We start from the raw sequence: 144,179 nt of genomic DNA on the forward strand, positions 1-144,179 counted from the left end.
ATTGGTACCAATATTGGCTGTTGTCGAGCTTTTACCCGCCATTGATATCTTGGTTTGCTTTGGTGAGAATGGTGTGGTTGAGTCTTTTGAGACTTAACTCTCCATTGCTTCATCGGTTTTGCATCATTCTTTTTCTTCCAAATCCATTTTGTTTTAGGTTCCCTGCTTGAAGATGCTTGTTTTGAACCTTGGAACCATCTTTGGTACAATAGATGATGTTTTGGGCACCCATATTTGAATCAGCTTGTCCTTAAGTTGTGCTTTTGGTACCCAAATTTTCCCGACTCCTTGTATGCTACTTGTAGCATTTGCTTGTTGATAGGATGAAAAAGATTGATTGCTTCATGGTTTTCCTGCTGGTAACCTCCTTTCCATTCCTCTTTGCTTAGTGCAATTCAAACAATGAGTTGTCCGCCTTTAGGTGATAGCTTGAGCTGATTGGTATCCCAATCTGGTACTTCTTTGTACGTCCGCATCCACGAGATTCCAAGAATCATTGTTTCATTCATGTGTTCGTCTAGTAAGCATACAAATTGATGTGGGCATGAACATCCATGTACTATCACATTTAAGTTGACCACTCCCAATGTCGGCGTTGGGTTCTTGTTGCATCCTTTAATAGTCGCTATTTCTGCTGTCAAAGACTGACTTGTTGCTTTCTTATACGTGGAATAACTAACTGCATTTACTCGAGCTCCTTTATCAATCGATACATTTATGCTATGATTGTTCAGCTCTGTACTTTGATGCGAAGGTCCATTCCATCTAACTATTCAGCATCTGTTGACACTGTATCTTTCTGTAATTCCCATTGTCGATCATCTAGTTCTAGAGTGTTGATGGAAATAGGTAATTCTTAATTTTTGAGAGTAGCTTTTCTTTTGAGTACTCAAATCCGAGCTTCCTCTTGGGCTTCATCAATAACCTACTATCGTTTTTATCTTTCTTTGTTTAGCTGCATGCACCTTTTCTAGCAATTCATTGGTTAGTGGTAAATTGTACTTCTTTAAAGGGCATCCACTTACCCAATTAGCCATTGGTTCACCATCTAGGGTGGACAACTTAACTGCTCCAATTGGAGATACATCTTCAATGATAAACGGTTCACTTCCCTTTTTCTTAAACTTGGGAATGTGTTGCTTAAGGGAATAGACTAAAACTAAGTCCCCTTTTTTGAAGATTTTTGTAACTAGATGAAAATCAAAAAATTGTTTTTGTTTTTGCTTTTGTGCATAGATGTGAGCTACATTAGTTAGCTTTTGCTCATCAAGCTTTTCTAAATCTTCAAGTCTCTCTGACAGTTCATGTCCAGTCCACTCAAGATCCTTAGCTACCCTTAGTGTCGATAATAGACATTCTATTGGCAGAATGGCATCAAGACCATAAACAAGGTTAAAGGGTAGCATTTAAAGCTATTTTGAATGAAAGCCCATAGAGAGGCATGGAGATTCATTTCCCAATCTGTCCGTCCTTAACTAACCACTTTAGTCAATACCGAGCTAAGAATTTTATTCATATGCTCATCTTGTCTATTTGCTTGTGGGTGATAGGGAGCCGATTTGTTATGGATGACCATAAATTCATTAAGCAACTACTCAATTACCTCATTGAGAAAATGAGTTCGCTTATCACTGACAAGTTCTATTGGTAGTCCATATCTTGTGAACATGTACTCATACAAGAATTCCATTGTGGTTCTGGCATCATTCTTTTAAGTTGCTTTAGCCTCGGCCCACTTGGTCAAATAGTTCGTAGCTACAATGATATATTGAGCTTGGGTTCTATAAGCAGGTGGCTTTATTGGCCCAAAAAAGTCTATACCCCATTTTGCAAAAGCTCTAGCCCCCATCGTTGGTCTTAAGGACATGTTATCTACACGGGTTGGCATTTTTTCTTGTTGACATGCATCACACCTTCAAATATATTCCTTGGCATCTGCAAAAAGTGTTGGCCACCATATGCCTGTCATTAAGATTGCACTTGTGGTGGTTTCACTAGGGAAGTGACCTCTAGCTAATCCAGCATGTGCTTGTTCTATAATGGGAATATATTCGTCTTCATTTGCACAAAGACGCAGATGTTGATCTTTTCCTCTTCGATACAATTGGTTTTCAATAAGACAATAGTCTCTTGCTTCGGTTTCACTTGCTCTTTGATGGCATTTACTCATATCCTCAGCAAATGTTCAGCTTGATAAGTAAGTAATTAGATAGTTACTCCACTTAGGAACAAGTGATATTCGAAACAATGTCACATGAGGTATGGTTGCTTGTTTTTGACATCGAGGACAAATTTTCAAAAGAATGAACATCCCCCCTCATAGTCGGCCAAAATACTCCAAGTCTCAAGATCCATCGCATAGTTTGGTCTTCCGCAAAGGAAGTCCTACTATGGTAATATGTGCTTGACTCGAGTATTGGGTTTTCTCCTCAGGATTAGTGCATAAAAAAAATTATCCATCTTCATTTCTTTTGTACAACTTTCCAGCTAGTAATTGATACACAGCCGATTGCTCAATTAATCCGATTGTAATAGGAAGTGGTATTTGCAAATCCACTTGAGCTATGGTCATCAAGGATGCCATGTTTTTCGACCATCGAGGTATCATTTCAATGGAGAATAGACATGCATCTGGTAGATCATCGTCTACTCCCTTAGGTGGTTCTCTTGAAACAATCCTTGACAAATGATATGCTCTTTGTTGAGTGGTGCCCTTTTTCACAACTACAGTGAAATCAAATTCCAAAAGACTGATGAACCATCTCACTATTCTTCGTGTGTTGCATGGCTTGTTGACCGAGTACAAGAAGGCTTGGTGGTCCACAAAGAACACAAATTTGTTAGCTAATAGGTAATGTCTATACTTTTTCATGGTAGAGATCATTCCCAGTCCTTCCCTTTCGATGGTGGTGTAGTTTTTCTCTGCCATATTCAACTGTCGGCTAGCATAAGAAATAGAAAAATCAATTCTCCCGTCTCCTGGTAGAGCTAGTATACACTCGATGGAAAAATTGGAAGCATCTACATGTATGTGGAATATCTTATTCCAATCTGGTGCTTTCAATATTGCAGCTAAAGTGAGAGCTTGCTTAAGCTTCATGAAGGATTCTTCACACTCATAGGTACATTCAAAGTGTTTCATCAAGCTGTACATGGGTTTCGCAATTATAGCGTATATGTAAATGAACCGTCTGTAATATCCACAATGTCTCATGAAGGCTTGAGCCCCTTTGATTGTTGTCGATCTAGGAAAATCAGCAATAACATGAATTTTATCCATATCAGTAGCTATGTGATTTTTTGAGCCTATATGTCCAAGAAGTTTTCCTTCTCTGCCCATGAATGTGCACTTTTCAAGATTTAAGCAAATCCTATAAAATCTACATTTTTCGAATACCTTTTTGAGGTGTTCAAAATGATCAGCCTGGATTGATGAATGTACACATAGATCATCCATACATACTTCCAAGAAATTTCGAAGATATTCTTTAAAAGCATGGCTCATTAATCTTTGAAAGGTGGCATGAGCATTAGCTAACCCAAAATGCATAACCCGATAGGCAAAAATATCCCAATCCGTTGCAAAGGCAGTTTTATGTTGATCTTAGGGATCAACCAAAAGTTGATTGTATCCGAAAAAGCCATCCAAAAAGCTGTAAGATTCTTTTCGTACAACTTGTTCTAAAACATGCTCAGTGATTGGAAGAGGAAAGTTATCTCTAATGGTGTTGAGCCAGCAGAGGATCACACCCAGATTTTTGCTCACACTCATCATTTTGTAACCATTGATTGTAATAAATGTCTTTCCGACATTAATTTTGATTTGAGCCATTCATTAAGTAACGGGACTCAATTGAGTTTCTAGCTTGTAATCCCGAAGTAATTTCACTTGCTGATGTAATTAGTTAGAGATGTTCTCACCTCCAAGGCTGAGGTATATAAGCCAAAGTTTTTGTAACCTAAGGGGCAGATTATTAATCAAAGTGAGTTTTTGAGCGCCGTGACTGTGTCTGAGAGAGAGAGAGAGAGAGAGAGAGAGAGAGAGAGAGAGAGAGAGAGAGAGAGAGAGAGAGAGAGAGTCTTATCTATTTGCTACGCGAGCTACGGAGCCGCCATTGGAGAAGCGACACCGCCACTGTGTTAGCAACGGCGAGAGCTATGCAGAGATACCAAGAGTGCACGCTATCGGCTTCTATGTGTGGTAAGTTCCTACGAGCTTCGGTGTGAGTTTTCTTCCAACTCGTGTGTCGGAATTGAGCGTGCAGCATATCTATAGAACCACAACAAGTAGAGCTACACATTAGTACCATCGGGGTCAAGTTTCGGTCACCTGTATATTTCGGCCTGTCTTCATACGCGTTTACCGCGCACGGAGTGGTTATAGGTTGAGTTTGCAGTTCAAGTCTTTAGGGTGTTGTTCTTACCTAGTGTATAGACTTCCCCTTGAGTTTGAGATCGATTCAATGATTCTAGATCTTGTTTCGTATAGCATTCGTTCGTAGTACGGATTTCAGTCACTTGCGTATTTTAGAACTTAGATTTGATTTCCTTAGTAGTGATTGTCATTAGAAGGTCGAGTAGGTGATTTGACACCCACCTAGTTGTTTCCATGCGCCTGCGGGTCAAGCTCCGTCCTCGTCTGACAAATTCTGTTGTTGGTTGAGTTCTCGCTATTTAGCTTCCGCTAGCGGCGTAACCGCCTTAACATTTGGCGCCGCTGCCGGGGACGAGAGCCCTAAGTAGGTGACCTTAGACTAATCCTACGAGGTGAGTCGTATAAACTACTTTGTATACTTTAGTTAGAAAAGATCTAGGAGTGGTGGACTCCGAAGATCTCGAGAGATACTAGGAAGTGGGGTATTCCTGGGTCTTCCGTGTTGACAGTATTTTTAGTTTAGCTTAGATTTGTTTGTTGTTTTGTTGGTGTTGAGTAGTTGTTGATAGAAGAAGAATTTGCTAGTCCGTGAGTGGCAGTGGATCTCTTTAAAATCACAATTACCAAACCCATTTTATGATTAGGAATAGCTTAGGTAGGACTTCATTTGATCCTGATCTAGAGCTAGTAATCATTGAAGTATTTGCTTAATATGGTTGATTGCATGTCAGATCACTAAACCGTCGAGTTAGTAGTGAAACTTGCAATAAACAAAAGTCAGAGAAATTTTCTGTGTATCTGGGAGTTGCTGAGCACTTGAGAAAGCTTTAGGAAGGATTCTGTGCCAAAAAACTAGAAATCTGCAACTTTAGACATCATACGTGTATGATGTCTAAATGACCAAACAGAGACCAAAACAAAAATTTTGACTTTACCAGAGTGTTCAAAAGGGGGGTTATACCCTAATTTCAACTTAAAACAAGAGCATTAACACTCAAAGAAACCCAAAAAGACAAGTCGGAGTCCAAGAAACGCAAAGAATAGGAAATTTTGGATTCAGATCTTGTTTTTACATTCAAACCTGACAAAAACACTTGAAACTCAATTATAAACATTGGAGAAGGCTTAAAACCAAGAATAGTCAAAATCTGGGACAAAAGACATCATACGCGTATAATGTCTTTTAGCACATCCACTGCTTATTTTTGATATCTGACCTGACAAGATTGTTACAAACACTGTAGAAAGCATAAATATCAAGTCTTGACCCAAATTGATGAAAAAGACATTATACGCGTATGATGTCTTTGACCTAGTTTTGGACATATTTTGATACTTTGCCAACACAGATCCATTGTAATAGCTGTCTAGAGGTTATATTTCAAGTTTCCCTCACGAAGAATCTCATCAGAAAAAGTCCGAGATTAGAGCACTTCCCTCACGAAGAATCTCATCAGAAAAAGTCATGGACTCGCAAGGATTGATAGAGATCTTGTCAACACCAGTGACATGCACTATCACTCTAGATGAGCTTTTGAGGCTAAGACCACATATGTGGACCACTGTAGGAAAATGCTTGGAGAAATTTGGGATAAAAGACCCAACATCGAGACTGCAAGAGGGTATACAAGAGCTGAGCAAACCACAAAAGAACGCTAAGCCTGTACCCTTAAACAAGGTCGGAGAGTATTGCGAAGGTGAAGAGGGGAATACAACCTTACCAGTTGAATTCCAAGGAGTGAACACGATGGCAATACTAGACAGCGGAGCTGGGGTAGCCATTGCTACAAAAGAAATCTGGAAAAAATGGGGAAAACCAGCAATAAGGAAGACTAGGTTGAAACTCCAATTAGCAGATGGACACATGGAGAAACCTATGGAGTTATTAGAGAAAGTCGTAGTAACTTCTTGCGGCATTGAATACGAACATACTTTTGCTATTGTCGATTTTGGCAAGGAGAATAACTATGATATCATACTAGGAAGACCATTCATGAGATAGTTGAAAATGGTCCAGGATTGGGGCTACGATCACGGGCTACGATCACATATACCTGAGAAATATGGAAACCACTACACGTGTGAACCTGAGAGACCATAGCTACGAAGATGTGAACCGAACACCGGTAGAGGAGTTTGATTCAGCTACTTTGGCGGGAACCAAATTTCCAGCTTGGTTAGGTAAGCCCAAGGAGTTATGGATGTGTGGAGCCTCGAAATGTGGAAGTCTGAGGCGAGAAGAATATGTTTTAGAAAGGGCTATCGAAGACAAAACTTATATAGGAGAACCCTTTCCAGAGGACACGCTTGAACCATTAGAATGGACACACATTCTAGCAACCCTAGATGTTTGTGCAATTCCGGATGGTCCCACAATGAAATTTTGCGACAAGGATGGGTACGACGTGGTTCCATACTTCATGCTGAGAACTACACTCGAAAAAGAAACTGAAAAGAACGATACACTGGAAAAGGAAGATGAAGAAGAGGTGTCTCACGACATTCCCGATCATCCAGAGTGGGGAAATGAAGCAGACAACGAGTCAACGGACAATTCAAACGGAAACGAAGAAACTATAACGGATGTCCGATTTTATGATTTTCCGAACCAAACTAAACAACGCCAGAAACGCTATAGAGCAAAGAGAAAAACAAAGGGGGTTAGAACCAATCCGATGCCTAGAATAAGAGGAAAAAATCAATTCCTAATGGTAGTAAAGGCGGAAGATTGTGTTAAGGACAAGATTTCTGGAAGAATGAGAGGCAATGAGCAAAAGAGCTTACGAAAAGACAAAAGAAGCTCAAGAAATCAAGTTCAAAGGAATGAAACGAAAACTGAAACAGAAAAATCAGAAAAGAACAAGCGCAACAGAGAACACACGGAGTCCAATAACACACGGAGTCCAAGTTAGAACGTAGAAACAAGTACAGAGAGCTTAAGAAAACTCTGAAAGAAGTTTGGACGATAGAAATTGAGAGTGGAGAGGACGAAAACGCCAAAATCAAGGAAAACATGGATGTTCCCTCTCACTACAGGAAATTCACAATAGAGGATAGGAAGGTGGTATTAACCCAACCTATTCGAGAGAGAAGGGAGAACGAATCTTATGACGGACCGGAGGATGAAAAAAAAGTTGATTTAGAAGCTCCAGGTGAGACACCTAGACCGGTGTACATAGCCACAGATTTGTCTCCAGGCAAGGAAGAGAGACTTTTGAGTCTTCTCAGAGAGTACAGGGATGTGTTTGCATGGTCTTATAAGAACTTAAAGGGAGTTGACCCATCAATATGCCAACACACAATCCCACTAAAACAAGATGCAAAGCCTAGCAAATAGAGACCATACACATATAATGATACGTTTGCTAAGCGAATCAAAGAAGAGATAGATAAGCTAATGGAAGCTGAATTCATATACGAGATTGAACACACCGATTGGGTATCTCCGATTGTGGTGGTACCCAAGAAGAACGGAAAACTCCGAGTGTGTGTCAACTTAAAGAAAGTGAATGCTGCAACAATCAGGGACAATTATCCCCTGCCGATAACTGATCATGTTCTAGAGCATGTATGAGGAAAAACAACATACTCCTTTCTTGATGGTTTTTCAGGATATAACCAGCTAGCCATAGCACCGGAAGATGAACATAAAACAGCTTTTGCAACGGAGTGGGGAATTATGCTTATCGGGTTATGCCTTTTGGTCTAACCAATGCTCCCGCAACCTTCCAGAGGCTGATGACGAATGCTTTCAAAGAATACTTAAGGTTGTTTCTAGAAATATACATGGATGACTTATGTGTACATTCTTTTCTGAGAGATGAGCATCTAGAACACCTAAGAAAAGTATTTGAGAAATATAGGACATATCGCATTTGTCTCAATCCTGAGAAATGTGTGTTTATGGTTTGACATGGCAGAATTCTGGGACATATTGTCTCACAAAACGGAATATCCACGGATTTAGAGAAGATAAAAGTTATAGTGGATATGCCTACACCAACCAATGCGAAACAAGTACAGCGCTTTATGGGACATTGCGGATATTATAGACGATTCATTTACATGTACGCTATAATAGGCCAACCACTTTACAGGCTAATAGTGAACTTTGAATGGACAGAGGAGTGTGAGGAATCATTCAAGAAATTTAAAGAGGCACTCATTACTGCTCCAGTCTTGAAATCACCAGATTGGGAGAAGATATTCCATGTGCATATATGCTTCGGCATATGCAATAGGATGCATTCTGGCTCAGCCAAAAAAAGGAAACATGGATTTTCCTATCTGTTACGCCAGTCGACAGCTCAACAATGCAGAGAAGAATTACACCACAACAGAGCGAGAGGGATTAGGAATGATATATGCTGTGAACAAATATCGGCATTATCTTCTAGCCAACAAGTTTGTGTTTTTTACGGATCACCAAGCCTTGCTCTACCTAGTGAATAAACCATGCAATACCGGGAGAATAGTGAGATGGTTCATTATCTTACTGGAATTCGACTTCACGGTAGTAGTAAAGAAAGGAAAAACACATCTTAGAGCTGATCATCTTTCGCGATTGACGAATGGAGAAGACCCTATAGGAGTAGATGACGACATGCCAGACGCGTACTTGTTCAACATAGAAATGATACCGAAGTGGTCTCAAAATGTCGTTAGCCTATTAACCTATGGAGGAGAGTTTGATAGAAGAGAATACAACCAGAAACATATTGCTATTCAGCAATCCAAGAATCTTCAATTGGTTGCAGGAAGGTTGTATCAATTGGGAAATGATCATGTTTTACGACTATGCATCAATCCTGAGGAATATAATATATATCTGCGCAAAGCACATGTTCAGGAATGTGCATTTCATTGTTCAAGAAGGAACACATATAGGAATTTGTTACAATTGGGAGTCTATTCGCTAGGAATGAAAGAAAGCGTACATGAATATGTCACTGTATGTATTGTATGTTCATCAAAACCGCCAGCAGAGTATTCGACATTATATCAGATAATGATCGCTCTAGAATGGAGTCAGTATATTGTTGAATATCTCACAAATAGAACTTTCCCAGAAGGAACGTCAAAAGCTCGTCAGAAATCTGTAGAGACAGAAGCTAGAGATTACGCTTTAATAAAAGATCAACTCTATAAGAGAGGTAAAGACAACCAGCTTAGGATTTGCGCATCAGAGTCTGAGTATGTGATAATCCTGGAGCAAGCTCATGGAGGAGTAGGTGGAGGCCATTTCTCAGGTGATAAGACAACAAAACTTGTCTCAGCCGCAGGAATATGGTGGCCAACATTACATATGGACGCTGAGGAATACATTAAACGGTGTGATGACTGTCAGCGGACCAAAGTACCACTTAAAAGAGATGATATGCCGCTTAGACCAATGATGGGGGCAAGAGCTTTTGCAAAATGGGGGATTGATTATGTCGGACCCATTTCACCTCCTGCATATAAGACTCATGCACAATACATCGTTGTGGCTACAGACTATCTAACAAAGTGGGTCGAAGCAAAGGCAACTCAAAAAGCAGATGCCAGGACCACGGCACAATTTCTATATGAATACATCTTTGTACGATATGGATTGCCAATAGAAATTGTGAGTGATCGAGGCACACATTTTATAAATGAAGGGATAGAGATCCTTCTAGATGAATTCATGGTAATCCATAGGAAATCAGCCCCGTATCATCCACAAGCAAACGGACAAGCTGAAGCAACAAACAAAACCATATGCACGGTCCTTACGAAGATTGTATCTGATTCGAGAACTGACTGGGACCAAAAGTTGCATTCAACATTATGGGCATATAGGGTAGCATATAAAACATCAATAGGAACGACCCCATATAACATGGTTTTTGGGCTAAATGCTATCCTACCAATAGAATTCTTGATTTCAACCTTAAGGGTGGCTAAGGATCTAGAGTGGACAGGGCACGAGCTTTCTGATAGAATAGATGACCTGGAAAAGCTAGACGAGCTTCGCCTAAAAGCAGTAGCTTCTATCTACGCTCAAAAAAGGCGACAAAAGGAATTTTTTGATAAGCATGTGCGGACTAAAGAGTTTAAGGTTGGGGACTATGTCCTAGTTTACACTCTGAAACAGCGTGCTAAGAAGCTTAAAAAGCGAGGGATGGGACCTCTGGTGATTAAAGATCTATCACCAAGTGGAGACGTCAAGCTTGCTACATTAGACGGAGAAGAAATGCCCAATTGGATTAGTGGATGCAGAGTGAAAAAGTATCTTTTGCCGCTAACCCAAGACATGCTTCTCAAAATACATCAAGAAAAGCTGCGTGTCCAGAAAAAGAAAAAGATTGTGGAGGAAGCGCAAGCCGAGGCGAAGGAAATAATGGAGAAAAGAAGACTACTGCGTCAGAAACAGCGCAATGAAGGAGCAATACGAATAAACGCAATTAGTATAACTGAAATGGATAATGACAAAGAAGAACCCATCATTGAATGCAAAGTAGGAACCAACCAAATCAAAGCCAGAGCACTATTGGATTCAGGAGATCAAACTAACCTACTTTCACTCAGTTTGTATAGACAATTGACAAATGACACTAAATTACAAACTGCCAAGCAAGAGTTAAAGAGTTACTCTGAGAATTCAATCAAAACTGTCGGATGCACAGTTTTACATATACAGATTAACCAGTATGTGTATCCTCATATGTTTTACGTGGTTGAAGACCAAGCTACACAACATCCATTATTGCTAGGACAACCATGGTAGAAGCAATACAATGCAATGATTGACTGGAGTTCTAAATCAGTGCTTATCAAATACGAAGGTGAAAGTCAATCAGTTAAGTTCACCAAAGGAGCAGTGCCAACTCCAAAGGAAGAATCCAAGAACAAAGGTAAACAACAACCAGAGAAAAAGAAGAAGCAATGGCAACCAAAAGTTTCTATACAAATGGATTGCTCTTCGACGAGGAACTCTCAACATTGGATAAGGAAGACAAGCAATAATATAACAGCTCAACCTTGGGAAAAAACGGAGTCAAAGTTGGTATGGAGACCAAAAAAGGTTGTGCCAGAGAACACAAAGGTGGAAAACAGAGTCTTCAATACCAGACAACAGAGTGATTCCAGACAATCAAGGACAGTGAAACAGATCTGGATTCCAAAGAAGTTCATGACCGCACGAAGCTATAGCAAGCAAATTTGGATCCCAAGGATTTGTAAACAGGAACTCCCTTCAATACAATCCACGGAAACTCCTAGGTATTTCAAGGCGAGGAAATCAACGCAAAGAACAAAGCAGGTTTGGGTCGCAAAGAGTTTGTGGCAAGCACAAGCGAAGCGGAAGCAGATTTGGATTGTGAAAAAGAACAACAAGGTAAAGAAGAATCCATCTAGTGATTCTACTACCGAAGTGCCAAAACCAACCCAAAACCCGACCACCAATCCTTCAATCAAACAAAGAGCAGCTTTATTGGAAAGACTGTTGTATCATCGCTCTACAATTGCATTGGGAACTTATGACCCAAACAACTACAATGCTTCGCCCACAGACACTTCATAGTCGTCCGGGAGGACTCAGACTAGGAGGGGGGGAGGTATACAGGTATACAGGAGCTACAAAGCAGCTACAAGCGAAAAAAAACAAAGAAAAACAAAAATTATATTACAAGGGCAGTGTCTTACATGATTTTGCAATTTTTATGTTTGATTGCGGATATTGATAATATTTATGCCCTTATATACCTTGTTTTGCAACAAAAAGAGATCAAATGATGAATTTGGGTCTCTAGACGTGTAAATATCACTAAATAAGAGTGTTTTTGGAGCTAAAAAGTGGAAAAAAATGGTAATCCAAGTCCAAAAATCACAAATAAGTGTATATTCATATACACAGGATTACCAGCTATTTATTATGTATGTTTGGAATTTTTTGTGATTTTCTTAATAAAAGTAAAAGAAAAATAAGAAAAAAGCACGTGAAATGAGATCGGAAAAAAGAAAAGATTAGACGGTGATGGTCTTAATGACAAGGGCAACCCATGGTAAAAATTGGGTACAATTCTGAAAAAGTTACGGAAAGTCTGAAACGGCAGAATTTTGGCAAGTGGACGGAATTCTAAGAAAACAGGTCAAACGGAGTCCGATTTGGGAAATTTCAGATCCTAAAGCGCATCTCACAACGAGATAGGAGCACATGACAAATTTGGTGACAAGTGAACGGGGAAGTCCGAAGTCAAGTATTTTTCACATCACTTTCAAGCTCATTCACACTATTACCTTCTTGGAGAAAAGCAGAGAGCCACACGAGCACAAATCTTCTACGACCTTCTACGACTTCCACGAGAGCTCAGAGGACACCAGACATGAGAGGTAGACTCGTTGCCATAAGCTTTTGATGCTTATCATTAACTTTTGTCGCGAAAACTGACCAAAACCAAAAAACAAGAGCAGACGGGGAATGGGGTAGAATGCTAGGTAGTGGCACAACTGCCTAACCAAACGTTGCAAGAACTTATAGGTGGGTTACCCTAGTATAGAAGATGGGTTTCTAACACTCAAAGCTCGAGAAAGAACGACTGGAAAAACCCTAGGTCAACAGAGCCTGCAAGGCAAACAGGAAAAAGTTGTCGAAACAACACGAAACTTCACAGGAAGTTCAACCACATCAAGGACAATGCAACCATAGAATATCTCCAAGTTTGAATCACAAAAAGTAGGTCGGAACAACCGATTTGGCTGTGGAAACACAAAGCGTCATTTTGGCATAACAACTGAACTTGACGACCGAATGAAATGAAACTTCACAAGCAACTTCAAGTAACTATCGATGACTTATGTTTGCAAGCAAAACCCAAAAGAAAGCTGATTCACTTACCGATGGTAAAAAAGACGCTTTCGGGCAACCAAAGGGAGAAAGATGGAGAACGGGGAGCCAAAGTCAAGTTCAACCAAATAGATGGCTTCACAACATATCCAATGAGCTGGAAATGCAACTCTCGAGAAGAAAAGTTGAAGAAATTCAACTCCAAGGCAAAAAGACGACTTCGGAGACTGAAATGCCTATAAGGGGGCTTTTTAGCTAAACTGATGACTTTTTAAGTTGAAAACTAGTTAGCATGGCTTAGGGCACTAGCACAAAGCATTCTTTGCACAAAAAGACCAACATTTCAAGAAAAGACATCATACGCGTATGATGTCTCATAGCATGAATTTCACATCCATTTCAACATTTGAGTGCATAGCCTCATTCCACATGTTAATCACATCCTATGAACCAAGTATCATGAGAATTGGAGTTAGAAAACCCAAGGAAAACCAAAAAGACGCAAAGTAGGCCATAAAATTGATTTTTGGTCCTAATTTTGTCAAAATAACTCCAAACTCATTGAAACTTTGTAGGATTGTTGTTAAACACATCTACAAGCTATCTGGAACCAAAAAGCACCATTTTGACACAAAAGACATCATACGCGTATGATGTCTATTTGCACTTACAGAGCCAAAACTGCTCATTTGTCATCATACATCCATTATATATATCTAATACATGCTACATATGAAATTTGGAACCATTTGGTCAAGAGGATCACCCCATTAGCCCAATTGAGGGAAAATCCTTCACCTAAAGCCTATTTTTGGCCCAAATCCAACATACTCAAGTTCAAACCAAGATTTGAGTAGGAACAGTCCTTGACTAGTACATGGGGAGTCCACAGAACCAATCCCATGTAAAATTGATGAAAAAGACATCATACGCGTATGATGTCTCCAGAGCCATTTTTAGCCCAAAATCTATCCAAACTTCATAAATCCACTGAATAAGCCTATCTAAAGCCAAATCCAAGCTTATAGAGAAATTTGGTCCAAAAATACACTAAAAGACATCATACGCGTATGACGTCTCACTATGTGATTTTGGCACCTCAGGGCTTCAACCACCAAACAGAAGTGATCTACATGCCATTTGAAAGTGAACCACCAAGTTTTATCCAATTTGGATCATAAAATCCAATTCCCTTTCAAAATTTTGCCAAGAGCCGGAACTGGACTAAATTGGCCAAAACTTGACCAAATGGGATTTAAACTCAAATCCAAGCATATGATAATCATGTATACACTATCAGCTACAAGCACAACCAATATGAAGTCATTTTGACACAAAAGACATCATACGCGTATGATGTCTCCAGCATGATTTTGAGCCCATTTTGCATATTTTTTCACCTACCTTGCATCCTTAGGCTCTGAATAGCTCATGTTTCAATTTTCAAGTCATTTGGATAGTTAAAAGCTTCATTTTGGCTTTCAGTACTAAAAAGACGCTAACTTCTGAAATTGGAGTTACAGGATCCATGGATTCCACCAAGTCATCGGCAACGAAGAGAAAAAGACCGACAATCAAAGATGCTATTGCAGAAGCAGAACCATTTGACATTCCAGCAGAAACCCTCAAGCCAACCAAAACTTGGGTAGAGGAAGCAGTATTGGAGAAAGAGGGAATAAAGATCTACCAGGGGACTTTCAGAGATCCTCAAGGGCAAGCGGTGGATGTACCGATGATCCCACAGGAATTGGTAGATTATAGCAGGTCAGAAGACATCAGCAGGTACCTGGAAAGGGCAGACTTGCACAGTTTCTTCACCTCGAGACCATCAGGTGTGGATACAAGAAGAGTGTACGAGTTGGCACTACAAGAGGTTGTGTGCTCTTGTGACGCTGTTAGCGACGGAAATACACTGGGTTTTTATAACCCCCGGCGTCGATAAAAGCGTCGCTATAGGCGTCGCTATATAGAGACGCTTATAGCGACGGTCATAGCGACGGTTATAGCGACGTTTACACAGAAGTCTATAGCGACGCTCCAGAGCCATAAATAGCGATGGTTATAGCGACGTCCGAGAGAATTTTTTTTGGGTGACAGGGCATTGAATGCCTTGCCACCCATCAACCATATTGTACTTGATTCACTTTTTAAAAAAAGTGCAAGGGTAGATAATAGACCCAAAATAGTCACCCACAAGACGCATTGTTTGCAAAATTGAGAAGCGTAAAATTGACAATTTTACACATCATAGGCAAAATGAATTGATTGGCAAATGTAATAATGACAATTGTACAACATCATAGGCATAAAGAATTGATTGGCAAAATGAACTGCGGTGACAAATGTAATAATATACATGGTTCAAAAAGACGTATAAAATCCGTCTCATGATACATAAGCTATGAGAAACCCTAAACTAATGCTATCTAGCTACGGCTAAACTGACGTCGTCTAGTCAGACGTCTCATCGCGTCCAAGCGGTGTATCTGTCGGATTCTGCAAAAAAAGACAATAAGACAGCTTTCAGTAAGTATAAACATATAACGACATTTATAAAACAATACAAAAAATAGAAAAGAGTAAACCCTAATACTAACCATGCCGCCGCGAGAACTGAGAATGTCCATCAGGGCGTTTAAGCCCTTCCTGCCTGCGTACTCGCGCTCGTACGGTGTGGGATCACGTCCTGTCATCGACCACTGTCAAAACATACAAAGATTTCATTATGTTAGAATTAAAAAACTCATAAACCCTAAACTATCGAACATAAAGAGCAATGCGAAAACACTTACAAAATTGGCCTCAAATGATGCCCATCCACCGCTCCCCAAGTGGTGCGAGCTCCCTGCCTCTACTCGCGCTCTGGCTGCATCCTTTTGTTGCTTCCACTTGTCGGGATTCTCGAACGCTGCTTTCTTCGCATTCTTCCAATCTTCTTTGGCCAGCCAATCTGGCCTGTTCCACCCATGCTTGATTGCTTTTTGCACTTCGAAACTCTTGTGTTTGCAGTATTCGCGCATTCGAATCTTCATCAGGTCTTCATTGAAGCGCTGATTCCGTGTTGGAACGGGAAACTCATCATGAAGTATGCTAATGACTCTGTTTTTTAAATCACTTGGTACTTCACTCCATTTGTTTAGTATGTAGTGTCTAAACAGCTACGAGCAAAGACCACGCATGCGCGAGATCACCTTCTTGCCGTCATCATCCATGATGATGCCGCCGCTGAAGTCGACGGAGTAAGGCAAGCCCTTTGGCCGGTGACGCGTGAACCTGGGTGTCCCGGCAGGGGTCTCTAGCGGCGTGTCGATGGGGGTACAGATGTCAGGTGTCTCCACAGGCGTCTGGGCCCCGAAGCGAGGAGTGTCGAGTGGGGTGGCTCCTGGCGGAGTAGGTAGAGGTGTGTAGCTACTAGGAACAGTCAGCCGCGCAAAACCTGGCGTAGATGGCGATGCTGTGGCTGGTGTGGGGGCGGGCAAAGAAGGGGAGGGTAAAGAGCCTTGTCGAACACGAGGCGGTGTGGAGGCATCGGCGGCGGAATCCCCACAACAACCGCCACCGCCACCACTAGAGCGCCAGTGTCCAGTCGAGTGTGAAGATCGTCTCGTCGACGCCGAAGCTTCGGAGCGCGCTGAATGCTCCGAAAGAGAGGGAGATGCGGATGGAGTAGGAACGCGCGATGATGCGCCAGAGCGATGACGCTCCACGTACCACTGTCTCTGTTGCGGTGACAAAGAAGAAAGAAACTCCTCATCATCCATACCTGCATTAAACACACGAATATTTAAACTTAATATTGAATGAATAGAGTAGACAATGACGCACAGACCATTAAATACAATGACGTAATGACGCATATAAATACAATGACGCAATGAATTGAGTGATAGAAGAGGCAAGTCGAAAACTCAGAATTTTCAATCAAAAGATGTGAGCGCGAGTAGAAAAGAGCGTTATATACCATGGAAAGTACTTAGAGAGCCAGAGCTTTTACAACACGGAGCAAAATTGTTCAAATACAATATTTGTGGCTTTAAGAGATCTCTCTCTCATCCTCGCATAACTCAGCATAACTTCCTATATCTATATAGAGCTCTCCGTTTAAACACATATCCTCTGTTTCATTTTGTAGCTCCTCTGCATGCACCCCAGAGTAGTAGCATCTTGATGCTCGTCTGGCACCACCGCAGCGGCTTCTGATTGAGCATCTTCTCTGATCTCCTCCATTGATGCCGTTGTGATTGGCACATGGTAGCCTTCATACGTCCTTGCACTACGAGGGGCTACCTCTATGACGTACCACCAGTTTGATGTAGACTTTGTAGGATGAAATATTACCTGCCACAGCCACATAACTTACATGAGAGCTTTCAAGCACATAACTTGTAAAAGGGGGATGTTAACTATTTACATACTTACTTGTTCACAATGCTCGGGTAGTACGAAAGTGTCTCTTAGGTCAGTCCATTTCTTAGTAGAATCCACCTCAAGAAAACCAGACTCTCCTCTATGCACAGTAGCGTTGCGACCCTCCATGATTATCTTGAACCATTGCACGTCGAACAAGTCGACAAAAAATCCTCTGTAATCGATCCTCAAAATCTCTTGTAGCATGCCGAAGTAAGTGAGTTCCGCCACCACAGGATCTGCATCAGAGGAACGTCGTCGACTAGACTGTTCAAATTTTGCCATGATTCCACAATCTTGAGTAAAACGCTTTTTGTCGATCCGTTCCACCCTAAAATATCGACCTTTACACCATGCTGTTGTGTATGACTTATACTACAGCGAACAAAGATTATGAGTGGCCATTCAAACGTTTAGAAATAAAGTCACTAGCTAGTCGTACATTGCAAACTTACCTTGGTCGCGCAACCCCGAGAGTACTCCCACTCTTCCTCAGTCACTTCGTCACCGCATTGTTGTGCGCTTTTCAATTGGTTGTGCAACCATCTTAAGCTCATGAATGTTGGTAGGCTCTCCAGACCCGTCGGATAGTGCATCGGTGGTCATCTTCCCCGTCTCCACTCGATTCGTGCCCTTTGTCTCTCTTGCTTTGCATCCTCATATTGTGAAATCCACTTTTGCATCACTGGATTGTGAAGCATGCAAAATCGGTTGATTTTAGCCTCTAGATCTTCCGTCATCTTCTTCTCAACACCGAGATTGCACATGACAATCCCAGATATGCGCTCATCATCTATGGTTCGCCATAGCGTGTCCCGGGCTTTATCAAATCCGTCTAGCCACTCTCCAATGTACACTAGGGACTCTGATACCAACCAACCTTCTGCCATGCTACCCTCCGGACGTGCCTTTTGACGCACATATCCCTTAAGCGTTTTCATGAAACGTTCTACGAAGAACATCCATCTGGAATGAACTGTGCCAGCTATTTCCACCTCATCAACTATGTGAACAAGAAGATGCACCTGAATGGTTAGCATGGTAGTAGGAAAATGTTTCTCAAACATGCACACAAGCTCCGTAGCATTTAGTTTGGCGAATGGTATGGAGTCTACGTTGATCTCCTTTTGTGAGATCCATTGCACCAGCTTTGCAAGTTTGTAGATTATGTTACGGATGTCGAGAGACAAACATCCCTCAATGGCAACCGGTAAAATAAACTGTAAAGTATGTACAGCAATGATATTAAAGTCCACATTTTATGCAATGATATTAAAGTCCACTATGAACGTACCTGACACATTTTCTGCCAATCGTGTGACTTCAAACCGGTAAGCTTTCCTTCTTTAGTAAAACACGTTCGGAGCGAGTGCATTACGCCAGTGGGGGTCCGCAAAGATCGAATGGTCTCTTTTACTTTGCGTTCTTAGGCTCCTGTGAAAATCCATGGTGCTTTAGGGAGTTTTATCGATCCATCAGACGCTGTTTGCGGCCAATATTGCTCCATACGATCCACATTTCTAAGGTCAACTCTGGCTCCCAAAGTATCTTTCTTGCCGGTCAGATGGTCCCATAGTAGATTACCCACATTCTTGAATATGTGCATTGGATCGAGCAAGTGATTGATCATGAGTCGGGGCCAGTATGGTAACTCGTACCATAGAGATAGTCTCTTCATCCCTGGAGGCAATCCGTCATCGCACATCTCCTTCTGCTCTAACCATGCTTGTGCAGACATCCTTGGTGGCTCTCTTCCCAAAAAGCCGTCGCGTAACACATGATTCTCTGGAAGATATGCTTGATGACCTTCGTAGATTTGCTTCTTCAATGAGGGCGCCCTATGTGCATTCAGTCTAGGTCCACATGTGACACATGCTCTGTATCCGCTTGTTTGAAGCCCTGCATGTATACACATGATAATATATCAACTATGGGAAAAAACAAGATTTACAGTGTCTGAGTGAGGAGTGTCAATAGATCACCTGAGCATTCTGTTAGCCCGGAATAGTCATGCATGGTCCACATTAGAATGCCTCTGATCAAAGCATTCCGTCGTCCTGTGTGTCGGCTCATATCCACCACCTCTATGCCAATCCACAATTGTTGTAGCTCTTCCAATAGTGGACGAAGATACACATCCATATTCTCCACTTTATATCGCCTTGGCACAATCAAGCTTAGCCATAGGTGCCCCTTCTTCGTAGTCAACCACGGGGGAATGTTGTAGTTGACGATGACAACGGGCCATACACTATAAGATGTTGATCTTTGACCAAATGAATTTACCAACACAGGCTGAGGTCTTTCCATACCCATCGGTGGTCTTTGAGCTAGGGCCATATTAGGATGATATATGTACATGGGTTATCCTTGTAGCCTCATAGGCACATATTGAACATTCCCATCATAATTCGGTCGGTAGTAGCACTCATTGGTCTCATGGTTGGTCCATTTACCCTCGATTGCACACCATTTTTGCGGCCTAATTGGTTGTCCCTGTTGAGGAATCCCTTGCCCTGGTCACCTCATAGGTTCTTTCTGTATGTTATTCATCATGTTATTCATCCTTTTGAGCATGTCTTCTATGGCTGAAAGCGGTGCTGTAACAACCGTTCCCACTTGTGTTGGTTTGGTGGATGTTGTTTTCTCGCTTTAGTTATCCTTAGGGATGTAAGGTAGGGGTAACTAGAGCCTGAGACTCCACCACCCAACCACCCTTTATATAGGCATGCCCTTGGCCCTTTGCCCTAGTTGGACTCCCCGTTCCACACCGTCTAGCCCGCCGGCCTTGCCTTATCTAGTCCGGCCTTGCCGGTGTCCTGACATTACTCCCCCCTTAAGAAGAGTTTTCGTCCTCAAAAACAAAAGTGGGAAACTTCTTCTTAAGAACACAAATGTTTTCCAAGTGGCACCTTCTTCAGGTCGGTCTTTCCACTTGATTAAGGCTTGTTGTCATACGTGATGACGTGTACGCAACTCATGATAATCAAGAACACGTTCAGGTTCATGTGGTAAGGTAGGAGGTTCAATTTAATCAACCAAAACCTGTTGGCCAATGACATTGTCGTCCCCATGTAACCGCTTTCGTAGACGGCTTACATGAAGCACCGGATGAATGCGAGAATGTGAAGGTAGTAATAGTTTGTAGGCACGATCACCTACTCGCTTGAGCATTTTGAAAGGCCACAATATCAGGGAGATAATTTAGGCACCGGTCTAGTTTTCAGACTTTCTGAATGTTTTGGCACACGTAAAAATACTTCCTCCCCTTCTTCGAAGGTAACTTGCAGATGTTTCTCATCAGCATATTTCTTATACCGATCCTGTGCTTGCCGGACATTCTGGCGAGTAAGTTTCAACAATCCATATGGTCTTGGACAAAATCCTTAACCTATTGGAGTTTTTTAGTTACCAACCCCACCATAACTGGTGACCTAGGTTGAAACCCGTACATTAGCATGAAAGGACTAAAACCTGTTGTGACATGCTTAGCACTGTTGTAGGCAAACTCGAGAATAGGTAAGTATTCTTCCTAGTCTGATTGTTTTTTGCTGACGTATGCTCTTAGCATATCCTCTAGCACTTGGTTAACCCATTCCATTCGACCATCCGTTTCTATATGATCAGCTGTACTGAGGTTTAGTTGTGTACCCAATCGTTTAAAGACAGCTTTCCAAAAGTGGCTGTTAAACTTGGGATCACGGTCACTAACAATGTTACTTGGCAAACCATACAATTTGTATAGATTGTCCACAAATAACTTGGCTAGTTTTGGTGTCTTAACCATTGATTTGGTCAGAATAAACTTACATAGTTTAGTCAACCTATCTACGACCACCCATAGTGAGTCATCATTTCGTATAGTGGTTGGTAAACCTACAATAAAATCCATAGAAATACTTTCCCATTTTCCATTGGGAATCTCCAAATGATGTAAGAGTCCTCCCGCTTTTAGGCGCTCTGCTTTGTTAACTTGAAATTTTTGGCAGTGAAAGACATAAGCTTGAAAAAAGCCATGTATACCTGGCCAGTAAAACTATCTTCGTACAAGAGAATAAGTTTTTCTAATTCCCGGGTGCCCTGCACTTGGAATATCGAGACATTCATAAAGAATTTGGCGTCGAATGTCCGTGTCCATTGTTACACAAACTCTCCCCTTGTGGAGTAGGTACCCATTGCTTCCATCGTTGTAGTTCATAACTTGATAAAGGAGAACTAGGTGTGGAGGTTAACTGTACACTATCGTCATTGGAGTGAGAAGGATCCCTTTTTTGAACATGGCTCCACACTTTGGAATATGCTTCATCATGCTCATATTTGCCCTTGAGAGAATCTAAAAATTCACTACGAAGTTCCATGAACAAGAGCGAATTGATCTCTTGTATTCTACTTAGAGCGTCTGCCACTACATTGTATCGGCCTTTGCGATGCCTTAGCTTGGCATCATATTCCTGAAGGATCTCGGCCCACCTGGCTTTTCGACCCTTTAAATCTTTTTGTTGTGTAAACCATTTGATGCTTTCATGGTCAAACACAATCTCGAACTCAACACCATACAAATAATTCCGGCATGTCTTTAAGGTAGACACTATTGCATAGAGTTCGCGTTCATAAGCAAAATAGTTTTGTTGAGCTGCATCAAGCTTCTTACTTTCAAATGCAATCGGCCATCTGTCTAACAGGACTGCTCCAATAGCACGATCACTGGCATCCGTTTCCAAAATGAATGGTTTCAAAGGATCTACAATAGCCAGTATAGGAACTGTAGCTAATGCATCCTTGAGCGTATCAAAACTGTGCTGTTGAGCGGATCCCCACTGAAAATCTTTTCCTTTGCCTTTAAGTTGATCCATCATAGGAACAGCAATTTGAGCATAGTTTTTAATGAACCTTCGGTAAAACCTGCAAATCCTAAAAATATCTATAATTCTTCTAGATTTTTAGGAGGAGGCCATTTTTTGATGGTATCCACTATGGACTAATCCATGTATAGGCCATGAGTTGAAATAACATGCCCTAAATAATGAATTTCATCTTATAGAAAATCACATTTAGATTCCTTGACATATAACTTGTTTGTACGTAACAACTCAAACACCTGTCTAAGATGTTGTAAGTGCTCTTCTTCAGAAGCACTATAGACTAGGATGTCATCGAGGAAAACAATGACAAATTTGCCTAAATATGGCTTCAAGACACTATCCATAAGTGTCATGAATGTTACGGGCGTGAAGGGCATCACCAAAAACTCGTAGTGTCCAAACCGTGTTCGGAATGCAATCTTACGTATATCGGCAAGCCGAATACGGACTTGGTGATATCCTGACCGAAGTCAATTTTCGTAAAAATGCGAGCATGAGTTAGCTTATCTAATAACTCATCTACTCTTGGCAATGGTTATTTGTTCTTAACCGTAACCGCATGTAAGCCCCGGTAGTCTACACACATGCGCATACTGCCATCCTTTTTCTTCACTAAAAGGATATGCGAAGCCCATGGTAAAGAACTGGGTTGTATAAACCCTCTGCTAAGGTAGTCAGCAAGCTAACGTTCCACTGCAGCAGCAGCCTCTGAGTAACTCATACGGTAAGGTGGTTTACTAACAGGTTTACAGCCTGCATCCACATCAATGCTATGTTGTACTGATCGTGTGAGTAGTAATCCTGATGGAAAATCATTAGGAAATACATCTTAGAATTTCTCTATTAATTGTTGTAATTGACTAGTAACGTTTGCTTGTTTAGAATTAGCAATTGGTGGAATAGAGGAGAGACAAGGATGCGGCGTTGAGGAATGTTCAACAGACTTAATGTTAGAAAGAAAATGATACAGTGAGTAACACAAGAAAACCTGATCTATCTCATTATCAGAAACGAGCTGCATACGCTTAGCGATACAAATCAGTGGTGATGAAGGTATATCTTTTTCTCCTAACAACAACATCAAGCTGTTGTGCTCATAGCTACTCTTCAATGATGGTCCTAGGCTATGCAACCATTCCCTACCAAGAACCACATCAGCCCTTTCCATGTCCATAACCTGAAAATACAAACAAGTAGAGTACCCTTGTACTTCCAATGGAACAGCTCGACATTGAGTATCCCATATTTTAGTATCATGCCCATTCATCATTGCTACCTTGTAGCGGTGGGTACTCGGAGTTTGAGGCAGTTTGAGCTTTTTCACCAATCCATAATAGATGAAATTGTGAGTAGCACCGTCATCTACCAAGATGCGTAGCTTGTGCCCTTGCAGATATCGGTGGATACATACTAACTCATGTGGTCCAAAGGTTCATTTCCACATGGAAGCTGTGAGATAGCATTCATGCACCACCTCAATGTGTGTTACTTCCACTGTGGAGAATTTCGAGGAAGACTCAAGAGGCAGTAGTTGCACCGTGTGCACTGCTTTCTCCTTCCCCTGAGCAGCAGATTTCCCCTTGAGGAAATCCTTTTTGCCATGACCTCTCCCTAAACATTGAAAACATAACCTCTCTTTCTTGGCTTTATCAAAATTGTAACATTTAATGGCCTAATAACTTATGTGTAGCGGAAATTAGCATGAACATAGTGGGCATTTCATTATAATAGATTCTTAATGAGAATTACAAGAGTGCTTGGGTGGAGAGAGCAACAAAAAGCATAGCACCTAGTTAGATAGCATCAACAATACTTTCAAAAGAGAGAGAAATTAAGCTATTGACAACAGTTGAGGACCAGATTTTCAAGGAGCCGGTCCCCCCTCCAAAAGGCTTTGTATTATGGTTTCTCCCATCAAGAGAGACATTGTACAATACAATTCTTTGTGTTCCTTCAAGACTAGCTAGTGCAATGAAGATGGAAGCTTCATGCACTAAGCAAAACACTTAACAAACACAACTTAAATTATCCCCGTTCTCAGACCCAAGACCTCACACACCTTCGAAGATGGTGAGAGCTAGCAGGGTATGAGAGTAGATTGAGAGGAAGAAGGAGTATCTTACGAGAAAGATGTACATCTCCTCACATAATCACTCATATGTAGCATAGCTTAGCTTAGTAATTAGCTTGGTAGAGGAGATGAGCATGCATTGAAGCTTGGCTCCTGGTTGGATTTGCATCCACATGCAAAGAGAGTGTTGATGTAGGCTTCTATCTCACAAGCTTGGAGTAGTTGATGAGTTATCCATTCAATCTTGGGAAGATATAATCTTCTCTTTCTTCACACATGAGATTGTGTGAGTGTGTGTGTGATAATGCCTTGCAAAAATCAGCCCCCTCTCTCTCTTGGGTGAGCCCTCTTGCTAATTGCTCTTGTTGAAGCCTCATTGGCCCTCCCCCAAGTCAAGCCAATTACAATTAAGCAGCATAAGTGATAGCCTTCTGACATGTGTCCCCCTTTCCCCTTTTGTGAGAGCTTTAGGTAATTAAATAATTAAACTAAACTCTCATTGGACCCCTTTGCCTCCTGGCCAATAGGAATCAGGCAAGCCATGGGGCTCCTGAATGCTCATTGGACCCTTTGGGAGACTGCCCAATAGTCTTCTAGGAGACTTAATTCTTATTGGTTTCTTTTATTAAATATTTTTAAATTAATTAAACTAGATTTACTCTAGCTTAATTCTCATTGGTCCACTTCAAGGGTCATCCAATAGGAATTGGGCACACCTTGTGGGCATCTGGGCTAGGGAGCTGACATGTGTCCCTAATTCCCTTTGTGTAAAGGGGCTTGTGTGTGTGTGTGTGTGTGTGTGTGTGTGGCTTTCTCTCTCATCCCCTAGAAGAAGGGCTCGCCCCCTCCCATGTACGGATGTGCATTGACTTTGGAGAGCACACAAAGCATCCAATTTCCCCTAAGCTTTAACCCTTTGGACACAACCTTTGAATTTTGGAACCTTAGCATTTTGGAAGTCTTAATGGGCTGAACCTTAGGGTCTTTTTAGCCCATTGTTGCACATGGCTCTTTTGCAGATGGACCTCCATTTGGATCCCTATTTTCCCTCCTTTGGATCCCTACTGTGGCCGGTCTGCTAGCTTAACCAATATTCTAGCTTTTTCTCCCCTGGCACTTCCCCTCATCAAATGATCAGTTTAATATGAGAAAATCATTTAGGAGAATTAGATATTGATTATTATGACATTACCTCTCTCTTGAAATCATAGTCTTCCTCGACTATGGTGTAGAGAAGATAAAGCATATTCATGAGTCCTTTTCTTAGCGGGTAGAGGATCCCTATGTTACCCTACGACATCATTCCACCATGGATGACTAGTCCATTTGGCGCTTGAGAGCCTGAGGCTGCCACAAGCATGTCTACACATTAGTCCTATCAGTCTTCCATAGTAGAGTGACAAGCTCTACTTGGTGTTTGGGAGACGTCGTCTCCGCAAACTTGATCTAAGCATGCATACTACTTCATTTTTGTGCACAAATAAAGAAAAAAAGAGTCTTATAACACAAAAACTTTGTTCATTTTTAACATTTTGTACATTTGCTTACTCTTGGGAAGCATTGTAAGCATTGACAAGGTTTAGGTTATCCTTTAATTGTATGCCTTGCATCCATCTAGCATCTTCAAAAGGATAATTCTTAAACTTAATAAGATATCGTCGGATAGTCTTACCACCTCTTAGTACCTTGTCTTCATGTCGGAGAATGGACTCGGGCTGCAGCACCTCTTCTTGGTCCTCGATCTCCGGTGGGTCTTCAATAGTTTGTTCTTGAGGTGGCTCTCCTTTGTAAGGCTTTAATAGGCTCACATGAAAAGCATTGTGTATGAGCCAATGATTGGGCAACTTGAGTTGATAGGACATCTCATTGATTGGCCTAAGAATCTAAAAGGGACCATAGTACCTTTTTGCTAGTTTAGCATAGTACTTTTGGTGACCCGTAGGATTCTTGCCCATTGTGTGCCTTAATCGAGCCTTGGGAAACTTTAACAAGACCCAATCATTTTCTTTAAAGGCTTGGGCTCTTCTGTGCTTGTCAGCAGCAGCCTTTTGCCTTTGCTGTGAGATAGAGATAGCATCCTTAATCTTTTGAAAATATTCTTGTAGGTCTCGGCTATACTCATCTGCAACGAAGATCTTCCCATGTACCTTAAGTAGCAAGGGACTTTTTGATCTTCCCTCAATTACCTCGAAAGGTGCTTTTCCCGTGGAAGTATGTACAGTGTTATTGTAATCATACTCCACTAAGGGTAAGTACTTCTCCCATTGGGATCTTTGATCTACTTCCGTTACATAGGATTTTAGTAGATCGAGAATGGTTAGGTTAGCTATTTCACTTTGGCCATCAGTTTGTGGATGATAGGCCGAAGAGAAGTTTAGCCTTGTTCCTAAATTCTCAAAGAAACCCTTCCAAAAATTACTGGTCATTCTAGGATCTCTATCCGACACTATGGACATGGGCAAGCCATGGTACTTGAAAATTTGTGAAATAAAGAGGGTTGCCATTTGATGGGCTTTGATAGTCTTTTTGACAGGTATAAAATGAGCTTGTTTACTAAACCTGTCTACTATCGTCCATATTCTCGTATTCCCATGGATAGACTTAGGCAATCCAAAGATAAAATCCATGGATATGCTCTCCCATGGTGAATTAGGGATTGGCAAGGGTTGAAGCAATCCAAGTTGCTTCCCTCTATCAAATTTTGTCTTTTGGCATACCACACATTTGGAAACATACTCTTGTATGTTCACTTTCATGGTAGGCCAATAGAAATATGTTTCAATTCCCTTTAAGGTAGACTGAATCCCTCTATGCCCCGCATAAGGTGGAGCATGAGATTCATACATTACTTTCTCACGTAGTGAGTTAGTAACGCATAGTCTATTTCCATAGAGAAGATAACCATCTTGTAAAGTAAATGGTTTTTCTTTATTCCCTAATGCAAGGGCTGAAATCACATCTCTAAAATCGGGATCAATAGCATACTCATCTATCATTGAAGATAGATCATTGTGAGTTGCTATGGAAACCGCATTCACTCTTGGCCGTCTTGAGAGTGCAACAGCTACTTGATTATGCTTGCCAGCAATGTGAGCAATATGAAAATGAAATTGCGAAAGGAAATTTGCCCACCTCATTTGTTTGTCGGAGAGCTTGGTCTACGTCATGAAGTACTTAAGACTTTGGTGATCCGTTCGCAGAATGAAAGAAGTCCCCAATAAATAGTGCTTCCATGAGTCTAAGGCATGTAGAACTGCAAGGAGTTCCTTTTTGTATATGCCTAGAGCTTGCTCAACAGGGTCTAGCCTTCGACTCTCATAGCCTATGGCGTGTCCTTCTTGGAGCAAAACAGCTCCAAGGCAATCACCACAAGCATCACATTGGACCTCAAATGGTTTTGAGAGATCCGGTAGTGTAAGAACGGGCTGAGAGATAAGCTTTTCGAAAGCATTGTTCTCCTTAGCAGACCATGTATACCTAACGCTTTTCTTTGTTAGGTCATGTAATGGTCCCGCAATTTGTGAGATCTTTTCTATGAAGCGTCTATAGTATGCACACATACCTATAAAGCTTCTTAGTTCATGACGATTTCTTGGTTTAGGCCATCCTTTTATTACCTCTAACTTGGATGGATCCATTTGGATGCCATCTTGAGAGATAATGTGACCTAAATACTGAATCTCTTGCAAGAAAAATTCACTTTTCTTTCGATTAACATAAAGTTTATTCTCTCTTAAAACTTGAAATATTACCTGGAGGTGTTGCTTGTGTTCCTCCAATGAATTAGACTAGATGATAATATCATCAAAGAACACTCCAGTGAAGGTTCAATGAGGCCTGAATAGCTTCTCCATCAAGCGGTTGAATGTGGCCGATGCATTGGTCAGGCCAAAAGGCAGGACAATGTATTCGTAAAGACCAAATGTAGTAGGAAATGCGGTCTTTACAATGTCTTGATCAACTATCCTTATTTGATGATAGCCACTTTTTAGGTCAATCCTACTGAAGTAGGTCGATCCTTGTAGCTTATCAAATAGGTCTTCTACCCGTGGAACGGGAAACCTATTCTTGATAGTGATCCTATTTAGTGCTCTATAGTCGACACACATACGATATGTGCCGTCTTTCTTTTGCACTAATAGCACAGGTGAGCAAAATGGAGATGAGCTTGGCCTAACCATGCCCTTCTCAACTAACTCATGCACTTGCCGCATAATCTCCTCTTGTTGAGCTTGAGAAACTCTATAAGGAGGTTTGTTAGGCGGTGAACTTCCTGGAAGAAGTTCAATTGCATGGTCATCATTACCTCGTTTAGGAGGTAGCTCACAAGGGATTTCGTCAATAAAAACATCTTGAAACCCCTTTAGAAAATTGGATAACTCTAATTCCTTTTGGTTGCTTTTATTTTCTTTTGTTAAAGCATTAGGTTCATTTTGAGAATCTTTAACAAAAATCATGTACACGGAAATAGAGCTCTTTATTGACTTGTTGAAAGCTGGTGTATGTACAATGGGGATGGTGTTACCCATTTCCTTAGCATTTATATACATGTCTTTTTCCCTGAACTTAAAGGAGATTCTCCTTTCAAGAAATTTAACATCGGCAGCAAGGCAATCAAACCATGGTGCCCCTAGGATTACATCCTCATGCTTGAGAGGAGAGATAAAGAAGTCCTCTTTGTCCACATAGCCTTGGACATGAAGCCTCAATTTCCCGATTAAGGGAGTGACTGAAGCTTCTTGCCCCTTGAAGGCACTGTCTGCGGGTAGGATATCTCCCATCTCGTAGGATTGTATGCCTAGCTTGGTGGCCAACTCTATAGATATAAAATTGTGAGTAGAACCAGGGTCAAAGAGAATAAAAGCATCATGTTCTCTTACCTTTCCCCAAGCATATCATAGAGGAGGTCCTTTGTGAGTTGTTTGGTGAGTCTCCTCCTCTTGGATTTCAACCAAGGAAGCTCTAGGAGGATCTTGGCGGTTGTTCTTTTGGGGACAAGCGCGGTACGCATGCCCTTGTTCGCCACACTTGAAACATAGGTTATCCTTGCGATAACGCTCAAGCTCTTTAGGAGAGAGTTTGTTCTTACCTTTGTAAACTCCCTTCTCTTTAGCTTTGTTGGAGTTGCCCTTAGGAGACTTTTGGACATTGTCCTTCCCCTTAGGCTCATTGGAACCCTTGTTTTCCGGGGGCTTATTATTTCTTTTAACCCGCGTTTGGAAATTGATTCTAGAGGCCACCATAGTATGGTGTATTACCGCCGATATGGTACGTGGCCTTTGGGAGTTGACATACTCCGCCATTTCTTCGGTTAAGCCCACACAAAACTGTTGCTTTTGCTTTCCAAAATCCAACTTTTTGAAGACAGTGGCTTTGAGTTGTAAGTCCCAAAACTTGTCTACCTATTTGTGGATGGATTCATTGGGAGAGAGCTTTAAGCTTCGCCATTCGGTGAGTACTTTGTCTTTGGAATCGGTGGCCAAAAACTGCTTCATAATGGAAGCTCTTAAAGCTTTCCATGTTCGTGGAGCTTCACCGTTGGCTCGTAGGCTAGACCACCATTGTCTGGCGGACTTTTGAAAGTGCATAGCTACATGGTGTAGCTTAGAGGACTCCGTGAAGCCCTCATCTCCAAACGCCGCATCGAATTGTTGGATAAAGGCCAAGACTTTGTCCGTAGCACCAAAGGTACCATCATAGGTAAGGAAAGAGATGCTCTTCCCTCCTATTTGAATTTCTTCAACTTGGACGACCTCTTCCATGCGGCATAGGATTTCCTATGGCCTCTTCTTTTTGATGGTTCAAAGGTTGCACCATCGCTTTCTTCAGAAGGTGAAGAATTTGAAGAAGGTGGAGAAGAGGGTGATCTCTTTCTCGCCTTTTTCTTGTCTTGATCTTTGTCGTCTTCACCATAGCTTTCATAAGAGGAAGAGGATGAAGAAGATGGAGAAGAGGGTGTCCTCTTTCTCGCCTTTTTCTTCTCTTGCTTTTTATCATCCCTCTTTGAATTATGGCGTGCAGAAGAATGTGATGGTCTTCTCCGCTTTGGTGGTGATGGAGAGCGTTTAGCCCGCCGTCTTCGTGGAGCCATCTCCGCCAAGGTGGCGGGAGACTCACTTCTTTCTCGTTCCTTCGGTGGAGGCTCTTGAGTTCTCCTTTGGGAAGGAGATGCATCATCAAGAAGTAAAATCTTGAGCCCTTCATATGGATTATCTTCTTCTTCCCGAATCGGAGAGAGACCTCTTTTGGTAGTCTCACAAGGAGGCTTCCTAGGTGTTCTCTCGTCATGGTGATGAGCTTGGAGAATCCCGTGAGCACGGAGCTGCCGTTGCACTTCACTTTGGAGAGATGGATTGCCCATGGCTTGTTGAAGACTAGAAACAAGATAGTTAATAAGCATTGAAGCATCATTAGTAGCTTGCTCATGAGCAAAATCAAAGTTATCAACATTAATTTCACTCTCTTTACTATTGTCAGCCATTCTAACAACTTTTAGGTGTACTTTGGCACTTCAAGCCCTAGTTGCTACTCCTCTTTACCCCTTTAGAAAAAGCACTCAAGCTACTATACCCGCGGCTCAAAAACCATTAATTGCAAGGAATAGAAGAGAGGGTCCTTCAACACCGAAACAGCACCGGCTCCTGTCAAGCTTCTAATAGCTCAATAGTGGTTAAGCCGTAGGCAAGCCCCGTAGGACTCCACTATTAAGACCATAGCTCTCGACGGTGATGCCCTGTTAACTGCACAAAGGCAGGCGCACTGCAAGGCTCAAAAATCCCTATTCTACTTACTCACAGGCAATTAATAATACCAACCATTTGTAGCTAGCTTGAGGACCTCGCTTCTTGAGCAAGAAAAGAGAAACCTTGAACTCTTATACCAATGTAACATTTAATGGCCTAATAACTTATGTGTAGCGGAAATTAGCATGAACATAGTGGGCATTTCATTAGAATAGATTCCTAATGAGAATTACAAGAGTGCTTGGGTGGAGAGAGCAACAAAAAGCATAGCACCTAGTTAGATAGCATCAACAATACTTTCAAAAGAGAGAGAAATTAATCTATTGACAACAGTTGAGGACCGGATTTTCATGGAGCCGGTCCCCCCTCTAAAAGGCTTTGTATTATGGTTTCTCCCATCAAGAGAGACATTGTACAATACAATTCTTTGTGTTCCTTCAAGACTAGCTAGTGCAATGAAGATGGAAGCTTCATGCACTAAGCAAAACACTTAACAAACACAACTTAAATTATCCCCGTTCTCAGACCCAAGACCTCACACACCTTCGAAGATGGTGAGAGCTAGCAGGGTATGAGAGTAAATTGAGAGGAAGAAGGAGTATCTTACGAGAAAGATGTACATCTCCTCACATAATCACTCATATGTAGCATAGCTTAGCTTAGTAATTAGCTTGGTAGAGGAGATGAGCATGCATTGAAGCTTGGCTCCTGGTTGGTGGATTTGCATCCACATGCCAAGAGAGTGTTGATGTAGGCTTCTATCTCACAAGCTTGGAGTAGGTGATGAGTTCTCCATTAAAGCTTGGGAAGAGATAGTCTTCTCTTTCTTCACTCATGAGCTTGTGTGAGTGTGTGGGTGATAATGCCTTGCAAAAATCAGCCCCCTCTCTCTCTTGGGCGAGCCCTCTTGCTAATTGCTCTTGCTGAAGCCTCATTGGCCCTCCCCAAGTCAAGCCAATTACAATTAAGCAGCATAAGTGATAGCCTTCTGACATGTGTCCCCCTTTCCCCTTTTGTGAGAGATTTAGGTAATTAAATAATTAAAATAAACTCTCATTGGACCCCTTTGCCTCCTGGCCAATAGGAATCAGGCAAGCCATGGGGCTCCTGAATGCTCATTGGACCCCTTGGGACACTGCCCAATAGTCTTCTAGGAGACTTAATTCTCATTGGTTTCTTTTATTAAATGTTTTTAAATTAATTAAACTAGATTTACTCTAGCTTAATTCTTATTTGTCCACTTCAAGGGTCATCCAATAGAAATTGGGCACACCTTGTGGGCATCTGGCCTAGGGAGCTGACATGTGTCCCTCATTCCCTTTGTGTAAAGGGAGCTTGTGTGTGTGTGTGTGTGGCTTTCTCTCTCATCCCCTAGAAGAAGGGCTTGCCCCCTCCCATGTAGGGATGTGCATTGACTTTGGAGAGCACACAAAGCATCCAATTCCCCCTAAGCTTTAACCCTTTGGACACAACCTTTGAATTTTGGAACCTTAGCATTTTGGAAGTCTTAATGGGCTGAACCTTAGGGTCTTTTTATCCCATTGTTGCACATGGCTCTTTTGAAGATGGCCCCCCCTTTGGATCCCTATTTTCCCTCCTTTGGATCCCTAATGTGGTCGGTCTGCTAGCTTAACCAATATTCTAGCTTTTTCTCCCTTGGCCTTCCCCACATTAAATGATCAGTTTAATATGAGAAAATCATTTAGGAGAATTAGATATTGATTATTATGACACCTTGAGAGACATCCACCATTTGTAGGCCTTGTCTGCAGAGCTCGTCTGTAGAGCTCTGACTGCATCCGAAGTACGTCGTAAGGCGTGAATTCCATCCCATTTGCTGAGAAAGATGTTCACTGCATCCTTATTGCAGTCTCGATCTTTGTCCTTAAAGACTGGTGGTTTAAAGTTCTTAGACAAGTCATCCACCTCTTTGGCAGTGAGAGTATGGAACGTATCATTAATTGGGCCTTGCCCTTGTGTGCCAACGTGCTCATGCATGTGGGTGTCAGCAGGACTCTTAGACTGCTGATGCATTAATTGAATTACTAATGTGGAAAGTTTAGTAACATTTTCATTTAAAGCTTTAAAATTTTCATCCATGACTGTCTTGCGTGTCTGAAGTGCACAAAATTCTTGAATATCGAGCAACTCATAAGTATCTTCTCCTTCCATAGCATCACGGTTACTCTCCTTGAGAGGATCCGGCCGCGGGCCATCATTGGTTGGATCAGGAGTACTTTGCTCAAAATCGAATGTCATATTGATATCCGAATCCATGGCTATACATTACGGTGAAAGAAGTACTCAGAAATATACCTGAAAGTGGGAGCACTCGCAAAGTATAGTAGCCGTGCTAACTCCGTCAAAATCGAGATTAGTCCACTGTATATGGAACTCCATAAGCTCTTGATAGTTGAATCAACTATGCTTGACGATGTTGACAAAAATTTGTACTGCTTGAAACGTCGTTGACAACTGAATCTTCCCGAAGGAAGAAATTGCAATAGATATTCTTTCGAAAATTCAATTCCGTCAAACTTTAATTTCTATCAACTTCCTGCATTCATGTTTTCATTGTCTCTTTTCTCTCTTTTTTGTCTTCTTACTCTGAACATAGTATTTGGGTGAGTATTAATGTCTCTTTGTAAATATTCCTTAAATCTTTGCTTTAAAAAATGTCTCCTAGTTAGAACTCATGTTATTCATATGTAATCATTAACATGATTACATAGTCCCCCCCCCCCCCCCCCCCCCCCCCCCCCCCCACGTCCATGACTCTCATCATGGGAGAGAATTTCTTTGCACAAATAAGCTAGAATTTAAATGGTATCAAAGACTTTTTTTTAGGAGGAGAGAGAGAGAGAGAGAGAGAGAGAGAATGGGGGGGGGGGGGGGGGGGGGGGGGGGGGGGGGGTAGGGGGTGTGTGCCCGCGTGGGCATGCACCCTAGCTTGAAATTTTTGAGTAATTTCCCAAGGCCAGGGGCCTGTGGGGGCGCCTTGTGTGTGAAAAAACACCTCTGAAGTCGGCTATGGAAACCACGGCAGTGCCAAGAGGGCGAGGGAGAGAGAGAACTCCCCGTGCATTGCGTTCTGGGCGTCGCTCCAGTGACGTAAACTTCCCCCTTCGCAGCGCACATCCGTCGGGCTAAGCCACGCAGTGTGTGGCGGAGGTCGAGGTTGCCTCCCTCCCGGCACAAGCGGCGCTTCTCACACAATCGACCTCGTCGTCCCCCTTAGCAGCGGCTCTTCACGCCCACAAAGAGAGGAGCATGCAAAAACTCCATGCCCTCTTGTCCAAAATTAGACCTTGCTCTGATACCAATGTAAGACAGGGGTGACTACAACCTGAGAGTCCACCACCCAACCACCCTTTATATAGGCATGCCCTTGGCCCTTTGCCCTATTTAGACTCCTAGTTCCACACCGCCTAGCCCGGCCCTGCCTTATCCAGTCCGGCCCTGCCGGTGTCCTGACAAGTGACATCTTCGTCGTTGAAAATATCACAATTGTCTCCTAAGTCAATAGCATCTGACACACTCTCTTCTAGGGTCATATGCTTCTTGCTATACAATATAGCATGAAGCTATTTGTTTAGCAGTCCCTCTAGAAACAATGATACTAGTCTTTCTTCTATTGGTATCTCTAGCTAAGGTACAAGCAGCTACAAATCCTTGAGCTTATGTATTTAAGTCCATGATTGACCTTGGTAAAATGTTTTGGAACCATGTCAGTGCTTTTCCTTCTAATGTCATTCCAAATCTCTCGAATTGAGTATGAAAATCAAATATTCATTTTGCTCTTAGCACTTGCTTAAAGCTTGCTAAGTGGTCGTATGGATCCCCAGTTCCATTGTATTTTTTGGCCCATTTCTGAAATCGAATGGTATGACGCGTCTAATTGGTTCAACTCTTGGTCTCTTGCTGGTCCTGTTCTGAGTCCTTCAAACCAGTCTGTTGGAAAAAGTGACCCATGTGGCCCTGGACTGGCTTTAGTGTCACCCGGTTTTCTTCGTGATGAAGTGGTTTCTAGTTTCTTAACATTACTCTCAAAAGATATCTTGTGGAGTTCATCTCTTGAAATAGTTTCTGGTCCTTGGTCCAATATCCAATCCCTTATGGAGTACCCTTGGTATTTGGTCTGTTCCACCTCCTCAGGAGTCATTATAACAAAGTTATTGTTATAACAATCCCTAAACAGGTAGGTTGGTAGATCTGTTGATCCCTTGTCTTTGATTTTGAAGATATAAATGATCTTCATGGGAGTTAGTTGTCCTCATTTGGCATGAGAAGTCCATAGAAGATCCTCCCAACAATAGACTCCAATCCTAGGATTATGTGTGCTAAGCCATTTCAGAGGCTTCAAATCAACTTGACCATATCCCTCGAATTCTAAAGTTGGTGGTCCTTCTTTTGCTGCCATATCTGGAATTATGGTATTTATTTCTAACCCCCATTTGTCTATCACGTCAGGGTTTTTGACTTGTAAATACTGAGTTCCATTTTTATCCATGTACATTTTTCCTTGTTTGTTTGCCTTGATTTCCTCTTCAAAGTCTATGCCATGGTCATCAATGCAAATAGCATACTCTTCATTAGGATCCAGGTAAACCTGAGCTCCATGGCAATTAGTCTTATAAAAAGAGAGTATGTGCTTATATCGCACTGTCATTCTGGTTTTTGAATGAGTTGCATAGGAAGACATTTCAGATGTCGCTTCTGAAAAAGTGTCTGAGACTTCTTCCAAGATAGTGCGAAAGTGATTGCCTTGATGTACACTCTCTTCGGTGGATACTCTACTCGCAGTCTCTCCAAATACACCTTGATTTTCTAGTATACAACCAGATCTAAGGTTCATTTAGACTTGTGAAGCCCTGGATAAAGTACTTACCATCGTATTGACTTGTTGTCAACTTCTTTCACTTGCAACTTTTGTCAAGCTTTCAATTCCTTGTCTACAACCTGATTCCTGTATCAATTTTAATCAAGTTAGCTATTCTTTCACAAAGACTGTACACTTCTTGCTAACTATTGTAACTGGTCTATGTGTATCACTCAATTTGAGCTAAGTGAGTCAGCAATTGATACTTTCACATTCCAGTTTTGCAAATAGCCAGAGGACTAATCTGCAACCTGGAAACTAAGTGAACATGTACTAACTTGGATTCAATTGAACCCAAAATTTCTCGGTGGCCTTGTATTATGTTGGTCTAACACTGTACAAGTTCAAAAGTAAAAAAGTATGTCTTTGTCTATCAGTAGTAGTAAATAATTGTGATTATTTATATTTCTCAGTTTTTTGCACTTTTTGGCTTGATTTGCCAAGTATGCAACTTGTTAAGGTCTCTGGACAAGTTTCACTAAGTTTGGACAAAATTTGTTCAAGTTATCAACTATTTAGTGTCCGCGCACTCAGTTTTAAGAATCTGGCTTAAGTCTCACTTTTGTGATCCAAATTTTACCAAAATTGATTCATGTGGTCTACTTGATATGCTTGACTTTGTGGTATCCTCAAATGTGCAAGAATATCAACTTTTATAGCACATGTAAATAATCGTGATTATTTACTCCTGCTATTTTTTTGCAAGTTTTTGCAACAATCTTGACATAGATTTGTTAAGCAGCTTAACTTAAGCTCCCTAGGGGAGTTTCATCAAGTTTGGACAATTTTTGTTCAAATGGTCATCAGTTTTGTATCTTCAGACTAACTTTACAATTTTGGCCACAATTTTCAATCCAATAATCAAAATCTTACCAAATTTGGTTTGTGGGCTTAATACAACATGCTAAAGCTAGTGGTATGTTGACTTGGTCAAAAAAGTTAAAAAATTGGAAAAAAGTAAATAATCGTGATTATTTACTTTTGACAAATTTTTGCATCTTTTTGGTCAACTGAGCATGTACACTTGTCTATCACATCAATATAAGCCTATAAGTCAAGTTTCACTTTGGTTTGAACAAAAGTTTCCTAAATTTCACTCAAGTTCTAAAACGTTAGTACATAATTCCCTTAGTTTGGTGATCCCAATTCTATGGGTCTTTTATAAAAGTTGTTTGTACACATGCATAGAGTCTCTGGTATCAACCTTGGTTACTTTTGAGCTGAAAGTAAATAATTGCGGTTATTTACTTTAAGCCTAAAATGAACACTTTTTTGAACTTTTTCCATGGACAGTCCTTTCATGAGCTATTTTAAGCCTCTGAGTCAAGTCAAAACTTGGCCTAAAATGTCAAGAAAAAGTAAATAATATGAGTTTTTTCAAACTCTTGAAATTTTTACTTGAATGCGTCCATGAGCTTACCCAATGGTTCATACAACTTTTAAAGCATACTCCCAATCCGATTGAGTGGTTGACAATCTTTCTTTTTGGTGCTATTTCTAGCCGTAGATGTGAAATTTTGCAACTTCACATAACAACTCACAATTGATTCTTGAAATCTAACTCGGATTCTACTTACCCTACTCCTAGGTTCTACTACAATGGGATTGTGAAAAGTGTCCACAAACACTCTTTTTCTTGCTTTTTATGGTTTTCTGAACCTTGATCTCAAGGCTTGTCTCGTCCATCAATCATTCTAAAAATCCTAGTCTAATTCTACAATCCTACAATCGTAAAAGATACTTAGCAAGTACAACCTACTTCCAAGCTACCTCTACACAGCAAAAGACGACACTCTTAAGCTATGCGGTTTTAAAAAGAAAGTTTTGACTCTAGGAGATCCTAGAGGAAGTTAAGAATAACTTCATAAGACGCTCGTGTTTTTCCCTAGTTTAGGTCTATTCGATCCCCGTAGCGGTGCGAAATGTGGGACGGGTGTCTTACCTCACTCCTATCTTATTGCAGACATAGCGAGAATTACAAATATAATTGTCAATCCATGGGATGAAGCTGACTCGACTAGTGCGTAGAGGCTACAAGAGGTTGTCAATCTCTTCGAAAACAACAAACAACTCGCATCGAACTCAAGCTACACTCAAACGACAGAAATCACCAAAAGCTAGTCGCTCATCGACAAACAAATCACATCTGTTACAACATCAAACGACATCCAAACGTTACAAAACTTCTAGGACATGTTTATAAGACCTAAGCAGCATGCTTATGGTCTTAAATCTCACTTTAGTTGAAGTAAAAAAATCATGATTAACAGCAGTGAGTTTTTGACTTAGTCATTTTCGACTCAGAATGCATATAAATGCTTAGCAATGATGCCCCAATACCCCACCTATAATTAGTTTTTGATTTTAAGGCTTAAATTCCTACTTATGATGAAATTAGGCCGTGGATCGATGACGCCAAAAGCTACAAAATACCATGAAATGCTTATGTCAATGCGTAGAGCTCTTACCTGCCGTTGCATTAACGTAACAGACACGACTATAATGTGACAACTGGGGAGGGAGTAGGAAGCGCGAGAAGGAGAGAAGTCAGGGCCGTTAGCTCACGCTTTGTTTTTATTATCCAAAACTTATAAAAAACTTACATAATTGGATTTACTTTTTCCAAGGTTTTTGGTGGTCAAGATTAATAATCTCGGAGCTCTAACTAAAGACAGGTCGATACAATGTGGAAGCTTCTAGCCCCGGATCATCAAGGACAATCTTTCTCCGAAAAGTAGGAGTTACAATATTCCCAATTAAATGTTCTACAATGAAAGCTTCAAAAAATGATATCCGAGTTAGCTTGCTATAACATTTAATGGCCTAGTAACTTGTGTGTAGCGAAAATTAGCATGAACATAGTGAGCATTTCATTAGAATAGATTCCTAATGAGATTAACAAGAGTACTTGGGTGGAGAGAGCAACAAAAAGCATAACACCTAGTTAGATAGCATGAACAATACTTCAAAAGAGAGAGAAATTAAGCAATTGACAACAGCTGAGGACCGGATTTGCATGGAGCCGGTCCCCCCTCCAAAAGGCTTTGTATTATGGTTTCTCCCATCAAGAGAGACATTTTACAATACAATTTCTTGTGTTCCTTCATTACTAGATAGTGCAATGAAGATGGAAACTTCATGCACTATCCAAAACACTTATCAAACACAACATCAATTTCCTCATGGTCTCAGACCCAAGACCTCACACACCTTCAAAGATGGTGAGAGCCAACGGGGTATGAGAGTAGATTGAGAGGAAGAAGGAGTATTCTTACGAGAAGATGTACATTTCCTCACATAATCACTCATATTGGCATAGCTCAGCTTAGTAATTATCATGGTAGAGGAGATGAGCATGCATTGAAACTTGGCTCTTGGTTGGATTTGCATCACAAAGCCAAGAGTTGTTGGTGTAGGCCTCCCTTCTCACAAGCTTGGAGTAGGTGATAAGATTTCCATTAAAGCTTGATAAGGAGAGAGAGAGAGAGTCTTCTTTTTTTCATACATAAGCTAGTGTGAGTGTGTAGGTGATAATGCCTTGCAAAAATTAGCCCCCTCACTCTCTTGGTCGACCCCTCTTGCTATTTGCTCTTGCTAGCATCCTATTGGACCTCACCAGGCTTAGCCAATGTTAATTAAGTAGCATAAGTGATAGCCTTCTGACATGTGTCCCCCTTTCCCCTTTTGTGAGAGCTTTAGGTAATTATTTAATTCAACTAAACTCTCACTTGACCCCTTTGCCTCCTAGCCAATAGGAATCAGGCAAGCCATTGGGCTACTCAATGCTCATTGGTCCCCTTGGAAGACTGTCCAATAGTCTTCTAGAGAGCTTAATTCTTATTGGTTATTTTATTAAGTGTTTTTAAATTAATTAAACTAGATTTAATCTAGCCTAATTCTCATTGGTCCACCTCCAAGGCCATCCAAGAGGAATTGGGTACACCTTGTGGGCATCTAGGCTAGGGAGCTGACATGTGTCCCTCATTCCCTTTGTGTAAAGGGAGCTTGTGTGTGTGTGTGTATGTGTGTGTGTGTGTGTGTGTGTGTGTGTGTGTGTGTGTGTGTTTCTCTCTCATCCCCTACTTGCAAGGCTCGTGCCCTCCTATGTAGGGATTGATAAAGACTTTTGGGACACACACAAAGCATCCATTTCCCCCCATGTTGACCTTTGGACACAACCTTTGAATTTTGGAACCTTAGCATTTTGGAAGTCTTAATGGGCTGAACCTTAGGGTCTTTTAAGCCCATTGTTGCGGCTCTTTTACAGATGGCCCCCCCTTTGGATCCCTATTTTCTCTCCTTTGGATCCCTACTGTGGCCGGTCTGCTAGCTTAACCAATATTCTATCTTTTTCTCCCTTGGCACTTTCCCATATTAAGTGATCAGTTTAACATGAGAAAATGATTTAGGAGAATTAGATATTGATTATTATGACATTACCTCTCTCTTGAAATCATACTCGTCCTCGACTATGGGGTAGAGAAGATAAAGCATATTCATTAGTACTTTTTGTAGCGGGTAGAGGATCCCTATGTTACCCTACGACATCATTCCACAATGGATGACTAGTCCATTTGGCACTTGAGAGCCTGAGGCTACTGCAAGCATGTCTACACATTAGTCCTATCATTTTCCATAGAAGAGTGACAAGCTCTACTTGGTGTTAGGTCATGTAATGGTGGCCATTAGTGAGAACTTTTCTATGAAGCATCTAGAGTATGCGCACATGCCTATAAAGCTTCTTAACTCATGAAGATTCCTTGGTTTAGGCCATCCTTTTATTACCTCTAACTTTGATGGATCCAATTGGTTGCCATCTTGAGAGATAATGTGACCTAAATACCGAATCTCTTGTAAGAAAAATTCACTTTTCTTTCGATGATTAACATAAAGTTTATTCTCTCTTAGAACTTGAAATATTACCTGGAGGTGTCGCTTGTGTTCATCTAATGAATTAGAGTAGATGATAATATCATCAAAGAAAACTCCAGTAAAGGTTCGGTGAGGCCTGAATAGCTTCTCCATCAAGCAGTTGAATGTGGCTGGTTCATTGGTCAAGCCAAACGGCATGACAATGTATTCGTAAAGACCAAATGTAGTGCGAAATGCGGTCTTTACAATGTCTTGATCAACTATCCTTATTTGACTATAGCCATGTTAAGTATGGAGCTTGATTTACCCTTGTACTTTTCTGTGGTAAAAGTGCACATTTGTAAGGCCCCCATTATGAGGAGAAGCCATCGTGCGTGAAGGAAAATTACTCGCCGGAAACCAAAATTTTCACGGCCAAAAATCAGGGGCAAGTGGTCAGAATATTCCTTTTTGCCAGAATATTATGGCCGGACGGCGACCGGAAAGTGGTCGAAAAACAACCGTCGGTTGGCCGGTGGTCGGAAGTCAATGGCTGGTGGCCGGTGGCCAAATTCAATGGCCGGTGGCCGAATTCAAAAGCAGACTTGTCTTCTCAAGGACGGCCACACATGGGCGGATTGGAGGGTCCGATTTGGACTTATCTACACAAGGGCGGCTACACATGGCTGCCTCTCATGAGAGAGGGCAGCCCTTTTGGCCTATAAAAGGAGGCCATTTCTACACACATTTCATAGTGTGAAGTTGATGCAACAAGGTGAGGGTGAGGTGGTGAGAGTGAAGCAAGGCGGGAGCTCCATTAAGGGTATAATCCCTTTGTAAACTACTTCTTGTTTTGAAGTACTAAAGCCATTGAGTGGCTGCTTTCCCGTGGACATAGCCCACATTGGGTGAACCACGTATATTGTGTGTACTCTCTCTCTCTCTCTCTCTCTCTCTCTCTCTCTCTCTCTCTCTCTCTCTCTCTCTCTCTCTACTCTATAATCTCGTGTATGTAAATCTGTCTCTCTCCATTAAGTAATCTACTCAATTATCTATTTAGCTACGTCTTATTTCCTAACAACTGGTATCAGAGCAAGGTTTGCTCGTAGCTAAATTATCCCAAGGAAAGGATTCCTTGAATTGAGTGGGAGTTATGGCGGAGGAAGGGAAACTCAAGATTGAGAAGTTCAACGGCAAAAACTACCAACATTGGAAGATGCAGATTGAAGACTATCTCTACCAGAAGGACCTCTATTTGCCACTAGGCGGTCTTGCGAAGAAGCCCGCAACAATGGCAGATGAAGCATGGATTGTCCTTGATCGAAAGGCACTGGGAACAATCCGGTTAAGCTTGGCGTCAACGGTGGCCTTCAATGTTTCGGAGATGAAGACCACGGAGGACTTGATGAAGTCACTTGACGACTTCTACGAGAAACCATCGGCATCCAATAAGGTATTTCTTATGAAGCGCTTGTTCAATCTAAAGATGGCAGAGAATGGTTCAGTTGCAGAACACCTAAATGACTTTAACACAAACATAAGTCAACTTCGATCGGTGAAAATCAATTTCGATGATCAAGTGCGAGCTCTCCTTATACTATCATCTCTACCGGATAGTTGGGACAGCCTTGTGATGGCTATAAGTAATTCTATTTCTAGCACAAATACTCTTAAGTTTGATGATGTTGTGGGTGTTCTCCTAAGCGAGGAAATACGAAGGAGAAGCACAGGAGAATCATCAAGTGATGCATTGTCAGTGGAAACAAGAGGAAGGCCTAAGGAGAGGTTCAAAAACCAAAAAGGTCGTGATCGCTCAAAGCGGAGCAAGTCACGCACAAAGTCAGTTCTTGAATGTTGGAACTGCGGCAAGAAGGGCCATGTCAAGAAGGATTTCTGGTCCAATAAGAAGAAGGAGACAGAGTCTCAAGACAACAAGCCAACATTGGAGGCCAATGTGGCAGGTAAAGTAGAGCAAGATGCTCTAATTCTCTCATTAGACAATGTGTCTAATTCCTGGATAGTAGATTCCGGGGCTTCATTCCATGCGACACTACACAAGCAATATTTCCAAGAATACACCAAAGGTAATTTTGGGTATGTATACTTGGGAGAGGATGAAGCTTGTGAGATTGTTGGCAAAGGTACAGTTTCTGTCAAAACTGCTAACAGAAATGAATGGAAGCTTAAAGATATTAGGCATGTTCCTTCTCTTCGCAAAAATTTGATCTCTACACGACAATTAGACGATGAAGGTCACAACATTGCATTCGGAAACAAACGGTGGAAGATCTATAAGGGATCTTTGGTGGTTGCCAAAGGAGGAAAGGTCGGTACACTTTACTTGTGTACTGTTAGCACGCAACCTTCAGCTTGTGCAGCAACTACAGAAGTTGACAGTGCAGTGTGGCACTACCGGCTTGGGCATATGAGTGCCAAAGGAATGCAAATCCTTCAAACAAAGAAGCTTCTACCAGGTTTGAAAGAAGTGGACTTAGAGTTCTGTGAAGATTGTGTTTATGGTAAACAAAAGAGGGTGAAATTTCAAAAGTCAGGAAATGAAAGAAAAAATAAAAAACTTGAGTTGGTTCATTCTAATGTTTGGGGTCCTGCAAGTACACCATCACTTGGTGGCTCATTGTACTATGTAACATTCATAGATGATGCGACTAGAAAAACATGGGTTTATGTCATGAAGAATAAATCCGATGTATTTTCCATATTTCAAAGGTGGAAAGCCTTTGTGGAGAATGAAACAGGTACCAAGGTTAATAGCCTCAGATCTGACAATGGAGGCGAATATTGCAGCCAAGCTTTTGAAAGCTTTTGTGCTAGCAATGGCATTCGGAGGCAAAGGACAACCCCAAGGACACCTCAACAAAATGGGATTTCGGAAAGGATGAACAGGACAATCATGGAGCGAGCACGAAGCATGCGGCTACATGCAAGCCTACCGCTTGAGCTTTGGGCAAGAGCAAGTAGACCTCCAGAAAGGTTTGTTCCTTCCTTCAACCATCTCTTGATCTCAGATTCTGGAGAGCCAGAATCATACGAAGAAGCTATGCAACATGAATCCAAAGAAGAATGGACGAAGAGCATGCAAGTGGAGATGGACTCACTACATCGCAACCAATCCTTATCTATTCAATGCATTTTTCAAGAGCCTCATAGTCTCTTGTAGCCTCCATGCACTAGTACAATCGACTCCGTCTCACGATTTATGTATGTGGTTCTTGCTATCATTATAATAAGATAGTGTGAGGCTTGGCAACCCCAAAATTTATAGGAGCATCATCTATGTTCTATGTTTTTGTCTGAAGGCACTCTTGTCTGAAGGCAAGAGTAGGAAAAATCTATGTTTTTCTATTGTGGAGGGCTAATCAAAGTTTCTTGTGATCTACAAGAGGCTTATTGCATCTGCAAAGCCCTTTGGATTGTCCAAAGGGTGCTTCTTCATCAAAGGAATGAAGTTTTGCGACCTAAATCTAGTTTTGTGGTCGTCCACAGAGTTGCTTCGAGGAGTTTTGGGGCTAAATTTGGTCCCAAAAGAGGCAAAGTCATCCTATCTTTGGCATCGAATACGTGGTCTTCATACTTGTCTTCATTGAAGTCAGTTGTCTTTGCATAGATGGCTGAGGAGACAATGAACCGCAAGGGAAAGTCTTGTATGGTGGAAGATGTTGGAGTGCAGGCTTTGTTGCACTCTTATGAGTGTGAACATCCTCTCCACCTAGCTATGTGATGTGTCAAGCCATGTGTAAATATTCTAGTCAACATTGTATGCAATAAGTTTCAACTGGCTTAAGGTTCTTGTTAGGCTCTAGGCATTCATTTTTCCAATGATCATCTGCACCACAGTTATGACAGTTTTCAGTTCTTGGCTTAATCATGGGTCTTACCATTGGAGGTCTAACACCTTGATTAGCTACATAGTACATCAGTGCAAGCTCTGGCATAGTATAAGTTACAGGTTCTTCCATTGGTAGTGGATGTGAATTATACCAATCTCCTTCTACCATTATTGTAGATGGACTAGGCTCAGCATAGGGTGTAAGAGGCACTGGTGCTTGTTCTTCTATGACTCCCTCTAGATGAATGTACTTTAGAGGCACTGCATTATATCCCGGATATGGAGGTTGTTGACACAACATAGACTGAGGTCTTTCCATACCCATCGATTGTCTTTAAGATGGGCATATATTGAACATTCCCATCATGCTTCGGTCGGTAGTAGCACTCATTGGTCTCATGGTTGGTCCATTTACCCTCGATTTCACACCATTTTTGTGGCCTAATTGGTTGTCCCTGTTGAGGAATCCCTTGCCCTGGTCCCCTCATAGGTTCTTTTTGCATGTTATTTATCCTTTTGAGCATGTCTCCTATGGCTGAAAGCGGTGCTGCAGCAGCAGCCGTTCCCACTTGTGCTGGTTTGGTGGATGTTGTTTTCTCGCTTTGGTTATCCTTAGGGACATCTTCTTCGTTGAAAATATCACAATTGTCTCCTAAGTCAATAGCATCTGACATACACTCTTCTAGGGTCATATGCTTCTTGCTATACAATATAGCATGAAGTTCTTTGTTTAGCAGTCCCTCTAGAAACAATGATACTAGTCTTTCTTCTGCTGATATCTCTAGCTTTGGTACAAGCAGCCACAAATCCTTGAGTTAATGTATTTAAGTCCATGATTGACCTTGGTGAAATGTTTTGGAACCATGTCAGTGCTTTATCTTCTAATGTCATTCCAAACCCATGGAATTGAGTATGGAAATCAAATATGTGTTCTGCTCTTAGCACTTGCTTAAAGCTTGCTAAGTGGTTATATGAATCCCGAGATCCACTGTATTTTTTTATCCATTTTTGAAAATCAGATGGTCTGACACGTCTATTTGGTTCAACTCCCGGTCTCTTGGCAATTGGTCCTGTTCCAAGTCCTTCAAACAAGTCTGTTGGAAATAGTGACTCATGGCCCTGGACTGGCTTTAGTGTCACCCGATTTTCTTCATAATGAAGTGGTATCTGGTTTCTTAGCATTACTCTCAAAAGATCTCTCATAGAGTTCATCTCTTGGAATAGTTTCTGGTCCTTGGTCCAATATCCAATCCCTTATGGAGTACCCTTGGTATTTGGTCTGTTCCACCTCCTCAGGAGTCATCATAACAAAGTTATTGTTATAATAATCCCTAAACAAGTAGGTTGGTAGATCAGCTAATACCTTGTTTTTTATTTTGAAGATAGAAATGATTTTCATGGACGTTAGTTGTCTTGATTTAACATGAGAAGTCCATAGAAGATCTTTGATGTTTCTATCCTCCCAGCAATAGACTCCGATCCTAAGATTATCTATGCTAAGCCGTTTCAGAGGCTTCAAATCAACTTGACCGTATCCCTCAAATTCTAAAGTTGGTGGTCCTTCTTTTGCTGTTGTATCTGGAATTATGGTATTTACTTCTAACTCCCATTTGTCTATCACGTCAGGGTCTTTGACTTGTAAATACTGAGTTTCGTTTTCAATCCACGTACATTTTTTCTTGTTTGTTTGCCTTGATTTTCTCTTCAAACTCTATGCCATGGTCATCAATGCGAATAGCATACTCTTCATTAGGATCCAGGTAAACCTGAGCTCCATTGTGATTAGTCTTATAAAAAGAGAGTATGTGCTTATATCACACTATCGTTCTGGTTTCTGAATGAGTTGAATAGGAAGACATTTCAGATGTCGATTCTGAAAAAGTGTATGAGACTTTTTTCAAGATAGTGCACAAGTGATCGCCTTGATTCACACTCTCTTTGGTGGATACTCTACTAGCAGTCTCTCCAAATATACCTTGATTTACTAGTATATAACCAGATCTAAGGTTCATATAGACTTGTGAGGCCCTGGATAGAGTACTTACCATCGGATTGACTTGTTGTTAACTTCTATCACTTGACTTGATTGCAACTTCTGTCAAGCTTTCAATTCCTTGTCTGTAACCTGATTTTTGTATCAATTTTAATCAAGTTAGTTATTCTTTCACAAAGACTGTACAATTCTTGCTAACTATTGTGATAGGTCTATGTGTACCCTTCAATTTCAGCTAAGTGAGTCAGCAATTGAGACTTTCAGATTCCACTTTTGTAAAAAGCCAAAGGACTAGTCTGCAACTTGAAAACTGAGTGAACATGTACTAATCTGGATTAGATGAACCCAAAATTGTCCAGTGGCCTTGTATTATTTTGGTCTAACACTGTACAAGTTCAAAAGTCAAAAAGTATGTCTCTGTGTATCAGTAGTAAATAATCGCGATTATTAACATTTCTCAAATTTTTGCATTTTTTGGCTTGATTTGCCAAGTATGCAACTTGTTAAGGTCTCTGGACAAGTTTCACTAAGTTTGGACAAAATTTGTTCAAGTTATCAACTGTTTCGTGTCCGCAGACTCAATTTTCATGAATCTGGCTTAATTCTCACTTTTGTGATCCAAATTTCAACAAAATTGATTTGTGTGGTCTACTTGATATGCTTGACCTTGTGGTATACTCAAATGCGCAAGAATGTTAATTTTTGTAGCAGATGTAAATAATCGTAATTATTTACTCATACTATTTCTTTGCAAGTTTTTGAAACAATCTTAACACAAATCTGTTAATCAGCTTAACTTAAGCTCCCTAGACAAGTTTCATCAAGTTTGGGCAATTTTTGTTCAAATGGTCATCAGTTTTGTATTTGTAGAATGACTTTGCAATTTTGGCTGTAATTTTCAATCCAATGATCCAAATCTTACCAAATTTGGTTTGTGGGCTTAATACAACATGCTAAAGCTAGTGGTATGCTGACTTGGTCAAAAAAGTTGAAAATTGGGACAAAAGTAAATAATCGTGATTATTTACTTTTGAGAAATTTTTGCATCTTTTTGGTCAACTAAGCATGTACACTTATCTATCATATCAATATAAACCTATAAGTCAAGTTTCACTTGGTTTGAACAAAAGTTTCCCAATTTTTACTCTTCTAGAAAGTCAGTACAGAATTCAATTTTTTACCCAGTTTTTGGTTAGTTTGGTGATCCCAATTCTATGGGCCTTTACAAAAGTTGTTTGTTCACATGCATAGAGTCTCTGGTATCAACCTTGGTCACATTTGAGCTAAAAGTAAATAATTGTGATTATTTACTTTAAGCCTAAAATGAACACTTTTTTGAACTTTTTTCTTGGACAGTCCTTTCATGAGCTATTTTAAGCCTCTAAGTCAAGTCAAAACTTAGTTTGGCCTAAAATGTCAATAAAAAGTAAATAATCTGAGTCTTTGCAAACTCTTGAAATTTTTACCTCAATGCATCCATGAGCTTACCCACTGGTTCATACAACTTTGAAAGCATACTCCCCAGTCGGATTGAGTGGTTGACAGTCTTTTGGTGCTATTTCTAGCCGTAGACGTGAAATTCTGCAACTTCACATAACCACTCACAATTGATTCTTTTGGAGAGAGCAATGTCTTGAAATCCACCTCAGATTCTACTTACCCTACTCCTAGGTTCTACTGCAATGGGGTTCTGAAAAATGTCCACAAACACTCGTTTTCTTGTTTTCTATGGTTTTCTTAGCCTTGATTTCACGACTTGTCTCGTCCATCAATCATTCTAAAAATCCTAATCTAATTCTACAATCCTACAATCCTAAAAGGTACTTAGCAAGTACAACCTACTTCCAAGCTACCTCTACACAACAAAAGACGACATTCTTAAGTTATACGGTTTTGCAAAGAAAGTTTTGACTCTAGGAGATCCTAGAGGAAGCTAAAGGATAACTTCACAAGACGCTCGTGTTTTTCCCTAGTTTAGGTCTCTTCGATCCCGGCAGCAGTGCCAAATGTGGGATGGGTGTTTAGCCTCACTCCTATCCTTTTGCAGACATAGCGAGAACTACGAATATAGTTGTCAATCCATGGGACGAAGCTGACTCGACTAGTGCATAGAGGCTACAAGAGCTAGTGAATTGCAAAAATCACGATTATTACCAGCAGTCACTTTTTGACCTAGTCATTTTCGACTCAAAATGCATATAAATGCTTAGCAATGATGCCCCAATACCCTGCTCGCCTATACTTAGTTTTTGATTTCAAAGCTTAAATTCCTACTTATGATGAAATGTGAAGAAAAAGTAAATAATATGAGTTTTTGCAAACTCTTGAAATTTTTACCTCAATACGTCCATGAGCTTACCCACTGGTTCATACAACATTTAAAGCATACTTCCCAGACGGATTGAGTGGTTGACAGTCTTTCAGTGCTATTTCTAGCCGTAGACGTGAAATTCTGCAACTTCACATAACAACTCACAATTGATTCTTTTGGAGAGAGCAATGTCTTGAAATCCACCTCGGATTCTACTTACCCTACTCCTAGGTTCTACTGCAATGGGGTTGTGAAAAGTGCCCACAAACACTCGTTTTCTTGTTTTTTATGGTTTTCTTAGCCTTGATCTCAAGACTTGTCTTGTCCATCAATCATTCTAAAAATCCTAATCTAATTCTACAATCCTACAATCCTAAACGGTACTTAGCAAGTACACCCTACTTCCAAGCTACCTCTACACAACAAAAGACGACATTCTTAAGTTATGCGGTTTTAAAAAGAAAGTTTTGACTCTAGGAGATCCTAGAGGAAGTTAAAGGATAACTTCACAAGATGCTCGTGTTTTTCCCTAGTTTAGGTCTCTTCGATCCCCGAAAGTGGTACCAAATGTGGGACGGGTGTCTATCCTCACTCCTATCTTATTGCAGACATAGCCAGAACCATGAATATAATTGTCAATCAATGGGACAAAGCTGACTCGACTAGTGCATAGAGGCTACAAGAGCTGGTCAATTGCAAAAATCACGATTATTAACAGCAGTAAGTTTTTGACCTAGTCATTTTCGACTCAGAATGCATCTAAATGCTTAGCAATGATGCCCCAATACCCTACCCTTCTATACTTAGTTTTTTATTTTAAAACTTAAATTCTTACTTATGATGAAATGTCAAGAAAAAGTAAATAATCTGAGTTTTTGCAAACTCTTGAAATTTTTACCTCAATGCGTCCATGAGCTTACCCACTGGTTCATACAACTTTGAAAGCATACTCCCTAGTCGGATTGCGTGGTTGACAGTCTTTTGGTGCTATTTCTAGCCGGAGACGTGAAATTGTGCAACTTCACATAACAACTCACAATTGATTCTTTTGGAGAGAGCAATGTCTTGAAATCCACCTCACATTCTACTTACCGTATTCCTATGTTCTATTGCAATGGGGTTGTGAAAAATGTCCACAAACACTCGTTTTCTTGTTTTTTATGATTTTCTTAGCCTTTATCTCAAGACTTGTCTCGTCCATCAATCATTCTAAAAATCATAATCTAATTCTACAATCCTACAATCCTAAAAGGTACTTAGCAAGTACAACTCACTTCCAAGCTACCTCTACACAACAAAAGATGACATTCTTAAGTTATGTGGTTTTAAAAAGAAAGTTTTGACTCTAGGAGATCCTAGAGGAAGTTAAAGAATAACTTCACATGACGTTCGTGTTTTTTCCTAGTTTAGGTCTCTTCGATCCCCGGCAGCAGTGCCAAATGTGGGACGGGTGTCTAACCTCACTCCTATTTTATTGCAGACATAGCAAGAACCACGAATATAATTGTCAATCCCTGGGACGAAGATGAATCGACTAGTGCATAGAGACTACAAGAGCTGGTCAACTATAAAAATCGCGATAATTAATAGTAGTGAGTTTTTGACGTAGTCGTTTTTGACTCAAAATGCATCTAAATGCTTAGCAATGATGCTCCAATACCCCACCTATACTTAGTTTTTGATTTTAAAGCTTAAATTCCTACTTATGATGAAATTAGGCCAATGCCAAAAGCTAAAAAATACCGTGAAATGCTTACGTCAATGCGTAGAGCTCTTACTTGCAGTTGCAACGCAATAGATGCAACTACAATGTGACAAGTGGGGAGGGAGTAGGAAGTGCGAGAAGGAGAGAAGTGAGCATCATTAGCTCACACCGTGTTTTTACTATCCAAAACTTACAAAAATTGGCTTTTACCTTAGCCAAGGTTTTTGGTGGTCAAGATTAATAATCTGGGAGCTCCAACTAAAGACAAATTGATACAATGTGGAAGCTTGTAGCCCTAGCTCATCAATTACAATCTTTATCCGGAAAGTAGGAGTTACAATATTCTCGATTCATCAAAATAATAAATGTTTTTATAATAAAAGCTCCAAAAAATGATATCCGAGTTAGCTTGTTGCTAACAGTAAGATTTTTGGCCCCTAGCCATTGCAAACCTTCATGCAAGATTTGTTGCTCGTTTGGCCATGGAGCTCAAGAATCCCATTGCCCTCTAATTTCTCATGTAAGAAGAAATCTACACATCAAATATCATGAAGCCCTCGGGGCTTAGCAAAAGCAACACAAAGCATGAAAGTTGAAGCACTACCTCTGTATCCCATTGCTATGTCACGGATGACCCAGAGTAGGAGTGTGGAAAATGTTAGTAGCAAGCTAACAAAGTAACCTAATTTTGAGCTCAATATTGTAACTTCCTTCACTTTTTATATAAAGCCCTCTCATGTCCAAAGTTGTAATATCAATCATTTTTACGGGAATGTAAAGTCAATAGTCATGGCTGTGAGCTTTCAGTTTGTAATTACCCATATGTTATCTCTAGTCTCTGCTTACCTAGATTTGGGTCCATTTTCACGTTTCTATTACCTTTGTCAAGGTATAAACACCGATTTTTGTAAAACACCCTCATGAAGATTTTGGATAATAAGCATACGTACAGTCTCTAAGCTCTGTGTACTCTCCTACGATCTTCTCTTGCTCATAATTCCTTCATGGATCCTGTGTTCTAAGGGCCGTGTGCTTCAACATGTTTTCAAGTGAAAGCTCTATGCAACATTGTAAGCTTCTATTTTTGTAGCTAATCCTCTTCTAAATTGGCTCATAACTCAAGATTTAAGCCTCCAAATTGCTTTTTAAGCATAAAAGAGATGTTAGGCCAAAATTGCTAAGCTATTGAGTGCATTTTGAGCTGAAACATATTAGATGTCTAAGTGCTAAGCTATTGAGTGCATTTCGAGCCAAAATGGATTAGGTTAAAATAGCTCTATAGATAATAAGATTTTTTTTTTTTGGAAAGTGGTTGAAATGTGGATTTAAGATGCTCAACGTGCATGTTTATGCTTTGTTTTCTCGACCTGTAAGTTTGGCAATGATTCAAATTCATTTGCTTGGTGAATCATGACAATTGTTTTGGCCTCACCATTTGCATCTAGTTTGTAGGTACAATTGTTTCCGGTTTTTGGATTTACCATCCGCTCATGCAATCGCCTCTACATAGGCTCTGAGCCTCAATCCGCCGCCTGATGCTCTGGTACTACTGACTCTCGACAGCTTCACATCTCGGCCTATCATACACCCTATGAAGCCATCGGCCACGGCTTGTTGGCCTAGCTAAGATCACACAAACCTCACATCACCCTCGACCTCTGCCCAATTTTTGCACAACCACAAGAAATGTATGTTTACATCCATGCTTCCACATGCACAAGAATCCCACATTGTGACTTACCTCAACATCATGAGCTTCTGTGAGGGAGGTTCCGCATACCTAGCTAGGTACGATTGGGGGCAGGGGACCGCCAGCCCGGTGGGGGGGCCGGCGGTCCCCTGCCCCCAATCGTCCCTAGCTAGGTATGAGGTGCCTCAAGCAGAAGCTCATGATGTTATGCATTGTATGAAAAACATTGAGAAAGACTCCGTTTTCCTACATGAGAAAATTTCTAAATCTTCTTGTGATGTACACCCATCTTTGTGAAAGGATTGGACTCTGCTGCCAATATGGCAGTAAGACCTTCCTTATATACAAATATTTCATGCACTTTTGTTATGCTTATCAAGGCATTCAATACCCAATACACCTGTGATCTTTTTCATTTGAGCGCCAAAGCCAACAAAAACAATCGGCAATAGTGATCAACAACAAAAACAATCGCTACAACAAGGACCAACAACATGGCGACGGCAGTAAGACCTTCCTTATGTACAAATATTTCATGCACTTTTGTTATGCTTATCAAGGCATTCACAACCCAATACACCTGTGATCTTTTTCATTTGAGCGCCAAAGCCAACAAAAACAATCGACAATAGTGACCAACAACAAAAAAAATCGCGACAACAAGGACCAACAACATGGCAACAATGAGTTTGTAGATTTATGGGAGAAAATTCTGCAACCAACAACAGGTCTACAAAACAAAAACAACATTTATGCAGGGGAGACAATCTTTTAGCATAATAACCCTGTGAAATTGTGAAAACACTTGGTTCGTGTATTCCTCTTACTACCCTCATTTGTGTTGTAGGGGAGGATTTGTATGATCTCACCTTGTGTTTTGGGGGATCTTGTGTTCCATACCCTACTTTGTTCTAGGGGAGGTTGGTGTGCAAACACCCTTTGTGTTCAAGGGGAGTCCATTTATGTCCATATCCTAGTGTGTTGGGAGAACTTTTTTGTATGTGCCTATACCCATTTTTGTGTATGTACACTAGTGTGCTAGGGGAGACCTTTGTGTGTTTTGAGGGGAGGTTTGTGTGAGTTCGTACAAAACCCACAAAGGGAGGATTGTTGGAGTGCAGACTTTGTTGCACTTTTATGTATGTGAACATGCTCTCCACCCAGCTATGTGATGTGTCAAGCCATGTGTAAAGATTCTAGTCAACCTACAATGTAGAAATTCAAGCTTATGACACTTATTTGTGCTACCTTTAGCTCTATGAAAGAGCATGCTTTGTACACACACATCTGAGTAATAATCAAGCCTATTTTGCATCTACTATTGTGCATTGAAGTCCCTCATTAAGCTCTCCTCTAATCTCTCACTAACCATGCCATTACAATGAATGGCAAACTAATTTATCCATCTTATTCCGTACAGAAGATGTACCACAATCAAGTAGTTGGAGGACATCCACAATGGTGGATCATGTTGGAGGTGGGGATGGAGATCCCACAATACTTCAGTTATTGGAACATAAGATATTGGTTCTTCCACAGTTTCTAGCAAACAAGACATCGCTCGGGCAAAGCAATTATGGCATCTGGAACAAGGCCAACATCGGTGAGCAGTGGCAATGATATTGTATCATGCAAATGGGCTATGACAAAATTCATGAAGGAGCAAAGCACTTGAGATCGGTTGAATGCAAGGATATGGTCCTTCACAAAGGATATCTTCGTCTCCTCTTTTGTCAGTGTACTCTAGTAGGAAGGCCTTCTTGAGTTTGTTGTAGGTTCTGAGGTTGGATGTTGGGTAGTGGTAGTACCGTTTCCGGACTGCGTCTTTCAGAGTTTCCAAAAAGTAACCCCCCCAGTCATCTTCATCAATATCCTTTAGTTCAATGAAGTATTCAAATGCTTGCATGTGAACATCAGGATCGTCCCTATAGCCCCCTTCAACTATACAAAATGCCATTTTTAGATCCTTGGACCTGCCCTCACGTCTAGATTTGTGATCCTCATGATCCTTTGCCTTGTCCTTTGTTATCCGTGGCTACTCATCGTGTCTATTCTCCATCATCTGAGCTTATTGTGATATTCTTCATTGCTCTCTGTTACTGTATCATTGGGTTTTTGAGAACTATTTTGCCTTTCTTCTCTTTGTCCCTTCCTACTGGTTCGGCTTCCATATGAATGGCCCGTCTCATGTGCTTTTCCAGATGACCAATTTGAGTGTCATGATCTCCTCTCCGTCCTCTTCTTCTTCTTCTTCTAGAAGGTTTAGAATGTATTGACTTTGGATTCCCGTTTGTATCTAAATATTTGGGTTAAAGTCCGTTTCTTCTCGAGACAATTCAACTTCTGGCTCTATCTCCTCTGGTATTGGAGTGATGTGTTCCCTTTCAATGGTCCTAACTGACCTCCTTTCCCTAGTCTGTTTTCAAATGGGCATCCTGACTAACCTATCAATCCAATCCTAACCAGGAAGACTAGTTCTTGTCACTAAGCTCTGGCTCACCATCATACATGCCAAAATGGAATGAGATGAGCTAATTTCTAGCTATTCCAATGTTAGTATTGGAATATCAAAATTTAGACATACAAGTTCAAACTTATAACTTCAAACTGAAGGAATCAAGCTCAAAACATTGAAAAGGAATTCTAAACAAAACAAGAGGAACAATTGGACTGATGTATTTACATGATGAAAAGTATACAAAGATACTGATACAAATGAGTGTTCCAACGATAAAGTGATTACAATTAGCTCAATGGGTCAATGAACTAGACAGCTTGGTTCTATACTAGAGGAAGTCTGAGTGTCCAGGATCAATAGATAGACTCACCTCTCAAAATGAAGTAGGACCCCCTATTTACACAAGAAGTTTTGGAAAAATTCTCACAAATGTACCTCAACATCATGAGCTTTTGTGAGGGAGGCACCGCGTACCTAGCTAGGTACCATTGGGGGCAAGGGACCGCCGGCCCGATGGGGGGGCCGATGATCTGTGCCCCCAATCGTACCTAGCTAGGTATGCGGTGCCTCTCAAGCAGAAGCTCATGATGTTATGCATTGTATGAAAAAATTTGATAAAGACTCGGTTTTCCTACATGAGAAAATTTCTATATCTTCTTGTGTTATAGGTGTCGGGACTGGGCTCTTCTGACTGACTGTAATGTGTTTTTTAACACCCAGTAATTATTGCTGGCAATTCTTGAACCCATCTAACCGGTGCTGGCACTAGGGTATGTTCCCACCATCTGCAGGAGCATATCAACAAGTTGCAAAGCATGCAGCAAAAGCGATGTTGGCTATTGGGAAGCTGATCGACTCCAAGGACGTGGCAATTACCTTACTCTCTCACTTGCCCAAATCATTCAATTCTTTCTATTATTATTTGATACCTTTGGGTAGAGCGAGCACTATATCACAAGAAGTTTTGGACAAATTCTCACAATACTTCCCACATTGTGACTTACCTCAACATCATGAGCTTCTGTGAGGGAGGCACCGCATACCTAGCTAGGTACAATTGGGGGACAGGGGACCGTTGGACCGGTGGGGGGGCCGGTGGTCCCCTGCCCCCAATCGTACCTAGCTAGGTATGCAGTGCCTCTCGAGCATAAGCTCATGATGTTATGCATTGTATGAAAAACATTGAAAAAGACTCCGTTTTCCTACATGAGAATATTTCTAAATCTTCTTGTGTGTTGGATGGGAGGAGTTTGTGCCCGTGGTGATAGACAATGAGGAGTGGGCTCTAACCGACTGTACTGTGCTATTTAACGCCCAATAATTTTTACTGAAAATTCTCAAACCTGTCTTACTGGTGTTGGCACTAGGGTCTATTCCCAACATCTATAGGAGCATATCAACAAGTTTCAAAGCATGCAACAAGAGGTGTTGTCTATTGGGAAGAGGATCAACTACAAGGACATAGCGATTACTTGCTCTATCACTTGCCCAAATCATTCAATTCTTTCTAGTATTATTTGATAACTTTGGGTAGAGCGAGCACTATCGGGTGGGAGGAGTTCATGCCCATGGTGAGGTAGACAAGGAGGAGCCTCAAAAGTGGTTCAGTGGCAAGGACCACAAATATGAACCTTTAATGGGAAGCAACTCCCAAGGAGGAAAGAAGAAGTAGCAATAGGGCAAGCAAGCCCAACAACAAAAGTGGTAGCCAAAGGATGGGAAGGCATCGTCTTCCAAGAAGGTAGTGTATTCATGTACACTGGGAAGCTTGAAGTTGAGGATTCTACTTTGTCTAGTGAGGTCAAAACAAGAGCGGCACCGGTGGCATCTTGCAATTAAATTGTTGATAGTAGAGAATCTTGAAATATTTCTCCACTGTCTGATGGCATGAAGAATCTTCCTCTACAAAAGGAGGAGGTTACCATCAAAGACAACTCAACATTCCACTCAACAACGTCAAGGATATGCAGCTAATATCGAACAAAAGAGGGGGCTTCTAGACCTCTCAGGTACTCTATATACTAGGTCTAGGATTTCATGTACTCCCAATGTAGACTTATGGTGGAATTCTTTGAGGATTTTTTTATAGATGTGAGATAAGGTGTCTCAGGCTTTGGGAATCACGTAGAAATACATCTCTGTACAAGTGGAACAAACCTAGAGTCCAAATCTCACCAAACACGGATCACGATCCATGTACCTCAGTGTCAGATTGACTTGAAATTTTCCTAGACTGCAGTTCATATATAAAACAACATATCCCCAAGTCCAATTTTTTAAAAAAATGAGTAAAATAGGGTCAAAAGGCATCAAAAACAATAATAACTCAAAACCGTAGATCAGATCTAGTAACTTTTAGCTGACCTAATCAAGTCCAAATCACACAAAAACCATATATCTGGTGTTAGAGTACCAAGGGCAAGCTGTGTGTCAAGTTTCATCACATTTTGCTACTGAGATACATGGATCGCAATCGATGTTCTCCTATCACAGATTGTCCCAAAATTGTATCATAGCTATATCTAGTCACAAGAGGCCTATTGGTCGTGTTAGAAGTGAATTTGGACATCATTCAAAGAATTTGCAAGCTAGAAATAGACAGATAAGAAAAAACTCCAATACAGACCAAAGAACAAATATTTGACTCATCACAAGAAGTTCAAATTGAAAAATATTTGGGATATAGATTGTAGATATGGAATGTAACACGTTTTCCAAAGATCAAGTCTAGATGTGCTAGAACATGGATTGTGATCCGTGTACCCCAACATCAAAAACTAGTGAAAATTGGTATATTGCCTACATATGACCTTGTTAAGCTATTGCCAAAATTTGAAGTCAAAATTTAATAAGGGGTCATGGATCGCGATCCATGACCAATTTCTATAGACCAAAGGGCCACATAGAGTTGAATTTCTAGAGACCTGACAAGGGATAACAAGAGATAAGTTGCACCAAGCCAAAGAGAGCTTGTCTAAAACATCTATGTTGTTGTCAGCCATGGCGAGTGAGTGCACCTGATAAAGAGGAAAACAAAGTAGGACTAACACATGCTATATAGCACAACCCAAGGAAGACTATAAGGGACCTGTTCTGCAAAATATTGCAATGACAAAAAAATTGCACAAAAGGACAAAATAGTATGTGCAGTACTACCTGTAGTTGAAACAAAGGCCAAAATGAGCCTGAAGTATTAAGTGATCTGCTAACACTCACCAAAGCTCACCCAAATCGAAGAAATCAAGTAGGGGAGTGTTGGCAACACTAGTAACTATGCCCAGGAGGATGCAAACCTGCTCTGGTACCAATTGCTGGAATTAGGGTTGCAAGGAAGCACACACAGCTTGGAGAAGATAAAGAAGCTCAAGGCACACAATAGAGAGTGGTTTTCTTAGTGCACAAATAGAAAGATAAGTTAGCCCTAGAATGATGGGTGTATATACAATGCACAGGGCACACACCACTACCACATATTTGGTTGAATCAACTGTTGATAGTTGAATCAACTTTACCTCATTGAATATCATTGCACGTAAGTAGCAAACATTAAATTTTGAAGTTAAGAAAACCAACAAAATTTTGAGGTTATCTCCGCTTTGACTTTGAGCACAATGTGCTTCCTTTCTTTTGCTAGGTTCAACAATTGAATCAACTTTCTATGGCATTCACATTGTTAGAAAACATAAAATTAGAACCCAAACTTGAAAATTTACGATTGGTCCTCATGCCATAACATCATATTGGAGTTCATATTGACTCGTCTGCATCATGCCTTCATCCTTAGCCCTTGTTCACACCTTTAGTAGAGATGATGTGAACTTGCATATTTTAACACCTTCCCTCAAGTTCAACAACATCTCTAAGGACTATGAAAAATGGTAGAGATTATTTGAGCTTGGATCTTCAACACCTTCCCTCAAGTTCTGCACCATCTCCAAATAACCCTTGCTAATGAGGAGAGATGGTGTGAGCTTGTATATTCAACACCTTTCCTCAACTCCTGCAACATCTTTGGAAATTCTTGAAATAAACAAAAAAACAAGGTTATGGTGGTGAAAGGCTTCTTTTATTTGATGAGCCTTCCCTTTACCCAATGATGGGATTTCCCTTAGTTTATAAGCTCCATCATGGTAGCTGCTGCTTTCATGCTTTGAATGAGATAAACTCTCTTCCAAGAGTTCTCTTGTTGACATCCAACTTTGACTTGCTGAGAGGTTCACCTTGTCTCCTTCCTATGAGACTTCTCCAAGCTTCTACATCCTTCTTTTGAAAGTCCTTATCTCTCCAAAAGCTTGCTTGTAATGGGTTTGATTCTCCACCATAGCTTCTTTGCCTTCTTTTGTGTGAGATGGGCATCCTATCTCCCATCTTCATCTTGTCTCCTTGCATCCTTCATGCAAACACTTCCATTGTTTGCACTTCATTCTTGCAACAACACATCATTGTGGTTGCTTTTCCTCTTTCTCAAGCGAAGATTTGAGAAAGGCACAAGTGGCATCCTCTTGCCACACTTCATGGGAAAAAGAGAGGCTGATCTTTCCTTGACTTTGACTACAACCAATTTTGTAATCTCCATGTCCTTTGAAGAGCTATCCTTACCTCTTCCATGGCTGGTCTTTTCCCTTATTTGAGACCTTCATGTAGATTTTCTTCTGCTTGATTTTCTCCTCTTGAAGACTAGTGATTGTACATGTTGAGAGCATACAACTCCATGCACATAGGTGGCTGATTTTCTGTGCAAATCAACCTTTGCCTCTTCCTTCACAAGTTTGTTGAAATCTTCTTCTTCTTGAACCTTCATGGTGATGTATGGATCACCTTGTCCTCCATGCTTTCTCCAAAAGCATATCTTCTTCCTTTGTGAGATCCTTTGTCTCCTTCCAAGTGTAGATTATATAGACTTGGTGCCATCTTCAACTTCTCACAAGTGATGTGATGAAGGGGGGATTTTTACACTCACTCAAACTCTCTCTACCTCGACACTACCAACCTCTCTAATATCATGTTAAAATATGAAGAATATGTATATATGTAAGTATGTATGTATGCTCTAATACCATGTGAAAAATATATGAGAGGAAGTGTATAGAGTATGGATCTTTGTGCCAAGATATATAAGAGAAGGAGAACCAATATGTGATAAAAAATTTAAGAGAGTCAAAATGGTATAATAAGAGGAATAACTTTATTCATAAGCAAACTACCTTGGATACAATATTGGTACTCTCGGGTACCAAAACAATTATTGCAAACTACCAAACTGGTGTGTAGTGGAATCCTTGTTCTAGCCCATTATCATCTTGGAAGTAGACACCAATACTAGGCTCTAGGCACTACGGTACTCCTAGGTACAAAATGTGTACAAAGGGACAACTGAAGGCTTCTCTATTTTACTCTTTATAGCTGATGAAGATGACTTCTCCAAGTGAATTTTGGGGATTCCTTTGGTAGGCAGATCCTTCATCATGCAGAGAACATTTCTTCTTCAAACCTCATCAAGATATCATGGTTGTATCTCTTGGTTGGTAGTTCCCAAGTTGGTGTGTTGGCTCCTGTGTGCAGTCTACATCTCTGCGGGTACAAAATGTGTACAAAGGGACAACTGCAGGCTTCTCTATTTTACTCTTTATAGCTGATGAAGATGACTTCTCCAAGTGAATTTTGGGGATTCCTTTGGTAGGCAGATCCTTTATCATGCGGAGAACATTTCTTCTTCAAACCTCATCAAGATATCATGGTTGTATCTCTTGGTTGGTAGTTCCCAAGTTGGTGTGTTGGCTCCTGTGTGCAGTCTACATCTCTGCAGGTAGCCAATTTGGTGCCTTCACCATAAATGCTAGGAGTGGAATTAGGATGAATCCTCATACCAAATTTTAGTCCATCTTGAGTAGAGAAAATTCTTTTTGTATTGATCCACAAAATCACTATTGCAAGTGGATGTTATCACTCCTACAAATCTGCATGTTAAACCTCCTAAAAATGCTCCTACCTTTTAGGAGGCTTTTACTACTTTACTACCTAACTGCTTGGTAGTTATACTAGAATGTTCCCATGTATATATGTAGTCAAATCCATGACCATGGGCATGTATCCTCATGCCATAACATCATATGGGAGTCCATATTGACTCACCTCTATCATGCCTTCATCCTTAGCCCCTGTTCACACCTCTAGTAGAGATGATGTGAACTTGCATATTTTAACACGTTCCCTCAAGCTCAACAACATCTCTAAGGACTATGAAAAATGGTAGAGATGATTTGAACTTGGATCTTCAACACCTTCCCTCAAGTTTTGCATCATCTCCAAATAACCCTCGTTAATGAGGAGAGATGGTGTGAGCTTGTATATTCAACACCTTTCCTCAACTCCTGTAGCATCTTTGACAATTCATGAAATAAAACAAAACAAGGTTATGGTGAAAGGCTTCTTTTATTTGATGAGCCTTCCCTTGACCCAATGATGGGATTTCCCTTAGTCTATAAGCTCCATCATGGTAGCTTCTGCTTTCATGCTTTGAATGAGGTAAACTCTTCTCCAAGAGTTATCTTGTTGACCTCCAATTTTGACTTACTGAGAGGTTTTCCTTGTCTCCTTTCTATGAGAATTCTCCATGCTTTTACATCCTTCTTTTGAAATTTCTTATCTCTCCAAGCTTTCTTGTAATGGGTTTGATTCTCCATCATATCTTCTTTGCCTCCTTTTGTGTGAGATGGGCATCCTATCCTCCATCTTCATTTTGTCTCCTTGCAGCTTTCATGCAAACACTTCCATTGCTTGCACTTCATTCTTGCAACAACACATCATTGTGGTTGATTTTCCTCTTCCTCAAGCTTAGATGTGGGAAAGGCACAAGTGGCATGCTCTTGCCACACTTCATGGGGGAAAGAGAGGCTGATCTTTTCTTGACTTTGGCTACAATCAATTTTTTATCTCCGTGTACTTTGAAAATCTATCCTTACCTCTGCCATGGCTGGTATTTTTCCTTATTTGAGGCCTTCGTGTAGCTTTTCTTTTGCTTGATTTTCTCCACATGTTGAGAACCTTCAACTCCATGCACATAGGTGGCTGATTTTCTGTGCAAATCAACCTTTGCCTCTTCCTTCACAAGATTGTTGAATTCTTCTTCTTCTTCTTGAACCTTCATGGTGATATATGGATCACCTTGTCCTCCATGATTTCTCCAAATTTAACGCATATCTTCTTCCTTTGTGAGGTCCTTTGTCTCCTACTACAAAGTGTAGATTATATAGACTTGGTGCCATCTTCAACTTCTCACAAGTGATGTGATGAAAGGGGGTTTTTACACTCACTCAAAATCTCTCTACTTCGACACTACAACCCTCTATGATACCATGTTAAAATATGATGAATATGTATATATCTAAGGATGCATGTATGCTCTGATATTATGTGGAAAATTTTATGAGTGGAAGTGTATAGAGTACATGGATCTTTGTGCCAAGATATATGAGAGAAGGAGAACCAATATGTAATCAAACATTTAATAGAGTTATAATGGTATAATGAGAGGAATAACTTTATTCATAAGAAAACTACCTTGGATACAATATTGGTACTCTCACGTACCAAAACAATTACAATAGACTACCAAACTAGTGCTACAAACTACCCAACTGGGTGCTTTAATGTAAGCTAAACAGTACCAATAACAGAGAGTTAATAGTACCAGAAAAATAAATTTGGCATATCAGTCTTTTGGATTGACAATCAGAGTCTGGATGGCCAAGATATGAGCTGTTGAGGTTTGAATAGCGGTCGATTTTGAATCATTTTGGGTGCATTGGGAAGCGTACCATTGGGAGTTTTTGGGAGATTTCCGAGGTTTGTAGAGATTCTATGAGGTGTATGAAGCCCATAGGAATTGACGGCACGTCAATTGGAGCTGGGAGTGCAAAGATATAGCGGGATGAAGGTGAACGACTATGTTGGCCATGGAGGATCTGATGATTTTTTTCCTATTTTGGAGCGTGGCGTTCGAGGTTGTGGGAGAGTCGGAATGCAGAGCATCTATTGGGAGTCAAAGTCAGAGACATAATCTTTCACTTGGGCTTTACAGGTTGTTCATACAGTTTTTGTGCAGAGGATGGGGAAGCCCCAAAAGGGTGCATGAAATTGGGGATTTTTGGGGGGGGGGAAATGGATTTTTATGGAACCCCTAAGGGTGCAGCAATTGTGGATATGCCATGTGGCCACTGGGTAGCCCCACATACAAAGTCAAGGTATGGAACTCTGGGGCATAAATAAAGAAGCGTGACCCCTTATGGGGTATCAAGTGGAAGAGAGAGAGCTTGTGGGGAGTCGTCTATGGCGCCCCACCTCCTCCCTCGCATGGGTTGTGGCCTGGTTCTATGCACGGTGGAAATCTGCATGCTTTTGCATTTTTGGCTTCACGTGGCATTGCTATGGCTGTCCGCGGTGGTTTGGTGGCCAATTTGGTGGTGCTTGATTGTAATGGAATTGGCCTATTAACTTGAGAGTAACAGAAATTAATGAGAATACTTTTAAGAAATTACTTTGTGAGCATAGCGGGTGAACATTGTTGAAGATAACAACATAAACATAGCAACAATTAGTTAACTTGGTATGATCAATACTTTTGCAAGAGAGAGACTTTAGAGAACATGACAACAGTTGAGGACCGGATTTATGTGGAGCCGGTCACCCCTCCAATAGGCATTTGTATTATGATTTCTCCCATTAAGAGAGACTTGTTACAATACAATCTTTGTGTTCCTTGTGACCTAGGTGATGCAATGAAGAGGGAAAGCTTCATGCATCACAAGCATAACATAAACTTTGAAGAAAGCTTTAACTATCCGAAGCCCCTTTGACCTTAGGTAAGCTAGGGTTGAGCATGAGGTGGGAACCCGGCCCAAGCTTAAGGTGCTTGAGGTGGAAACACGGCCCAACCATCTCTCATTTGGGCCCCTTTACCATTGGCCCTGTATTGAGATAGATCTATAAGCACATGTCTATATCTTAACCTTTATTCCCGTTTATTCTCCCACATTAAATGATTAGTTTAATATGAGAAAATCATTTGGGTTGGTTAGATATTAGTTTTATGATATTACCTCTCTCTTGAAATCATAGTCGTCCTCGACTAGGAGGTAGATGAGATAAAGCCTTAGTCATTAGTCAATCTTACTTAGCAGGTAGAGGATGTCTTTTTACCCTACGACATCTTTCCAAGATGGATGACTAATCCATTTGGTGCTTGGGAGACATAGCTACCGCAAGCATGTCTGCTCTTTAGTCCATTTCATTCTCCCAAAGTAGAGTGACAAATTCTACTTGGTGTTTGAGAGACGTTGTCATCACAAACATGAGTCGAAGCATGGATACTATTTAAATTTGTGCACAATTAAAAAGAGAACTAGTCTTATAAGACAAAAACATGGGTCATTTAAAAGAAATTTGTACATTTGCTTACTCTAATGTAGCATTGTAAGCATTGACAAGGTTCATACTATCCTTAAGCTGTATTCCTTGCATCCATAAAGAATCTTCAAAAGGATAATTTTTGAACTTAATAAGATACCATCGGATAATCTTACCATGTTGTACTACCTTCTCTTCATGCCCAAGGATAGCTTTGGGTTGTAGCACCTCTTCTTGATCTTCAACTTTGGGAGGGTCTTCAATAATTGGTTCACTTGGTGGCTCTCCTTTGTAGGGCTTAAGTAGGTTCACATGAAAGGCATTGTGTATGAGCCAATGGTTGGGTAATTTGAGTTGGTAAGCCGTCTCATTGATGGGCTTCAAGATTTGGAAAGGACCATAGTATCTTTTTGCTAGCTTAGTATAATACTTTTGATGGCCCGTAGGGTTTTTCCCGTGGTTTGCCTTAATCAAGCCTTAGGAAACTTAAAAAATACCCAATCATTTTCTTTGAATGTTAAGGCCCTTTTGTGCTTGTCAGCAGAAGCTTTTTGCCTTTGTTGAGATATGGATATAGCCTCCTTAATCTTTTGAAAATATTCTTGTAGATCACAGCTATACTCATCGGCAGTGAAGATCTTCCCATTTACTTTGAGTAGCAAGGGACTTTTAGGTCTTCCCTCAATGATCTCAAAAGGTGATTTTCCCGTAGAAGTATGTACAGTATTATTGTAGGCATACTCTACAAGAGGTAAGTACTTTTTCCATTGTGAGCGTTGATCTACTTCAGTAACATAAGTCTTGAGTAGATCGAGTATTGTAAGATTGGCTATCTCCCTTTGGCCATCCATTTGTGGGTGATAGGACGAAGAGAAATTCAATCTTGCTCCTAGATTTTCAAAGAGACCTTTCCAAAAATTACTAGTCATTCTAGGATCTCTATCTAACACAATGGATGTGGGTAATCCATGGTGTTTGAAAATCTGAGATATGAAGAGAGTTGCCATTTGGTGTGCCTTAATAGTCTTTTTGATAGGAATAAAGTGTAGTTGCTTGCTAAACTTGTTGACTATTGTCCATATTCCTGTATTCCCATGGATAGACTTAGGTAATCCAAATATGAAATCCATGGATATACTCTCCCATGATGAATTTGGGATTGGCAATGGCTGGAGTAATCCAGGTTGCTTCCCTCTATCATATTTGGTCTTTTGGCATACTACACATTTTGAGACATACTCTTGTATGTCCACTTTTATGGTAGGCCAATAAAAATACGTCTCTACTCTTTGAAGAGTAGTTTGAATACCTCTATGCGGCCCCGCTTAGGAAGAAGCATGGGATTCATACATAACTTTCTCACGAAGGGAATGGGTAACACATAGCCTATTGCCATGGAGAAGATAACCATCATGCAAGGTGAATGGTTCCTCTTTCTTCCCCAAAGCAAGGGCTGACATTATGTCTCTAAAGTCAGGGTCAATAGCATACTCATCTATCATAGAGGATAGATCATTGTGAGTAGCTATAGACACCGCATTGACTTTTGGTCGTCGTGAAAGTGCATCGGCCACTTGATTGTGCTTACCATGCGAGCAATATAGAAATTATATTGCGAAAGAAAATTTGCCCACCTCATTTGTTTGTCAGAAATCTTGGTTTGCATCATGAAAAACTTGAGACTTTGGTGGTCGGTTTGTAGAATAAATGGAGTCTACATTAGGTAGGGCTTCCATGTGTCTAGGGCATGTGGAACAGCTAAAAGCTCTTTCTCATAAATGCCCATGACTCGTTCATCCATATTGAGCCTTCGGCTCTCATATGCTATGGCATGCCCTTCTTGAAGCAAAACTGCTCCAAGGCAATCACCACAAGCATCACATTGGACCTCAAATGGATTTGAGAGATCCGGAAGCATGAGGACTGGTTGAGAAGTAAGCTTCTGTTTGAGCTTCTCAAAAGCATTTTTCTCTTAGCAATCCATACTTGACGTTCTTCTTAGTTAAGTCGTGTAGTGGTCCTGCTACTTGAGAGAATTTTGCTATGAAGCGTCTATAGTATGTGCACATACCAACATCAGGAGAAATATGGACCTTGCATGGGCCTTCTAAGGAATCCTATTTTTTAGGGATTAAGGCTAATGTTGCGTAGGGTTAAGGAGACAAGGGCATTCAAGAAGCTAGTTTTGAGTAGGCTTTTCTAGCCTTTTTTTTAGACACATGTAGGATGTGGACCTAGGAGGTCACCTTCTCTCTCTAGCTTTTTGAAAGTGAAGGGATTAAAGAGGTGTGGCTACATCAACAAAAACATGGGTCACTAAGAGCCAAAATTTGACTTTTTTTAAAATATATATATATATTTTTGCTTCTTTTTTACTTAAAACTCCTCCCTAACATCTTTACATATCAAAAAATCATTTCTTGACCTTTTTTAAAACCTACAAGCACTAAAAGTCCAAATTTTCAAAAAAAAACTCCCCCCTCCCCACTGCCCCCTCCCTCCTTTCTCCCTCTCCTCTCCCTCCTTGCCCCCTTCTCTCCTCCTCCTCCCCTCTCTCTCCCTCTCCCCCACTGCCCCCTTCTCTCCTCCCATGTCCCTCCCTCTCCCTCCCTACCCCCTTCTCTCCTCCTCCTCCCTCCTTTCTCCCTCTCCCCCACTGCCCCCTTCTCTCCTCCCATGTTCCTCCCTCTCCCTCCCTGCCCCCTTCTCTCTTCCTCCTCCCTCCTTTCTCCCTCTCCTCTCCCTCCTTGCCCCCTCTCCTCTCCTCCTCCTCCCCTCTTTCTCCCTCTCCCCCTCCTCCCTCCTTGTTCTCTCTTCCTCCTCCCTCCTTTCTCCCTCTCCTCTCCCTCCTTGCCCCCTTCTCTCCTCCCATGTCCCTCCCTCTCCCTCCTTGCCCCCTTCTCTCCTCCTCCTCCCCTCTCTCTCCCTCTCCCCCACTTCCCCCTTCTCTCCTCCCATGTTCCTCCCTCTCCCTCCCCCCTCTCTCTTTTCATCCTTTTGCTTCCTCACGCAAGAACTGCCATGGTGCTCATGGACATCACAAATCATATGCATACATATTTGATGTCCGCGACGTTTGCACTGAAGGCCGCACATGAGAGTGAGCAGAGGTCATCCCAGGAACATCTTACCTTTTGTGAGATGAATGTTGATGATTATTCAATATCTTGGGAGGGGAGAAGTAGGCTCGTTAGGCTATTGCAATTGGTTGTGTATGGGTGTAGGTGCTTCTTTGTATTCATAGATGCACGAATGTCAAGATCTTCAGCTCAAAACAGTGGCATTACAAGAACGTATTGCCTCTTCGAAGAGGGAGGTTGAAACTCTCCAACAACAATTGCAAGAAAAGGATGTGTACATTATGAAGCTTGTCAATACCATCACATATTCGAATAAAACACCGCTTTGTGCAAGGTAGCAATATACTTCTTACTTTTGGTTGTGTTCTTCTTATCATAGACTTGAAGTCTAAGGTGTTGCCTCTACTTGTTTTGTAGTGTTTGGCACAAAGGTAGCTTTTGCGCACAATTAGTGAAAGGGTGCAGGTTAGAGAGGCCAAGTGTCACCACTTTTCCTCTAAAACAGTCTTCTTTGTTACATCTTGCAGGTAGATGCTTCAAATCCATGCTTATTAGAGATGAGTAATCTCATCCTAATGTATATTTTAAGATTGTTTATTCCCAGTTGGATGGATGTAACATTTAATGGTCTAGATATTTGTGTGTAGCGGAAAATAGCATGAACATAAGTGAGCATTTCATTAGAATAGATTCCTAATGAGAATAACAAGAGTGCTTGGGTGGAGAGAGCAAAAAAAAGCATAACACCTAGTTAGATAGCATGAACAATACTTCAAAAGAGAGAGAATTAAGCAATTGACAACAGTTGAGGACCGGATTTGTATGGAGCCAGTCCCACCTCCAAAAGGCTTTGTATTATGGTTTCTCCCATCAAGAGAGACATTTTACAATACAATTCTTTGTGTTCCTTGAATACTAGCTAGTGCTATGAAGATGGAAACTTCAAGCACTAAGCACAACACTTATTAAACACAACATCAATTCCCTCACAGTCTCAGACCCAAGACCTCACACACCTTCGAAGATGGTGAGAGCTAGCGGGGTATCAGAGTAGATTGAGAGGAAGAAGGAGTATTCTTACGAGAAAGATGTATATCTCCTCACGTAATCACTCATATTAGCAAAGCTTAGCTTAGGAACTAGCATGGTAGAGGAGATGAGAATGCATTGAAGCTTGGCTCTTGGTTGGATTTGCATCACAAATCCAAGAGTTGTTGGTGTAGGCCTCCCTTCTCACAAGCTTGGAGTAGGTGGTAAGCTTTCCATTAAAGCTTGAGAAGGAGAGAGAGAGAGTCTTCTTGCTTCACACATACATTGTGTCAGTGTGTAAGTGAATGATGCCTTTGAAAAATCAGCCTCCTCTCTCTCTTGGTCGACTCCTCTTGTTATTTGCTCATGCAGACACCCCATTGGACCTCCCCAGGCTTAGCCAATAGGATTTCAGGAGCATAAGTGATAGCCTTCTGACATGTTTCCCCCTTTCCCCTTTTATGAGATCTTTTGCTAATTAATTAATGCAACTAAACTCTCATTCGACCCCTTTGTCTCCGGCCCAATAGGAATCAGGCAAGCCATTGGGCTACTGAATGCTCATTCGACCCCTAGGGAGACTGTCCAATAGTCTTCTAGAGAGCTTAATTCTTATTGGTTCTTTTATTAAGTGTTTTTAAATTAGTTAAACTAGACTTACTCTAGCCTACATCTCATTGGTCCACCTCCAAGGCCATCCAATAGGATTTGAGTACACCTTGTGGGCATCTGGGCTAGGGAGCTGACATGTGTCTCTCATTCCCTTTGTGTAAAGGGAGCTTGTGTGTGTGTGTGTGTGTGTGAGTTTCTCTTTCATCCCCTACTTGCAAGGCTCGCCCCCTCCTATGTAGGGATTATGAAGACTTTTTGGGACACACACAAAGCATCCAATTTCCTTAGTGTTTGGCATTTGGACACAACCTTTAAGTTTTGGAACCTTAGCATTTTGGAAGTCTTAATGGGCTGAACCTTAGGGTCTTTTAAGCCCATTGTTTCACATTGCTCTTTTGCAAATGGCCCCCCCTTTGGATCCCTACTGTGGCCGGTCTGCTAGCTTAACCTCCCCTGGCACTTCCCCATATTAAATGATTAGTTTAACATGAGAAAATCATTTAGGAGAATTAGATATTGATTATTATGACATTACCTCTCTCTTGAACTCATAGTCATCCTCGACTATGGGGTAGAGAAGATAAAGCATATTCATTAGTCCTTTTTCCTAGCGGGTAGAGGATCCCTATGGTACCCTACGACATCGTTCCAGAATGGATGACTAGTCCATTTGGCGCCTGAGAGCCTAAGCTGCCCCCGCCGCAAGCATGTATGCACATTAGTCCTATCAATCTTCCATAGTAGAGTGACAAGTTCTACTTGGTGTTTGGGAGATGTCGTCTCCGTAAACTTGATCTAAGCATGCATACTACTTCATTTTTGTGCACAATAAAGAAAAAGAGAGTCTTATAAGACAAAAACTTTGTTCATTTTTAACCTTTGTACATTTGCTTACTCTTGGGAAGCATTTAGGTTATCCTTAAATTGTATGCCTTGCATCCATCTAGCATATTCAAAAGGATAATTCTTAAACTTAATAAGATATCATCAGATAGTCTTACCGCCTCTTAGTACCTTGTCTTCATGTCGGAGAATGTACTCGGGCTGCAACACCTCTTCTTGGTCCTCGATCTCTAGTGGGTCTTCAATAGTTGGTTCTTGAGGTGGCTCTCCTTTGTAAGGCTTTAATAGGCTCACATGGAAAGCATTGTGTATGAGCCAATGGTTGGGTAACTTGAGTTGATAGGCCATCTCACTGATTGGCCTAAGAATCTGGAAGGGACCATCGTACCTTTTTGCTAACTTAGCATAGTACTTTTGGTGTCCCATAGGATTCTTGCCCATCGTGTGCCTTAATCGAGCCTTGGAAAATTTTAATAAGCCCCAATCATTTTCTTTAAAGGCTTAGGCTCTTCTGTGCTTGTCAGCAACAACAGCCTTTTTCCTTTGCTGTGAGATAGAGATAGCATCCTTAATCTTTTGGAAAGATTCTTGTAGGTCTCGGCTATACTCATCTACAGCGAAGATCTTCCCGTGTACCTTAAGTAGCAGGGGACTTTTTTATCTTCCCTCAATTACCTCAAAAGGTGCTTTTCCCGTGGAAGTATGTATAGTGTTATTGTAAGCATACTCCACTAAGGGTAAGTATGTCTCCCATTGGGACCTTTGATCTACTTCCGTTACATAGGCTTTTAGTAGATAAAGAATTGTTAGGTTAGTTATTTCACTTTGGCCATCCATTTGCGGGTGATAGGCTGAAGAGAAATTTAGCCTTGTCCCTAAATTCTCAAAGAGACCCTTCCAAAAGTTACCGGTCATTCTAGGATCTCTATCCGACACTATGGACATTTGCAAGCCATGGTACTTGAATATTTGTGAAATGAAGAGGGTTGCCATTTGATGGGCTTTGATAGTCTTTTTGACAAGTATAAAATGAGATGTTTAGTGAACCTGTCTACTATCATCCATATTCCCGTATTCCCATGGATAGACTTAAAGATAAAGTCCATGGATATGCTCTCCCATGCTGAATTAGGGATTGGCAAAGGTTGAAGCAATCCAGGTTGCTTCCCTCTATCAAACTTTGTCTTTTGGCATACGACACATTTAGAAACATACTCTTGTATGTTTGCTTTCATGGTAGACCAATAGAAATATGTTTCAATCCCTTTAGGGTAGACTGAATCCCTCTATGCCCCACATAAGGAGGAGCATGAGATTCATATATTACTTTCTCACGTAGTGAGTTAGTAATGCATAGTCTATTGCCATAGAGAAGATAACCATCTTGTAAAGTAAATGGTTCCTCTTTCTTCCCTAATGCAAGGGCTGAAATCACATCTCGAAAATTGGGATCAATAGCATACTCATCTATCATTGAAGATAGATCATTGTGAGTTGCTATGGAAACCATATTCACTCTCAGCCATCTTAAGAGTGCATCGGCTACTTGATTATGCTTGCCAGTAATGTGAGCAATATGAAAATGAAATTTCGAAAGAAAATTTTCCCACCTCATTTGTTTGTCGGAGAGCTTGGTCTGCGTCATGAAGTACTTAAGACTTTGGTGATCTGTTCATAGAATGAAAGGAGTCCCCAATAAATAGTGCTTCCATGAGTCTAAGGCATGTAGAATTGCCAGGAGTTCCTTTTCATATATGCCTAGAGATTGTTCAATAGGGTCGAGCCTTCGACTTTCATAGCCTATGGCATGCCCTTCTTGAAGCAAAACAGCTCCAAGGCAATCACCACAAGCGTCACATTAGACCTCAAATGGCTTTGAGAGATTCGGTAGTGTAAGCACAGGTTGAGAGATAAGCTTTTCTTTAAGCTTTTTGAAAGCATTGTTCTCCTTGCCACGTATACCTAACGTTTTTCTTTGTTAGGTCATGTAATGGTCCTCCAATTAGTGAGAACTTTTCTATGAAGAGTCTATAGTATGCACAAATACCTATAAAGTTTCTTAGTTCATGAAGATTCCTTGGTTTAGGCCATCCTTTTATTACCTCTAACTTTGATGGATCCGTTTGGATGCCATCATGAGAGATAATGTGACCTAAATATTGAATCTCTTGTAAGAAAAAATAACTTTTCTTTCGATTAACATAAAGTTTATTCTCTCTTATAACTTGAAATATTACCTGGAGGTGTTGCTTGCATTCGTCTAATGAATTAGAGTAAATGATGATATCATCGAAGAACGCTCTAGCAAAGGTTTGGTGAGGCCTGAATAGCTTCTCCATCAAGCGGTTGAATGTGGCTGGTGCATTGGTCAAGCCAAAAGGCATGACAATATATTCGTAAAGACCAAATGTAGTGTGAAATGTGGTCTTTACAATGTCTTGATCAACTATCCTTATTTGATGATAACCACTTTTTAGGTCAATCCTTGTAGCTTATCAAATAGGTCTTCTACCCGTGGAACGGGAAATCTATTCTTGATAGTGATCCTATTTAGTGCTCTATAGTCGATACACATACGATATGTACCGTCTTTCTTTTGCACTAATAGCACAAATGAGCAAAATGGAGATGCGCTAGGCCTAACCATGCCTTTCTCAACTAACTCATGCATTTGCCGCACAATCTCGTCTTGTTGAGCTTGAGAAACTCTATAAGGAGGTTTATTAGGTGGTGAACTTCCTGGAAGAAGTTCAATTGCATGGTCATCATTGCCTCATTTAGGAGGTAGCTCACAAGGGATGTCGTCAATAAAGACATCTTGAAACCCCTTGAGAAAATTGGATAACTCTAATTCCTTGTGATTGTGTATATTTTCTTTTGATAAAACATTAAGTTCAATTTGAGAATCTTTAACAAAAATCATGTACACGAAATAGAGCTCTTTATTGACTTGTTGAAAGCTTGTGTATGTACAATGGGTATGGTGTTACCCATTTCCTTAGCATCTATGTACATATCTTTTTCCCTGAACTTAAAGGAGATTCTCCTTTCAGGGAATTTAACATTGGCAGCCATGCGATCAAACCATGGTGCCCCTAGGATTACATCCTCATGCTTGAGAGGAGAGATAAAGAATTCCTCTTTGTCCACATAGCTTTGGACGTGGAGCCTCAATTTCCCGATTAAGGGAGTGACTGAAGCTTCTTGCCCCTTAAAAGCACCATCTGCGCGGGTAGGACATCTCCCATCTCATAGGCTTGTATGCCTAGCTTGGTGGTCAACTCTTTGGATATGAAATTATGAGTAGAACCAAGGTCAAAGAGAATAAAAGCATCATGTTCTCTCACATTTCCCCAAGCATGGCATAGAGGAGATCCATTGTGGTGAGTTTCCTCCTCTTGGATTTTGACCAAGGTAGTTCTAGGAGGCTCATGGCAGGTGTTCTTTTGGGGACAAGCACGGTGTGCATGCCCTTGCTCACCGCACTTGAAACAACGGTTATTATTGCGATAATGCTCAAGCTCTTCAAGAGAGAGTTTGTTTTTGCCTTTGTAAACACCCTTCTCTTTAGCTTTTTTGGAGTTGCCCTTAGGAGACTTTTGGACATTGTCCTTCCCCTTAGGCTCATTAGAACCCTTGTTTTCCATGGGCTTAGAATTTCTTTTAGCCCCTGTTTAGAAATTGACTTGAGAAGCCACCATAGTTGTTACCATATACATGTGGTAGTGATGTGTGTGAGCACACTAGGACCGCTGGGGCATTTTTTCCTTCTTTAGGAGGTTTTTTCCCCCCGAGCATTGTATATATGTCCATCACTCTAGGGCTATCTATCTTTCCATTGCACACTAAGTAACACACTCTCTATTGTGTGCCTTGAGCTTCCTTCGTCTTCTCCACGCTGTGTGCATATCTTTGCTACCCTAATTCCAACAATTGGTATCAAAGCAGGTTACATCCTCCCAAGCTTAGTCGCCAGCTGCTCCAGCACACACCTGCTCACTTTCTCCGGTTATAGCAGTGAGGTTTGGCAAGCCTTCACAGGTCGACAAGAATTTTGGGGTGAGTTTCAAGTCTGCTCAGATTTCTGATTCGGACTCATTTCGGCCTCCGTTCCACTACAGGCAGGTCTGCACAGGCTATTTTGTCATTTTGTGCAAAATTTTTGTTAGTGTCATTTTCTGCATAACAGGTGCCTTACAGTCTTTTATGGTTTGTGCTATATAGCACGTGTTGTTCCTGCTTCATTTCTCCTCTTTTAGGGTAGTTTTTACATCAGGTGCAACATTTACCATGGCTGACAACAACACAGATGTGTTCAAGATGTTTGCTGCTGAGGACAGGTTGGATGGGGACAATTACCCTATGTGGGCTTACATGATGCAACATGTTCTTGTGTCAAAGGGCGTCTGGAATATTGTGCAGGGCATTGATGTATGTCCTGGTTCTGAGGATGCAAGCAATGTTGAGGATGTTGCAGGTCTTGTTGCAAGGATTGCTGCTATTAGAGTTGTTTTGCCTACGTCAGAACAAGCTCGTTGGGATGGCGCATCCATTGATTGTGTTTGTCTATGAAGCGCATCATTGTTCCTCACATCCATTCAGCAAAATCTGCAAAACAGGCTTGGGATATTTTGGTTGGTCTTTATGCAAGTCGCACTGAGGCTAAAATTGCTTTGCTGCGTAAAGAGCTAGAGTCAAAGATTATGCATGAGGAAGATGATATGGACACTTTCCTTGCTAGTGTCAAGGATATCAATAAGAAACTTATTTTTGCAGGTGAAGTCATTTCAGACAGTTCCCTTGTGCAGACTGTTCTAATGCCTTACCAGATTCTTACTAGACTTTTGCTAGTACTTGCAGACTTATGACCCAAGCAAATCCTGAAGTTGTCGAGTTTGATGCATTATGCACATTGCTGTTGCAAGAGTCACTTTCTAGAAAAAACAGGACTAAGCAGCATGCAGCTGAACAAGCTTTTATTGCTTCTCAGAGAAAGGGTAGTAAGAACAATACAGCCACTTCTTATGGTTCTGCTTGCTGCAAGTGGAAAAAATTATGTTCCTAATGCTTCTGCTCTGGCAGCAATTCTTCTGGAAATTTTGGTGATAAGGGCAAAAAGAAAATTCGTTGCCATTATTGTAAAGCTAATGATCACTTGATCAAGTCATGTCCTAAGTTGAAGGCCAAAGAGACTAAGAAGAAAGAGGGCGGTTCCACTGCAAATGCTGGTTCCACTACAAATGCATCCATTGTTGAGTCTTCTATGAAAGGAGACCGTGTTGCTAATGTTGATGCAGAATGGGCTTTTAGTGTAGAGTGCACTTACAATCCTGTTGTCCATGATGCATGCTTGTCAGTTGCTGCAGATTCACATGTGTGGTATTTTGACAGTGGTGCTACAAAGCACATTACCTCACATCGTGAATTGTTCACCTCTCTCGAGTCTGTCCCTCATGGGAATTAAGTAACCTGTGCCAACAATGCCTCTTATCCGGTTCAGGGAGTTGGCAGTTCTTTCACTTTTGTTGATGCACTTTATGTACCTGGGATCAAGAAGAATCTCTTGTCTGTATCCGCATTTGCTAGATTTGGACTTATAGTCAAATTTGTGGATAACAGATGCACAGTTCGTTCATGATCTCATTTTTGGTGATGAAATTGTTGCATTTGGCCTTTTGTGCCGTGGGCTGTATAAGCTCACTTTGTATGGCAAGTGTGGAAAAAATTTTGCAATTGATGTTGCAGATTCAAAGGCTATTTCAAATGCAAAACTTTGGCATGCACGTTTTGGTCATCTGAATTTTGCCAGTTTGCTGCGTTTGCAGAAATCTGATATGGTTGTTTCTTTGCCGCCTCTTGAAGCACTTGTCAAACATGTTTGTGACGGCTGTATTTTGGGTAAGATGCAACGTTCTAAGTTTCCAAAGGATGGTTCACTTCCAAAGGATGGTTCACTTCGAGCCACATGCAGGTTGCAACTTGTGCACAGTGATGTTTGTGGGCCCGTGCTTGGGCAATTACCTTTACTTCATGACTTTCATTCATGATTACTCCAAGCATGCATGGGTATTTCCGCTTAAAGAGAAGTCCAAAGTTTTTATGTGCTTCAAACAATTTCTGGCTATGGCTCAAAATGTCTCGAAATGTATTATGGGCACCCTCCGTTCTGATCGAGGGGGGGAGCATATGTCTCATGAATTCAATGCATTTTTGGCTAGTCATGGGATAAAACACCAATGTACAGTGCATTATACACCTCAGCAAAATGGTGTTGCTGAGAGGAAAAACGGGTCATACAAAAATGACACGGTGTATGGTCAAAAGTCAAGCTTTGCCGCATTCTTTTTGGCTTGAGGCCATCATGTGTGCCACTTATGTACTAAACAGGTGTCCTACGAAAGCTTTGCAATCTATTACTCCATATGGATCATGGCATGATAGAAAGCCTTCTCTTGAGCACATGCGTGCTTTTGGCTGTTTGGCATATGCTTTGGTGTCACAAACACAACGCAAAAAATTGGATGATAAGGTTATCATAATGTATTTTTGTTGGTTAGAGTGGTGAAAACAAAGGTTACAGGTTGTATCATCCGCAAACAAAACGTATTCTGGTTTCACGGGATGTAGTGTTTGTGGAAGATACTGTCCAGCCCTTGCTGTCATGTACTAGAGAAAGTAATATAAGCTCACAGGAGATTTATGACACTTTGTTGCCTCTTTTCAGTGGTGGAAATACGAATGTAAGTTCCAATGAGGCAAATGTACAGCCTATGGAAGTTTCTGAAAATATTACAGATCAACCTATTACTGATGCAGATGTACATGATGTACTTGATGAGGAAAGGGCTGCAAATGAGCACGCTAGAGGTATGCCAAAATGGCTGGTTCACACTTTGCATGACAGTAAATTGGATGCACCTTTGTCTAGTCGTAACCCGTTCAGGCTCTTGCCATGCATCTTATGCATCGGATTGTTATGCTTTGGTTGGTCTAGCTTAGATGATGTTGAGGAGCCTCTGTCTTTTGATGAAGCAAAAAATTCAAAAAATTGGATGGCTACCATGCAATCAGAATATTGCACTTATAGAAAATGACACATGGACTTTATGTGATTTGCCTCCTGGAAAAAAGGCCATTGCTACGAAGTGGGTTTACAAGTTGAAACGCAAGCTGGATGGTGAGATCGACCTCCATAAGGCTCCACTTGTTGCAAAGGGTTATGCACAGCAAAAAGGCATAGATTATGAAGAGACTTTTGCTCCCACTTGTCGTATGACTACTGTGCGTTTTCTATGTGCATTGTTAGCTCATTTTGGTTGGGATGTACATCAATCATACATTGTTACTGCTTTCTTGAATGGTGACATATTTGAGGAAGTTTATGTAACAAAAACTCACGATTTTTTCATGATGTAAGAAGGCTTTGTATGGGTTGAAGCAATCTCCTCGTGCTTGGTATGAGAAAGCTGACACTCATTTGGTCAAACAAGGCTTTCGTAACAGTCCAACAGAAAGCACATTGGATGTAAAGTGTGAGGGTGATGTACTTCTCATTGTGGTTCTTTATGTCGATGATTTGTTGATCACTGGACCAAATGAGAGACATATTGCTGAATTTAAGGCTGATTTGAATGCTACTTTCAAGATGAAAGATTTGGAGCTGTTGCATCATTACTTGGGTACACAATTTAAGCAGTGTGATGGTGGTATTGCCTTGTGTCAAAAAAGTTACATAGAGACATTGCTATGTAAGTTTGGACTTTAGGATTGCAAACCTATTTCCACTCCCATGGAAACGGGTTTGAAGTTGAGTCTACATGATGCTGGCAATCCTGCTGATGTCACTCTTTACCAGACTGTTGTTGGCTGCCTCATTTATGTATGCAACACGAGGCCGGATATTCAATTTGCAGTCTCACAGGTCAACAGATTTATGCATAGCCCAGGGTCTAAACATTGGTAGGCTGTCAAGAGGATTTTTCACTACCTTAGTGGCACTTTACATCTTGGATTGTTTTATCCCAAGGGGATCATTGCCGCTAGACTTACATACTTTTTTGGACTTAGATTGGGCTGGTTGTTTTGACACGTGAGTGTCCACAAGTGGTTTTTGTTCATGCTTCGTAGTTCATGTATATCATGGTTGAGTAAGAAGCAACCTATTGTGGCCACTTTGAGTTGTGAGGCTGAGTACAGGGCAGTTTTTACAGCTACGGTTGAGTGTGTATGGCTCAGATGCCTTATGGCTGATTTGGGTGTTGGACAAGACACTACCAACACTACCTACAATGACAGTCAGAGCACATTGGCAGTTGCGAGTAACCCAGTTTTTCATACTCGCACAAAGCACATTGAGGTGCATTACCACTATGTCAGGGAGAGGCTCTCAGCAGGAGAGATCAGCTTGGCTTATGTGCCAACACAGAACAACCTTGCAGATCTTTTCACAAAGGCATTGTCTCGTGAGAAGCTCGAAGCTTTCGGCAAAGCTTTGGGCTTACTCCCCTTTGTGGACTGATCATGTCCTTAGGGCATGGCACTTCCCTTTACTCATGTGCCAGCTCTCATTCACCGCATCACTCCAGGGGGGTTTGTTACCATATATATGTGGTAGTGATGTGTGTGAACAGCAAGCTACCTTTGAGGAAGGGGAGAAAGTATTTTTACGTGTTCCAGAACATTCAGAAAGTCTGAAAACTATGCCAACACCTAAATTATCTCCACGATATTATGGGCCTTTCAAAATACTCAAGCAAGTAGGTGATCGTGCCTACAAATTATTGCTACCTACACATTCTCGTATCATCCGGTGTTTCATGTAAGCCGTTTATGTAAGCGGTTACATGGGGACGACAATGTCATTGACCAACAAATTTTGGTTGATTTCGTTGAACCTCCTACCTTACCGCATGAACCTGAACGCATTCTCGACTATCATGATTTATGTACGCATCATCATGTACGTCAACAAGCCTTAATCAAGTGGAAAGATCGACCTGAGGAAGGTGCCACTTGGGAAAACATTAGTGTCTTAAGAAGAAGTTTCCCACTTTTGTTTTTGAGGAAGAAAACTCTTCTTTAAGGGGGGAGTAATATCAGGACAAGGGCAAGGCCGGGCTAGGTAGTGTGGGAAGGGAGTCCAACTAGGGCAAAGGGCTAGGAGCCATGCTATATAGTGGGAGGTTGGGAGGTGGACTCCAAGGCACTAGTTCCCCTAGTCTTACACCCAAATGAGGACATCTTGATAAAGTTTATGATCCACTTTAATAAGAATAACCATTAATGATTAAACTGAAATCAAAATATTGCATGAATTTCTTCATGGAGGAATGATTAAGACTTGAGATTCATATTACACTTGAGTATTAGTGTGCCTATGACACTAGGGAAGATAGTAGTACTATATGGATGGCTTTTCTAAGAGCTCCTAGAGAGTACCTATTGGTTCAAGATTCTACAAAAATGCTACTATTCTTATCAAAATCTTTTAGCATGGTAGTGAAGGTTCCTCTCACGGAACAAAAATAGGGTGATTTCCATCTCTGCACATGGTTGCTTGCTCATGTCCTCTCAAACAAGTTGACTCTGTAAGTAAACAACAGATTTTGTGAGCACAAAATTATAAAGTACAAAATGATATCATTCTAATAATCTAATGAAAACTATACAAAGAATAAATTATAAGAAAAATATTTGATAACTCTCCATAGATAACACAACTTACTTGCATTGTGAGACTCAAGTACAAAATGATATCATTCTAATAATCTAATGACAACTATACAAAGAATAAATTATAAGAAAAATATTTGATGACTCTCCATAGATAACACAACTTACTTGCATTGTGAGACTCAATCACATGCTACACAACTATAGATGGCGTATCAAAGCCATCAACAGAATAGCACCACCCAATGTTATAAGCTGTGAAGCCTAAACATTGAAATCCATATGTGAGGGCCATACCCAAACTCGACCCTACTCACCTCCCTCAGTCTTCGAGACTGCTCAGAGGTACAGATACAAGTATAGGACAGGTGCATGTTGTTCAAATACTATTTTGGGATTGTATATAGACATTTTATGGCTATTATGTGCTATTGAGATGGTGTTTATGGGCTAATTAGGAGCACTTTTCGGCATTGACATTGTCTTGGGTTTTTTAGACATCCATCTCCTCACAGGTTCTTGCATACATACAGGACATCCACGTTTCTTACAGGTTGCAGTGTTTTGCATCAACACAAATTTTAGTGGGAGTACTTGATGCGCATATGCATTGTTTTGGCACTTTTGATAGTGCTTGAGCTCTTTTGAGAGCAGTTTTACTCCCCGCAGGGATTTGTTTACTACTTGCACATTTTGTTTGGCGCCTGTTTGAGCACGTAAACTGCACCTTGTAGTATTGTTGGCAGTGGATGTACGTTGAGTTGCGGAAACTGCCATATGTACCTTTTGTGGAGCCGATTTGGCTTGTTTCTGGCAGTCTCGAACGTTTTTGAGACTCGGTTTGGAGGCCCTTTTTGAGACTAGGCTGGTTTCTTGTCTGCATAACTTTTTGTGAGGGTTGATAGCGTGAGGTTTTCTTGAGCTGGGGGATTCTTGAATGTTGAAATCCTTTTGGTGATACAGGTTGCTGGAGTACCCCTTTTTCATGGCCTCACCATAGGACATGTATAGAGAGGGCTAGGTGCACTTGACACCGTCTTGGCAGTTTTGGGTTAGCTTTTGACTTTTTATGCACAGTTAGTGGTTGATGCGTCTGTCTTATGCTCTGAGAGCATTACTTTTGATGCGTTACTGATCTCCTGTGACAATTTTGGATTGAGATTCTGTCAGTTTTTTTGAGGAAACTTTGCTGAATTTTTCCCAGAAGTACCAGTGTTTATCGCTATATTATCTTTAGCTTGCAGCCATGTCATCCAGGGATGAAAAGGGCATTTACAATATCCGGAAATTTGATGGGACGAATTTTGCTATCTGGAAAGAGTAGATTCAAGATGTTCTTATACAAAAAGGCCAACTGGATTCTATCATGGAGCACCCAGAGGGCGAGTATATATATGTTGAGTGGGAGAGACTTGATGCTAAGGCCAAATCTACCCTCCGTTTGCATTTGACCGAATCTGTGTACTTTACTATAGTTGGAGAAAGGACTGCTAGAGATGTATGGGATAAATTGTGTTCCAGTTATGAGAACAAAAGTGCCACTAATAAGATTTTCTTGATGAAGACACTGTTTGACCTTCATATGAAGGAAGAGGGCACTATTTCTACTCACATTAATGAGTTCAATATCATTTTCACTCAGTTAACCACTCAAGGTTTGGTCTTCGATGAGGAAATCAAATGTATCTTCTTGCTATGCAGTCGGCTTGGGATACATTCTGTAATGCGATTAGCAACTCAGGTGCCTGGTACCGATTTAGTGTACAATGAAGTCCTTGGGAGTCTGTTTGTTGAGGAGATTCACAGAAAATCTATCGAAGGCAAGAAGGATGGTGATGCGTATCTTGGTAGTGATAGACAGAGGGTTCGCACTCAAAGTCGTGCCAAAAGCAAGGAATGTGGGGGCTCACGCAGTAAGTCTCGGTGTTCTATGCGGAATGCCGAGTGCTATCACTGCCATAAAAAAGGGCATGTGAAGAAGGATTGCAAAAAATGGCAGCAAAGCAAGAAGGATAGGCAATTTGGTGGCAGTTCTAACTCTGATGATTCAAACAAGGGCAAACAAAGTTAGCGGAGATCAATGTGCTAGAGTCTTCAAATGCTCCTATTGTAGAGACTCTTCCAGCGGTTGTTATGTCACTTACCTCTGACGTATTGGTCTTCACAGCAGATCTACCTTTCGAGGCTCTTGTTACAGAAGATGTGTAGTATGCACAGAATTAAATAGTAGATTCTGGTGCAAGTTTCCATGTGACACCACATAGAGAGTGGTTCTCTACTTATTCTCACTCTTGTGGAAAAGTGAAACTTGGTGATGCTTATGAACTAGACATTGAGGGTATCAAAAACGTCAAATTGCATCTAAGGAATGGCACGCACTTTACTTTATGTAATGCCATACATGTGCCCAAGTTGACTTAGAGCTTGTTTTCTGTTGGCCACCTTGATGATTTAAGCTACAACACCACATTTGTCAATGGTTCGTGGATAGTACGCAAAGGTAATCTTGTTTACCTTGCAAATGGGTTTACAAGAAGAAATTTACCTCAGGTGATCCAAATCCAAAGAAATTTACCTCAGGTCAAGATGACAACGCTTAGAACCGTACTTGGTCTTGTAGCGATTGAGGACATGGAACTTGTCCAAATGGATGTGAAAACATCATTTCTTCATGGGGATCTCGATGAGGATGTTTACATGCAACAACTTGAAGGGTTTGTTCAGGAGAACGCATCTCGTGTGAGGAGCTAGTATGTAAGCTCAACAAGGCACTTTATGGCTTAAAGCAGGGTTCAAGGCAGTGGTATCATAAATTTTATGCATGTAAGAGGTCTCAAGGATATAAAAGGAGCGAAGAGGATCATTGCTTGTACACAAGAAAGCTAGATGATGGCTCGATTTCTAGTTCTATATGTTGATGACATGCTTATAGCTGGGAAATCCATTGCGGAGATTGCCAACTTGAAAAAAACACTTAGCAACAATTTGCAATGAAATATTTTGGGGATGCTACACACTTTCTTGGCATGCGAATCAAAAGAGATCACAAACGTTGTATTCTTGAGTTATCTCAGGAAACACACATTGAGAAAGTTTTGCAGCATTTCAATATGCAGGGGGGGAAAGCATTGAGTACCCCAATGCAGGCATTGTTGAAACTGAGCAAGGAAGACGCAACCAAATCTGATGCTAAGAGAGCAGAAATGGCTAAGGTACCATATTTTTCGGCAGTGGGCAGTCTCATGTATGCTATGGTGGCCACAAGACTAGACATTGCTTTTGCAGTGGGAGTGGTGAGCCGATATATGGCAAATCCTGGCAGCAAGCATTGGGAAGCAGTGAAGCACATTCTTAGGTACCTCAAAGGTACGGTCGGCAGGTGTTTACGCTTCGAAAACAGTGAGTAGTGATGCATCCATTGTGGGTTATGCGGATGCAGACTATGCGGGTTGTGTCGACAATAGGAGATCGACATCTGGCTATGTCTTCATATTTGTTGGAGCAACAATATCTTGGAGGTCATGTCTTCAAGATTGTACCTCATCTTCCATTACGGAAGCAGAGTACCTTGCATTGTCGGATGTAAGTAAAGAGGCTGTATGGTTATCTTGCTTGGTCAGAAATCTTGGCATATTAAGACTCCAGTGTTATATTGTGATAGTCAGAGTGCTCTTGCATTGGCAAGGAATCTCGTGTTTCACTCCAAATCGAAACACATTGAAGTCAGGTATCATCTCGTGAGAGATTTCTTGACCAAAATGCTCATTGATTTGGTCAAGGTACACACTGACGACAACCCAATAGATGCTTTGACGAAAGGCTTAGCTTTAGAGCGGTTTACACATTGCAGTGAGTTGATGGGTATAGGTTGAAGCCACTAGATTGCTTCACGGTTGTACATACCAGGTCACTTGGGCTACATTGGCCTTCAAGTGGGAGTTTGTTGGGATTCAAGCCAACTGGCCGGATATCCCACTTACTACTAACCCATCTACTAACTGAACCTATATACACTTATTATTAATATACAAAAGAATAAGGAGCTGCAACATGATAATGTTGCTGTGCGCTCCACGTAAAGCAGGTCTCTGTCTCTTTGCTCTCGCACATGCACTCACACACGCTTCCCGCGGCACCTTCAAATATTCCAAGGAATCAGAGGTGTCTTGAGACAAGCTGTCTTAAGGATGACCAATCATTTCTTTCCTACATCGATCAGCCTTACGCCAAACATTTCCTTCCTAATTTACAAACAAATGCTCGTAGATTTCTTGGAAGAGATCTTTCGTTTCAGCTAGTTTTTCTTTTCCTAATTCCTTACTCCGTCTTTACATATGCAATGTTAATATTTAAAGAAACTTGAATTAACTAAACTTAATTATAACGAAGACCCACCTGGGACTGATCTGGAATTTTTTGTAGCACCGAGGCCTCTACACTCTCATCAGTAGGCCTACTACTAGGCCCAGCTTCGTCGTCGTGCGACGCTCTAGTTCTTTTTGGAGCTCCGTCCTCATCGTCAGATGTAGGATTGTCTTGGGCCCTTTTAGGTGCCATAACTTCTTATCCTTATAAAAAAGGACGTCTAATCATTAGGTAAATTATCCAAAAGCTAAACTTAACCTTTGTATTCAATTTTAACCCAATCAAGGTTAAATTTGTAGTCTTAATTGGTAAATTCTTGACCTAATAATTTCTTATTTGCCTATATAGGCATAATAACTTCTTTCAAAGCTTCCCTAAGGGTTTTCTAAGCTCTCCTAATTTTCTTATAATTTTCTATATCTTTTTTCTAATTTCCCTATCGAATTTTAAGCTTGGAGTCTGCTTATTTTGAGCTTAATATTTATTCTATTTATTTTCTCTTAAAGATTTCATTTCCTCAACTTTATATCACTGGTTTACACTTACTGTAATTTTCTTTAAAACTTTTGATCGTAAAGTCTTTTTATTTTAATTAATCTTTAGCTAAAATTAGAGATTTTTATCAATTATATTTTTTTAAACTGACTAAGCAACTATGGTATAATTATCAAAAGTACATACTGATATTTCTAACCTCCAATAATTATTTTTTAATTTTCTAACTTAATTACATAATTTTCCCCTTTCTTTTTTAGGTAGAATTAGTCTAATTTGACTTACATAAATAGTTATATTAATTTTCTAAACTTAAGATAATTATCACGATTTCTTTAACATGTAAAATAACTTTGATAAGTAGCACCAACTTATCTAACATGATTTACTAGTTTCCCTCTTTAACTTTCAACTAGAAATTGTCTAATTTGACTTAGATAAATAGCTATATAAATTTTCTAACCTTAAGATAATTATCACATAGTTTTTATCATGTAAACTAACTCTCACAAATAGAACCTAATTATCTAACATGATTTACTAATTTTATTGCTTTTGAGATAGTGTTTTTACCTGATGGTAAGACCAATGCTTTCTCCTTAAGCTTTGAGTTTATTCCTGACTGCTAGAAAGGTGGAGACCTTATAGTAGGAAGCATATGCATTATTCATTTCAAATTTGTCTACTTTCAAGTTTTCTTTGTGAATTACGAAGGGGGGAGTAAGGGGATAGCTTCACGGAAGTGATTGCTGTATTGCTTGAAATAAGAACTAAGGGATGATAACTCATGAACTTAACTTAAATTTCAACTAGGATTAAAACTGGACCGAGAAGATCTGACGTGGATAGACGTGTCATAACATAGAAGTCTTAAGTGTGAAATTTGTCTTAAATATTTGGAAAAAAGCCGACACAGGTGTTTACCTATGGGATGCAACAGGGGATGGTCCTTTCTGGCTAGGAATGATAACTGTTGGTCTATATTTTGATCTTCGGTTCATTCAATGCCCAGAATTGGGATTGGATGGGAGTGAGTCCCGGTCAAGTGGGAGGACCTGTGGATTTGGGATTGGATGGGAGTGAGTCTCTGCCAGGTGGGAGGACATGCGGATGCGTCTAGAAATCGGCCTAGTCTGGGTAGGCTTGATGCCGATGGGAATAGAGAAAGGAGAATGAATCCAAGAAGGGATCGGATATGTGAGGAATATGTGATTCAATTAAGGAACTTTTTTAACTGTTTGGTAAAAAGGAACCTTGGAAATTCTAGGAACCTAAATGGGCTATCGTGCAATTGTCCTCATTAGCCATACCTTTGCTCTACTTCTTGGAATATTTATTTAAAATGAACTTTTTCAGAATTTCAAGCATTCCTTGGCCTCACATGATGGTGTAGGGTATTTATGGAAAACTATGCCCTCATCTCGCAGGACTCCTCACAAAAGTCACCAAGAAAGAGGAACCCTTTTATTTGATTTGATAAGAGAGATACAACCTTCAACAAATTAAAAGAGATCTTGGCCAGTGAACCTATTCTCAAACATTCAGATTTTGAGAAACCTTTGAGGTGATATTAAATGCCTGCGTTCAAGGTATAGTGGAATCCTACAAGAAGAAGGTCATACCATCTCATATGAATCCCGATAGCTCACATCCATGAGAAGAATTATCCCACCCACGACCTCAAGTCACTAGAGTGGTTCATGCCCTCAAGAAGTGGCAACACTATCTTTTAGGTCAAATGTTTGAGCTTGTTTTACCCACCACAAAAGTCTCAAGTGGATCTTCACCCAACCAGATCTCAATATGTGACAAAGGCGATGGGTTTAATTTCTACAAGAATTTACTTTTGAGATTGGCATAAAAGAGCAAGAGGATTCCTGTCTTGGTGTCAGTCTCAAGCGGGAGTAATGTCAAGAAATGAGGTGTATCCATTTGGAGGTGATGCAATCGGCGGTCCCTGGCATTGGCCCTCACAGGTTTACTCCATTCTTGGAGTTTTATGTGATGCTCAATTACAGTGATGCCAATGATCTTATCATAATCATCAATGAGCAGTGTAGTGAAATTACTCAAAATTGAAATATACTCTTCACACTCCTTGGCACCTAGATCACTAGAGAGCATCTGGTGCAGCTTACCTTGGTCTATCAAGTGTCGCTTGGCTGGAGGTTCCCCTTGGCTTGTCAAAGGTGTATCAGACTGTTCCATCTTCTTAGGGTCTCTGAGGATGACTCCCATTACCTCAATACTATTGTCACTTTATTTGGTAACTATAGACTCTTTCTTTGAAGTGGTTGAATAGTCGCTAGAAGACTCATCCTGAGGCTTCCAAAACCATGTTGCATTGTCATCCTATGTTCATGGTGCAGAGTATCTGCTTTCCCTTTGCATCTTTCATTTGGATCATGCCGGTGCTCCAATCCTACTAAGCCTTCATAGCCATTAGCCAAAGCCTCCCTAGAATGATAGGATAGCCCTTTGCCTTGTGTGGCATGACAAAAATTTCTACATCCACTTCGGTGTTGAATGCCTTTATCCTTACTACATTTACAATGACTACGCATCAAAATTTGACATTTTTGTTTGCCATCTTGGCTTGGCAGGGTGCCGGCCTACACACTTCTAAACCCAACTAGTGCATTATCTTCTCACTCATGATGCATATTTGTCACCCCTATCAATGTAAGTGTTGGAAATGTGTTGCCCCTTGATGTGGGCATCCATCACAGGTAGAATGTCATTTAAATTCCTCCCAGAGATAGCCCCAGCTATTTTTGGTCTTGACCACCTTGTACTAACCATCTTGGTCCATTTCCTGCTTATCCTAGGTGCTAGGTGAAGCAGCTGGGGCCAAGTGCTCTTTGGACCCTACACAGAAACATCTTGAACCAAGTCATAGGGTTTAGAACTTACCCGAAAATAAAAATCCATGATGTCAATTTTACGTCGAGGCTTAGATACCTTCTTGCTAGATTCTCCCTTACTCTTCATCTTTTCCTCCTTTTGTGAAGCTTCTTTATGCCTGGCGCACTTCACTCCCATGAAATTCGGGCCTCCTCTACCATGGTATTTCGTTTATCCACTTGTCTGTTGTGCTCCTTCACTTTTACCTTGCTTCTTTCCTCAAGACTAATGACACTCACGGCTTGATTGTTGGGATTCAGGCCAACTGGCCGGACATCCCACTTACAACTAACCCATCTACTAACTTAACCTATATACAGTTATTCTTTAATACACAAAAGAATAAGGAGCTGCAACAGGATAATGTTGTTGTGCACTCCACCCAAAGCAGGTCTCTCTCTCTGCTCTCGCACTTGCACTCGCACACGCTTCCCACGGCACCTTCAACTAGTATCAGAGCAAGGTTTGTGCTTGCCGTTTTCGCATCCGCGCGCGAGCGCACTTTCAAAAGTGCAAACAGGTTTTTGATTTCGGCATCAGCAAATTCAACGTTCTGAGAGCATTTCCATCAGGTGTCCTTCGGTTTTCCAGGCAGGTGTTCTGCGGTTCTACCCCCCTTTTGAAGCTGTTCGTGCAGTCGAAGGCTTCATCCGAGCTACGCTTCAAAAGTTGTATTTTTCAACTCCACTTTTGCTAGAGGTACAGGTACACGTACATGACACAGGTGTAAGCTATTCAGAGACTATTTTGGGATTGTATATAGCCGTTTTATGGCTATTATGTGATATGAGACGGTGTATATGGGCTGATTATTAGCACTTTTCGGCATCTCGGGTTTTTCAGGCATCCATCTCCTCACAAGTTCTTGCATACATACAGGACATCCATATTTCTTACAGGTTGCAATGTTTTGCATCAGCACAGATTTCAGTGGGAGTACTTGCATATGCATTGTTTTGGCACTTTTGATAGTGCTTGAGCTCTTTTGAGAGCGGTTTTACTCCCCACAAGGATTTGTTTACTGCTTGCAAATTTCGTTTGGCGCCTGTTTGACCGTGTATACTGCACCTTGCAGTATTGTTGGTAGTGAAGTACATTGAGTTGCAGAAATTGCCATATGTACCTTTTGTGGAGCCGATTTGTCCCAACCGTTTTTGAGACTCGGTTCAGAGGCCCTTTCTGAGACTGGGCTGGTTTCTTGTCTGCATAACCTATTGTGAGGGTCGATAGCGTGAGGTTTTCTTGAGCTGGGGGATTCTTGAATGTTGAGATCCTTTTAGTGATACAGGTTGCTGGAGTACCCCTTTTTCGTGGCCTCGCCATAGGACATGTATAGAGAGGGCTAGGTGCATTTGACGTCTTGTTGGCAGTCTTGGGTCAACTTTTGACTTTTATGCACAGTTAGTGGTTGATGCGCCTGTCTTATGCTCTGAGAGCATTACTTTTGATGCAGTACAAATCTCTTGTGATAGTTTTGGATTGAGATTTTTTCAGTTTTTCTAGGGATACTCTGTCGTATTTTTCCCCAGAATTACCAGCGTTTATCGCCATATTATCTTAGCTTGCAGCCATGTCAAATCTAGCGGTGAAAAGGATATTTACAATATCCGAAAATTTGATGGGATGAATTTTGCTATTTGGAAAGAGCAAAAAGGCCAGCTGGATCCTATCATGGAGCGCCCAAAGGGCGAGTATACAGATGTTGAGTGGAAGAGACTTGATGCTAAGGCCAAATCTACCCTTCGTTTGCATTTGGCCAAATCTGTGTACTTTACTATAGTTGGAGAAAGGACTGCTAGAGATGTATGGGATAAATTGTGTTCCAGTTATGAGAACAAAAGTGCCACTAATAAGGTTTTCTTGATGAAGAAGCTGTTTGACCTTCGTATGAAGGAAGAGGGCACTATTTCTACTCATATTAATGAGTTCAATATCATTTTCACTCAGTTGACCACTCAAGGTTTGGTCTTCGATGAGGAAATCAAATGTATCTTCTTGCTATGCAATTTACCCTCGTCTTGGGATACGTTTTGTACTACGATTAGCAATTCAACACCTGGTACCGGTCTAGTGTACAATGACGTCCTTGGGAGTCTATTTACCGAATCGAGTCCTATTATTTTTATTCACAAAATAGATAATATTTTCCCTTATTGATGATAAGAATAGTCACGATAAGGCAAGAAGGATGGTGATGCGTATGTTGGTAGTGTTAGACAGAGGGGTCGCACTCAAAGTCGTGCCAAAAGCAAGGAATGTGGGGGCTCACGCAGTAAGTCTTGGGGTTCTATGCATAATGTCGAGTGCTATCACTGCCATAGAAAAGGGCAAGTGAAGAAGGATTGGAGGAAATGGCAACAAAGCAAGAAGGATAAACAATCCGGTGACACTTCTAAGTCTGATGATTCAAACAAGGGCAAAGCAAAGCTAGAGGAGATCAATGTGCTAGAGTCTTCAAATGCTTCTATTGTAGAGACTCTTCCAACGGTTGTTTTTTGCCACTTACCTCTGACATATTGGTCTTCACAATAGATCTACCTATCGAGGCTCTTGTTACAAAAGATGCGCAGTATGCACATAATTGGATAGTAGATTTCGGTGCGAGTTTCCATGTGATACCACATAGAGAGTGGTTCTCTACTTATTCTCACTCTTGTGGAAAAGTGAAACTTGGTGATGCTTATGAACTAGACATTGAGGGTGTTGGAAACGTCAAATTGCATCTAAGGAATGGCACGCACTATACTTTATGTAATGTCAGACATGTGCCCAAATTGACTAAAATCTTGATTTGTATTGGTAAGCTTGATGATTTGGGCTACAATACCACATTTGGCAATGGTTCGTGGATAGTACGCAAAGGAAATCTTGTTGTACGCAGAGGTCAGAAGCATGGTACCTTGTATTCCATGCATGTGTCAGATGTTGGTCATGATTACATATCTATAGCCGAGCTGCCGTTTACTGAGTTGTGGCATTGCCGGCTAGGTCATATTAGCCAAAAAGGAATGAGAACTCTCACTCATTTTGGCTACTTACCTGTCTTGTCTTATGTTGACTTTCCTGTTTGTGAGCATTGTATCTATGGAAAACACCTATGTCAACCAAATCTCTAGGGGGGGACACCTATTTTGGGACATTCATAGGTGACTCTACTTGAAAGGTGTGGGCATGTTCTTTGAAACATAAGGATCAAGTTCTTCCTGTGTTCCAAATTTTTTTGGCTCTTGTTGAGAATGAATATGGCAAGAAACTCAAGAGGTTGCGGACTGACAACGTTGGAGAGTATGTCTCCAAGGAGTTTGAGAATTTTTGTGCTAAAAGGGGGATTAAAAGGCACTTTACTGCACCATACACACCAACTCAGAATGGAGTTGCTAAGCACATGAATCGTACGATTCAGGAAAGAGTCACAACCATGCTTTCTAGGGCAAATCTCACACAAGGCTTTTGGACAAAAGTCATCTTGACCGCAGTGCACATTATAAATCATTCGCCTAGTACGCCATTGAATTATGAAATTGTAGAAGAGTTATGGTCAAAACGTAAGCCCCACTATGACCATCTATGTGTTTTTGGTTGTGAAGCTTATGCTCACGTGCCTAAACAACTTCAACAAAAGTTTGAGCCAAAGTCACACAAATGTATTTTCATTGGATATGGTGCAGATAGAGAGATGGGATATCATCTCTCGCACTCGGAATCTCATCGAGTGATCCACAGTTCAGATGTGATCTTCAATGAGTCGAAGATGCATAAACAACCTATCAAGGAAATAGAGGTTTGGAGAGTCACTTTTGAGGATGTTGCCTCAGAGATAGTGAAATCAACTCAGCGGGCTAGTGATGTACCTTCCACTAGCAATGCTCCAGAGGGAGCGGATAGCAATGGTCAAGGAGTGAGAAGTTCTACTAGAGTCTCTCATCCACCTGCGCGTTTCGAGCCAGGTCTTGATTACATCATATTGATCGATTGCGGTGAGCCAAGCTACTACCAAGAAGACATGATGACGGATGATGTGGTGAAGTGGGAGCAGGCTATGGAATCTGAGTATAACTCGATTCTGGCTAATGACACTTGGGACTTGGTAGAACTGCCAAATGATGCAAAAGATTTACCTTGCAAATGGGTTTACAAGAAGAAATTTACCTCAGGTGATCCAAATCCAAAGTAAAAGGCTAGACTTGTAGCCAAAGGGTTCAAACAGCAAAAGGGAGTTGATTTTGATGAAATCTTCTCGCTTGTAGTCAAGATGACAATGGTTAGAACCGTACTTGGTCTTGTAGCGATTGAGGACATGGAACTTGTCCAAATGGATGTGAAGACAACATTTCTTCACGGGGATCTGGATGAGGATGTTTACATGCAGCAGCCTGAAGGGTTTGTTCAGGAGAATGCATCTCGTGAGGAGATAGTATGTAACCACAAAAAGGCACTTTATGGCTTAAAGCAGGGTTCAAGGCAGTGGTATCATAAATTTGATGCATGTATGAGGTCTCAAGGATATAAAAGGAGCGAAGAGGATCACTGCTTGTACACAAGAAAGCTAGATGATGGCTCCATGATTATTCTAGTTCTATATGTTGATGACATGCTTATAGTTGGGAAATCCATTACGGATTGCCAACTTGAAGAAAACACTTAGCAACAATTTTTCAATGAAAGATTTGGGGGATGCACACTTTCTTGGCAGGCGAATCTAAAGAGATCGCAAACGTCGTATTCTTGAGTTATCTCAAGAAACATACATTGAGAAAGTTTCACACCGTTTCAATATGCAGGGGGGAAAGCATTGAGTACCCCAATGCAGGCATTCTTGAAACTCAACAAGGAAGATGCACCCAAATCTGATGTTGAGCGAGCTGAAATGGCTAAGGTACCATATTCTTCAACAGTGGGCAGTCTCATGTATGCTATAGTAGCCACAAGGCCAGAATTGCTTTTGCAGTGGGAGTGGTGAGCCGATATATGGCAAATCCTGGCAGCAGAAGCAAGCATTGGGAAAGCAGTGAAGCACATTCTTAGGTACCTCAAACGTACGGTTCGCAGGTGTTTACGCTTCGGGAACAATGATGCATCCATCGTGGGTTATGCAGATGCAGACTATGCGGGTTGTGTCGACAATAGGAGATCGACATTTGGCTATGTCTTCAAATTTACTAGAGTAGCAGTATCTTGGAGGTCATGTCTTCAAGATTGTACGTCGTCTTCCACTATGGAAGCAGAGTACGTTGCATTGTCGGATGCAAGTAAAGAGGCTGTATGGTTATCTCGCTTGGTCAGAAATCTTGGCATTGATGAGACTCCAGTGATATATTGTGGTAGTCAGAGTGCTCTTGCATTGACAAGGAATCCCGTGTTTCACTCCAAATCGAAACACATTGAAGTCAGGTATCATCTCGTGAAAGATTACTTGGCCAAAAAGCTCATTGATTTGGTCAAGGTACACACTGATAACAACCTAGTAGAGATGCTTTGACGAAAGGCTTAGCTTTGGAGCGGTTTACACATTGCAGTGAGTTGATGGGTATAGGTTGAAGCCATTAGACTGCTTCACGGTTGTACATACCAGGTCACTTGGGTTGTGTTGGCCTTCAAGTGGGAGTTTGTTGGGATTCAGGCCAACCGGCCGGACATCCCCCTTACTACTAGCCTATCTACTAACTTAACATATATACACTTATTCTTTAATACACAAAAGAATAACAAGCTACAAACAGGATAACATTGTTGTGCGCTCCACCCAAAGCAAATCTCTCTCTCTCTCTCTCTCTCTCTCTCTCTCTCTCTCTCTCTCTCTCTCTCTGCTCTCGCACTTGCACTCGCACACGCTTCCTGCGACACCTTCATTGATTGCTAGTTGCTGGTGGTGGTAAGGGTGGAAGGAGGACCTATGGTGGAGGTGGCTGAGGTTGCACAAGTGGTGCTGGTTGGTCTTGGGGGGCATCTCTTTAAGGACCCCCTAGTCAGGTCTTTAGCTAAGACGACCCTTTGCAAGTTAAGACATGATGTGGGAGTCGTTGACCCTCGAGCTTGTCCCTCTTTGGTGCATAGAATCCAATCAGCAATTAAACGAGCAGGGCCCAAAGTGAAAAAGGCTCAAGAGGATGCAAACATGGAGCTGAAAGAAGAAGTAGAGAAACTATCCAAAAGAAAGCAAGAAGGAAAAGCTCTTGAGGAAGAGCACAAAAGAGGATTGGAGGCCAAAGAGCGTCTAGTTGAATTGCAAGATGAGGAGATCAATAAGACTCGGCTGACTAGCCAGAGAGCTTGCCCTCAAACCCGAACCGAGTAACCACGCTCATTTCTTCACAGCTCTCAAAGTTAAAAGAAGAAGGGACTCTATTATAGCAATCGCTAACGAGAAGGGGGACATAGTAAGAGACCAAAATGTTATGGACAAGCTCATGCTCGATCATCTCAGCCAAATTATTGGTCAACCCAAAGTCTGCACTTAGGAGGTCGAGGAGGCCAGCGCCCTCCTGCTTGGTATGATCAAATGTGATATACTGCGTAATGAACAAAAGTATTGGAGAGGCCAATCTCTATCAAAATGAATATTGAAATGCCTTGCAGCAGTCGATGGGGAAGGAAATGTCCCTTGGGTGGGATGGACTAACTGCCAAATTCTTTAAAGAATTCTAGGAGGATCTTAACATTTTGATAGCGCAGATAGCTACAAGGGCTGTGCTAGAGGGGCAATTGGATGCCAACTTGAAAAGAGGGTTGATCAAACCTATTTTCAAGTTGGTATGTTGCTCCATGCTAAAGCATTGGCGACCTATCTCCATGATGACAGTTGCGTACAAGATCATTGCTAAGGTGATTGCACTAAGACTAGCTCCAACCTTGAACAAAATCATCACCCCCACCAACATGGATTCATAAAAGGCAGGTCAATTTATGACAACATCTTGGCTACCATGGTCGGCATTGAATACGCTTCTTTCACCAAGCAAGAATCTATCCTCCTCTAGCTTGACTTAGATAAGTCCTATGACAGAATCTCGTGGTCTTACATAGAGGCGGTCATGAAAGCTTTGGGCTTTGGACTCAAAATGTGTGCTCGTTCGCACGTTGGGGGAAGGAAGTTACTTTGAGATTCTCTTCAACAACAAGACAGCGGGAGGGTTTGAGGTCGAACGTTCGATCAAGCACGGCTGCCCCCTTGCCTAGCCTCTATTGGAAGTGTAGCCCCCTCATGGCACATTTAGTGCTTGAGGATATTTGTATCTTTTTGAGCTAATATAAATTCTCTCAACGCACAATTGTGAGCATGGCAAAAAAAAAAAAAAAAAAAAAGAGAAACTTGAGTGTGACTGAACAAAAGTCGATGTTCACTTTAACTATTTCACAATGTTAGAAAAAAAAAAGTAATTGACTTTGAGGGTAGTGCCAACAAAAGAGTATCTAGATAGGATTGAGATTATTAGAGAGGGAATGCATGAAGCTATCATAAAATATGCCATAAAACCAATGAATTTTATGTTAGCACCAATGGTTTTGCTACTAAGGGGGTCACATACTTCCCTACCTAATGTCCCACTTAAGCTAATCACTTGCTCTCTTTCTTACATGGCACTAAGGGGGTCACACTTACATGGCACTTAAGCTAATCACTTGCTCTCTTTCTCCTTTATTACCGTATTAGGTAGGGAAGTATGTGACCCCACTTAGGAGTCACTTGCTTCCATTACTAGGAGGTTTTCCCCCAATGCATTCTATCCAAGCTCATCATCATCCTAGGGTTATCTTATCTTTGTAGGTGCACACCAAGTAAAATAGCTTCCTCTGAAGTTTTCCCTTGACCTTCCCCTTCTTCTCTGAGCTTATCTTATCTTTGTAGGTGCACACCAAGTAAAATAGCTTCCTCTGAAGTTTTCCCTTGACCTTCCCCTTCTTCTCTGAGCTTTGTGTGTGCATTCTATCCATGCTCATCCCAAGGCAAACTTATCTTTGTATGTGCACTCCAAGTAAAACAACTTCCTCTAATGTTTTCCCTTGAGCTTCCCCTTCTTCTCGGAGCTTTGTGTCTGCAGTTTTGCAACTCTAATTCCAATAAAGAGCACACAACATAGAAGTAGTATCCACTAAGGGCCCTTGTTCCTATAGTGATGTGTTCATACACATCACTACTATAACAAGTAGTACATGCCTCATTACAAGCTTGGCAATTGCAACAAGAGTATCGCGTGTCTTTTTTGGAGATTGCATCCCCCATTAGGAAGTGGATTGTTTCATGATACCCACATTACATGGACTTGGCTGGAGGGATTGTATAATGACATCGTGATTATGAAAATTTTAATGTGTGTGGATGTGAGGTCCCCACCCCGTCGTATCAAACAACGGATCTGATGGTAAACCTGGTGGCCACTAGATCTATAGCGGAAGCAAACAAAATGGTTCAGGGTTCGACTAGCGGACGATCTCTCATCACAAAGTGAGTCGAGTTCGAGCCTACTAGCAAGGAGATCTAGCTTCACCTCGCAGGGGAAGCGTACTTAAACTATCTAGCGATCCTATGACCCACCTTCCAAGAGGAGAGAAGCCTCGAGTGCCTTTTTCCCCATGTTTCAGAGGCACGTACTCTCGAGAATTCCCTGCTCTAGGGGCAATGAGCGTTACTAATATCGAGTAAGCACTATGGGGACAGAGAGTTCCCGACCAATCGGGACCACCCATCTCGTAGGCATTGGCAACCTGAGCCAAGCCCCCACTTTCCACCCCCACACTCACACTTCATCGTGTGACCTAATTACTACCACAAAGGTTGTTCAACATAAATATTCCTTGTTTAATTCCGAATCACATTGTTCGTTAAAACAGCCCTTCAACCAGTATTGCAAACAACACCAAGACAGAATTCTAGTAAAAATTCTATTCAAACTTATTCATAAAAATTCCAATGTTCTGGAGGTACAACATCCCCCCTCCAGCGAGAGTTCACTCCTCCCGTTGTCGCCTAGCTGCCCATACAACTAGGTATGTCCACCGCATAGAAAGCACGACATGGACATTCCCACCGCATAGAAAGCAAGTCGTGGGTTCCCACCGCTTAACCAGCAGTCGTGGGTTTCCACCGCTTAACCAGCAGTCGTGGATTCAAGAGCCCTTAACCAGGAACTCTACCCCCTGTGATCAGGAGGGGGTTCATGACTAATTCAACATTGGAAATAGAATGAACACGTTGAGCTAAATTTTCCCTAGCAGACATTCTTTCCTATTGCAAACAGTATATCCATCAACATTATCTTCCTACTTTAGAACTTAACGTACAATGATTTCAATGCCGAGGTTTCCGTCGGATTTCTCCAACATGTTCGGGGATATGAACATTCCTAACTAGCGTATGCAATGTTAATTTAAACAACTTGAAATAAAAATATGATCTACCTCTTCCATTTCTTCATTGAAGGCTCGTGAGATGGCCGGTATTTGTTCCTCCATGGGAGCCTTTCCTTTTCCGTTGACATTGCTTGTTCCCGCTTCGTGGTCGTGGGCTCCACCGAAGCGAGTTCTCTTAACCGGGGCCATTTTTCTCACTACTTAAATGGTAGACTTAAAAAAAAAGAGCTAAGGTCCGAGAGTAACATGACAAACCAATCGGCAGATTAGATTTATTAGAGACACCTCCTTATGCACGAGGTTATATTTTTTCTCTTTTTGCCCTAGCAATTTTTAAGGGTAATTCTGTATCCACCCTATGGGAAACGACTCTAAGGTTAATTACTTAGCTTAGATGATTAAGAAATTTAGAGTTTTTCTAATTGATTCACGAAAGATATGAAGTAAGCAAGCTCATTCATTTTCCTAGAGCAATATGAAGGTGCAGAGTGATCGCAGCATGTGTGATGGAAAAAACCTTCTTCATATTGGACTAATGACGGATTAATTTTCAGCTTTAATCACATCTAAATGTGAGAGAAGATTAAGTATAATTTAATTACAACTCTATTGAGTAGTGAAAGATTGAATTCTGACAAATCTACACTATTACTAGCTGACAATTTATTGACTATACCGCCTAGAGAGAGAATCTTTCCTAATCATGCATCAATCCTTGATTAAGGATGATGAATGGCTGAATAAACTAACTAAATGAATGATAATTATGTAATGAAGTGTAGCTATGAAAACTTAGAGAGCAGCTATAGAGAATTATAGCCAGAAGTAGGTATAGTAGACAAGAATTATGAGTGGGTAATGATGAGATTAAGAAGAGCAGTAATTAAACCATAATTACCGTGATTAGGGGCTAAGAATCCTCTTAAATTTCTGATGCAATGAATCCTCGAGATGGGAATTTCGGCAGCACCTCCCTCCTTGCTTCTCCTTCAAAAGCTGTGTGTGTGTCGGCAGCACCTTCCCAGAGTGTAGGTGTGTGAGTATGCAATGTGTGTGTGTGTGAGCATATATGTCTGTGTGTGTGTGTGTGTGCAGGTCTTTAAATAGGCTCCTACAAGCTGAAAATCGATTTGTGCTGCTATAAGCATCTGAGTGAGCACTCAGTCTCTGCATTGGCAAGTTCAGTTCCCCTACCCACCAAGTGTCCAGTTGGCTCAGTAAAATGACTCTCACACTGAGTTGCAGGCTTGGCAGCTTCCCCAAAACTCCCACAAAGCAAGAGGGCACCCCCTAGCTGCTAAAGCAGCTCTGGAGTGGGCTGGGACCTGTTCCCACACAGTTCCGGGCCCTCGGTACCTCCCCGGACAATTTTTAGGAAATTTGGTTCTAGGCTAAAACGGGTCATACGAGTCAGAATTTGATGCCGAAAATTGCTATACGAAGCTCTAACTAAGACGTACTGGCTCGAGTACCTGCCATATTTAGCAGCCCCCGGAGTCCGAAAATGCATTTTTTTCAAATTCGGGGTACGGTTGCAGATTTTCGAGACGGTCGAAACTGGACGGGTCGGGTGACCAAAAACTTACTATATTTGGAAAATTTTCACAAAAATTATTTTAATTCACATTTTGAAGCTTTATAACATTTTAAACATCATGGCACTGACAGAATTCGGAAAACTGCTAAAAATAGTAACTTTTTTCCATTATGATCATTTCATGGTACAAGGGTGCTCTTTTTGGTTGGGGTCAGAGACCTTACAGTGGAGGAGCGTGAAAGGCTGATAAAAGTTCATCATTGGTGGGTTGAAGTTGTTGAGCTTCTATAGGTATTAATAAGAGGGTGGTGCAACGACAAAGGGCTAAGCCACAATATTGCCAAGTCCTAAATGATGTTAATAAGAGGGTCTCATAGTGCTAAATTACCCCATTGCATCATTCCAAAGCTGATATGCTTTAATTGTGCCAATTTTAAGAGAGCACCGGGGTTCATTTTGCACAAGCATTTTACCAGTTTTGAACTGGTAAATGTGGGATGTCCTCTAAAAACACACTAAGTTAATGAAAAGTGAGTATAATCTTTAAAATATAAAGGGCAAGGCTACCATCAAATGTCAACAGGGGATGAACCAATCTGCACTGAAAGTCATTTACGCGCTAGGCTATGATTTATGAAGCTCTAGGAAGGTCAATGGCATTGAAACACATGAGATGTAGTATGTCTATTTAGGATTGTTTGAATTGAGCAATTTATTAGACGATGCTCACACAAATTGCTCAGTTCAACAAAGCATTATGAATGTAACTATGCATGAAATGGCATTGTTGCAAAACAATATGCAAAGTTACAGCTAAGCATTGCTTGTGACAATGCATGAGACTTAGTTATTCAAAAAGGAACTATTAACTACGCCTCGTGTGTGCATACTCTTAGCAAATGACATGTTGGTTAGCGGAGGGGACATGAAGGATCTTGAGAGAAGTTAGAGAGTTCACAACAACAACAACAACAACAACAACAGCAAACTGAAAGGCTAGAGAGGTGGGCCAAAAATGGATACATTGCTCAAGGAGAAAGCTCTTTATCGGAAAAGGTGAGCCCGAGGGCTTCAATCCGGAATGTATGTACAGGGCACCCTACTATGTGTCTTATTATGCTCTCCTCATCTGTGTGCAGGTGGGCGAGCAAGCCCTATCGCACGCGAGGGGCATGATGGGTTGCCTAGCTTCCTCTTTACTTTAAGTGGGTTCGCCTTGTTTTCCACTCTGCAGCTCCAGATCTGCTTCCGCAGGTTTCTCATTCTGGTGAAAGACGCTGGCTGATGAGCTATGGTTCCTTTCGAATGCTGCACTCAGCTGCAGGATATCGATACCTCCTTCACCATCTCTTCAGAGGCCCTCATGAAGAAATGTACCAGCAGTAGATGCGGTAGCAAGAAAGCAGGGTCGCGACGGGCTCTCCGCCGACTCATGAAGGCATGCTGGACCCATCCCCCTCTCGAAATCAACAGATTGCTCTCTCAAGGTACCCCATCCCTACATCTTTTGCCTGATGATGTGCTTCTTGAATGCCTTGCCCGCCTCCCGCGGCCCTCTCTGCAAAATGCCATGCTTGTTTGCCAGAAATGGAGATCCATTGTGCAAGCCCCTGAGTTTTATGAGCAGCGGTGGCGCATCAGTATGCTCGAACCCTTGCTTTTTGTATTTGGAGGGTCTGGCAGTGGGCTTGCATCTGCTGTGTATTGCACACGGTCTGGGAAATGGCGTGCTGCCTCCGTCTTCTCTCCTCAAGTGACCGCAGGAAATGAGTGGTTGGCTGAATATCATGGTGTCGACCATGCGCAATCCCTTCTCCATGCGCAACCTGCTGTCCTTAACCACCGCATCTTCATCGTGGGTGCAATTCCAAGCCACAATTCCAAGCTATGGGGCCCTGATTCCACCATCATGTATGATTCTTGGACCAAAACACTGTGTCGCAGAGCTCCGATGCTTGTGCCTCGCAAGAAGTTTGCTTGTTGCGCCATTGATGGCCGCATCCTTGTAGCTGGAGGTGCTAATCGTCGCGACCCGAGTCGGGATGCTCTCATGGATGCAGAAGAATACATTCCAGAGGAGAATCTATGGCGGCCTCTAGCCAGTATGCCTCGTAAAAGGTATGGATGCCTAGGTGTTGCCGTCAACGGAATCTTCTATGTTGTGGGTGGGCTGAAGTCCAGTAGTGTGATTGGCATGTGCATGCAGCCATATACATACATCAGCTCAATGGATTTGTTTGACTCCAAAACCAATACATGGCAGAAGACAAAATCACTGCCTACGGGGGGTTGTGTCGTAGCCTGTACTGTGGTTGGGTCTTGCATCTACATGCTATCAAGCCATGCTGTGGAACTATCGTTTTGGAACTATGACACACAACAGGATATGTGGAGCAGAATTAGGGCTCCTCCCATTCCATCGCCTCTTCGGCTTGACAACCGCTTGAAATTCTCATGCGTCACAGTTGGCAAGTCAGTTTATATAATCCAAGTTGGAGGCTCGATAGATGATCTCTTGAGGCGAAGTGGCAGGCATACAAGAGGCTTGAAGGAGGGGCTGGTCCTGATATACGACACCCTTCTGCAGGAGTGGTCAAGGGGTTCGGATTTACCTTCTTGCATAAAGAATGGGGCTGCTTGTGCTGTAGTTCATTGTTAACTATGGGCATCTCTCAGGTCATGATTTATGTAAAGAGTGTGGCCAGGGGGTTCTCAGCAGGGTTTGAACACACACATCCGTGTGCCTGGTCTCTTGCTTGATAACTCAAGCAAATGATAGAGCGAAGCTGCAAGTTGTGTGGGTGCTCACTGCAGTGTGGTATCCACATTAAGTAAGATGAGTGGGTCCTTTCTTTAAATATTGTTTACAGATCACACTATATTTTTTCTAGCTTAATGCGCCGCATTGGCTGTAATAGCTTTATTGACCTTTGTGGAAGTTGCAACATTCATTTTGTATCAATTTCTCACGTGTTTTTCCGTTTAATTGGTATACATTGACTAGGTCGTGCGCCAGAGCCCACGGGATATATGTACTCGAAAGGTGCATGCAGGATGTTAAGGACGTTTAGTTTACGTTACTGGAAGGAGAATTCTTATCCGAAGGTGATTAGTGCATTGCTATTTTTTGGAAGCAGAATGAGCTATGGAATTGTCTACACAGAGACCCTCGGCATTTGTGGTCGTCTCCTTTCAAGATTATCAATCCTAGTTATTTCTTTAGGGATTTTTGGCATTTTGTCAAGGAAAGGGTGTAGATCATTTATACCTGCAATCATCCATATGGTATTGGTCCTTTTCTAGATCAAGGTTTGAGTTATCATTCAAGAGTCCAGATGGGCTCAACAGAATGCTTCAAATGAATGCCCTTGCAATTCATCAAGAAACTGCTCCAATGCTGTGGCTTAATTGAAAGGAAAGGAGGGCTCTTTTTTGATGTATTTCTAAAATTTATACCTGGCCAGGAGCGAGCACATGTTGAATTAGCTATGAAAGTCTACCGTGATAACTGATTTTTCTGCAAACCATAGCTTGGATACACAAATTTTCTTTGAAACCACCTGTGGATGTTATGTTTTTTGGACTAGACTTTAGGGTTTTACTCTTGATGCAATCTCTCTTCCTTTGTTTTTATAAGGTATTCTAGCTTCTTACCCTCTCTTTTCCCTTCTCTGATCTGGAAAGCAAGCTCATTTAGAATTTAGTTTTTGACAAAGATGAGTAATTTCAAAGAATGTAAGAGAGTTAGTCGAGTAAAGCCAATCATTACAGCATATAAGTGTGATAGGACTTCCTTTTCGGCCATGCACCGCTCTTTCTACAACTGTGTCGTGCCAAGGAAGAGATAAGGAATGTGATTGCCATAGAGAAGAAAGTGTTGGTAGTGATGAGAGATTGGTTAGAGGCAGCCACACTCTCTCTTCAACTACTAGTCAAGAGGGAAGAGGGAAAGAAAGGTCCTTGCCTACTGAAGACCTTGCCACTACAAACTAATGAAAGTCTATTGGAGACCTTGCCCCATTGTAAAGAAACTTTGATCTCGTGTATCACGCACATTCTAAGGATATTATGAACACCTATTATTTTTGAATTCCCAATAGGATTACACACCCTTTCCTATTCAATCTCTATGGTTTTTTTTTTTGAAGGCCCTTAAATGTGCCCCTTAATAAATAAAAATGTGACATTTTTTGAATTAAAAATACCTTTCTCCAAAAGGCATGTGCTAGGCACATGTATTTTAGGTGACCTCCTCAAGCTCTATACACTCTCTAGTTATGAGTTCTTAGTGTGTTATGGTATAAAAACGAGGGTGGGCTCTTATAATGGTGCATGTATCTAAATAGAGTGTACTTACAAAAAAAAAAGAGCTTGTATTAGGCTTGTAATTACGTTTAATTACTTAAGAAACACTTTCACTTTTAAATAATTTGGTTTGCACCATAGAAATGCTGGACTTTGAGAGAGTTTATGAGATCCAACCAAACACTTTTGGCAAAGATGCAAGACAAATGAGTTGCAAGAAGGCTGGCATTGTCAAGGAGAATGGAGAATTGTATCAAGGAGGAAATGAAAGTACCATCTTCAAACGAAGCTATGCAGGAAGTTATGAGTAATAATTGTATCAAAGAGGAAATGAAAGGACCGTCTTCAAATGAAGCTATGAAAGTAGTAATTTTGTAGGTTTGCATCAAATTTGTGACTTGAGCATGGAAGATTGCTTGATTGTGGATTGCTTTAAGGATGGATTTACAAATTCCATAGCTCTTGCATATGGATACGAAGCATTTGTTGGAGGTAAACAGGCTTGTCCTATGGTCACAAGTGAGGTATGGGTTACTGTAGTGGTCCTTGGTGGAGCATGTCTCAATGGCATGACACATGAATGCACTCATGGAGAATGGTGGAAGAAATTGAAGCCTTACAAAGCTTTGGGCACCTCAAGGGATTCTTGGAAGAGAGAATCTCATTACCAAAGCACCCTTGTTCAAGAGGATGCGAGAAGCGGAACAAGCATACACATTGGAGCTCATTGGTGAAGCTCATACAGACCATTTCAATGGCTACAAAAGTACCTCAAGATGGAGGTCAACCTCAAGACAAAGAGAAGCTCAAGTAAGACCTTGGAGTGGAAAATATTTAGCTAGAAATTGTAGGCTTTGCGAAGGTAAGGTGACATGCGTTCGCTCAATCATGCAACCATGAACTTTGAGATAGTTTTGTAGAAGTGAAATGAATGTGTACATGGAGCAGATTTGGATAAAATAAAGGATATGCTTGCCAAAGATAGCAATACTTGTTTGAAAATAATTGCATAAAATCTTGGTAAGAGATGGCAAAAGAGAAGTGCCATGAGTGAGAGTGGAAGGGGTATGTGCTGAACAAAATCCAATATGTACTTACTGAAAAACTTATAGGGTACTTTTGATGTTGATCTAAAGTACAAAAAGGAGCAGCTCTGATAGGGATGAGGGAAAGAGAGCTTCAAGCATCTTCAATGATGCAAGGAACTTGCAATGCTATTGGATCCCAACAACAACACCGTCTCTATCCACACAACGCATGTGAAAAGACTTGCATCGAATAGTTGCAGTCAAGCCCTACTTTATTCATGTCTTATGCATAACCACATAAGGAGGTTTTTGGATCCAAAGGCTAATAAAGTCCTTGGCCTAAAAGGTCACAAGAGGCAAACTCAAAGCAACAATTGAAGGTGTGTCATTAAAAATTTAAGGTGTGCAGAGAGTGAGGATGGAGAAGGAGTCAACATCCCCCAAAAATGCATAGAATGGACATTCATTGAACTAGAACTTGGATTAGACACCTGACTGAGATCTTAAAACTCTTGATGATGGTGATGACACGTAGATGAGAGGTAGAATGGCATTTTGAAAAAACTTGGCAATGACACATAGGGTAGAGGAGCTAGTTGTGAGATGAAAAATTGGAATATTCTTAGAACATTTCTTGTGTGTCACTTTGTGATTTGCTAAAAATGTACCATTAATGGGTCTTGACTGTCTTTAATGCCTCAAGTAGCCTCAAAAATTGAATCTTCTAACATAGAAGATTCAGACGGTACTAAAAATGCCAATCTTGGAATTATTTAATTCGCCTTTTCATGAAAAATGTAACACAATTCCCCTCAAAATTACTAGTTTTTAACTAAGTGTCTCTAGATTGGCTCCTCTACCCTAGGTTTAGATGTTCATATCAAGGCGTACAAAATAGGAGGTCGGTGAGCATGATGGTGGTGGGGCGACCATGGAGAGTACAAGACAACTTGACCAACACGCACACATGCGCACACACCTTGCCTACTCTCTCTCTATATATATGGGAACTCATTGTTGCAACCTTGCATGACATGCCTTGATGCAATCATGTAGTAGCCTTGGTTTATAGAACACATAAGGGGTTCTTATTAAAGAACACTTTATAAACCTCAAGCTGTTGATCAATTCTGTCACCCATGTCCATGCTGCCATCAATCGACTAACCCTTACTTGATTCACCTCCTAAAGGGACCAAGACTGCTTTATATCAACGAGTCGCTACATATCCCAACACCAATGCATGTTCAAACATATATTAGTACATGTGTAGGTCCTAGAATAAGATCATCTGTCTTGACCATGAGGTTGAGAGTATGATTAGCGTTACTTCTTTGAAAGACTTGATACTTGAGACAATCATCGTTTGTACATACCAGGCTGTTGGAGCTTCCTCTCAACTTCCTTCAATCCATATAAGATCCCTTTAAAATTGCATACTAGTTGCTCCTTACTTGTAATAGCATATCCTTCCAGTGCTTCAAGTAGAACTCTTTTGCAAGCTGTCCATTGAGAAAGGCATTGTTGACATTCATTTGCCACATCTTCCACTTGTGAATAGAAGACAAAGACAAAAACAACCCTTTGGATCTCACCTTGGCAACAAGATCATAAGCCTCATCATAGTCAAGACCATGTTCTAAAAGAAAGCATTTAGCAACCATCCTTGTTGAGTTTGAGCTTGTAATTACACTTGCAACCTATGGCCTTCTTGTTGGATAGGAGAGGACATAGATCCCGTGTGTCATTCTTGTGGAGATGTGCCATGTCCTCGTCCATAGCTTTATTCCACTCTTGCTTGCTACATGCTTCCCTGTAGCTAGTGAGTTCTTCATGCTGCAAAATTGAGCTAACAAAAGCATTGCTTTTCTTTAAAATATTGAAGCATTACCTCGTTGATATGTTAGCCTTTGAGGTGGCCTTCTACTCCTTGTATACACCCTATGAACTACTTGATCCTCTTCATCCTCTTCCACCAATTTTTCAATGGTTTTCTCTCCTATGCTTGATCATACTTGTGACTTGAGAGGTGAAAAAGAGGTTGTATCCAAATCCTAATCCATGCAACGGGAACTATTGGAGAAATAATTCAACGTAAAAAGCACGTGGTAGGTGTGAAGGCAAGGGGTGACAAATAAATTTAATGCCAACACATCAATGTAGCAATGGAACTATGTGGACTTGCAAATATCAAGACAAACACTGAGAGAGAGAGAGAGAGAGAGAGAGAGAGAGAGAGAGAGAGAGAGAGAGAGAGAGAGAGAGAGAGAGAGAGAGAGAGAGAGAGAGAGAGAGAGAGAGAGAGTATGTGTGCATGTGAGCATTGGTGAGAGCATGTGTAATGGAAAATTCCAAGAGGAGGAATGTGCACACAATCAATCGGGGTGCAATCTCCTCCTCAACAATAGTTGGCACTTGTCCTCTTGCATGTATTTAATTTATATATCAAGTTTATGCTCAAAATAGCTACAATAATCACTTCGGCATAAAATATCATACGCTAATAACACAAACAAGTATCGTCCATCCAAAAATGCTAAATCATCTATTAGCATAAAATATGTGAGAGGTGTGCTCTCAAGCATCATCCAAAATGTGTGGCACAATCACTAAATAGAAGTTATGGCCTACACGTCCTACACCTAACCAATCAATGATCTACTAAACAACAACACCATACCATGTGATCACAAGATCATGTGAAAATAATAGCATGTGATCATAATAATCATAGCATTTGGTAAACAAAAATGCATACTACACCTAGCCACTCAGTGATCTGCTTAACACCACTGCCATGTGATGTGATCATAATAGTCATATCAATCCTCATGCACCATCAATAAAACCAATTTTGAATATACATCTAAAACTATCCAAATATTCATTTCCATTACACACCCTAGAGTTAAAAGACAATTGTCCTCTTGTTACCTAAACCAAACTAATGGTAGTGGTTGCAGGACACTTGTAGTATGGCCTTGCTATTGGTATTACCTAAATTGACAAATCTACACCAATTGGCATGGTACCCAAACCAATGAATATGCACTTGTATTGCCTAAACTGGTGAATCTATATTGTGCTCATGCTGCCTAAATTGACAGATGTGCATTAGTGCTTTCTAAATTGATGAATCTACCATGTGTTCATCCTGCTTAAATTGGTGAATCTGCACTAATGCTATCTAAATTGACGAATGTACACTACAAGGAGATCACTACCTAAACCAAAATAATTTTGATCCTAGGTGAGTGATAAGTAGGTATCAATGGGTGGTAGGTAGACTTAGCAATGCTTGTGATATCTACTGGCATTCTCCTAAGGAATGATATTTATATTTCACTAAATACCTTTGGATTGATTACCTATACGAGTAGTGGTGAAGTCATGGTCAATAATTATTTTAGGAATCATATTTTTTCATCATCCTCAACAAGAGGAGGGTCATCTATGTTAGGGATATTGGGAATAGGTCCTTGTGTGGTCTTTGTAAACTGACATAAAAAGAGTTGGGTATCTTGCAGTGTATGCCCAAGAGAAATGCATTTTCGTTGATCTTTTCAATATTTTGAATGGACCATACAATTTAGGGTATGACTTAAAATTTAGGTGCTTTTATACACTTTTTGTTCTTTATTTCTCTATCCTAAGCCAAACAAGGTCATTCTCTTTAAAAGGGCCTTCTTTTCTTTGGCATGTGTTGTGCAAATTTTTTGTGCTCTTATAATGCGATCCTTAGCCTCTTCTAAAATTTTGGTAGATCCCTTGCTAAGGAGTTAGTAGGCTGTGATATCATTACCGATTGTAGACATTGGGACATGTAATTTCTTGCCAACATCTTAGAGCCTACGTTCTTAGTGAGTGAAACCCACAAGTCATTTAAAAAAGGATCATCATGGTCAAAAGTCATGACACTAAGAAATCCATGGTAGGGAAATGGTCTTAACAAAAATCTTTAGCCCTCTGAGCTACAGGCAAGGTTTGTTTGCAAGGTATAAAAATATGCTTGCCTATCATGGCCACTATGAATTCATCCTTCTATCCTTTGGTCTCATCAATGCACCCACTACATTTGCACGCATGATGAACAAAATTTTTCTTGGATATCAAAACTTTGTGAGCATACTATTTTATGGTATTCTAGGTTTCAATCAAATTTAAAAGGAACGTAAGGATTAGATGCATATTGTATTTGAGTCATTGTGTGAAAACCAGTTTGTATGCAAACCTTGATAAAAGTAATTTCTTTCAAACAAAAATTGAGTATTTTGAGGCCACATAGTGTCTGAAATGGGTGTTGTGTTGAGCCTAGGAAGGTAGTGAGCATTCAAAATTGGCCGACACACAAGCCTTTGCATGACATAAACTCTTGCCAAGGATTGGCTACTTCTATTGTAAATTTGTGAAAAAAATCTTGCATTGCTCTCCCTTTGACCGCCTTGCTTTGCAAGCAAGTACCTTTTCAATGGAAAAATGACCAACAAACTTATTTGACAAACTTAAATATCTCTTGACTCATGCCCTTGTCCTCTAGCTAGCTGCCTTTTTGCAACCATTCTTTGTAATGGTCATCAATGCTGATGGCTCAGGCATAAGAGTTGTTCTTATGCAAAAAAACCATACTATTGCCTTTAAGAGTAGAAAACTGAAACCATCAAAGATCAAAGATAGTACATATGACAAAGAGTTACTGGCTATTATTGATGCTTTAGACATTTAAAAACATTTCCTTATGGGATCTGAAGTGCTGATTGAAATAGATCAATAGTAGGCAATAAAACACTTGTCGACTCAATCTAGCATCTCAAATTTCCATATAAAATAGGCTAGTTCATTCAAAATTTTCATCCTGTGTTCAATATCAACGTGATAGAGCTAAGGTTGTAGCAGATACTTTAAGTCATTTTGAAAAATCCTTTCATGAGCTTATAGTTCAAAGACTACTACATATGGAAAAAATAAGAAATTTGTAAAATTTCTCATGTCTTGGTCACAACAAGCCTCCAAAGTTGATAGACCAGTGCATTTTGCCAAAACAACCATTTCTTACGTTTGATTGCATATAAATAAGAGTGGGACTTTTGTAGGACATGAGATAAAATTCCTCGTTAACTTAAATGGGTTGGGGATAAAAAAATATGGTTAGTTTTGCCTCACTTTTTTTTGGGGGAAAAAAAATAGGTATAAAAAAGTTGGATTTTTGCCATTCTGCGGACCTATCATCAAAGTTTCTATAGTCACGCTCGATATAGATACTATATATATGTTTTCTTAGTTCCCTTTGGGCCTTTGGATCCAAAAGGAGCCATGGAGCATATCAAAAAAATAATGGATCTCTTACTAAGTGGAACCTTGGGGACAATGATGAATTGCTAAATACAACAAACATGACAAAACTGGGTTTAACATTATGACCTCTAGAATCCCATAGAAACTACTCAATATCTAGCCAAATTTATAGTTTATGATTAGATATTGTTACTACCTACAAAATACACACAATTGGCCTAAGAAACTAGCAATATTGAGAAAGATACACTTGATATACTAAAATGTCTCGTATTCTTCAACAATCAAAAAACCCAACCATCATTATATACTATGTTATATAGCATATTAGGTCCCCCAAAACTCAAGGAAAATTAGCTTTATGTTATACATGAAACTTACACAATCAAAATTGCATTTGGATATCAAGAAAGCCACCAAAAAATCATAAAAGTGCTAATTTTGGCCAAAAAACAGGATTAGGCAATTCTTGTTTTTGGTCATAACTTGTTTTTGCCTAATCTTGTTTTTTTGGCCAAAAAACAGGATTAGGCAATTCTTGTAATTTGGTCATAACTTTCAATTTTAGCACTTAGTTCTCCCTAGAAGTGTCAAAACATGTTGAGAACTACAAAGTCTTATCCTCTAGAAATATAAACCTCACAAACATGAAGTTTATAGTGGTATAGTTGCAAAAATTTGAAAAAATGCCAAAGACAGGACTCGTTTTTTCACGTACTTTAGGTTCAAAAATGTTGTGCAAGAGTAAGGTTAATGGTGAGATCGATAAAACAAAAAACATGTCAAGTTTTTTTCAGCTCATAAGGAAACTTTGTGGATATATAGCACCTAGAAATGTATTTTCATACTCTTCAAATAATTCAAGAAAATTGGTCACTTAACAGGACACAAAAGTTTCCAAGGACATAAAAGTGTTCTGTCTACCAATCTAGTGTTAAAGATATCAATAGGATGTATGCAAATTTGAATTTATTTTACTAAATCTTTTAATCAAGTAAGTCATCAACAAGGGGTATGTGATACTGGTTTTTGTTGGCACTTTGTTTAAAGCCCTATAATTGATGCACATATGAAGGGTTTTGTTTACCTTGCACTAACATGACACAAGCACCAAAAGGAGAGGAGCCAAGATGAACTCCTCCTTTATCTAAGATTTCAAGGATTTGTGTGTATATTTTGTTTTTTGTTGTATATATGGGGCTCTATGTGGGGGTTTAGAACCTAGAAAAATCTATATCGTATGGATTAGGTGACCACGAGAAGGTGGGAAAGAGGGTGGATAATCATCTCATGGCAATCAAAATACTTGAGATAAAATATTGGTATTTTGGGGAAAGAGAAGGCTCTTTTTCATCAAAATTTGCACGACATAAATCATGTATGCGTTATCATCTTTCCTTAGTGCACACTTTGCTTGTATGTACAAGACAAGGGGAGTAGCACATCAACTATAGCCAACATGAGGTATGGATCTCTCAAAGGCTCTACCTTGGGCTTCAAATCCTAATAGATGTCTAGAATACACTTAAACAGTGTATTGTGGAGCTTGCTAGTGCTACATACAATTCAAATTACCAAAAACATGTCCTTATAGCGTAAACCAAACTCCTACTTTTCCTAAGAGTGAGTGGATTGTGGAAAATTTTGTTGAATTTTATTGAGAGACACAAGTGCAGCTCGTTATAATCGCAAGACCCCCATCTTGGACCGATGTTTACATAACTCATTTCTTTCTTTTTTCTTTTCTCATTCAGCACTTGCCATGACAAGTACTAGAACTCTAACCATTTTCTTGCCATCTACTATTGCTATTTGATGTGCATAGATTAGTGGGTGAGTTGACAATGGGTAATACTCTTGGGCTTTCATTATCAAGGTCAAGTCCACCATCAATCCTTTACGCAACTAATGTTATAGTCACTATGACTTGTGAAGTATTTAGCAAGGTTTCTTGCCAATCCCAACAATACAGAGAAGTTGGACTTGGTCCCCAACTTAAGCATTACTACTACATTTTTTTTAAAGGATGCAGACCCTCATTGCTACATGATGATTTATTTCCATAGGTAAGGTTGTAATCAACTACATGAAATTATCTAAGATCGGTAAATCTTCAATAAAAATCCTCATCAAGTCTTGTGGTTTTGTCTTTCATAGAATATAAATATAGAAGTCCTTGAGCATGCAATAGACCTTATGGAGGTCCATAGCTAGGAATGATAGGTCTCTAATTCTTCTAGAAGGCCAAAATTCTCTTTCAACATCTCCCTTCTTTGGTTTCCATGAGATCCCACCCTCTACCCTGATTTGCAAGTTGGGAGATTGCCCTGGCTGTAAGTGTACTTTAGAGATGGCCACTACAGACCATAACGGATTTTTGCCTACTCTATGGCTTCTATTTTTTCCTTTGCAAGTTGTTCTTTTTTATGGGGATAATTTCATTTTGAGTGAAAAGCAATGATGCAATGGCAAAGGATGTCAAGTCCAAACTCTCCAAAGAGTTTGAGATGAAGGAGATTTGCATTTTATTCTTAGAATTGAAGTCACTTGGCTAAAGAAGGGAGATATATTTATATCTTATCTCCATTCCATTATTGAAATATTTGGAATGACTAAAAGCCAATTTTACACCCATGGAGTCTAATCTTAACCTCACAAAGAATGAAAATGGTGTCTATTGTAATGTTACTTTGTCTAGAGAACTTGTTGGTTCACTCATTCACTTGACTACAACAAGGCCATACATTTGTTATGTAATCAACTCCGTTGCTCAATTCATGCAATCTCCAAAGATGTCTTACTTGATGGTAGCCAAAAAATTATGTAGCTGACCAATAAAAGGAGTGGTAGGGGTAATGCTTTCTTGCTTGAAGTTGGATTTAATGAATCAGATGATGTAGCTTATGTAGAGCTGACAGATAGGAAGAGTGTTAGTGATAATGGTTTCTTTCTTGGAGTTGGAGCACTCTTTTGTTGGTCCAAGAAGAAATCTACCATGAGCCTTTCCTCTGTAGAAGTTGAATACCAATTGCATCATTCTTGGCGGGTCGCGAGATAGACATTTGTAGCATAGCTATATGGCACTAACATAACAATGTCAATACTCAGGTAAGTGACTCGGATGGGGAACAAAGACTCTTTGAGGTGGCCAACCCTCAAGAAGTGAACCTAGAAAACCAACACATCCACTCAACAAGCTAACCACCACTCCGACATTGGAAAATTGCCTATGTCCTATCTCACTACTCTAGGTCATCACACTGTTTTGATGACTAAACGGACTCGAAAAGCCATGAAACTTTAAGGAAAGCTTTATTGGTCCTAAAGGGACATGTCTACCAAATTTGACAGCATTTTGACAAGGTACCAAAATCACAATCCATCATGAACCAGGCAATAAAAACTGCAACAAAAGTTTGAATAGATTGCCCTAAGGTCTAACAACACTCTCCTATGTTCAAAATGTCAATTTTTTAATTATTTAAGCATTGAACATATGACTTGCAGATGCGAAGTCGCAAACCACGACAGAACTTGAAATGCTTACACTTGAATGAAAGGGCAAGAGAAGAGGAGCACAATGCAATTTTCAAAATCAAAATAGGATTACCCAATCGTTAGAAAAGTTGACTACGAGTTTGAGTTGCTTGGCTGCTTGAGCATACATACACATAGATCCCATCATTATCCAAAAGATAAGCCTCCCTTTTTGATACTAAGGTTATTATCTTTTATGCTTAGGGATTTCTAAATGGCAAGTGGCCAGGCTCCCATGGGCCTTTACAAATATTGTGAAAGAATCACAACTCAGAGAATAGACTTGTCACTCTCAAATTAGGATTTACACATAGTGTAGCTACACTAGCTCAAAAAGATAATAGAGTATAAATATATTAAAATTTTTGAATGGTGGATTTCCTTATGCTGAAATGGCCAAACACTCCCCCCTTCTTATCTAGTGTCGTCTCTTGACACGATCATATGCAATCAGTACTTAGGGTTGTCTTTAGGTTTGTCTTTAACGTTGGTCTTTAGCTTTGAAATTTCTTTGTTGTTGATGACACTCCCCCCTTCCTTGAATGATTCATAACTGTTGTGTTCTGGTTGATACGTGAGTTGGGATTTAATTGTTACATTTTGTTGTGCATTCTCCTTTTTGTTGCCACTTTTGGATGTGAAGATGGCTATCGGTGCTGTCTACCTTTTTAGGAAGAGAAACTCTTTGGATAGTTGACTTTATGATGGATTTGCCCGGAGGTTTCACTACAATGCAAGTCCTCTACAATATTTCACCAACTTTGAATCATTGTGTGAGCTACTTATGATTGTTGTTGATAGCTCTCTTACTGAATTTGGCATTGCTTATTGGTTGTCTTGTATGCGTTTCTTCAATTTTCCATTTTCTAATGGATCTTTGTTGTTGTCCTCAAAGATAAGAGTTTCTCTTGAAAAGTATAGTTGAGACTTGCAGCTGTTGCTCTAATTCTTGACAATTGATATAGGTAGAAATTTCCTTATTGCTAGTACCCGGTGTAAAGTAATTATATATACAAGAGGATAGTGATGAGTGTTGCTATTGTTGTAAAAGCCTTAATTTTGTAGTAGAAGATGAGGTATCTATCTAGAGGTTGTATCACCCTCGATTTGTGATTGGCTTTTGTTGGCTCTTGGTTGTGATTGATTGCCTTTGGGTAGATCCTAGTGCTACATGACTCAACTTAGTTGTTCTAGGTTGACCTACTACTTTTGGTAGACATATTTGAGAGTTACCTTCATAAAATCCTTGTGCTTTGAGTAGCTTGACTAGAATCATGCACTGCTTCACAGGTCTTTGTTGGGTAACTTGGTTGAAGAGTGACTTTGGTATCCATACTTGTCGCATTGCTTGTTTCTTTGAAGGTTTTTTCTTTTGCCTTCTATGGTTGTTCTTTGTCCTGATTGAGGTGTTTGTCTTCCATTGATAGCTCGGAATTTTCTTTGTAGAATTTTTTTCTTGAGGTGAGTAGGTCCAAGCTATCACCTTAGGCTTTTTGGCCTAAACATTACTGTTTCCTTGAAAGTAGCCTTGAGCAGTGATTGACTCATTTGATGCTACCCACTCTATTACCTTTGGTTGTTGAGATTGAACTTATGATTGGTATATCCAAATTGGATCTTTGACTTTGATGTGCTCTTTGGATACTTTTTATGGAGGCTTTGTTGTGATGGAAACTTTGGTTGATAAACTTTTTGCTTAAGTTTCCATTGCATTGTCGATGGTTTGGCTTCTGATGTAGAGGCTATGTAGGAAGTTTGATGGAGACTTGCTAAAGGTATAGTTGACTTGCAAGGTTTATTTGCTCTCGTGTTTACCTTAGCTTTACCTTTTTCTTCTATGGTTGTTTGTTTCTTTTTTGTATGGACTTGAGATGCTTCTAGGATTGCTACTCTTGTTGTTGAAGATTTTTATTGTTGTTAAAAGAAGATGTTCATCCATATTTGTCAGGACAAGATCCCTTTGAAATGATGGGAGTCAATTATGTAGAAAGTGTCCTTGAACTCCCTAATACCCAAATTGAGTACGGCTTTTATCACGCCAAAGCTAGAAATTGACATTTTAGAACTCGTGTATACTATTTCTTCCAGCTCTTTGATTGGTGGCTTTTCCATCATTATCCAAGTTCCATATGACATTAGATTCTTTGTAGCATAAAGATTTGTCATAGCTGAACATGTAATTTTGAGTCCATTCTCTCCACATAAGTTGGATTCAATCACTGTAGGAGACAATCAATCTCTTGCCTTATCCTTGTTCTTCTGTTGATCTTGAGTTTTTTGAACATCTGATGTGGAACTTGGAAACAATGCTTCTTCATCTGATTTCACTTGTGCATTTTTGGAGTCAGCTTCGTTGAAACAACTATTGTTAATTCTGCAGGTATATCAATGATGACATATTCTTGTAGCTGCTTTTCTTCCTTTGTTTGTGCTTTTGCATCATAATTCATGACATATTTGTTTGTCTTGTCTTTTTTGCTTGTATACTCACAATTTTCATTAGCTTCCTTCAACACCTTTATCATCAAATAGGGAGCTATTTCATAGCCTTCCTCATTATAAAACTTTGTAGGCATTATTTCATTTACGCACACATCTAGAGTAGCCAAGATTTGGTTCCATCCGATCGGCTCAAACAAATCCTCAAGAAATGGTTTTGGAATGTATTATTTGTCTTTATTGGTCTCTCTAAGATACAATATTCTCTCACCAAACTCTCACACTCAGAAGCTCCACACATCCAAATATATGCTTTATTATGTAGCCATGCAAATATCTCTTGCTCATTGAACGTTACCGAGTCAAATTCCTCCATAGGAGTTCGACTAACATCTCTATAGGTATGGTCTTTCACACTTGTCCTTATCATAACCTCTTTGTGCCTCAATTAGATGTGGTCATTGCCCCAATCTTGTACTAGTTTCAATTGTTTGAATGGAAGTCCCAAAAATTGTTGTCTTTCCCAAAATCTACTATTGCAAATGTATGTTTGTATTCTATCCCACAAGATGTTGTGACTATTTGTTCTACCATACCCATGGGTCTCTCTACATAACGATCTGCGAGTTGCAATTTCATTTTGGTTTTTCTAAGCACCAAATTTCTCCATTTTCCCCAAATCTCTTTGGTGGCTATGGCTACTCCAACCCCTCTATCAAGTATGGCCATCGTATTGACTCCATTGTGCTCCACTGGTAAGGTGCGGTTTCCTTCTTCTGCTTCATAATAATCTCCGACCTTATTGATGAGTACTAGTTTGGCCTTAGGTTACATAGCAATTTACACCTAGCTAGTTTGGCATCGACAATACTTAAAAAGAGAGAGAAATAAGAAAATTGACAATAGTTGAGGGCCAAATTTACATGGAGCCGGTCCCCCCTTCAGAAAGGCTTTGTATTATAGCTTCTCCCATCAAAGGAGGCCTTTGTAAAATGCAATCTTTGTGTTCCTTGATAAAACTTGTTGGTGCAATGAAGATGGAAGCTTCATGCACCAAATTATGCTTGAAAAACACACCTAGTGGGCCTAGCCTAAGTCCTTGTCCCAAGACCTCACACACCTTCAAAGATGGTGAGAGCTAGCAGGGAATGAGGAAAGATTGAGAGGAAAAAGATGTATCTTATGAGAAAGAAGTATTCTCCTCACATAATCATTCTAATGTCATAGCTTAGCTTAATAATTAGCATGGTAGAGGAGATAAGCATGCCATTGAAGCTTGGCTCTTGGTTGGATTTGCATTCCATAGCCAAGAGTTGTTGGTGTAGGACTCTACTTTTCAATGCTTGGAGAAGGAGATGGAGTTCTTTCTCAACACATGAGTCTTGTGTGTGTGTGTGTGTGTGTGTGTGTGTGTGTGTTTCTCTCTCTTCCCCTCCCATTAGAGATCGCCCCCTCCTTCCTAGGGTTGTGGGAAGACGTTTTAGTCTTCCCATAACCATCCAATTTTCCTCACTTTTAGCCATTGGACAATTTAATTAAATTTAGGAACTTTAGCCTATGTAAGTCTTAATGGAGCTGAACCTTAGGTCTTTTAAGCTCCATTGATGCATATTTCTCTTTTGCAAACTGTCCCCCTTTGGATCCCTATTTTCCCTCCTTTGGATCCCTACTGAGACCGATCTGGTAGCCTTACCAATATTCTAGCTTTACTCCCCTCGTACCTCCCCATATTAAATAATCAGTTTAACATGAAAAAATAATTTGGGAGAATTAGATATTAGTTTATGACATTACCTCTCTCTTAAAATCATAGTCGTCCTTGAATATGAGGTAGAGAAGATAAAGCCTAATCATTAGTCCATTTGCTAGCAGGTAGAGGATCCCTATTTTACCCTACGACACCGTTCCAAAATGGATGTCCATTTGGTGCTTAAGAGCCTTAGCTGCCGCAAGCATGTCTGCATATTAGTCCGTATCAATCTTCCGTAGTAGAGTGACAAAGTTTACTTGGTGTTCGAGAGACGTCATCTCCACAAGCATGATTCTAAGCATGCATACTTATTAATATTTGTGCACAATAAAGAAAAGAGCATTTTATAAGACAAAACTTTGTTCATTTATATATATTTGCATTTTCTTACTCTAGGGAATCATTGTAAGCATTTACAAGGTTTAGGTTATCCTTTAATTGTATGCTTTGCATCCATCTAGCATCTTCAAAAGGATAATTTTTAAACTTGATAAGATATTGTTGGATATTCTTACCACCTCTCAATACCTTGCCTTAGTGTCAAAGAATGGACTCAGGTTGCATCACCTCTTCTTGATCCTTGATCTTCGGTGGGTATTCACTGGTTGGTTCTTGAGGTGGCTCTCCTTTGTAAGGCTTTAGTAGGCTCACATGGAAAGCATTTTATATGACCAATGATTGGAAAACTTGAGTTGATAGGCCATCTCATTGATCGGCCTGAGAATCTCAAAGGGACCATAGTACCTTTTTGCTGACTTAGCATAATACTTTTGGTGTCCCGTAGGATTCTTGCCCCTCGTGTGCCTTAATTGAGCTTTGGGAAACTTAAGCAAGAACCAATCATTTTGTTTAAAGGCTAGATCTCTTTTGTGCTTATCAGCAGCAACCTTTTGCCTTTGTTGAGAGATGAAAATAGCATCCTTAATCTTTTGGAAAGATTCTTGTAGGTCTTGGCTATATTCATCTGCAGTGAAGATCTTCCCATGTACCTTGAATAGTAAGGGACTTTTTGATATTACCTCTATCACCTCAAAAGGTGATTTTCCCATGGAAGTATGCACAGTGTTATTATAAGCATACTCCACTAAAGGTAAGTACTTCTCCCATTGGGACTTTTGATCTACTTCTGTGGCATGAGCTTTTAGTAGATCAAGAATTGTTAGGTTATTATTTCACTTTGGCCATCCGTTTGCAGATGATAGGCCGAAGAGAAGTTTAGCCTTATACCTAAATTCTCAAAGAGACCCTTCCAAAAATTACTGGTCATTCTAGGATCTCTATCCGACACCCTATGGACATTGGCAAGCCGGGTACTTGAAGATTTGTGATATAAAGAGGGTTGCCATTTGATGGGCCTTGATAGTCTTTTTGATAGGTATAAAATGTGCTTGTTTGCTAAACATGTGCACTATCATCCATATTCTTGTATTCCCATGGATAGACTTGGGCAATCCAAAGATAAAATCCATGGATATGCTCTCCCATGGTGAATTAGGGATTGGCAAAGGTTGAAGCAATCCAGATTGCTTCCCTCTATCAAACTTCGTCTTTTGGCATACCACACATTTTGAAACATATTCTTGTATGTTTGCTTTCATGGCAGGCCAATAGAAGTATCTTTCTATCCCTTTTAGGGTAGATTGAATCCCTCTATGCCCCACATAAGGAGGAGAATGGGATTCATACATTAATTTCTCAGGTAGTGAGTTAGTAACTCGTAGTCAGTTGCCATAGAGAAGATAACCATCTTGTAAGGTAAACGGTTCTTCCTTCTTTCCTAGTGCAAGGGCTGAAATCACATCTTTAAAATCAGGATCAATAGCGTACTCATCTATCATAGAAGATAGATCATTGTGAGTTGCTATGGATACCGCATTCACTTTCGGTCATCTTGAGAGTGCATCGGCTACTTGATTATGCTTGCCAACAATGGGAGCAGTATGAAAATGGAATTGCAAAAGGAAATTTTCCCACATCATTTGTTTGTCGGAGAGCTTGGTCTGCGTCATGAAGTACTTAAGTCTTTGGTGATCCATTCACAGAATAAAAGGAGTCCCCAATAAATAGTGCTTCCATGAATCTAGAGCATGTAGAAATGTTAAGAGTTCCTTCTCATATATACCTAGAGCTTGCTCAACAGGGTCAAGCCTTTGACTTTTGTAGGCTATGGCGTGCCCTTCTTGAAGCAAAACAGCTCCAAGGCAATCAAAACAGGCATCGCATTGGACCTCAAATATCTTTGAGAGATCCGGCAATGTAAGCACAGGTTGAGACATAAGATTCTCTTTAAGCTTTTTGAAAGCATTGTTCTCCTTGGTGGACCATATATACCTAACGTTTTTCTTTGTTAGGTCATGTAATGGTCCCGCGATTTGTGAGAACTTTTCTATGAAGCGTCTATAGTATGCACATATACCTATAAAGCTTCTTAGTTCATGGAGATTCCTTGGATTAGGCCATCCTTTTATTACCTCTAATTTTGATGGATCCATTTGGATGCCATCTTTCTTGAGAGATAATGTGACCTAAATACTGAATCTCTTGTAAGAAAAATTCACTTTTCTTTCGATTAATATAAAGTTTGTTCTCTCGTAAAACTTGAAATATTACCTGGAGGTGTTGCTTGTGTTCGTCTAATGAATTAGAGTAGATGATTATATAATCAAAGAACACTCTAGTAAAGCTTTGGTGAGGCCTGAATAGCTTCCCCATCAGGCGGTTAAATGCGGCTAGTGCATTGGTCAAGCCAAAAGGCATGACAATGTACTCATAAAGACCAAACATAGTGCGAAATGCGGTCTTTACAATGTCTTGATCAACTATCCTTATTTGATGGTAGCCACTTTTTCAATCCTACTGAAGTAGGTCAACCCCTGTAGCTTATCAAATAGGTCTTCTACCCGTGGAATTAGAAATCTATTCTTGATAGTGATTCTATTTAGTGCTCTATAGTTGACACACATTCGATATGTGACGTATTTCTTCTATCAACCAACTCATGCACTTGCCACATAATCTCCTCTTGTTGAGCTTGAGAAACTCGATAAGGAGGTTTATTAGGTGGTGAGCTTCCTGGAAGAAGATCAATTGCATGGTTGTCATCCCCTCGTTTGGGAGGTAGCTCATAATGGATGTCGTCTCAATAAAAACATCTTGGAATCCCTTGAGAAAATTGGATAACTCTAATTCCTTTTGATTGTTTATATCTTCTTTTGCTAAAACATTAGGTTCATTTTGAGAATCTTTAACAAAAATAATGTACACAAAATAGATCTCTTTATTGACTTATTGAAAGCTTGCTTATGTACAATGGGTATGGTGCTACCCAACTCCTTAGCATCTATGTACATATCTTTTTCCTTGTACCTAAAATAGATTTGTCTTTCAGGGAATTTAACATTGGCAACCATGCAATCAAACCATGGTGCCCCTAGGATTACATCCTCATGTTTGAGAGGAGAGATGAAGACATCCTCCTTGTCCACATAGCTTTGGACATGGAGCCTCAATTTCCCAATTAAGGGAGTGACTGAGGCTTCTTGCCCCTTGAAAGCACCATCCACAGGTAGGACATCTCCCATCTCATAGGCTTGGATGCCTTGCTTGGTGGCCAACTCTGTGGACATGAAATCGTGAGTAGAACCAGAGTCAAAGAGAATGAAAGAATCATGTTATCTTACCTTTCCCCAAGCATGATATAGAGGAATTCCTTTGTGATGAGAATCCTCTTCTTGAATTTTGACCAAGGTAGCTCTAGGAGTCTCATTACATGTATTCTTGTGGGGGCAAGCACGATACCCTTGCTCCTCGCACTTGAAACAACGGTTATCTTTTTGATAACGCTGTAGCTCTGCAAGAGAGAGTTTATTTTTGCCTTTATAAAATCCCTTCTTCTTAGCTTTTTTGTTGTTGGAGTTTCCTTTGGGAGACTTTTGGAAGTTGTCCTTCTCCTTAGGCTCATTACGGCCCTTGTTTTCCACGGGCTTAATATTTCTCTTCGCCCCTTATTGGAAGTTGATTCTTGAAGACACCATGGTATGGTGTATGACCGCATATATGGCGCAAGGCCTTTGGGAGTTAACATACTCCGCCATATCCTCAGATACACCCGCACAAAATTGTTGTTTTTGCTCTCTAAAATCCATCTTTTTGTAGACAGTGGCTTTGAGATGAAAATCCCAAAACTTGTCTACATATTTGTGGATACATTCATAAGGAGAGAGCGTAAAGCTTTTCCAGTCAGTGGTGAGTACTTTGTCTTTGGCATCGCTAGCCAAAAATTTATTCATGATGGAAGCTCTTAAAGCTTTCCATGTTTGTGAAGCTTCACCGTTTGCTGCTCGTAGGCTATACCAGCATTGCCGGGTGGGCTTTTGAAAGTGCATAGCTGCATGACATACCTTAGAGGACTCCATGAAGCCCTCATCTCCAAACGGCGCATTGAATTGTTGGATAAAGGCCAAGACTTTGTCTGTAGTACCAAAGGTGCCATCGTAGGTAAGGAAAGAGATGCTCTTTCCTCCCTCTTTGAACTTTTTGAGCTTGGATGACCTTTTCCAGGCGGCATAGGATTTCCTATGGAATCTTCTCTTGGGTGGTTCGAAAGCTGCACCATCACTTTCTTCAAAAGAGGAAGAGGATGAGGAGGATGGAGAAGAGGGTGACCTCTTTCTCACCTTTTTCTTCCCTTGTTCCTCCTTTTCCGCACCATCACTTTCTTCAGAAGAGGAAGAGGATGAGTAAGATGGAGAAGAGGGCGACCTCTTTCTTGCCTTTTTCTTCTCTTGTTTTCTCTCTTCAGTATGTGATGTTCTTCTCTGTTTAGGGGGTGTTGGAGAGCGTTTTTCTCGCCGTCTTTGTGGAGCCATCTCCACCAAGGTGGCAGGAGATTTGCTTCTTTCTTGTTCTTTTGGTGGGGGCTCTACCATGGGAAACTTGGGTTCTCCTTTGGGAGGGAGATGCATCATCGACTAATAATTTTTTGAGCCCTTCATACGGATCCTCCTCTTCTTCCCTATCGGAGAGAGTCTTCTTTTGGAAGTCTCACTAGGAGCTTTCCTATGTATTCTCTCTTCTTGGTGGGGAGTTTAGAGAATACCATGCATGCGCAATTGCTATAGCACTTCACCTTGGAGGGATGGATTTCCCAAGCCTTGTTGAAGCGTAGAAATAAGATAGTTTACAAGCATAGGGGCATCATTAGTTGCTCTTTCATTAGCAAAATCAAAGCTATCAACATTCATTTCAATATCTTTTCCCTTGTCAGCCATACTAGCAAATTTTAGATGTAAATTTTTACTTGTACTTTGGCACTTCATGCCCTAGTTTCTACTCCTCTTTACCTTCAAAGATAAGCACTCAAGCATCTATACCCATGGCTCAAATATTATTAATTGCAAGGAATAGAAGAGAGGGTTTCACAGAGCCAAGACAGTACCGGTTCCTGTCAAGCTTCTAATCGCTCAATAATGGTAAAGCCATAGGAAAACCGTGTAGGACTCCATTATTAAGACCATAGCTCTCGACGGTATCCGTGTTAACTGCATAAAGCAAGCATGCTTCAAGGATGAAAAATCTCTATTCTACTTACTCTTTTGCAATTAATAACACCAACCATTTGTAGCAAGTTTGAGGACCTCTCTTCTTGAGCAAGAAAAGAGAAACCAATAGCTATGATACCAATGTAACATTTAATGCACTAGTAACTTGTGTGTAGCGGAAAGTGATAACATAGTGAGCATTTCATTAAGAACAAGTTCCTAATGAGCATAGAGAGAGTACTTAATTTGAGAAAACAACATAGCAATTTACACCTAGCTAGTTTGGCATAGAAAATACTTGAAAAGAGAGAGAAATAGAACAATTGACAACACTTGAGGACCAGATTTACATGGAGACGATCCCCCCTCCAAAAAGGTGTTGTATTATAGCTTCTCCCATCAAAGGAGACTTTTGTACAATACATCTTTGTGTTCCTTGACAAAAACCGTTGGTGCAATGAGGATGGAAGCTTCATGCACCAAATTATGCTTGAAAAACACACCTAGTGTGCCTAGCCTCAGTCCCAAGACCTCACACACCTTCAAAGATGGTGAGAGCTAGCAGCAGGGAATGAGGAAAGATTGAGAGGAAGAAGATGTATCTTATGAGAAATAAGTATTCTCCTCACATAATCACTCTAATAGCTTAGCTTAGCTTAGTAATTAGCATGGTAGAGGAGATGAGCATGCTATTGAAGCTTGGCGCTTGGTTGGATTTGCATTCCATGGGCAAGAGTTGTTGGTGTAGGCTTCTATTTCTCAATGCTTGGAGACGGAGATGGAGTTCTTGCTCAACACATGAGTTGTGTGTGTGTGTGTGTGTGTGTGTGTGTATTTCTCTCTCTTCCCCTACAATTATGGCTCACCCCCTCCTTCCTAGTGATGTGGGAAGACTTTCTAGTTTTCCCATAACCATCCAATTCTCTGTGACTTTTGGCCATTGGACAATTTAATTAAATTTAGGAACTTTAACCTATGGAAGTCTTAATGGAGTTGAACCTTAGTTCCTTTAAACTCCATTGATGCACATTGCCCTTTTGCAGACTGTCCCCCTTTGGATCCCTATTTTCTCTTCTTTGGATCCCTGCTAACACCGGTATGGCAGCCTTACCAATATTCTAGCTTTTACTCCCTTGGTACCTCCCCATATTAAACGATCAATTTAACATGACAAAGTCATTTGGGAGAATTAGATATTAGTTTTTATGACAAATACTACCAATGGAATTCTTACTACCCACTCTCAGAGTTGCACGTGAGTTGGAATGGAACGGGCACGAGTTGTCAAAACGACTTGAAGACTTAAAATGACTAGATGAACAACGTTTAGCGGCCATTGCCCATACATATGCACAAAAATGAAAACAAAAACCGCTTTTTGACTCAAATTTAATGACTAAAGTTTTCAAACCAGGGGATCTGGCTCTAGTGTACTCGTTAAAGCAACATATACCCAAGTTAAAAAAGAAAGGACATGATCCTTTTGTCATTGAAGATGTTTCACCGAGTGGTGTCGCAAACTAGCAACCTTAGATGGGAAAATAATGGAAAATTGGATCAGTGGATGTTGACTCTGCAAATACAACATTCCCTTGACTAACAATCTTTTGCAAAGAATTCATGTAGGAAAGGAAAGAAAGCTTAAACAATAGAAGGTAATCGAGAAAGCCTAGGGGGATGCTCACATTCATGTCCTGAAGAGGAAAGCTGCAAGACAACCGGTTCCTCAAGATATACCCCTCAATACTCTCCAAATTCAACACCTAGCAGAGGATGAGGTCAAGACTGATGATGAGTGGATGTCTGGTCTTGATATGTGCATCACATTGAATTTGAACGAGGATTACAAAGTCAAGGCTTTAACAGATATAGAAGCCCGAGTCAATGCAATCAACTATTATACTTATCGCAAAGAAACTTCTCAACCATTTGAGTATTGTTGAGCAATTGTCAAGGGATACAACAAAAAAGTCACTCCAACTCTAGGGAAAATAAACTTGAATGTTATGGTTCATGGATTCTCTTGCCCGCATACTTTCATATGCATAGCGGATGAACATATGAACAAAGACCTAATATTAGGTGTTCCTTGGATGCAAACCTACAAAGAAATTCAAGATTGGGATGCCAAAATTTTGGAACTTACACTTAAAGGAGGACAACCAAAGGTTCCGTTCAAAGAAGCATGAGTAATCAAACACATTTGCAACTTCCGCTTCTCTAAAGACTTCTTCTCACTATCCTATCACGCAGTGAACCAAGAAAATATAGATACCTAAAAGTCAACTTATCAATCAATCTCGACAAATTTGGGTGCCTAAAAAGATGCTACACACCGCCAACAAGCCTATACCTACATTAGCAACAAAAACTGCAGTTACCAAAGATGAAGTGGGTATGGCAACCAAAGAAGGAATATACAGCTAAGATCGGAATGCCAAATGTACGAATCAAACAAGTCAAAGTACAACCAAGAAAAACTACATACTGATGGGTACCAAAGACTCCACCGAAACTAAAGTAAACCTCAGTCGAGTACAAATGGGTGCCAAAGAGTAAATCATCAGAGCCAGAATGGTGACCACATATTCCAGTACTCCTACGACAACAACTACAAATTGCACAATCAAAGAATGTGCGCAATTGCTACAATCTTTACTCTTTAAGAGAGTTCAAGCATATGATACCTCGCCATCAAAAACCCTTGAGTGTAATACTCAAGACCCACCTCTTGCATTGTATAGCATTTTAGGGCCAATCAAAGCCATGCATAGACAGGACTTTATAACCCATGCACTACACAACCCGGACGGTACTCTGTTGTCTCGGAGGACTTGAGCTAGGGGGGGGGGGGGAGGGGGCGAGATGAGACTTTCGGAATGTGGACCCAAGCATATAAATCTGGAAGAGAAAAAGGGCAATGTTTTGAAGTAATTGTGTGTTAACGCGTTTTTTTTTTGAAAAATTAGATGATATATCCTAATAACGAGATAAATGGGGAATGCAATATGATAACCCCTAGGTGTGCATATATATTGTACATACATGTCAAAAAGCCAAAAATAATGTAATTTTTACTTGTGTGGTATGTTTTCAGGCCAAAATTAGATCAAAATGGAGCAATCCACAAAAATATGGCCAAATAATAACATTGGAAGTATTTTAGTATTTTTGATTGCAAAATGGAAGTTCTCTAAGTGAATTAAATAATTTCCTTCAATTTTTGTTAATAAAAGCTAATAAAAGCCAAAATAAATAAAATAAATAAGCAAGAATGTCAGAATTGGATTTCAACTTCAAACGCCAAATCTTGAAGCTCAATGGAAGGGCCAAAAAAATTTGTGGAGCAATTCCGACCAAAAAACTCGACGGCCACTCCGACTCACGAACCATCTGAAACAAATTGCGACAAAAAGGTCCATGGATGTGGATTTTCAATTTTTTTGTCATTCAGGAGTATATTGTGAAGCCTACTGAGCTCAATGGGTAGGTATAAGACGGGGGGTGTCAGAATAGTCCAGGTATGTGCTATGTATAGTCCCTTAGGCCATTGTCCCTCTCATTTGCATTCTAGCCTTTAGAGAGAGAGCTCCAGGTTGTGGATTTTGGCAACCTTCCACGCACTCCTACAGATCGTCTACCAGCTCTTACTCACTCCAGCAATGAGTGGTAAGTTCCTAACTAGGTCTAGAAGTATTTCACATTGCTGACCACTGTAGGGCTACAAGGGACATAGCAACACAGGACAATCTGTTTGAACTTTTGGGATCAGAAACACTAACACTGGACACACCAAACATCCAAATTGCACCAAACTTGAACCATAGGCTCATCACTAGTGGGGAACACATTGGTAAACCTCAGAGATGCAAAATATGCAAGAAAAGATGACCTAGTATCTTCGGTGCGTCGAAGATGAAGGAGCTAGATCTAGACCAAATTTAACATATGTGTTGGGGCCATCATGTTCGAGAACTATGGAGAATTAGGGGTGCATTGGAGTCTCAATCATCATCATAGGGAAAAATGACCATATCTTCACCGCAAGCGACATTTTGTACCACAGTGCAAAATACTGATCCGTTTGACCTCAAACTCAAGGGGGGCACTCTATACATTACAATGGACCTATCACCAACCTTGAGTGGGCACAAAACTACTTCCTAATCATTCAAATCCAAGCTGGGCTTAAAAGAGGACAGTCAACCTCATTGGGAGAAACACCAAGTGCAAGAAACACAACCAAGGGCTTCAACTATCACACCTAACATAATAGAAGCTAGATAGGGCCTAAGTGACAATAAAATGTAAATTTTATCTTAGGTGCACTGAAGATGATCCACTTGGTTGGAAGCACTTTTTGCACATATATTCACATGATCATGATCCCTGTACCCATCACAAAGCCTACATCACACTAATACACTTTTTTCATGCATAAAATACCCTCAGATGCACTTTACCGCACCAAAAAAGACTAAAAGTGGCTATAGCTGACTTTTAGCTTTTCAAATACCCCCAAACTTTGTCAACCACCAAGATTCAACCCTACAATGCCAATCAAGTTGACATAAGCTCAAAATGACCCAAAATCAGCCATCTCTATCTTAGGTGCGCCTAAGATAGAGATGTCACCAGGAGGACCTGACTTGTCATTTTTGGACACAAAAATGTTCATAAGGTTCAAATAAATCACCTTGACAAGTTTCATCAAGTTTAGCACATCATAACTCCATCATTCACCAAAAGCTCTGAAAATGGTTAAGCGGACACAAATTTGTCCATAACTCTTATCACAAGTTTCCAAAAGCCATCAAAATTTTTGCACATCACTTGCAACTCATACGCTTCCAATGCATTAAATGTGGCACTAATTTGCATGCATTTACACACATCTGCATCTTAGGTGCACCTAAGATAAAGTTTACTAGAATTGTATTTTTTAGTGCTCTTCTTTGCTTTACTAGCTTTTCTAGTTGTTGGGACTTGCTGGAATTGATCTGAACACCATATTTTATGATATTTTGTCAGTTTCAATCTCATCCATTTCAAGATCTCCAAACAAGAAGACCATGAAAGAAAAGTTGGCCGAGCTTCCACCATACTAGATCGAGGAAGACTCACTAAAAGAAGCAAATGTCACATGGCTTGCCAAGGAGCATCTAGAGAGTCAGCATGTCATTGTCTACCATGGCACCTTCAAAAGTGCACAAGGATCCAGAGTAGAAGTCCAAATGTTTCCAAAGGAAGCTTAGGACCTTGCCAAAGAAGATATATTCATGCCACTTTGGGAGAAGATTGGCCTCAAGGACTACATAGAGCCGGAGCCTTGCGGTGTTGATTACAAGAGAGCTTATTAGCTCTTACACATCAGTACAAAAGAAGGGACGAAAACCATTTCAGATTTGAATGACTCCCCAATAGAAGTAAACATCACAGAAGATCAAGTTTCAAATGCCCTAAGGCTGCAAAAAGGAGGAAAACCAACGAGAGACCGATATCAACCCACAATTGACATTTTCACAAGTAGATCCACATCATTCTCTGATCTAAAGCAAAAGGAGATAGAGTGGGCAATTAGGCTCTATCACCAGCATTTCCACCACTGAAAAACGGCCTCCCAGATATATGGTTCCCAATCATGTCGTGGCTTCCACATTCACTCAGGCAGCAAAGAAAGAGGGAATAACCAAAGTGAACCATGCCCAATATGTCTATACAATCCTCACCCATGTGAAAAATCTAGAGAACATAACTTTCTTGGGATCTCCAAAAAGTACTAACACGAATAGCCTATCATGCTATCGGCCAGCATAACATCTCCTACTTGCCCCGCAGCAAAATTTGTGGCTACTACACAAGAATGATGATAAGAAGGAAGTACATACCAGAGATCCACTAGTGGCCACAAGATTGAGGACAAGGCTGGTCAATGTCCCAAGACAAGTGGCCGCTCTCAAAGCAAAGGCCACTGAAAGTGACAAAGAGGGAGAAGAAAAAGAGGACAAGGACACTCCTCTTGAAAGGAAGAAGAGAAAAAAATGAAAAGATAAAGTAGATGATGAAGAACCCAAAAGTTAACCAAGACCTACAACATCAGTAGAGGAACCAGCCCAAAAAGCGGCAAGTATTGAGAGGGAAGCTGTTGCTTTTGAGCTTGAAAGAGGGCTCAAAGGAGACTTTGCAAAAAAATGGAAACCATTGCCTAAGAGGTCCAAAGTTTAAAAGAACCCCATGTATAATCTAAATGATGATCCTATGGTGGGGTTAGAACATCTCTATCGGCAAAAAGAATGACAAAGAGAGCAGGCAAAAGCACAAGACAAAGAGCAAACACCACCTAGAGAGGACTCACCACCAGAACAAGCAAACATTGAATAAGATTGACCCTTTACTCATCCAAGAGAGAAAACACAACAAGAGGAAAATGCTCCAGATGTTGGAAATGAAGAAGAACAGACATAGCCTGCCAAGGAGAGTGAAAAGGAATAGAAAAGATGTTAAGGCGGTTACGCCGCTAGCGGAAGCTAAATAGCGAGAACTCAACCAACAACAGAATTTGTCAGACGAGGACGGAGCTTGACCCGCAGGCGCATGGAAACAACTAGGTGGGTGTCAAATCACCTACTCGACCTTCTAATGACAATCACTACTAAGGAAATCAAATCTAAGTTCTAAAATACGCAAGTGACTGAAATCCGTACTACGAACGAATGCTATACGAAACAAGATCTAAAATCATTGAATCGATCTCAAACTCAAGGGGAAGTCTAAACACTAGGTAAGAACAACACCCTAAAGACTTGAACTGTAAAATCAACCTATAACCACTCCGTGCGGTAAACGCGAATGAAGACAGGCCGAAAAATACAGGTGATCAAAACTTGACCCTGATGGTACTAATGTGTAGCTCTACTCGTTGTGGTTCTATAGATATGCTGCACGCTCAATTCTGACACACGAGTTGGAAGAAGACTCACACCAAAGCTCGTAGGAACTTACCACACATAGAAGCCGATAGCGCACACTCTTGGTATCTGTGCGTAGCTCTTGCCGTTGCGAACACAATGGCGGTGTTGCTTCTCCAATGGCGGCTCCGTAGCTCGCGTAGCAAGTAGATAAGACTCTCACTCTCTCTGTCTCTCTCAGACACAGTCACGGCGCTCAAAAACTCACTTTGATTAATAATCCCCCCCTTTTAGGTTACAAAAACTTTGGCTTATATACCTCAGCCTTGGAGGTGAGAACATCTCTAACTAATTACATCAGCAAGTGAAATTACTTCGGGATTACAAGCTGGAAACTCAATTGAGTCCCGTTACTTAATGAATGGCTCAAATCAAAATTAATGTCGGAAAGACATTTATTACAATCAATGGTTACAAAATGATGAGTGTGAGAAAAAATGTGGGTGTGATCCTCTGCTGGCTCAACACTCCCCCCTTCCGCGTTCATGTCGTCCCTAACATGACTTTTTATGCTTGGTCAATAAAGTCCTATCGTCTTGAGCATCTGCAAATGTGATTCGTATCGTAGGTTGCCGATGGTCAAGGTTGGGCCGAATATTTTTCTTTCGTGGGTGAAAAAGCCGGTGTAGAAAGCTTCTTCGAATGTTTGCATGTGGATGCTAGGCAAAAACATAATCCTTTGGTATAGGAGGTGTAACACCTTTGGAGAAGGCTGCAATGAAAGATCGTACATCATATCAGTCACTGTGTCGGCTGTCGATAGTAGACTCGAGGTTGTGGCTTTATCTGGCGCGAACACTTCAATGCAAGCTAAGAGAGTTCTACAGATTTTCTTGAGCATCTGACATGAAAGGTCAGGAGAGCCAGTAAAGAGCTTGATGGTGCCCGTTAGGGTTTTCACCATGTAGGCTTTACCTATCCTCTCTCCTGCCTTTGGTCCTGGCATCCTGGGATAATTAAGCCAATTTGGCTTCTTTTCTGCAATCCTGCCATGCTCTTTCCAGTTTCTGACTCTTGGCACCGGGCAGAAGGTTGCATCCTCCCGAATCTCCTTTGGTGCCTCCACCAAGTAGATGAGGTAGGCTGGGTATTTGTTCAGCCAACCTTTCCTCCATCTAGGTTGTGAATCTACTATCTTCTTTGATTGTTCCTCCTTTGTGATGTCGCCTTCGTAAAGAGCGACATACTGATCCTCCTCTATTCTCTTTTTCATCTTTAGCACTTCAAATTTCATCAAAGGGAAAGGCAGACTGGGTTGCATCCACTGTTCATGGAGCACTTTTGTGTCTAGTCCCTGAAGTCTAATGGAGATTAGGAGTCTCCTCTCCCATTCCATTTCTGCCTTGGCACTCTCCTTTGCTGACTTTTCTATTTGGTCATGGAGCCTTTGTTCTTCTTCTTCAGAGATTCTTGAAGTCGAGGCTACCTCTTGAGCTGGGGCTGGATCTTCAATTGTGGTTGCCTCTCCAGTTTCTGGTAGCTCTATGGCTGCTCCACCTGATTCTTCTTGTGGTGTCTCTGTCTCTCTTCTTTGTTGCTCTTGTAGATCTTGGAGCTGTTTGCGGAGGGCCTCATTCTCTGTCCGTAGTGTTTGATTTTCTAATGTGAGCCTCTCCTCTGCGGCCAATGATCCCTCTGCAATGTGCAACCTTTGCACTTGCTCTAATCTCAGCTCTCTCTGTAAGCTTCGAACCTGGTCTTCCAAAGCTGGTATGATAGCTCCCTCTTGTTCGGTTCCTGCTCTGCTAGCTCTAGGGATAGTCCTGAGTCTAGTGATTGTTCTTTCTTGGAGCTCGACTCTCTCCCTTAGCTCAATGAGCTCATCCTTGGCCGCCTCCAACTCATCCTCTATCCGCTCCCTTGCTTCCTGTGCACTTGTTACTTCTCTTGAAGCCTCGGCTAGCTGGAGTATCAAGCCGTCTCTCTCTTTTTCCGTGTCATAGAGTGATGCTTTATGACTTTCAGATTCAGTCATAGCATTCTCTAAATTTCTCTGCAACTCCGCTTCCCTTTGTTTGGCTGTCTCAATCTCTACTTCCTTTGCCTTGGACCTTTCTTTTATCTTGCTGAGCAGTTCATGCACCATGTGCATGTCTTTTTCATCATCATCTGTCAACTCTAAAGCTCTTTCCGCCACCACCTCCACTGGCTTTGGCTCTTCTAGTACTTTCCGTTCGTCCAGTTTCTCTTCACTTTCTTTTTTACTCTTTGTTTTTTCTTCCGTTCCTCTCCGTTCATCTTGTTTTTGTAGGGTGATCCCATAAACTGCCTCAAGGGCCTCTTCTTCGGTGTATCCTATCTCTACCAGATCTTCATAATCATTTCTCGTTTGCTGAAGTGGATCTATCTTCTTTTCTTTGGTCTCGGCCTCTGGATTTTCCAAATCATCTGTGTCCACCTCTACTGGGTCTCCTCCACAATTTTTTCCGTCTTCTTAGGGCTTGGTACATTAGTCATAGAGGGATATCTGTCCTCAGCTTCCTTGGCTTTCCCTTTGTCGGCTTGCCCATCTTTCTCTTGAGGCTTAGTAGACTCATCTACTTTCCTTTTCCCCTTGTCGTCTTTTTTCAGCTCAGCTTTTAATTGCTGTACCTCCTCTTCGGTGTATGGCTCGATAGGTTGCTGCTCCAGAATAGCCTCTGACTCCTCATAAGCTTTAATATATTGATCGTATTGATCAATATGTGGCCTGGCTGAGCTAGTTCCGACTTTAGTGGGGTCTGGCACCCACTTTTCTTCAAAGTCACCCTTTAGAGCTCTTTCCGCTCTAAACTGCTCCACTAGTCTTTCCATTCTTGCCGCTTTCTGACTTTTGGTTTGCTTGGGAGCAACCTTCTTCTTTACTTTCTTCTTAAGCGGCTCGTCCACATCCTCTTCAGGTTCTGAAACTACTTCTAGTTTCCGGCGTGCTCTTGTGGATGCCCTCTTGGATACATCGGGCTGTTCTTCCTCCTCGTCGGCTTCTCTAAACCACTCATTCTGGGAGGGAACCTTTGGCCACTGATCTCTAGCTCCAATAGCTTCATAAGCTATTCTTGTCAGAATTTCCGCTCCTCCTATGTACTTTGGCTTCTTGTTGTGCATGGCAATTACTTGCTCGTGGATGTGTTGAGCGTAATTCACCTCTTTTGGCATATTGCTCTTTAATGCCCATGTGATGGTGGTTGCAATGGCATGGGGTGGTCTCGTATACTTTTGCGGTCTTTTACTGCAAACATGAAGAAATTGGTTGTACAGTCGGCAAAGGGTTGCCTCTCTTGGGTCCGCCATATCTCCATAGGTTGCATTCTGCTTCTTGGGCCCATAGACCTCTATGGCCTCCCTTCTTTCTCTGACCGAGCTCCCTTTGTTGTGCAGCTTCAATGAGTTTGCAATGAGCTATGGAGTGATCTGTACTTCTACTTTCTCTCCATCCATGGCTGTCAATGTGGCTTTTCCATCCTTCTGAATGGATGTTGCCAACTCGTACACTCTTCTTGTATCCACACCTGATGGTCTCGAGGTGAAGAAACTGTGCAAGTCTGTCCTTTCCAGGTACTTGCTGATGTCTTCTGACCTGCTATAATCTACCAATTCTTGTGGGATCATCGGTACATCCACCGCTTGCCCTTGAGGATCTCTGAAAGTCCCCTGGTAGATCTTTATTCCCTCTTTCTCCAATACTGCTTCCTCCACCCAAGTTTTGGTTGGCTTGAAGGTTTCTGCTGGAATGTCAAAGGGTTCCGCTTCTGCAAGAGCATCTTTGATTGTCGGTCTTTTTCTCTTCGTTGCCGATGACTTGGCGGAATCCATGGATCCTGTAACTCCAATTTCAAAAGTTAGCGTCTTTTTAGTACTGAAAGCCGAAATAAAGCTTTTAGCTATTCAAATGACTTGAAAATTGAAACATGAGCTATTCAGGGCCTAAGGATGCAAGGTAGGTGAAAAAATATACAAAATGGGCTCAAAATCATGCTGGAGACATCATACGCGTATGATGTCTTTTGTGTCACAATGACTTCATATTGGTTGTGCTTGTAGCTGATAGTGTATACATGATTATCATATGCTTGGATTTGAGTTTGGATACCATTTGGTCAAGTTTTGGCCAGTTTAGTCCAGTTCCGGCTCTTGGCAAAATTTTGAAAGGGACTTGGATTTTAGGATCCAAATTTGATAAAACTTGGTGGTTCACTTTCAAATGGCATGTAGATCACTTCTGTTTGGTGGTTGAAGCCCTGAGGTGCCAAAATCACATAGTGAGACATCATACGCGTATGATGTCTTTTAGTGTATTTTTGGACCAAATTTCTCTATAAGCTTGGATTTGGCTTTAGATAGGCTTATTCAGTGGATTTATGAAGTTTGGATAGATTTTGGGTTAAAAATGGCTCTGGAGACATTATACGCGTATGATGTCTTTTTCATCAATTTTGCATGGGATTGGTTCTGTGGACTTCCCATGTACTAGTGAAGGACTGTTCCTACTCAAATCTTGGTTTGGACTTGAGTATGTTGGATTTGGGCCAAAAATAGGCTTTAGGTGAAGGATTTTCCCTCAATTGGGCTAATGGGGTGATCCTCTTGACCAAATGGTTCCAAATTTCATATGTAGCATGTATTAGATATATATAATGGATGTATGATGACAAATGAGCAGTTTTGGCTCTGTAAGTGCAAATAGACATCATACGCGTATGATGTCTTTTGTGTCAAAATGATGCTTTTTGGTTCCAGATAGCTTGTAGATGTGTTTAACAATAATCCTACAAAGTTTCAATGAGTTTGGAGTTATTTTGACAAAATTAGGACCAAAAATCAATTTTATGGCCTACTTTGCGTCTTTTTGGTTTTCCTTGGGTTTTCTAACTCCAATTCTCATGATACTTGGTTCATAGGATGTGATTAACATGTGGAATGAGGCTATGCACTCAAATGTTGAAATGGATGTGAAATTCATGCTGTGAGACATCATACGCGTATGATGTCTTTTCTTGAAATGTTGGTCTTTTTGTGCAAAGAATGCTTTGTGCTAGTGCCCTAAGCCCTGCTAACTAGTTTTCAACTTAAAAAGTCATCAGTTTAGCTAAAAAGCTCCCTTATAGGCATTTCAGTCTCCGAAGTCGTCTTTTTGCCTTGGAGTTGAATTTCTTCAACTTTTCTTCTCGAGAGTTGCATTTCCAGCTCATTGGATATGTTGTGAAGCCATCTATTTGGTTGAACTTGACTTTGGCTCCCCGTTCTCCATCTTTCTCCCTTTGGTTGCCCGAAAGCGTCTTTTTCACCATTGGTAAGTGAATCAGCTTTCTTTTGGGTTTTGCTTGCAAACATAAGTCATCCATGTATATTTGAAGTTGCTTGTGAAGTTTCATTTCATTCGTTCGTCAATTTCAGCCGTTATGCCAAAATGACGCTTTGTGTGTCCGCAGACGAATCGGTTGTTCCGACCTACTTTTGGTGGTCCAAACCTGGAGATACTCCATGGTTGCATTGCCCTCGATGTTGTTAAGCTACCTGAGAAGTTTTGTGTCGTTTCGACAACTTTTTCCTGTTTGCCTCTTGCAGGCTCTGTTGACCTAGGGTTTTTCCAGTCGTTCTTTCTCGAGTTTTGAGTGTTAGAAACCCATCTTCTATACTAGGGTAACCCACCTATAAGTTCTTGCAAGGTTTGGTTAGGCGGTTGTGCCACTACCTAGCATTCTATCGCATTCCCCGTCTGCTCTTGTTTCTTGGTTTTGGTCAGTTTTCGCGACAAAAGTTAGTGATAAGCATCAAAAGTTTATGGCAACGAGTCTACCTCTCATGTCTGGTGTCCTCTGAGCTCTCGTAGCAGTCGTAGAAGGCTGTAGAAGGTTGGATGCTCCTGTGTGCTCTTTGCTCTCTCCAAGAAGGTAATAGTGGAAATGAGCTTGAAAGTGATGTGAAAAATACTTAACTTCGGACTTCCCGGATCACTTGTTACCAAATTTGACATGTGCTCCTATCATCGTCGTGAAATGCACTTTAGGATTTGAAATTTCTCAATTTGGACTCCGTTTGACCTGTTTCTGAGAAATCTGTCCACTTTGCTAAAATTCTGTCATTTCGGGCTTTCCGCAACTTTTCCCGAATTGCACTCAATTTTTACCATGGGTTTCCCTTGTCATTAGGATCATCACCATCTATTCTTTTCTTTTTTCTGATCTCGTTTCACATGCTTTTTTATATTTCTTTTAGTTTTATCAAGAAAATCATAAAAAATAAAAGAAAACAGCAAATTGAAGCCAAAAAATTCCAAACATACACAATAAATAGCTCGTAACCCTGTGTATATGAATATACAATTATTTGTGATTTCTGGACTTGGATTACCACTTTTTTTCACTTTTTAGCTCCAAAAACACTCTTATTTAGTGATATTTACACGTCTAGAGACCCAAATTCATCATTTAATCTCTTCTTGTTGCAAAACAAGGTATATAAGGGCATAAATATTATCAATATCCGCAATCAAACATAAAAATTGCAAAATCATGTAAGACACTGCCCTTGTAATATAATTTTTGTTTTTCTTTGTTTTTGTCGCTTGTAGCTTCTTTGTAGCTCCTGTATACCTGTATACCTCCCCCCCTCCTAGTTTGAGTCCTCTTGGACGACTATGAAGTATCTGTGGGCGAAGCATTGTAGTTGTTTTGGTCATAAGTTCCCAATGCAATTGTAGAGCGATGATACAACAGTCTTTCCAATAAAGCTGCTCTTTGTTTGATTGAAGGATTGGTGGTTGGGTTTTGGGTTGGTTTTGGCACTTCGGTAGTAGAATCAGTAGATGGATTCTTCTTTACCTTGTTGTTCTTTTTCACAATCCAAATCTGCTTCCGCTTCGCTTGTGCTTGCCACAAACTCTTTGCGACCCAAACCCGCTTTGTTCTTTGTGTTGATTTCCTCGCCTTGAAATACCTAGGAGTTTTCGTGGATTGTACTGAAGGGAGTTCCTGTTTACAAATCCTTGGGATCCAAATTTGCTTGCTATAGCTTTGTGCCGTCATGAAATTCTTTGGAATCTAGATCTGTTTCACTGTCCCTGATTGTCTGGAATCACTCTGTTGTCTGGTATTGAAGACTCTGTTTTCCACCTTTGTGTTCTTTAGCACAACCTTTTTTGGTCGCCATACCAACTTTGACTCCGTTTTTTCCCAAGGTTGAGCTGTTATATTATTGCTTGTCTTCCTTATCCAATGTTGAGAGTTCCTCGTCGAAGAGCAATCCAGTTGTATAGAAACTTTTGGTTGCCATTGGTTCTTCTTTTTCTCTGGTTGTTGTTTACCTTTGTTCTTGGATTGTTCCTTTGGTGTTGGCTCTGCTTCTTTGGTGAACTTAACTGATTGACTTTCACCTTCGTATTTGATAAGCACTGATTTAGAACTCCAGTCAATCATTGCATTGTATTGCTTCTGCCATGGTTGTCCTAGCAATAATGGATGTTGTGTAGCTTGGTCTTCAACAACGTAAAACATATGAGGATACACATACTGGTTAATCTGTATATGTAAAACTGTGCATCCGACAATTTTGATTGAATTCTCAGAGTAACTCTTTAACTCTTGCTTGGCAGTTTGTAATTTAGTTTCGTTTGTCAATTGTCTATACAAATTGAGTGAAAGTAGGTTAGTTTGAGCTCTTGAATCCAATAGTGCTCTGGCTTTGATTTGGTTGGTTCCTACTTTGCATTCAATGATGGGTTCTTCTTTGTCATTATCCATTTCTGTTATACTGACTGCGTTTATTCGTATTGCTCCTTCATTGCGCTGTTTGTGACGCAGTAGTCTTCTTTTCTCCATTCTTTCCTTCGCCTCGGCTTGCGCTTCCTCCACAATCTTTTTCTTTTTCTGGACACGCAGCTTTTCTTGATGTATTTTGAGAAGCATGTCTTGGGTTAGCGGCAAAAGATACTTTTTCACTCTGCATCCACTAATCCAATTGGGCATTTCTTCTCCGTCTAATGTAGCAAGCTTGACGGCTCCACTTGGTGATAGATCTTAATCATCAGAGGTCCGATCCCTCGCTTTTTAAGCTTCTTAGCATGCTGTTTCAGAGTGTAAACTAGGACATAGTCCCCAACCTTAAACTCTTTAGTCCGCACATGCTTATCAAAAAATTCCTTTTGTCGCCTTTTTTGAGCGTAGATAGAAGCTACTGCTTTTAGGCGAAGCTCGTCTAGCTTTTCCAGGTCATCTATTCTATCAGAAAGCTCGTGCCCTGTCCACTCTAGATCCTTAGCCACCCTTAAGATTGAAATCAAGAATTCTATTGGTAAGATAGCATTTAGCCCAAAAACCATGTTATATGGGGTCGTTCCTATTGATGTTTTATATGCTACCCTATATGCCCATAATGTTGAATGCAACATCTGGTCCCAGTTAGTTCTCGACTCAGATACAATCTTCGTAAGGACCGTGCATATGGTTTTGTTTGTTGCTTCAGCTTGTCCGTTTGCTTGTGGATGATACGGGACTGATTTCCTATGGATTACCATGAATTCATCTAGAAGGATCTCTATCACTTCATTTATAAAATGTGTGCCTCGATCACTCACAATTTCTATTGGCAATCCATATCGTACAAAGACGTATTCATATAGAAATTGTGCCGTGGTCCTGACATCTGCTTTTTGAGTTGCCTTTGCTTCGACCCACTTTGTTAGATAGTCTGTAGCCACAACGATGTATTGTGCATGAGTCTTATATGCAGGTGGTGAAATGTGTCCGACATAATCAATCCCCCATTTTGCAAAAGCTCTTGCCCCCATCATTGGTCTAAGCGGCATATCATCTCTTTTAAGTGGTACTTTGGTCCGCTGACAGTCATCACACCGTTTAACGTATTCCTCAGCGTCCATATGTAATGTTGGCCACCATATTCCTGCGGCTAAGACAAGTTTTGCTGTCTTATCACCTGAGAAATGGCCTCCACCTACTCCTCCATGTGGTTGCTCCAGGATTATCACATACTCAGACTTTGATGCGCAAATCCTAACCTGGTTGTCTTTACCTCTCTTATAGAGTTGATCTCCTATTAAAGCGTAATCTCTAGCTTCTGTCTCTATAGATTTCTGACGAGCTTTTGACGTTCCTTCTGGGAAAGTTCTATTTGTGAGATATTCAACAATATACTGACTCCATTCCGGAGCTATCATTATCTGATATAATGTCGAATACTCTGCTGGCGGTTTTGATGAACATACAATACATACAGTGACATATTCATGTACGCTTTCTTTCATTCCTGGCCAATAGACTCCCAAATGTAACAAATTCCTGTATGTGTTCCTTCTTGAACAATGAAATGCACATTCTTGAACATGTGCTTCGCGCAGATATATATTATATTCCTGAGGATTGATGCATAGTCGTAAAACATGATCATTTCCCAATTGATACAACCTTCTTGCAACCAATTGAAGATTCTTGGATTGTTGAATAGCAATATTTTTCTGGTTGTATTCTCTTCTATCAAACTCTCCTCCATAGGTTAATAAGCTAACGACATTTTGAGACCACTTCGGTATCATTTCTATGTTGAACAAGTACGCGTCTGGCATGTCGTCATCTACTCCTATAGGGTCTTCCCCATTCCTCAATCACGAAAATGATCAGCTCTAAGATGTGTTTTTCCTTTCTTTACTACTACCGTGAAGTCAAATTCCAGTAAGGTAAAGGGGTTGTCCTATTATAGCGTACATGTAAATGAATCGTCTATAATATCCGCAATGTCCCATAAAGCTCTGTACTTGTTTCGCATTGGTTGGTCTAGGCATATCCACTATAACTTTTATCTTCTCTAAATCCGTGGATATTCCGTTTTGTGAGACATTATGTCCCAGAATTCTGCCCTATCGGACCATAAACACACATTTCTCAGGATTGAGACAAATACGATATGTCCTACATTTCTCAAATACTTTTCTTAGGTGTTCTAGATGCTCATCTCTCAGAAGAGAATGTACACATAAGTCATCCATGTATATTTCTAGAAACAACCTTAAGTATTCTTTGAAAGCATGCGTCATCAGCCTCTGGAAGGTTGCGGGAGGATTGGTTAGACCAAAAGGCATAACCCTATAAGCATAAATTCCCCACTCCGTTGCAAAAGCTGTTTTATGTTGATTTGCCGGTGCTATGGCTAGCTGGTTATATCCTGAAAAACCATCAAGAAAGGAGTATGCTGTTTTCCTTGATACACGCTCTAGAATATGATCAGTTATCGACAGGGGATAATTGTCCCTGATTGTTGCAGCATTCACTTTCTTTAAGTTGACACACACTCGGAGTTTTCCGTTCTTCTTGGGTACCACCACAATCGGAGATACCCAATCAGTGTGTTCAATCTCATATATGAATTCAGCTTCCATTAGCTTATCTATCTCTTCTTTGATTCGCTTAGCAAACATATCATTATATGTGTATGGTCTCTGTCTGCTAGGCTTTGCATCTTTTTTAATGGGATTGTGTGTTGGCACATCGATGGGTCAACTCCCCTTAAGTCCTTATAAGACCATGCAAACACATCCCTGTACTCTCGGAGAAGACTCAAAAGTCTCTCTTCCTCGCCTGGAGACAAATCTATGGCTATGTACACCGGTCTAGGTGTCTCACCTGGAGCTGCTAAATCAACTTTTGTCCGTCATAAGATTCGTTCGCCTTTCTCTCTCGAATGGGTTGGGTTAATACCACCTTCCTATCCTCTATTGTGAATTTCCTGTAGTGAGAGGGAACATCCTCTCCACTCTCAATTTCTGTCGTCCAAACTTCTTTCAGAGTTTTCTTGAACTCTCTGTACTTGTTTCTACGTTCTAACTTGGACTCCGTGTGTTCTCTGTTGCGCTTGTTCTTTTCTGATTTTTCTGTTTCAGTTTTCGATTCATTCCTTTGAACTTGATTTCTTGAGCTTCTTTTGTCTTTTCGTAAGCTCTTTTGATCATTGCCTCTCATTCTTCCAGAAATCTTGTCCTTAACACAATCTTCCGTATTTACTAGCATTAGGAATTGATTTTTTCCTCTTCTTCTAGGCATCGGATTGGTTCTAACCCCCTTTGTTTTTCTCTTTGCTCTATAGCGTTTCTGGCGTTGTTTAGTTTGGTTCGAAAATCATAAAATCGGACATCCGTTATAGTTTCTTCGTTTCCGCTTGAATTGTCCGTTGACTCGTTGTCTGCTTCATTTCCCCACTCTGGATGATCGGGAATGTCGTGAAACACCTCTTCTTCATCTTCCTTTTCCAGTGTATCGTTCTTTTCAGTTTCTTTTTCGAGTACAGTTCTCAACATGAAGTACGGAACCACGTCGTACCCGTCCTTGTTGCAAAATTTTGTTGTGGGACCATCCGGAATTGCACAAACATCTAGGGTTGCTAGAATGTGTGTCCATTCTAATGGTTCAAGCGTGTCCTCTGGAAAGGGTTCTCCTATATAAGTTTCGTCTTCGATAGCCTTTTCTAAAACATACTCTTCTCGCCTCAGACTTCCACATTTCGAGGCCCCACACATCCATAATTCCTTGGGCTTACCTAACCAAGCTGGAAATTCGGATCCCGCCAAAGTAGCTGAATCAAACTCCTCTACCGGTGTTCGGTTCACATCTTTGTAGCTATGGTCTTTCAGGTTCACATGTGTAGTGGTTTCCATATTTCTCAGGTATATGTGATCGTAGCCCCAATCTTGGACCATTTTCAACTGTCTCATGAATGGTCTTCCCAGTATGATATCATAGTTATTCTCCTTGCCAAAATCGACAATAGCAAAAGTATGTTCGTATTCAATGCCGCAAGAAGTCACTATGACTTTCTCTAATAACCCCATAGGTTTCTCCATGTGTCCATCTGCTAATTGGAGTTTCAACCTAGTCTTCCTTATTGCTGGTTTCCCCCATTTTTTCCAGATTTATTTTGTAGCAATGGCTACCCCAGCTCCGCTGTCTAGTTTTGCCATCATGTTCACTCCTTGGAATTCAACTGGTAAGGTTGTATTCCCCTCTTCACCTTCGCAATACTCTCCGACCTTGTTTAAGGGTACAGGCTTAGTGTTCTTTTGTAGTTTGCTCAGCTCTTGTATGCCCTCTTGCAGTCTCGATGTTGGGTCTTTTATCCCAAATTTCTCCAAGCATTTTCCTACAGTGGTCCACATATGTGGTCTTAGCCTCAAAAGCTCAGCTAGAGTGATAGTGCATGTCACTGGTGTTGACAAGATCTCTATCAATCCTTGCGAGTCCATGACTTTTTCTGATGAGATTCTTCGTGAGGGAAGTGCTCTAATCTCGGATTTTGCTTCATACTCTCCTAAGTATGAAGGTAAGGTATTCAATGAATGAGGTTTGCTCTCCATTGTTCTAACAGAGCCCCCATCTCCCCTGTAAGATTGCAGATCCAAGTCCACTTGAGATCCTGCCTCAAATTTCACTATGGGAGGATTCCTGATGTCCTTTTCCCAATTTGTCTGATTAGCTTGGCAACTTAGCTCGTTTGCAAAGTTTGCCTCTCTCACTTGTTTCCAAAATTCATTGTAATCCTCGTCTCTTCCGTAAATCCTCTGTATGACTGGATGAAAACTCTCTATCTCCTGATCGGTTGTGTTCAATACTATGCGGTCATCCTTGTGTGTATTTTCAAGCTTTTGTGCACTGGGAGTCTTTTCAGCTACCTGTGAAATGATAGTCTCTTGCTGAATTGGGTTTTCCGTTCCACAATTCATTGTTTCTCTTGGTGGTTCTAATAAGGCTTGTGCAGTCTCGATCATTTTCTGGCACATTTCAAGTCTCTGCTTTTCCAATTCCGCGTTTGGGTATGTCATCCACCTCTGTTCTTGTGTTTGGTTGTTCTTTAACCTAGCTTCGTAAGCTCTCATTAGCGCGTCCAATGGTTCGTGTACTTTGTCGACTAGCACTGATCCCCCTGAGCTTAGGCTCGTTGTTTCTTTGATACTCTTTTGTTTCGTTCTTTCCGGGCTCATCTCTCGTTTCCCGTTTTGACTCTCAAGTTTTTCTAATCTATCTTTAGTTCGCTTTAGTTCCTCAACTAGAATAGCGTCTTCACGTTCTTTTCTCAACTTCATGTGTGCTTTTCTAGCTTTCCATGTGTTTCTCTGACTCCGCGGTCCTTGACTAACCACTTCAGTCGCTAAATTTCCATTCTCAGGTTCTTTAGTGGTTTTCTTAGCTTGAGCTCTAGTAACAACTTGCGTTGGTATCAGAGTTTCATTTTCAGACCCACTGCTGGTAGGAATAGTTTCTAGCATATTCAATGTCGTCTTTTGCACTTTGTTTGGATTCTTTGAAAAATCCTCAATGAAGTGAGTAACCCCACACTCAGTGCAATAAGCGTTAATTCTAATGATTTCCGTATGTGGACAAACATTCATCAGATGATCACCTCCACACTTGTAACAGGGTCCTAGTGCTGGTCTTGGTCCCACTTGATTCGTCCTTTGTGGATAGGATGGTCTTTGTCCTATTAACCCTCCATGAGCTATGAACATCAATGTTCTTGCGTCCAAATTGTATCTCTCTTCATCAGAAGCACTTGTAACTGTTGGTATTCCAACATTCCCAATCATGCCCCATGGTTCTGGTTGTTTGGGTTCTTCTGGTGGGTAATACATAGTTGGAGACATGTGTGCACCAGATTCTTCATAATAGGCTTGAACAGGCACTAAGGCTTGTTCTTCCTGATTCTCTAAGGTTGGTGCATATCTAATGCCCACTGGTCTTGCTCCTGGTAAAGGTGGTTGTTGTCCCAATACCGGTTGTGGTCTTTCTATCCCCATAGGTCCTGGTACATTTCCCGTTGGGTATCGAGGTACTGGATGTACATGAGGTGGTGCTAATTGAGCAGGAGGTGCATACTGACGCTCCCTTACATACCCTTTTTTGTAATAGCACTCCGATGTTGGATGGTTAGTCCATTTTTGTTCAATAGCACACCATTTCAGTGGTTTTGGCAATGGTTTTTGGTATGGTGCCATCCTTTTTAGAGCATCTTCTATCATTTGCTCTACATTTGGCATGGTTGTTGTTTGAACATTCTTTTTAGTGGTAGTCTCGCTTGCTATGGAGGAAGAGCTACTGGATGCAAAATCTGTATCCGTTGACACCTCTCCATAAACCGTACAGTTATCCACTAAGTACAATGCTTCTCTCGTTACTTGCTCGAAACTTGTACAAGCTTTCAAGTGCAAGTCCTTCTTGAGAGTGTCGTTTCTCAATCCTTCAATAAAGAGAACAGATAGTCTGTCATCTTGTGGTCGTTCACGTACTAGACATCTCTCAATGTATTGTCTGTTCAGTGGTTGAAACCATGTCAATGCTGTACCTTCTAGAGTAAGACCAAATCCCTCCTATTGTGTATGGAAATCTGTTATCTGCTCAGCTCTTCAGACTTGCTTAAAGAGTGACACATTTGCATACGGATCTCCTGAACCACCATACTTCTTTGGCACACACTTGGCTACTTGAGATGGTCTCATACGTCTATGGTCTGCTACCAATCTCATTGCTCCTGTGTCCCGGCTAAAGCTTTCTCTAGCATCATGGACTTCATGGGTTACCCTGGTCGGTTCCCCTGCCTTGAGTCTACTACTAGGAGGTAAATGTGATGGCTCCGCTTTGAACCTTGGACCTGGAGTGGTATACGTGGGGATTGGAACTGCACTACCTCGATTCGTATCCATTGACTCTCTGGAATGTAATGATCCCATTGGTCCAGGCTCCAAGTACTGAGGTTGACTGAAAGAGTCAGCAGCCTGAGTTCTTTGTCCTCCTGTCGTCATTGGGTTTTGCACTCCATTTGTTGGTGCTGGTCTTTGTGAGTTAGAAGTAACATAATACTGATGTAGTGGTCCCCCAAAGTATGTATATTCTTCTAATTCTTTCTTGCCCATTGTTGAGTATTGCCTCCCATACTTGTCGTAAGAGGAAATTTTCACTTCCGATCCCTCTGTGTAGGTAAAGACATAAAGTCTTTTTTGGTCTGTCAACTGTCCGGTGTAGGGTTCTTCACATCTATAATAGAGATCTTGCTCCCCA

At 40.8% G+C, this 144,179-nt stretch overlaps 1 protein-coding gene across 1 annotated transcript; it reads left to right on the forward strand.

Moving 5' to 3' along the window:
• The first annotated feature begins 99,355 nt into the window (after nt 1-99,355).
• On the forward strand, nt 99,356-101,253 carry LOC147465809 (F-box/kelch-repeat protein At5g26960-like). The gene has a single exon (XM_086522096.1). The coding sequence runs from the start codon at nt 99,583-99,585 to the stop codon at nt 100,948-100,950; it is 1,368 nt and encodes a 455-aa protein (XP_086378222.1). The 5' UTR covers nt 99,356-99,582; the 3' UTR covers nt 100,951-101,253.
• Nucleotides 101,254-144,179: the final 42,926 nt, after the last annotated feature.

This window comes from Adiantum capillus-veneris, chromosome 1 (genome assembly GCF_014529385.1).
Source record: "Adiantum capillus-veneris isolate H3 chromosome 1, ASM1452938v2, whole genome shotgun sequence".
Classification (NCBI taxonomy): Eukaryota; Viridiplantae; Streptophyta; class Polypodiopsida; order Polypodiales; family Pteridaceae; genus Adiantum; species Adiantum capillus-veneris.

Excerpts from the sequence above, each read along its gene's own strand:
- LOC147465809 (XM_086522096.1), top strand. The coding sequence starts at position 99,583 with ATGGTTCCTTTCGAATGCTGCACTCAGCTGCAGGATATCGATACCTCC.